Source organism: Pteronotus mesoamericanus, unplaced genomic scaffold (genome assembly GCF_021234165.1).
Source record: "Pteronotus mesoamericanus isolate MK-2021 breed Mesoamerican mustached bat unplaced genomic scaffold, CSHL_Meso_final scaffold_651, whole genome shotgun sequence".
Taxonomy (NCBI): Eukaryota; Metazoa; Chordata; class Mammalia; order Chiroptera; family Mormoopidae; genus Pteronotus; species Pteronotus mesoamericanus.
In genome coordinates, this window is record NW_026555325.1 from 533,889 (window position 1) to 643,858 (window position 109,970).

At 40.7% G+C, this 109,970-nt stretch overlaps 3 protein-coding genes and 1 pseudogene across 3 annotated transcripts; 1 reads left to right on the forward strand and 3 right to left on the reverse strand.

Annotated features, from left to right (window-relative positions):
* Positions 1-1,720: 1,720 nt before the first annotated feature.
* UBXN4 (UBX domain protein 4) lies at positions 1,721-36,224 on the forward strand. Its single transcript, XM_054562586.1, has 13 exons — positions 1,721-1,910; positions 8,235-8,337; positions 10,872-10,900; positions 11,394-11,512; positions 12,142-12,316; positions 16,849-16,942; positions 22,846-22,900; positions 23,666-23,830; positions 24,743-24,870; positions 30,678-30,780; positions 32,668-32,799; positions 33,729-33,931; positions 35,557-36,224. The coding sequence occupies exons 1-13, from the start codon at positions 1,829-1,831 to the stop codon at positions 35,693-35,695; spliced, it is 1,527 nt and encodes a 508-aa protein (XP_054418561.1). The 5' UTR covers positions 1,721-1,828; the 3' UTR covers positions 35,696-36,224.
* On the reverse strand, positions 16,220-16,643 carry LOC129061658 (non-histone chromosomal protein HMG-14-like; annotated as a pseudogene).
* A 13,419-nt stretch (positions 36,225-49,643) lies between the features above and the next one.
* On the reverse strand, positions 49,644-109,322 carry LCT (lactase). Its single transcript, XM_054562786.1, has 17 exons — positions 108,683-109,322; positions 100,504-100,583; positions 97,998-98,081; positions 90,724-90,826; positions 89,523-89,601; positions 85,493-86,219; positions 71,117-71,762; positions 67,486-69,036; positions 66,552-66,820; positions 62,792-63,082; positions 60,842-61,040; positions 59,316-59,518; positions 55,112-55,221; positions 52,695-52,829; positions 51,505-51,728; positions 50,491-50,718; positions 49,644-49,864 (listed from the first exon to the last, which is right to left on the reverse strand). The coding sequence occupies exons 1-17, from the start codon at positions 109,320-109,322 to the stop codon at positions 49,644-49,646; spliced, it is 5,790 nt and encodes a 1,929-aa protein (XP_054418761.1).
* LOC129061747 (H/ACA ribonucleoprotein complex subunit 3-like) lies at positions 84,018-84,641 on the reverse strand. Its single transcript, XM_054562515.1, has 2 exons — positions 84,544-84,641; positions 84,018-84,225 (listed from the first exon to the last, which is right to left on the reverse strand). The coding sequence occupies exons 1-2, from the start codon at positions 84,639-84,641 to the stop codon at positions 84,018-84,020; spliced, it is 306 nt and encodes a 101-aa protein (XP_054418490.1).
* Positions 109,323-109,970: the final 648 nt, after the last annotated feature.

The window sequence follows — 109,970 nt, forward strand, 5'->3', positions numbered from 1 at the left end:
CATCACAGATACAAGTGCTTTCCATATTCTTTTCTACCACTCTCAGCATGTTAGCAATGTCATTTGTCATGGCCACAAAATAGCTGCAGCAGTGCGAGGCATCATATGCACACAATCACATCTAGCAAAAAAAGTTCGTGCTTTCTTCCATGACTCTTTTATTAGGAAATCCTATCTTAGAAGTGTCCACCCCTACTTTCCACAAGGCCCTATTGGCTGAAAGGGGGGGGGGTTAAAAATGAAACAAAATATGTATCTGGTAGTTTCCCTCTCTAGAAGCAAGGAAAAATGAGGGATGTGGTAAAAGAATGATTGTTGAGTGGGCTATTAGCTCAATATGCTATGTATATATACTCACAATCACTTGTTCAGTGTATGCATTCCTCGTCGGAGCAGTCTAAAGTAACAAAAGCAGGGCCTTTGTTTGATTACCTCACCTCCTCATCAATGCCAGGTATGATGCCTACCTCACAGTATAAGAACAATAAATATTTGATAGATGAAAGAAAGGTTATGAGTGATTCTTATAATACTTAATTCTAACAATAGAAATAATCAAAATCATTGCTTTACTGAAAGAATTTATAGGTTGACCAAATTTTAAGAAATCTAGCAAAAAAAGATCAACTCTCATTCTTCTTGAGAAAGTGTCCTATATAAGCAGTAACTGTCTCTAATCAGTATTATGTTTCAGTTTATAACAGTACTATATGAAAGTTCTCATTGGAAAAAGGTAAATAAAAATTGGAATGCAATATATTAGGTATTTTTAGGTTAAATATTTTCAGGAAAGGGGTATTTTCAGAGGTAGCACCTCCTTGATCCTGCAAAGGTTATCAAATGGTTGTACTGCTGGAGGAGAAATTTAATTGATTTAGAATCTATAATGTTGGAAAAGAAATCAAATCATTATTCTCTGTTTTTGAGTTACTTTAGAAAGCAGCTTTGGTAATAAGATAGCTAAGAGGTACGAGGTTTCGTAGTGATCTCTAGTCAGTGACTTGGAAATTGCTCTAGCTTAGTCTACGGATACCTCCCCTTAGGTACACGGGCTGTGTGGCGTTACTGAAGGTGACTGTTGTGTTGTTGTTGGTTTTTTAAAATCCTGTCTTTTCTTCAAGATTGGGATGATAAGGTTCAATAGAAATCAAAACCTCTCATTAAATCCCTACAAAGCCCATTTAGTTCCATACCGAGACTCCCAACCCTATCAAACAATGGCCACTGATCGTAATAGAGAATTACATCGTCCCCCACTAAGCAGGGTTCCACTCGAAGCGGGGACTATTTCCTCCACATTGAAAGTCTCGGGGGTAAGACCACAGCATCTCCGGGTCAAGGAGCGCCCTTTCTCTCTTCCACTTCATAGATTATGAAACGGCTCTCATTGCTGCCCCCCTTAGCCATGCCCGTAAATCACAGTTACATTTTCCTCCATATGAAGAACAAGCCTAAGTTAGACTACAATTCCCGTAATGCCTCACGTCGGGGCCGCGGACGGGCCCTAGCGGTTTAGTCATCTTTCCACTGCCTTCTTCCACTTCCGGGACTGCCGAGCCTAAAGTCTAGCGGGCGCGCGCACGCATCGACTTGCCAACGGGACCAGGCAATGGGGCTCCCTCCCGACCGCGACGTGTGGCGTCACGTGACGCGGCGTACACCGTCCCCGGAGGCCGCTGACGAGTTAGCGCGTTCGTGCGTAGCTCGAGGCAGGGGGCGGACCAGCTAGGGCTGCGGGGGCCGCGGGGTCCGACGACCGGGAGGGTGGGGCCAGCTCCAGGACAGCAGGGAAGACACCTCCAGCGAGCGCCTAGGCCTGTGAGGAGCGATGCTGTGGTTCCAGGGCGCCATTCCGGCCGCCATCGCGTCGGCCAAGAGGAGCGGAGCGGTCTTCGTGGTGTTCGTGGCAGGTGAAGCGGGTGGGGGCCCGAGATACGGCCGGACACTCTCTCCGGCCTACTTGCAGCCGCAGAGTAACCCCAGGGCTGACCGTCGCTGCCTTGTCAGCGCGTTTCCCCCACTGCCAGGGTGGAAGGTACCGTTCCAGCCTCGCCCGCATAGCGCGCGGAGCCTCGTAGACCCCTTTCTGCTTAAGGCGACGAGACGCGGCGAGCAGGCCCTCGCCGTAGAGCCCCACTGCTCCCCGCAGAGCCTCTCACCCGCGCCTACAGAGGAGTTGGCGCAGTCAGACCCTCAAAGCTCTCCCAGAGCCCCTATAGAGCTCTCTGGCCCCAAGGACCCACTTAAGGATGCCTTCGCGCCCGTGCGTAGCTCTGGTGTTTAGGCGGGGATACTGCAGGCCATTAACCAGGCAGTTGGGTTCGTAATTAGTTGTGGACTGTCAGGAAGAAAGCTGTGTCATCGGTAAGCAACAAAGACGGGCCACCTGCTGTTCACGGTTACTGGCGTTCTTACCTTGCTGAAACGCAAACTATTGAGCTTTATGTAGGTTTGGTCATTTCAATCGTAGTGGGATGGGTTCTAATGTGAAATAATTACTCTGTTGCAACTTGAATTTTTTTTTTTAACCGTTTAGCAGAAGTAGACGTTCAGTCCTTGGTTCTTTTTGTTTTCCTGGTCTAATATCTACAATTTCCAGAACGTATATTAACTTGTTTACCTCGGGTTGCTTTGGGTTACTGTGCTCCGTATTTTATTACTCTCATATTTAATTACTGTAATATTCTAGATTTACAGTAAACCTATGCCTCTGTGGGTTTGCTGATTCTTGTTACAGGAACCAAATCAGCGTTCGTGATTACTGCTAATTTGAGGTGTATTATTTCAACTATATGTGTTTAATAACGGTTTATTCATTATTAACTCATAACTCTTGGGAGACTACATAACAGCTCTCACTTTATGCACTGCAGTAAGAACAAGTTTGCTGAAATAATGAGTTTTAATTAACATTAAATTTGAAATTTATAATTGTTTTGTTATGCTAAATTTATAGCTAATTTTCTAATGCTGTTAATTTAGAAAAGTTTGAGCAGTCCATATTATGCTCTTTTATAGTTTTTATTTCACATAAATAAATGCTGTAATACTGTAAGGGAAAAGTAGATTAAAAAGGAAAGGAAAATTAAGTGATAGATACTATACTTATTAAGAATACATAATAGTTTTATGACATTTTGTTTCTTTTCACATAAAATCTCAATTGATTCTTGTGGAGATAGAACAAGTTTTATTATCTGCATTTTATAGATGAGGAAACATGTCCACAGTGGTTAAGTGACGTGCACCAGGGTCACAAAAAGGATTTACATATTGTCTTGACAGGTTTTTTTTAGCTGCTTAAAAAGAAGTGTTTGTTTCTTAAGAAAAAACTGAACAATTGTAGACTTCATGTGATTATTGAAATTGATACAGAAATCAGGAAAGGATTATAGTAGTCATGTTTTTAAACAAAAAACACAGTTGATGGTGTCCAAATGTTCCTGGAAGGCACTCTTAGGCTGACCAGTTTAATTCGAAGGAACTAATGCTAGACTTAATTAACAAACATTTGGAAAACAATAGTGCTAATTATTACAGTAGAAAAAGTTGTAGGTCTTTGGGGCTTTGTGCATATATACACACATTCCTCAATCAACTTTTTACTGATGAGTGTGTATTCTTTGCTTTTAGAATATCAATGATTCTGTTGAATGTTTGCAGGAAGGCTGTTAGCAATCTGTCATAGCCTGTCCCTTGACCCCTTCAGAATATTGTTGCCTTTTCTAGTGTTTTAGGAAGTTACCCCGAAGAATAGATAAGATTAGTGTCACCTAGGAATTTGTAGAGAGAGCATCATGAAACTGCAACACTTACAGATTGCCTAAACCTTTGTTCATAACTCTTAAAGCAAACAGCCAGAACTCATGATTTTCTTAGAACTGAGACCACAGCAATAATATACTAACTCAGTAGAAAATTTAAAAAATATTTTTATAGCTGGAAGGAGTGGTCTTAAGCATAACTTTGGTTCACATAACTACACGGATGGGAAATGTTTTAGACAGATTGTTTACATTTAGTGAACTTTTCATGGATAAATTAAAGAATGTTGTAGGATTGATGTTAGGAAACTGGAAAGATTACTACTAGTTCAGCCAACAAATTAACAAGGATTTTCAAAATATTGTAGCTATGTAAATTTAAAGAAAGAAAACTGAAAAAGATTTGATTCCGTTCTTGGGAAGATAGAATAATCTGACAAGGATCCTGAAAGTAAGGTGTTAGTTCACTGATTAGTGTTGCTAGTGGGCTAAAATTTCCTTGACAGACACTGTTCACTGCCTTTTTTGGTTAAATAGACCACAAAAGCCTTTAAGTTTTGTCCAGTGGAAGTTTTCTAGGCTTGAATTGCTGGCTCTTCTAGGGTCTGCAGTCCTTTGCTTCTGAGCTTGTACTGTTTTCTTTAAGTCCCTTTACTTTGGATACTGTTAATACCACCACGGAGAAAATGTTTTCTCCTAAGATCTTAGACCCACCTAACTTCATGGCATAGTTCATAATTTGATTAGAAACTAAAGATCTTGAAGTTGGTAATTAATAATTCTACTCAGTAGTGTTAAGATACCTCTCACCCAGTTAAGTAATTCCAACCTTACACCTCTGGGCCTTACAGCTGCTACCCCAACTAGGCTGAGTCGTGGACAGACATTGTTGGGGAGGGATGTGACATCTGGGACCCTAACCAATGTGGTACAACATAAGTGAGGGTGTGCAAAGCACCAGCCTCAGAAGTAGCAAATCCATACTTGCAGCTACTTACTTGACATCCCCACTTGGATACCTCACAGGATTCTAAAGCCTAAAAGTATAGTTACTGCCTGAATTTGTGTTTCACCTCCCCAGTGTTCTACATCTAGGTAAATGGCACCTTACATCCAGTTGGTTTGTCTTTGACTCTTAACTTCAGTCTTACCGTCTTGTGTTCCCTGTTGTTCATGACACTACCAGTCACACAGGCCTTCCCTACATCTAAATTTCTTTTCCACAGGGAACTCTTTTGGCGCTTTCCATGGCTCAGTTCTTTCGTCCTTTAGGTCTTACCTTAAATGTTACCACACAGAGGGATTCTGACCAGTCTAAGGAGGTCTCATTATTTTCTCTCATAGTTCTCTTTTTTTTCCACAGCACTTATTACTAAACAAGTACTTTTTTATGTACCATTAGATTTTACTCTCCACTGAGGGCAGACAATGTCTCATTTGTTTTATATTTTGTTTATAGCACAAAGCCTAGCACAAAATAAATGTGGAATGGAATAGTGAATGTATGAAAGAATGAATAAAAAGTATCCCTGATGCATCACAGTCTTCTCTAAGAAGTGTTTGTAGTAACAGTGTTCCCATACAGCTATTTTTCGAGGTTGATATTCTTGTCATTGACTTGGAATTTTACATCTCTCTGCAACCAATAGTCTTAAGAGGTGTGCAGAATGATGTTACTGCAGATGATACTTTTCCCCATCTGCTTTTTCAACATCTAGGAGTCTGCTGATAGGCATTCTTTTTGGCCTGTGGATGCATTAAAGTCCCTGTTTATTTCTCACCATATTTCTTAAAACCCTATTCCTGATATTCCTGGATCTCATTTCCCACAAAATATACTCAGATGTGCAGCATTATTCATACATACAGTATCAAAAATTTATTCTTTCCGCAAAATAGTTATTGAGAGCCTGCTACATGTTATCTACTTATCATATGCCAGATTTTGTAGACATTTGAGTTATTACATGTCAGTAAGTAAAGGAAAAACAGTCATTGCCATTCTGGAACCTGCATTCAATGGAAGATACAGACAATAAACAGTAAACATAAGTAAAAACATACTTTTAATAAAGGTGATAAGTATTATAGAAAGAAACAGGAAATAAGGAACCTTTGGGAATATCTGAAGGGTGTATAATTTTAGAGTGGTGGTTAAGGAAGGCTTTATTGAGAAGATAATATTTGAGCAAGTGTTTACAGAAGAACATTCCAGGCAGAGGAAACAACCTGTACAAAAACCTTTAAATGAATGTCTTTCATAATTAGAGGGATAGAAGGCAAAGGAATAGCAAGAAAATAAAAGGAAATAGAGGTAACTGGACCTTGTAAGGACTGGCTTTTACTTTGAGAGAAAATAGGGAGCCATTGTAGAATTTTGGACAGAGGATTGATGTGACCCGAGAGTTTAAGGAAAGTTGCTGTGTTAAGAATAGACCGAGCACTCTGACCAGCATGGCTCAGTTGGTTGGACGTTGTTCCACAGAGTGAAAGGTTGCTGGTTCCATTCCCATTCTGAGTCAGGGAACATGGCCCAAGTTGCTGGTTCATTCCCAACTGAGGTGAGTAGGAGAGGCAGCTGATTGATGTTTCTCTCTTATATTGATTTTTCTATCCTTATCTTTGTCCCTTCTCCTCTCTCTAAAAATAAAATAAATAAAATCTTAAAAAAAAAAAAAAAAGAATAGACTAAGGAGGGAGACCAAGTTAGGAGGCTATTATAATCATCTAGGTAGATGTGGTACCATAAATCAAGGTAGTAGCAGTGAAAGTGGTAAGATACATTCTGGATATACAGTTGACCCTTGAACAGCATGGGTCCCTTTAAATATGGATTTTTTTCAATAAATATGTAAAGTTACAAGTTATATGTGGATTTTTGACTCCATGGGGGATTGGTGCCCTAACCCTGTGTTGTTCAAGGGTCAGCTGTATTTTGGAGGTAAAAGTCAACTGAAGTCAAGGATAACTAAAGTTTTTGGCCTAAAAACTGAAAAATGGAGTTATTGTGAACAGATAACTGAGAAGGAGAAGGCTAAGTATGGATTAAATTGGCTGGAGAGTGGGGTAGAGCAGCTGACAAAAGAGTAGGTATAGAATGATCTCATTTTTTTAAATTGAAAAATGTGGCCTGAAAACTTTTTTCATCTGTAAATTAGGAAAGGTTCCTTACCTTTGAGAAAATTGTTAACTCTGCTAACCTCAGAAATATTTTTCAGTGACTTACTCAGGTGAGTTTCCTTCTGTCCTCTAATAAGTGGTTATGCCAGATTATGGACATTATAGATCTAAAATGGAAACAATATCTTGATATGTATAACTTTATTTTTTTAACTTTTTAAAAAATTGTTTATTTTTAGAGAGTGTGGAATGGAGGTGGAAAAAGAGAGAGAGAGAAGTGTCAATGCATGAGAGAAACATCAAACTGTTGCCTCTCACATGCCCCCATCCTGGGACCTGGCCCAGTATCGGAACCAAACGAGGGAATCTCAACCTCCAGGTTTTGTGGGTGGATGCCCAATCCACTGAGCCACACCAGTCAGGGCGATAGGTGTAACTTTTAAAAATTTTGTCATTGAAGTATGACATATACTATAATAAGTGAAATACAGGGTCTGGCACAAATAATACCCCTAATAAATGTGTATAATACTTAATAATTATTTAATAAATAAAATCAAATGTGTATAATACAACAAATGTATATATTTATTTATGACATTTCAGTGAAATGTTCAAACTGCTGCCCATTTCATATGAGACATTCATGTACCCTACTAACCACACAAAATCGCATTACTTCTGCCAGACCCTATATAATAAGAGACTACCTCTATAAATTTTTACATATGAGTATACCTGTGTAACTGTCATCCAGATAAGATATCAGTATTTCCAGTAGTCCAGAAGGTTCGTTCATGCTCTTTCCCAATCATTAGCACCTCCACCAAGGTAGCCACTACACTTAAATCTGTTACCATGGATTAGTTTTGGGTCAGTATAATTTTTATAATTAGAATATTAATAAGAAAAAGCAAGTCCAGGACTGCAAATAGAATTATACCTGCCTCAGTTTACCTTGGAGAATTCTGGAGAATAAATGTTGTGGAGGACATTGAAGTCAACAGAAAGGTGCTACATAAAGGAGTAATATTGTACAAGTCTAAAATCATATACTGAAAAGCCAAAATAGTTACTATATATTTCTACACGTGACTTCTAATTATTGTGGATACTATTTTGGATGTCTTCTTTTAGAAAATTCTTTGTATAATCTAAATGACGATATTTTGTATTTTGTCACTTTTTACTAACAATGTATATAGTCACACTTTTCATTTTATGGAAAATGCAGTTTTCAAATTTGGTAGAAAATAGTATTTGTGGTATTATATTATATTTGCAGTTTCCAGGGAAAATAATCAGCAGATACTGACCGTATGCTATAAAAATCCTTGAAATATTTTGTAGGTGATGATGAACAGTCTACACAGATGGCTGCAAGTTGGGAAGATGAGAAAGTGACAGAAGCATCTTCAAACAGTTTCGTTGCTATTAAAATTGATACCAAAAGGTTTGCTTATGTTTTAATCTCTCATTTAAAAAATTATAACTATATTCCTTGGTTGTGATTTATTGTGATGCTTTTAGACTATAAGAATGTTGATTTTTGTCTAAGGTATATTGGGGTCTTAAATTGTGATTGCTCTTTTCCAAATTCATCATTATATCTTGCTGAAAACTTAAGTTCTCATAGTCTCTAACAAGCAGGAATACAAAATAACTGTGATCCTTAGCTTCTAAAAACTTGGAAGTAACTGTAAATCATATATTGAGTGTCTTTGAAAGGTTGACCATTCTTCTGGGTCCTATTTTGGGGATTGGAGTTGTTTAATAGGAATAAGGACATTTATCAGTCCCTCGTAATACCTGCTATCCACAAGACTATTTTATTTGTTAATTCATCCCTCTTCCCCACATTAAAAGTTTTTTATTATAGAAAATTTCAAATATATAAAAAGTAACTGAAGAGTATAATAAATCCCCATGTACTTGTCACCTATTTCAGTACTTAATAACTCATGATCAGCCCTTCTCATCTATACCCCTATTCATTTCCACTCATCCCATATAATTTTGAAACAAATCTCAATCATCATATCACTTCATCTATAAATATTTTAGTATATCTCTAAAAGATAAATATACTTAATTTTTTAACAACTGGAATACTTGAAAAACAAAATAATCGCTTGATTTCAGATATCCACCCAGCATTCAACTTTTCAATTATCTCCTCAGAGTCATAGAGTCATAAAATAAAATAATAAATTTATTATTAATTTAATTTGTTGCAGTTGGTTTGGTTCAGGATCCATCAAGTTTCACACATTGTGGGGTAGTTATCTTTCTTAAGTTTCTTTTCCTCTGTACCTCTTTCTGTCTTTTTGTTTGCTATATATTTTTTGAAGATACCTTAGTTTCCTCCAGGATGGATTTTGTAGACTGCAGCTCTTTTGTGTCATTTAGTTTGTTCCTCTGTCCTTTATTCCTCTGACAGTTGGATTCAGGTCAGATTTTTTTTTTCCTCAAGACTACTCCATAGGTGGTGGTGTGTCTTCCATTAGAAGGCACATAATGTCCTGTTATTTCTCTTCATGATAATAACAGCAGCCATCAGTGATCAATTCCTAGAGACAGTAATTCATTAGTAATTGCAAAGTGGTTTTCCTGTCCTTTTCACTTAATTATATCAGAATATTTCAAATATTAATAATGCTTGAAAACTGCTGTCAAGATTAAAAAATGTTCAGAAATTTACCTGTAAGTTTAGAAATTTTTTATTTAAAAATTGCAGTATTAACAGAAGCTTCATAAAGCAAATTATAGTGCAGTCTGTTTCACAAGAATAGTTACTGAACTACATATTTATTGAGCTATAATAGTTTCTTTAAAACTGTTATTTTATTATCATTTATATTGTTAATTTTCTTCCAGAAGCACCTATTAGAGTTAGTATGGCAGGAGGAATGTAGGGCTTTATTGGGAATGTGGAAGAAATATGAATTTCAGCATTCTTGAGACTAAATATAAATATAGTGTTATTTATCTAGGACTTTTAACAAGAAATTCCTCTTAGATGCAGGGATGCCTGTGTATAATGATAGTTGATGTTTGTTTAATTATGGAGTGCTTACTGATAAAATTAGAATGTCTTTTAAATTATGAGAAGTAAATTCTATTTGTTATACAATAATGAAATTGCCTAATGTTCCAGGAACATTTTAGTGTATATAGAGACAGCCTCCATTGAAAATAAATTGGTAAGACATGCATCAGAAGTTTACAGCGGTTATTTCTGAGAAAGTAGAATTCTTGGTAATTTAAAAAGTATTTTCCTGTCATGTTTTTATGATAATGTTTTATATTCAGGAAAAAATGAAACAGATTTCTAGTTCTTGGAAGCATTAATTCTTGGAATTACTCATTTACATTGATTAATATCTCTTACTCACCTGATAGTATAAAGTCTCTTTCCTATGCCTGCTCCTAACCACCCAGTTCCCTTCTCTGGAGGCAACCAAATCAAGAAAATATGTTTATGTTTGTTTTCTTTCTCTTTAAAAAAAAAAAAAAGTTTGACATACTTTTTTGTACCATTTTTCTTTTTATGATTGCATAATTTAATCAGTTTTTATTGGTGGATATTTAGGTTGCGTTGAGTCCATTGTTATTTTCAGGTGTTGTATTATCACTTGCTCAGGAAAGTCATAGGCATAAATATCTTCTTGTTACAAGATACTGTATTCAGGTACACTTGCCGCTGAGAAAGCAGCACAACAGATACTAATTTGAATTTTAGCCACCAGATCCACCCACCAGTTTGTAGGTTGCAAGAGTAAGTTCTTTTAATCTGAAAATTATAAAACAAGAAAGGTCTGTGAAATAAGAATTGTATTTTTCTCCTGCCAGCTGATGGCTATGAAAGGAACTAGTAGTTTCAGAAAAATGTTCACAATTAGTACAGTAAATTCTTATAAAAACAACTCACTATTTGGGTAACACTTTCATTCATCTAGTGATTTTCTCTTTGATTTTGTTTTACAGTGAAGCCTGCCTGCAGTTCTCACAAATCTGTATCCTTTCAACAAAGAATCAGGTTTATATATATTTTTTGTTTGAGGATTTACATTTTTTTTGTTTAATTTATGGCATTTAGAAGTCACTCATTTTTATTTACAAACTCATGCATTCTTGTTTATGGGAACTTTATATCACTAAATGTGCTTTGGGACAATACATTGTAGTAAATGGAATCATAAGGATTTTTTTTTATTATGAGCATCTAGAAAGTAGTTTGGTTGGCATGTTAAAAGTAGCTGACAAGAGGCAATATGGATGTGTAAGTTACGAAAGAGGGGAATGTAGTGGATGTTCTCTACTCAGCTGTGCAATACAAGTAAGTAATAAATCAGTTCCCATATCACATGCAGTAATAGAAATTATTTTGTTAACATGTTAGCTGATTATTTTGTGAAATTCACAAAGATGATTTGCTTTGTTGATAGTAATGTTTCATAAAATTATCCCTTTTTCCTATGAATTGTTGGACTTAATTAAACTGTACAGATCCTGTAGTGTGTGTTCCATCAAGTTTTTTCATTGGAGACAGTGGAATTCCCTTGGAAGTAATAGCTGGAAGTGTTTCTGCAGATGAGCTTGTTACCAGAATTCACAAAGTCCGGCAGGTGAGAAGGAGCAGAATTGCTCTTTGTATAAACATGTGAAAATGATTAGCCAGGAATGTGACATGAGAATATTTTTGGAACTGCTCTGTATATTCAGGAATATGCTAGGCCATTAAATTTGAAAGGTAGTAAATACTCTCTTCCTGGACTGGTTTTAAAAATAGCATTATGAAGTTAGAGGTGCCTGTACCTAACACTTGAATGACTTATTTCCCCTTCTCTTTTCTTTCCTCAACCAGCCACATAATGCACATCATTCTTTGTTGCAGGAGAATTGTTGTCACGTTAAGGCATCTAACTGTATATTGCTTGATGTGTTTTAAGGACCTTACTCAATTTCTTATTTTCATCCACTTGGGCAGATCACTAATGTAGCTTGTAACTTTTTGCCTTGAATTGTAATTTGAAGGAAAAGCAACATTGTACTTGGAACATCCTAAAATCTTTTTATGTTTTTCTCAGGTTACAGTAGAATTTCATAAGATGATTATGTCATATTTAGGTTTATGTATTTTAGATTTATCTACTTAGAAAGTATATACTTTGACTTATTCATATTTTTGTCTCATCTGCCATAGTAAATTTAAATTCTTATCTGTTAATTAAATTTCAATGTGTTTTCTCCCTAGATGCACTCATTAAAAGGTGAAACATCAGTGGCAAATAGCAGCGAGTCAGAAAGTTCAGTCTCTACACCATCCACCTCATTTGAACCTAACAACACTTCTGAAAATTCTCTGTCCAGAAATGGAGAGCTTTGTGAGACACCGCCCACTTCTGATACAAAGTCAGATTCTGCAACAGGTAATTATCAGTGTATCTTTTGGGTACAATAGAAGTTTTCCTTCACTTCATTTTAAAAGCCATGGATTACTATCCTGTAAAAAATATATTGTATATATTTAACTTAAAATTTAAGGGTTGTCTTAATGACATATTTGTCATTTAGTGGCAGAAGAGGATAAAGTCAGTGAATATGCCCTTCAAACCCAATAAGCAACAGTCCAGAATAGTTGATTTTTAATTTGTGCTACTGCACTGTGGTTCAGGGCCTGTCATTATGACACTCAGCAATTTTATAAATTTCTTCCCAGCTAGAAGATTTTGAAAGGCCCAAATGAGCTAACGTATTTGGAATTGTTTTTATAACCAATAAACTACTAGGCACATTTGAGGATAATATTTGCATTTTTAAATTAGAATTAAACAGTAATTGTAAAATAAAGCTTGTGGAAATGAGAGGTATGAGTGAAGAGGGATTGATAGAAAAGGCAAAAGAAGTTTTAAACTGTGTATTAGGGATCATGGTCAGACTTGTTTGGTGTTATATATAGCTATGTATTAGTCAACATAGTGTTAGATAAACAGAGTTAGAACAGTAGTATCTTAAAAGATGATCCCACTCTATCATCCTGGATAATCATCAAGCCTCTGTTTGAGTACATTTAATGGCAGGAGGGTCATTATTTTTCCTAAGAAGCCTATTCTGTTGTTGAAGCCCGAGTTTTTAGAAAAAGTCTTCTTGTGTTGAGCTGAAATTTGATAACCTATAATTTTCCATTAAATATAATGCTAGTTATGGAGTTACACGTAATAGGTTTTTGAATATTTGAGGAAGAGCTATCAGGTCCCTTCTTGGTAGTCTCATTTAAGATTTTACATGCATAGATTACTTCAATTCTGGGTGCATGTAGGACTGAGGGATCTGTAATGAATGTAGTCCATTAGGTGTATAGCAGAACAGTTATCTTTTACATTTATCTGGATATTTATAATTTTCAAAATCTCTCATTCCCTTTTGAATACAGATGCTCCTCGACTTACAGTGGGATTATGTTCCGATAAACCCACAAGTTGAAAATATAAGTTAAAAATGTGTTTAATACATGTAACCTACCAAACAACATAGCCTACCCTAGCCTATCTTAAATGTCCTAGGAATACAGTATCAAAAAAACACTGGTAACACTAGAGTATCGCTTGTTTACCCTTGTGGTTGCATTGCATGTCTGTCTGGAAGCTGCAGCTGGCAGCTGCTGCCCAGAATCATGAGAGAGTATCTTACTGTATATCACTAGTTCAGGAAAATATCAAAATTCAAAATTTGAAGTATGGTTTCTATTGAATGTGTGTTGTCTTTGCACCATCATAACATCTAAAAATTCGAGGTCAAACCATTGTAAGTGTGTGTTCAGTAGGAAATTAGTAACTTTTCTTCAGTAAGTAAAATGAATGCCAAAGATAGTCATATCTTGATAACAACAGGTAATTTAACAAAACTTTTACAGATAACTTGTGGGCAAGTTGGAAAAAAGTGCTGTATAATAATATGGTTAGGTGGATTTATGACTGAAAAATGAGTAGATGTCATGTAGAGGACAATTTCTAATGGTATGTTACAGAGTTCTCTGTCTTTGGCATTTTATAAATGACTTGAAAATGTAGAATATACATATAACTTTTAATGAAATAACTTATTAGCTTATCCAAGGGTTGTATCAACAGTGTGCTGGTAAATATTTAACAAAAGGCCTTGGGGAAAAAAGGCCTTTGGGGAATAAAAAGCTTTCTATTTGCACTGTTTGCTAATTACCAAGGTGTAAATACTCCTACTGTGACTGCTATCAAGCTACCTAGGTGAATACAGAGGTAGGAAGAGATATATACTGTGAGCTCTACTTAGTAATTCTAGTATTTCCAGTAGGGCTATAATAACTTTATATTCCAGTCTTAGTAAAAGGCCAAGCATTTTATTTCTATTAACACATGTTTCTCAAAATAACTCTAGGAGATTACTACCTCCCTTTTAGAGATGATATGGCACAGAGAGATTAGGTAATTTACTAAGGTGACAGGATAGGACTTGAACCCAGACTTTGTTGCTCCATATTCCTTGCTTTTTCAAAGGTCAAAAATGAAAGAAGTAACAAGTTGGTAGTGAGTGGTAAGGAAGGAAATGGCAGAGGTTCTAAAAGGAAGTGCCAGTCTGTAGCTGTCCTCTGTAACAGGTGAGGACAAAATTTTGTCCTTCAGGAAATTCTTAAAAGAATACTAGTGTAGAGCCCTGACCAGTGTAGCTCAGTGGGTTGGGCATCATTCTGCAAACCAATAGGTCACCAGCCCAATTCCCTGTCTGAGCACATGCCAGGGTTGCGGGCTAAGCCCCTAGATGGGGGCGTTTGAGAGGCAACCAATTAATGTTTCTCTCTTACATTGAAGTTTCTATCCCTCTTTTTCTCCTTTCTTTCCCTTCTCTCTAAAAATAAATAAGTATGCCTGGCTAGTGTGGCTCAGTGGATTGAGCTCTGACCTGTGAACTGAAGGGTCGCCGGTTCGATTCCCAGTTGGAGCACATGCCTGGGTTGTGGGCCAGGTCCCCAGTGTGGGCGCACGAGAGGCGACCACGCTTTGATGTTTCTCTCCCTCTCTTTCTCCCTCCCTTCCCCTCTGTCTAAAAAAATAAATAAATTGAAAAATAATTTTTTAAATAAATAAGTAAAATATTAAAAAAAAAAAGAATACTAGTGTAGATACATACAGAAAGCTCCAAGGAATCACTCTGGTATACATAAGCATCCATTGAGCCAGTGTAAATCTAAAGCAATAATCCAGGATCAGACTTGGCCTTTCAAGTATCTCTGTTGAACACTGTAGGCACAGCCACATATGGCTATTTTAATTAAAGTTAAATACAATTAAAAATTCAGACCGTCACTTGCATATTCTTGTTTCAAGTGCTCATTAGCCATATGTGGCCAGTAGCTACTGTACTGGACACCACAGATATTGGACAATGTTGCTCTAGAGTAAAAGTACCCATGTCCAGTCCTGCTTACTCTACCTTTATTATATCCCCTCCTCCCACATTAATATTTCTTCATGCTTTACCTTGGTGGCCCTCAATTGGGTAACAGCCTTATTTATTTATTTCATAAATGAGATTTTATTGGTGGTTTTGAGGATAAAGACACAGACATTTCAATTTGTGCACAAATCTTAACATATGTACCAAAAATGTAAAGTCACGTAGTTGTAATTCTTTTCTGAAGTTATCCCAGTGACTTTCCAGCTTAAAATTTGGAGACTAATTTTCCTTAATGGAGTATCAGGTTCCAAGATCTGCAAATATTGATATGCTATTACATCTAAGTCCAAAATTCACAATTTAATATATATATTACATAATAGAATTTTCAGTCTTTCACAGCACATTAACAAAGTTACTAGGAAAACTGGACTACCACACCAAAGATGTTAGAGAGTGCACAAAATTCGGACAGGGAGATCCAAAATCAAGGACTGGTTTTATTTAGGAAACAGTTCTACTGAAAACATGAGAATAAAGTAATTTAAAATGTTCAAGACATAATAAATGTACAACTGACTCCAAATTGCCAGTATGCTTTGTATTTTAGGATGTAAAAACTACCCCCACGTGGAATGTTAAGCTGACACCCAAGACAATCAGAGCTGCCCATATTCAATATTCCACTATTTTCTGGTTGTACCAAAAAATAAACAATCAGAAAATGATTTCACCTCTTTAAAAAGCATTTACACTTAAAAAAACGGGATGAGGTGGAATTCCCTCCTTCAAAATATTTCTAGAGCTACTGAAAAAGTTGCATTTACAAAATAGTTGATAAAAATACTCCTCTGGATAGAAGAAGAGAGAGAGGGTCCATTGACAAGACATGCTATTTGATATTAATCAGGCTTGGCGGCTTTTTCTCCTGCTTCGTCCCAAAGCTGGACTCTCGTTTTTTGTTTCTTTGTTTTCTGCAGGTAGATCTTCTTTAGGGTCCTGTTTAGCCACCGTGGCCTCTTTTCCCTTTGCTCCCCTTTTCTCTTTTGTTTGGATATTTTTGTCTGCAGATTTATCCTTTCCTGCCGCCATTTTTGGCCTCATTTCCACTTTTGTGGGAGCAGGATAAGCTGACAACCTTGCCAGTCTCCTCTTGGGCTCCTCCTTCGCCGCTCCTTTGCAGAGCTGACCTTCCTCTTGGGTATTGTGGCACTGGGTGGACGTGGACATGTCAGCTGCCTCAGGGCTGGGGTGCGCCAAGAGCCTTCATAGACCTGATTTGCTTGGCCTTTGCAGACCTGGGTTGGCCGCTTTCCCTTCTCCCATTGCCCAAGCTGTTCAGACCTGCTGTAGGGATGTTCTTATTTCTTATTTATATACTATTGCTCATTTCTTATCTCCTGCTCCATTCTTAGGGAAAATATATAATGTTTAAGAAACAAGATTAACAAGTGTTGTCACCCAAAAGATTCATACTTTTTAAAAATTGGCATTAAATGCAATATTTTTCTTATTTTTTTAATAATTTAAGGAGGAGAAAGATCAGGCCATGCCACTCCATCTCAGGAGCCCAGCGGATGTTCAAATCCGAAGCCTGCAGAGGACCTCACTGTTAAAGTGGAAAGGTTTGCTCTTATTTTTGCAAATAATATTTTGTTAAAAGACGGGTTTTCAGGTATTTTGTTAATTTGAGTAAAAGCTAAAATTGTACAAATGACGTTTCAGAATTCTGAGTTGAAATTTTTTTATTACCTGACCTACTAATTTTATCCATTAAGATTAATTCTAGAAGTAAAGTTCTTCTGATCTCTGAAGTCATTAGTCAACTTTAGGTCTGATTATTCTAAGAATTTTTCTTGACTGGTATGTTACCTGTGTGTTTCATTGGTCACTTTGCTTTTATCTCTCTATGCCATAGGATAATAAGTTCCAGATGGACAAGAATTTCAGCAAATTTTATGACTGTATACTGAGTCTGGGTTCTGCATAAGTGGTGCCCATTAAATGTCATGTGTTATTAGTGGATCTCATAATCAGATGCAAATTTTTAATATTTTGTGGTTTCTAGTTTAATACTTTAATAGTTTAGTAGTTAGTAAATCAGTCTTTTATACTATGATTCTTAAAAATTTTATGAGTTACTGGTAAATGGATAAGTAGGATTTTTTTTTTTTAAATCTTGACTTAAAACCATTTGGTATCATATGAACATTAAGAAAAATTCCTTAGAGGTCATGGTCTGAGAGTTGCTGGTGGGAAATACTCCCCAAGAAGTTGTCTTAGAGCGAGGATTGAAGGCTTTTTCTGGACCCTGTTCCCCAGGCACGGGCCTGAAGTTCGGTGAGAGAAGTGGAAGCCCCTAGGGAGACCAGGAGCCCCTGGGATAAGTGGTGATGATGGACAGACCTCAGAGGAAGTGTGTATGTGGTAGTGGATGTCATACCTGGAGCCTTTAGGGTCTCCTACCTAAATTTCATTTTGACCTTAATAGGATGACCTTATTTACTTGAGTAGATTTTGTTCACCCCAAATGGTACAAAGGATGTCACAGTTTTGTTGTAGAGTCAACTCATATTATCATTTCCTGTTGCCAAAAGGGTTCACATTATGAAACAAAAAATCCTGGGATCAGGGTCCATACTAATCATTTATTAGTTATGTTAAGTTAAACAAAGAGACCATTATATTGAGAGTCCTTGCTGAAAAGAAGCAGGCCCCACATGGAGTCACTTTTGCTGATCCCCCCACCAAGACTTAATACCTAACCATCTTCATTTCAGCAAAACATAGATTCTGATTGTTCTTTGTAGGAGTTGGCCACGGCCAAGATCTTAATATGAAAAGCAGGATAGATTCTCTTACAGTGGTGAGAAATGGTGTAAGGCTGGAAGAATGGCAGCAGGGAACTAAAGTTCCCAGGGGTTCATCCTCTTTTGTTTCCTTCTGTTTTCTTAACACCATACCCACCACTGGGCACCTTTACTTGACCACCTGGGGTGAAGTGAAATTCAAAAATTAGAAAAGGATTTGGAGAGTCTATGGGAATAAGAAGAAGTACGATAGGTAGCCATATATCCTGGCATAAGGTCAGGTGCTATTTAATTACAGAGGGAAAGGGGAGTGTCTGTTTTTGTTTTGTTTTAATTTATTTTTCAGTTATAGTTGACATACGTTATTTTTTATTAGTTTCATGTGTGCAACATAGTGATTAGCCATTTATATACCTTACAAAATGATTGCCTTGATAGGACCAATACCCATCTAACACTATACATAGTTATTACAATATTATTGACTGTATTTCCTGTTCTGTACTTTATATCCTCATGACTAATTTTGTAACTGGGATTTTGTGTTTCTTAATCCTTTTCATCTTTTTCACCCATCCCCTCAACCTCCCTCCAGTTGTTTCTTAATAGTTTCCATTCTTGTGTAAGGAAATATCTGCTGTGTCTGTCTGTGTAGTTCTACAAATACAATATAGTATGTCATTTTAGTTTTAAAAAGTTAAATGTATATGCACTTTTGTATAGGTATTATATATAGTATAGTGAATCAAATAAAGACACTTTAAGACATACAACATGCAGTGGGGAGGGGTGGGTGGAGGTGGAAGAGGATAGAAGAGGGATAAATAGTAAGGGAAAAAATACAATAAAAATAAATTACTGAAAAAAGACATACAACAGAATGTTTATATTAATACCTATGAAAGAGGGATTAGGGATTTTTCTCCCTTGCTTTGAAGTTGCTAATTTTTCTTCATGGAGCATTAGTGCTTTTAAAACTTAACATGCCAGGTCAGAGTGGGTGTACAGTTATTTGAGATTCCCTAAACTGAAAGGACCTTTAAAGTGCTCTTGGAGATACATGTATGCAATTTTTTTAAAAAAGCATATGCTGTTAGAACCATTATATGAAATACATGTGGACTTGGGCCTGTTAAAAAATGATACTAATACTGAAATTGGATGAAATGTTGACACACTCTTAATAAACAGTTTTCATTGGGAAGTAACTATTTGCTGTTTAGACAGCTTTCGGAAAATCCACATCATGTGATCATATAATTAAAGTCATATAAGTACTTCAAATTGTTGCTCAGGTTAGTTGATCAGATTCAACCATTAAAGCTAAGGTCCTGATACTATTTAAAAATTACAGGCTGAGGTCCTGCATTTTGCTCATCTGAGTTAACACCTCATTAGGAATTTTGTTCCTTTTTGTGGAATCTGATTTTTTGACAATGACAATAACTGAAAAACACCAACTTATGTAATATTCCTATCCCAAAAGTCCTCTTAGGCTCATCATTTATCAGCCAAAGGTTACCTTCATGATGCTGTCCTGTTGTAGACTCTGGTGCTTTTGTGCTTCTGACTCACTCATCCTCTGCAAGGTTATTGGACTGTGAAACCCTAACATGCTGCTGGTTTCCCTGTCTCACAGAACTAAGTTACATTGTTTTTTTTTCAGCCCACGTATGTGGACCCATCAGTCCCTGTCGTATATTCTGATACATGTACCATTATGTAACACCAAGCTCTGTAAAGCAAAGCTCATGCATTTTTCTCTAATCTTGATGATATTTTAAAATAAATTTCATACAAATGAAAAACTCAGCCTTAAAATTGGGAAAGATGGATTAGTAAATGTAGAATTCCAACTTTCTTCTCAGGCTGTAAAATCTGTTTCAGAAGTCAAGTTTTTGGGAAACTACGCCACATTAGATCTGAGGCTTTTTTCTTATCCAGCTTGAAGGAAAAGTAATTTTGTTAATTTTGTTAGGGGAAAAGGTGACTAAGTAAAACTGATGTCAGCTCATGAACTTATCCTGTCTTACAATGAAAATGTATACTTTTTATCTTGAATTGCCTTTTCTTGAGTAAGTAAACTTGATTTTTTTTAAAAAAGGACTGATAATTTGTAATTGTGAGATTAAAAAATTTTAATGCTACTTAAAATATATAGTTTTTTATTTTTAAAGCTGAAAGATATGAAATACAAGTCTTTTAGTGCTTCTGATGAAAACTATCTTTTCATTAAAATGCATTATTTTGTGTATATATATATATTTTTTATATTTCTGTATTTTCCAGAATTATCTGGGAAAGATAATATATAGTACCATCAATTCCAACCTTTTATTTGGGAAGGTCTCAAGCCTCAGACAATTGAAAGAATAGTATAATGACCACCTTTTGCTGATTCATTTGAAAGTTGCAGGCATTTTTATTTCATGCAAATGCTTGAGTATGTATCTCCTAATAATAAAAACATTGGCTGAGGTTCCGAGGTTCTGTCACCTCTGAGCAGGGGCTCCAGCTGAGCTTGGAACCTGGGGTCCGCACTCACCAACCCATGCCCTACCCCATCCCCCAGGCCAATTAAAGAACCAATTGAGTAGTGGATTCCCAGATGCAAAAGTGATGAAACAGTTGATTTGTCATTAAGATGCAGTGGGCTTTTCAACCAAATTAAAACAAAATTACATCTGTTTTTCTCAAAAGAGAATTCTGCAAGTGGTAAAGAATAAAGACATTTTCATATTTTAGTATTATACCGTTATTACACTAAAGAAATGGTAAATTGTGAGATTATCTAATATTTGATCATGTCCACATTTCCCCAGTTACCCTAATAATGTCTTTAACTTTTTTTTCCAATTGCGAATTTATTCAAGGATCATTCATTGAATTCTGTCTAGTCTCTTTTACTCTAAAACATGTCCTTTTGTTTTTTGTTTTTGTTTTCATTTTTTATGATGTGGACATTATTTGAGTCTAGGCTGGTTGTTTTTAGAATGTTTGTTGATCTGGTCCTTATTCCATCATTCTAGGTTCAAGTTAGACTTTGATGAGAATGTTACCTAGGTACTGTTTTGTCCTTCCTGTCATTTTAGTAGGCAACTAATATCAGATGTATGCATTATTGGTGATGTTAACAAGTTTAATCATTGGTTAAGATGGTGTCTGTTGGATTTTTTAATTATAAAGATAACATGTTCTCTAATGAGTTATGTACGGAGTGATTCTTTGAAACAGTGAATATGATATTCCTCAAATCTTTCACCCATGGTTTTGGCATCCATTGACTTTTGCTTGGATAAGTTATTTCATTTGTAGTTAAAAATTATTTTTTCCTGACTTTATGCCTTTTTACATTTATAGCTAGCTTTCATTCTTCTATAGAAAAGTGCTCTCTCTTTGATCCACTTCTTCCTAATATCCACCCCCACCCTTTTTTCAGTGAACTTATTAGATCAAGAAATAGAAAATTACCAGTGCACTACATGCACTATAGCCTACTGCCTTCTTTAATTTCTACTTCCTTCCCCAAAGTAACCATTGTCCTGACCCTAACACCATAGATGAGTTTTTTAATTTGTGAACATTGTAATGAAACCATATCACATGTATTCCTTTGCTCTCCCTTGCTCAGCATTGTATTTGTGAGACTCTTCCGTGTTATTCCACGTGCACTGTGGCAATAGTTTATACACTCTCATTGCTGTGCAGTAGTTCATTATTTGACTATACTACACTTTACCCATTCTATTATTAATGGACATTTAAATTGTTTTCAGTTTGGGGCTATTATGATTAGGGTACTGTGAACATTCTTGCACATGTCTTGGTGAACATACCTTCTGGGTTTATTTATAGGAGTAGGAATTTCTCGGTCATAGAAACTGACCAGTTTTCCAAAGTGGTTATACTAATTTATTATTCCCCTCAGCAGTAAGATGTTTCATGAATCCTTTTTTTCCCCCCTCTAATGTATTATAGTTTATTTCTCTTATTCTTTTTGGTACTCTGATTGCCCCAGATTTGGGTAGTAGAATCTCTTTCATGCTGGGTCTTCTGTGCTTTGGCCATAGTCTCATTTTTTTAAGCACTCCCTTGAGTTTTGGTATGCCTGTGTGACCCAAGACCTTCTCGGAGAAAGTTCTGTTATTTTCTGAAATTGAGATAGAATTCACATACTATAAAATTCAAAGTGTACAATTCAGTGGGTTTTAATATATTCACAAGGTAACCATTACTACTGTGTGCTTTCAGAGTCATAGGTTTTTAATTGATGAGTTTCTTATAGTTGGGAATCCATTTTGGTGGTATTAGTTTTTATAAATGCTCTTTCCTTCATTATTTTGATTTTATTTTTAACAATTTTGTAGCATATTGCCGTTTACTTCTATGTAAGTGGTAAAGCATATTTGTGTGAAGATGTATGTGTATATTTTAAAATAAATATCAAATAAATTAGGGGGGATAAAAAGGAACTGATGGCAAATAGGAGGTAAGGCACTTAGAGCTGAAACTAGGCTTCCCAGTGGGCTTCCGACTGACTTATCCTGGATTTCTCTAGCAGCCAGGGCAAGGCAGACAATTTGTTGCTTTGTGTTCAGGAGCTTTTGTTTGTTTGTTTCTACATTTTCCCAGTTTTTAGCTAAATAAATCTCCTAAATGTATTTTATATTAATATGATGTGTCTCAGTTATTGTATTTTTTAAAAACTTAAAATACAGACTTACCAAAAAACTTGAAGAAAGGAGAGAAGAAAAACGGAAAGAAGAAGAGCAGGTAAAGTTTGTGTACTGAGCTTTGTTTTACCCTTCCATTGAGTGAGGGAACGTTTGACTCCCTATTCAGCTGACAGACCTAGGATGGCTCCCTGGTTATGGTTCATTGTTGCAGCACAATTGAGGGAATTACCTGTCTTCTGTAGTAGAATCATAGTGGTTTTTTTTTTGTAAATTGCTAGGCGTAAATTTGCTCATTCCTCCCTTTGCAATGAGTATTTTACACTAAGAATAAAGGGACTTGAACAAAATTGCTTTGCTTTGATGTAGATCAAAATTTTAGTTCCTTTTTGCGTAAAAAAAATTGTAGACATTTTTCTGAATTTTTCCTGTGGTGTTGCTGCATTTTAGTGCAGCATTTAACTTTCTCATCATGCACACTAATCTGCATCATCTCTTTGGGGCTCTAGGAAGACAATATCTAGAAAACAATAGGAAGGTTATTGTTTTTTCAAGCCAAATAAATGACTGTCTTATTGTCCTTGGAGGGTAACATATTCACCTTAGAAACCAAAGACTTCTATTTCTCTTTGTTTTCAAACATTGACCTCATCATAGTCTTACTAGAACCATTGACAAAGATGTATAAATTGATAGACATTTGACTGTTTTCCCATGTTATTTGTAAACTCTACTGACTTCTTACATTTTATGAAGTTGTTTTGTTCCTTTAGCTGTACCTAGAACCAGCTTTCCCTGCATACAGAATAATATCTAGGGCAGATTATTAAATTATATTTTTGGCTAATAAAACTTTCTCTTTAAGAGAGAGATTAAGAAGGAAATTGAGAGGAGAAAAACTGGAAAAGAAATGTTGGATTATAAAAGAAAGCAAGAAGAGGAATTAACAAAAAGAATGTTAGAGGAAAGAAACAGAGAAAAGGCAGAAGACAGAGCAGCTCGAGAGCGTATAAAACAGCAGATTGCATTGGTGAGTATTAAATATATTTATATTTTTAAAGATTTTATTTATTTTTGGAGAGGGGAAGGGAGGGAGAGAAACACTAATGTGTGGTAAACTCTCACACACCCCCAACTGGGACCCAGTCTGCAACCCAGGCATGTGTCGTGCTGTGGAATTGAACCAGTGACCTTTTAGTCTGCAGGCCAGCTCTCAATCCACTGAGGCACACCAGCCAGGGCTATTAAGTTTATTTTTAATGCTCGACTGTAGAACATTTGTGAAATTGTTTTTCTGCGCACTGTGGTTTTGGTTTATTATCAGACAGTGTACACAAAAATAGTACATTTTAGTGACTCAAAAAGCACCAATTCTCAGCTTCCTTTTACAGAAATTGTATATTGAATTAAAGTACAGTTAAGATTAAAATTGAGACGATTTTTTTTAAAGTAATTTTTTCCTTTCCTTTGAAAGGTAGTTTTCAAAGATTCCCTAGAAAAGAAGCTAAGAATTGGTTACCTAGCAGTTTCCTCTAGTCACAAGCATTCTTTTTGGGACGAAGTATCTAGAGCACCATGTAGAAGCTTAGAATGGTTTTGCAACAACTGCTTTTAGAATTGAGAAGGTGTAATACATATGAAAATCATTCCTACCTTAATATTGTTTGTTTCCTTGTTTATTCAACAAATACTTACTGTGTGCCAGATCTTGTTCCAGTCACTGGTAATATAGTACTGACCAAAATCACATCCTTGTTTATTTAATAACAACTCTGGTCCTTGGTAGTTGATAAAACTGAAATGTACCAGATCCAGAGTGATAAAGTTTATGTGTATGACTTTAAGGAATTTCACATATATGTATATATGTTCGTTGTGTTTGGAAATGGAGTGGAGCATTCTGGCAATGAAAGATAATTAGAGTCTAACAACTGTTTTAAAGGATCGTGCAGAGAGAGCTGCTCGTTTTGCAAAAACAAAGGAAGAAGTAGAAGCTGCTAAAGCTGCTGCCTTGCTGGCTAAACAGGCAGAAATGGAAGTAAAAAGGGACTCTTCTGCAAGAGAAAGAAGGTACTTTAGTTCCTGCTTAACTGTCTTTGTTTATGTAGCTACTGAGAAGAATAGTGGTTGTGGGCTGCTTCTTAATTCTGATGAGTGCTGTGGCTGTAATAAGTAGTTCCAGGAGGACATATTGACCAGTTTGGCAGGTGCCAATGGTATTTGTTATTGAATGTGAATTTTCAATACAACAGTACTAAATACAGACACTCCCTATCTTATGGTGGTTGGACTTAGGATTTTTCAACTTTAACAGTGGTGTGAAAGTGAAAAGCAGTCAGCAGAAACTGTAATTCAGATTTTGAATTTTGATCTTTTCTTGGTCTAGTGGTGTGTGGGTATACTCTCATGATGCTGGGCAGCAGCACAAAGCCGCAGTTGCCAGTCAGACATGCTATCACAAGAGTAAACAACCAATACTCTACATTGTATTCATTGTATTAGGTGATTTTGCCCACCTGTAGGCTAGTGTAAGTATTATGAAGAAATTTAATGAGTCACACTAAGCTGTGATATTTGGTAGGTTAGGTGCTTCAAGTGTATCATATATTCACTTAAAGTGGGCTCATTGGGATATAACCCCATTGTAAGTTGGGGAGTGTCTGTAAATGACTTCTAAAAGAGGGCTCAAGAAATCTCTTTTCAAAAAACAGAAAGCACATACATCAAAATGGTTATAGGGATTATCTTGTGTATTAGATTCTTTTTCTAAAAATTTTTTTTTAAAGATTTTATTTATTTATTTTAGAGATGGGGGAAGAAAGGGAGAGAAACATCAATGTATGAGAGATACATGATTGGTTGCCTCTTGCACTCCCCAAACTGAGGACCTGGCCTACAACCCAGGCACGTGCCCTAACTGGGAATTGAACCAGCAACCTTTCTGTTCATAGGCCGGTACCAATCCACTGAGCCACACCAGCCAGGATTCTTTAATTGTCAAGTTGTTAGAATCTCAAGTCAAGTAGGATAAAGCAAAACAGCATTAATTGATTCTACATTTGGGAGTTTCATTGATGGATTTGAGTAGGCACAGCTAGATCCAGGGATATCTTGGTTTCTTCTGTTTTAGCTTCATTCTCAGAGAAACTTCTTAGATGGCATTAGGAGAGCCCAGGACCTCAAAGATGAACCCTTTGTCCCAAAACCCATATCATTTACCAAGGAGAATTCTCATTGACTCTGCTTGGATGATGTGACCACCTGTAGATCAATCATTCAGTTCGTTTGTGTGGGCTCTCTGATTGGGACAGTTGATAAGCCCACCCCTGTAGTGAAGGAAGTGGAGGAAATGTTATTGATAATCATACCAGAATGAGTGACATGTAATAGAGATAAGGCATGTTCCCAAAACAAAAATACGTTGCAAAGACAAAATTTCAGATTTCTAGTATATCCTGTTAGTTGGTATTAATAAATATTAACCCTAATACTTTTCTTTATTTTCCATATTAGAAAATTAATAAGTGTTACTTTTATAATCATAAAAATTACTTTTAAAAAACTATTTCTAAAAGCGATAAAATACTTAAGAATATACTTAACAATATTAGGTCTTCTGATCTATGGAACACAGAATGTCTTTCCATGTATTTAGGTTTTAATTCTTTCAACAATGATTCTAGTTTTCAGTATACAATATGTGTTATACTTCTCTTAAGATGGCAGTACTTCTTCCAAACTGATTTATAGATTCAGCATAATCCGTATCAAAAGACCAGCGGTTTTTTTTGTTGAGATTTTTGCAGGAATCTAATCCTAAAATTCATATGGACATGCAGGGGACCCAAAATTGTCAAAACAATCTGGAAAAGGAACAAAGTTGGAAGACTAGACTTTTTTAAAAAAAATTCTTACCCAAGTTTATGTTTTATTGATTTTAGAGAAGAAAAGGGGAGGGTAGAGAGAGAGAGAGAGAGAGGAACAGGGAGAATCATCAGTGTAAGGGCAAAACATTGATACGTTGCCTCCCATATGTGCATTGACGGGGGTTTGAACCTGCATCCTAGGTATGTGCCCTGACCAGGAGTTGGACGTGCAACCTTTCGGTGTATGGGATGATGTTCCAACCAACGGAGTCATCTGGCCAGGGCAAGACTCAGGCTTTTCCGACTTTAGAACTTATTACAAAGCTTCAGTAACCAAGACAATGTAGAACAGGTGTAAGGACGGATATGTAATAGACCTGAATGTCTAGAAATAGACCTATGCATTTATGATCAATTGTTTTTTTAAGATATGTATTTTAATGATTATGCTACTACAGTTGTTCCATTTTTTTCTCCCCTTTATTCCCCTCTGCCCTGCACCCCCCACCTTCTACCAGCTTCCTCCCCACCCCCTTAGTTCATGTCCATGGGTCATACATATAAGTTCTTTGGCTTTTCCATTTTCTATACTATTCTTAACCTCCCTCTGTCTATTTTGTACCTACTATTTATGCTTCTTATTCCCTGTACCTTTTCCCCCATTCTCCCCCCACCCCGTGCCCTCTGATCTCCATTTCAGTGATTCTGTTCCTGTTGTAGTTGTTTACTTAGTTTTTTTGTTTTTGTTTTGTAGGTTCAGTTGTTGATAGTTGTGTGTTTGTTGTCATTTTACTGTTCACAGTTTTTGATCTTCTTCTTCTTAGATAAATTCCTTTAACATTTCATATAATAAGAGCTTGGTGATGATGAACTCCTTTAACTTGACCTTATCTGGGAAGCACTTCATCTGCCCTTCCATTCTAAATGATAGCTTTGCTGGATAGAGTCATCTTGAATGTAGGTCCTTGCCTTTCGTGACTTTGAATACTTCTTTCCAGCCCCTTCTTGCCTTCAAGCTTTCTTTTGAGACATAAGCTGATAGTCTTACGGGAACTCCTTTGCAGGGAACTGTTTCCTATTCTCTTGTTGCTTTTAAGATTCTTTCCTTACCTTTAATCTTGGGTAGTGTAATTATGATGTACCTTGGTGTGTGCTTCCTTGGGTCCAACTTCTTTGGGACTCTCTGAGCTTCCTGGGTTTCCTGGAAGTCTAGTTCCTGTGCCAGATGGAAAAGTTTTCATTCTTATTTTTTCAAATAAGTTTCCAACTTTTTGTTCTTCCTGTTCTCCTTTCTGGCTCCCCCATGATTTGGATAATGGAATGTCTAAAGTTGTCCCGGAGATTCCTAAGCCTCTCCTCATTTTTTTGAAATCTTGTTTCTCCATTCTGTTCTGGTTGATTGTTTATCTCTTCCTTTTGCTCAAAATTGTTGATTTGAGTCCTGGTTTCCTTCCCTTCAGTGTTGCTTCCCTGTATATTTTTCTTCATCTCAGTTCGCATAGCCTTTACTTTTTCCTCCATTTTGCAACCGTGCTCAACCATTTCTGTGAGCATCCTGATTACCAGTGTTTTGAACTCTGCATCTGATAGGTTGTCTGTCTCCTTGTGCTTAGTTCTGTTTTTGGAGCTTTGATCTGTTCTTTCATTCGGGCCATATTTCTTTGTCTCAGTGTGCCTGTTAGTTTGGAAGGGGTGGAGCCATAGGTTTTCTCTAGGGCAGGGCAACCCAGATTGCTGCGTTGTGACCCTGTATGTAGGGGAGGGGTCAGTGGGAGCAGTGCTGCTTGCTGGGCTCTCCACAGGCTTTCAGTCACTTCTCCCTCTACCCACAAGCAAATTGGGGCCTTCTAGTGCTGATTCCCAGGTGGTGGGTGGGTTTGTGTATGTTCTGGAACCCTTTTGGTCTCTCCAATGAACTCTACTGTGAGGCTAGGAGTTTCTCCTGCTACCGCATCCCCCACAGGTTTATATAGCCAGAGGTTTTGAGGCTTGCTTTTCCCCTGCAGTGGAACCATGAATTGAGCAGTCTGTCTTGCTCCCTAGCTGTTCGTCCTGGTTTATCTGCATGGTTTATCCCCCTGGTCCTCCCTCTGCTCCCTTGCAGTGTGTCCTCTCTGCCCCGGCTGCCTGTCTCTGCCACTCCTTCTGGTCTGGATGAATGTTTCTTCTTTAACTCCTTGGTTGTCAGACATCCATAGAGTTCGATTTTTCTGGCAGGTCTGATTTTTTTTTTTTTAATTATCAATTAATTTTTTGAAAAGGGTACCAAGACCATTCAGTGGGGAAAGAAATGTCTCTTCAACAAACAGTGCTTGGGCAAGTGGATAGCCACATGTAAAAGAATGAATTGGGACCCTTAACTCACACCAAAAAGAAAAAGGAAAACAAAAAAAAAATGCCCAACTTAGAATGGATCATTTACCAAAATATAATAGCTAAAAGTATAAAATCTTAGAACCAAAATAAGAAAATCTTATAATCTTTGAATTTGCAGTGGATTCTTAGGCATGACATCAAAAGTACAAGCAACAAAAGAAAATAGATAAGTTGGACTTCATCAAAATTAAAAAATTTTGTGCTTCAAAAGCACAAAATCTTCAAAAATGGGGGGGGAGGACAAAAAAGGTGAAGGAGATTAAGAAGTACAGACTGCCAGTTATAGAATAAGTCATGGGATATAATGTACACTGTGTTATATAGCATAGGGAACATAGTCAATAATATCATCCTTATTGTGGGTGGTGACATATGGTTACTAGTCTTATTGTAGTGATAATTTCATAAGATATATAAATATCTAATCACTATGTTGTATGTCTGAAATTAATATTGTATGTCAACTATAATTTAAAAAATAAATTTTAACAAAATCAAAATAAAAAGTAAAGTGAAAAGATAACCCACAGAATTGGAGAAAGTATTTGCAAACCATATATATCTAAAGGACTTATATTTAGAATATAAAAAGTTTTATAACTCACAATGAAAAGGAAACAACTCAATTTAAATATGGGGAAAGAATTTGAATAGACATTTCTCCACAGAAGATAGACAGATGGTCATTAAGCACATGAACAGATGCTCAACATCTCCAGTCATTAGGGAATTCAAGTAAAGACCATAATGAGACACTATTTCATACCCTCTAGGATGCCTACATATAAAGAGAGCAACAAGCACTGGCATGGATATGGAGAACTGGGAAACTTTCTGTGTTGTTGAAGGGATTATAAAATGATGCATTGACTTTGGGAAAAACAGTTTGGCATTTCTTCAAGATGTTGAACTTAGAGTTACCATATAATCCAGCAGTTCTACTTTTAAGCATATACCCAAGAGAATTGAAAATACATGTTCGCACAAAAACCTGTACTTGAATGTTTATAGCAGCATTCTTCATAATAGCCAAAATGTGGTACTAACCCAAATAAATATTCATCAACTGAAGAATGGATAAACAAAACATAGTATATCCCATGCAATGTAATATTATTCAGCACTAAAAAAGAAATGATGTACACATGCTACCACATGGGTGAACCTTGTGGTACCTTGTGGAACCTTGAAAACATAATGGTATATGAAAGAAGCCAGTTACCAAAAGTCACACCTTATATGATTCCATTATGTGGAATGCCCAAAGTAGGCAAACCTGTAGATTCAGAAAGTAGATTATGTGGCTACCAGAGTTAGATGAGAGAGGAAGGTTAATAAGTTTGGCGTTTCTTTGGGGGTGATAAACATGTTGTGGGATTAGATACAGTGATGATTGCACAACTCTGACTATATTAAAAACAAGTGAAACTTATGCTTTAAGGAGATGAATTTTATGTTATATGAATTTATAGCTCAGTAAAACTGTCCTTAAAAATACAAACAAAAATATCTGACATTGTTGAAAAAACCTATGTTCATTGAACATTTCCACTTCCACTTTCTCTAACTTTTGATATTGTTTGAGAATATATAGAGGTAAAGATGCTGACTTAAATTTTGTTTTTTTTTTCATAGCACTATTGCAAGAATTCAATTCCGTCTTCCTGATGGTTCTTCCTTTACAAATCAGTTCCCTTCTGATGCTCCTCTAGAAGAGGCAAGGCAGTTTGCTGCACAGGTAAATTTGTCTTGAGTTGTAATAAAGGTAGACGAAGTAAAGTTTATGAAGAAGTAGGAGGAGAAGATTTTTAAACAGAGTTTGAAGAATGTGAATAAATCGTGACTTATCCCCAGGAGAGAGGCACAGGACAACGCTGGGGTGTTACGGAGCGTCCTTTATCTCTTAGAGCCACATGAGAATAGCATATCTGCTTGTCATGCAGAAATAGGAATTTGTTGTTGTACAACAAGCATGGGAAACTTTTTTTTACTGCTTAGTACACTCAACTGGATGAATAAAAATCAAATTATTTTTCAAAGATCTAATCTGAGGGAGTTGTCAGTAAAAAGGATGCAGTATTTCTCAGGCCTTTTCACGTTTTCTGCAAGTTGCTTAGAATACATTTGGGCTGGCCATTTTCCCATCTGCCTGTTGTCCAAGCCTAAAGACCAGTAATCTTTATTTGGCAACAAGTATTTTTCAGGAATTTACTTCCAGAATTGTGGCCTTACTCCAAAATCTGTATGGGTGTGAAATTTGATATCTTAGAAAATAAGATATGAGTAACTTCCAATTTTTATTTTCTGATTGATTGCTTACTCAGAATGGATTCTAGGCATCATATGTTCTGGACTTACTGTATGTACCAGTATTTGCCTTATATCACTTTAATGTTCAAATTAGAGTCCAGATATTTCCACTCGATCTCTCTGCATTTAATCTGCTACCTTATTTCTGGGTACCAAAAAATGATACCTGCTGTCTGCCTTCCTCCATTGGTGAGCTGGGCCGGACAATATAAAAATTGACTTTAAGAACTCTTTTTCCCTAAGCTTTATAGCAGAACCAACCCAGTAGCCACTTTAATTCTTCTTTTGCTTTGGATCCCCACCTGGGGCCTCCCAAGAGGGGGTGCCCCTGGCCTGAATCTTACTGCTTCTGCCACAGGTAAGTGAAGAGGGGGAGCCACATGAGGGGGAAAAAAGATGTTTGATTGCATCAGTCCTGTTAGAACTTCTCTCCAGTAGAATGACCTAATTTCATATTTGTGATGTTCTTACGTTAGAGTGAAAACAATGAGAGGTATATATGCTATGACCTACAGCAAAAAACCAAAAATGTTAATCTTTTTCTTTGGAATCTTTTAGATAAACAGTTGTCTAAGACTTTACAAATATGTGTGACTTAAAATTGTGAGGGTGACTGTGTAATGTCCTGTGTCTGGGATTATATGTATAGTGTGGATTGATTATGGACCATTTATTCTTTGAGAGAAGGGGGCGAAACTCCTGATGTACATGTGAGGGGAAGTGTTCCAGATTTTAAGTAAGGAATACCTATAATCCATACATTCATGGGATATTAATACAAGTTTGTAAAGGATAGTGAAAACCCTCATGGAAAACTGCAGGCATCCATAAAAGATATACCTAATGTTCATTTTTATTCAGTTCACATAATTTTAGGAACTGTATTTTTGTTACATTATAGTCATTATTGAGTAATAAAAGCTTTTATTAAAATTTTTTTAACTTACTGATTTTAGAAAGAAAGGAGAAAGAAAAAAAACATTGATTTGTTGTCCCACTTATTTATGCATTTATGGGTTAATTCTTGCATGTGCCCTGACTAGGATCAAACCCACAATCTTGGTGTATCGGGATAATGCTCTTAACTCTCAGAGCTACCTGGCCAAGGTATAAAAGCTTTTAAATACTATTTGGATTTGACAGCTTTCAGCTACACCAAGTTTTTTATGAATGTTTTTTTGAGTATACATTTAAATGAACTTTTAAAATCAACACAGTTTTAATTAAAGCAGTCATTTTAGATGCATGTAAGTATGTAATATCTTACTATAAAAAGGCACTGTTGTAATGTTTTAAACTTACTGTTATGTTACAGACTGTTGGCAACACTTATGGTAATTTTTCATTAGCAACCATGTTTCCCAGGAGAGAATTTACCAAAGAAGATTATAAAAAGAAATTATTGGATTTGGAACTTGCCCCAAGTGCTTCAGTGGTACTGTTGCCAGTATGTACATATGTCTATATTTTTTTCTGTTCTTACAGTCCTGTTTGTTCTGTTCTTGATTGTTTCTTACAGTTAGAGGGAGGGAAGGTGAAAGGTATATAGTGGATAATTAAAATCCAGTTATCCAAAAATGTTAAATCAATTTATTGTTCCATTATCCTGTGCTTTATGTATCTTTATTGCTAATGAAGCACTAGTTTAATTTTCAACTTTTTTTTGGTCTTTTTAATGGACAAAAAATGACTGGTAGGAGAAGAAAATAATACAGAGCACCTAATCTATAGACTTAGTGGTTTTTATCTGTGCACTACTCTACTATTTACCAAGTTTTTAGAAAACATTTAACATAAAAATCTCATTTTTTAATGTATTAATGCCACCTGATCCTTACAACAATATTTTAATCTCTGAGAGAAAAAGAGGCTCAGAAAGCTTAAATGACTTTGCCAAGGTGCCACCTTATATGCCAGAGCTGGGTTGAGAGCCTGGGTCTTCTTCTGTGTCTGGGGTAGTATAGTTTTCCCTGCTCTAAGCTAGAGCCCTATACCTAAAACAGTTAGCCATCCAAAAATCAGGATTAATTGCATTTACTGAGGTTTGAAAATTTCCCCTTTTTTTTAAATCAAGAAAGTTTTATCAAAGTTACTAATTTTAGTACAGAAGTTCAGTTCTCTTAAAAATTTGTTCATTTTACCAAAAACTACCTTCTGGTTTCTGTGTTGTAATTATGACTTTAAAAAGCAGAGCTCCAGGAGTTCCCAGAAATTTATATATACTTGAAAAATCTCAAGGTTAGTAATTTCACTTCTTGCAGTAAACTACAATTAATAGGACTTTCTTTTTTCAGATAAAAGATTCACCTAGAACCTTGAATGTAACGTGATTGGGCTGGTAGTAGTCTTTATTTGGGTTTATTTCCTAATTTTTAGGCAGGAAGACCAACTACATCTATGGTACATTCTTCCAGTGGAGACTTTTGGACATTGTTGGGGACAGTACTTTACCCATTCCTTGCCATCTGGAGATTGATTAGCAACTTCTTATTTAGCAACCCTCCTCCTGCACAGACCTCAGCAAGAGCGGTATCTTCGGAATCCTCAAACCTTGCATCATCCAGCAATTTAGAAAAAAGGTATCTGTTTGTGTTTTCTCCATTTTCAAAATGTTACTAATGTTCCAAAATGAAAATTTTGTTAAAGATACTTTGCCTTCTTTCTGTATATGGGGGAAAAAAAGCCAATTTCTGAAGATTTACTATATCAGCTCCCCAGGGAACCTCACTTACCTGAATTTTCTCAGCCTTCTAAAACCTACTTCACCTCTGATGGTTTTATTATTTCACTTATTGAAGTCTCTTCATCCTGTAACTGTAAAAACTGATATTTTTTTCCAGGTTTGAATGGCAGTATTTTTTTTTTACTAGCCATGTTAGTGTCTGACAAGATATTTCATTACATTAGTTCCTCAGTTATCTTGCATAATTTCTTTAGAGGGATTGTGCTCTAAAGAATTTTAACCCCAGTGGTTCTTTGATCTGCTGGCTGACTATCTTCTCTTGGTCATTTAGAAAAGGACCAAACTGAGAAAACAACATATTCACTTGAAAATAGTGTATCCTTCAGAGAATTATTTGGCTTAGTCCCTTAAGCAAGAGATTTCCCTTTTATTGCAGACGGTTATGGTTAGAATAGTTAATACTAATTAATTAATAGACAACACTAATGTTATTAGCTCATACCTTTGTTAAGATTTTGCATATTTGACAGTATTTTCCTAGAAGGTGAGATTATACCCCTTTCTAATAATAGCTCAGTTTATTATAATGTATACCTAGTATTGTTAAACACCCTTTTAGGCTGTTAATTGACATAATAACAAATCATCACTCCAATCCTATATGATAAATAATGAAAATTCTTGTCTCTCTGACATCAGTAAGGAGATCCTGGTCTTGTGTCCTGTTGACTTTCTACATAAAGATTTGTGTAAATATTGAAATTGGGCTGACTTAGCTGTTGTCTTATTTCTTTCTTAACTGTTAGGACGGAAGACCAATCTTAGCCATAGTACATTAACTCCAGTGGGGACAGAGGAAAATTCTTCTCTAGTCTTAGAACAGCATTCAAACTAGGCTTTGTTAGTGCTAAGTTTTAGGACTCTTAACTGAGCAGTGGATGGAAGTACTTAATTCTGAATAAGTAAAATATCAGATAGCTTGCTGTGTGGCTTTTTAAAACATTTTTCGAATACGGAAACAGGACTCAGGTTGGGGCAAAGAATGGGATGAATACATATCTGAGAAGCAAAACTTTGTGTTCCACTGTTGGTTTTCCTTTTTTCTTTTTGCTCTCTCTCTCTCCCCCCCTCTAGTTTTTCCCCTCTAGTGTGAGACAATGAGTTATCTTAAATTTCACCCATTTTCAGATGAAGAAGTTCTGTTTATTCTTAATTGTGTAAATAAAATATTGAACATTATAAGAAGGATTAAATATTGTTAATTGACTATTTCTGTAAATAAGGCTATGAATGGAGCTTTGGAAATGGAAAATATGATTTGGCTGGTTTGTTTTGGAGAACAGGTGAAGTTGCCAGAAACCTATGAAGTCTGGTACTGCAGTGGTAGATATAATTATCTTCCATGAACTTTCCTTAAAAAATAGATGCTTATACTAATAGAATTGTAAAAGAAGCAGCTTTGTATTACTGCTGTTTTCATTTTATGTTATCTTTTCTTTTCTCCCTCTTTTGTTATGTCAGGGAACCCGTCAGAAAAAGAGTGCTGGAGAAACGAGGAGAAGACTTTAAAAAGGAGGGGAAGATATATAGATTGAGGACTCAAGATGATGGTGAAGATGAAAACAACACTTGGAATGGAAATTCTACACAACAAATGTAGTGTGACAAGTACATTATGTGCAATAATCATTGTTTCTCTCATGATTTAATTCAACTAAAATTCTTCTGGAGAGAGGTGGGACTACTTTATGTTTTCTAACCAGTCTATAAAGTGTCTCTTTAATTCCTGTTTAGTGGGTTAAAGTTGTTTAACTCGACAAGGCAAAAGATAAAATAAATTCGCTGTTAGGTCCTTGCATATGGTAACTACCTGCTAGAAGCCTAAAGGAATCAAAAGGTCTGCCACAACCTCCTTTATTAGCTTTCTTATTCAGTATTTCATATACCCATTAGCCCTGTGTTCTCAGATGATATGTTTTGTTTAGAGGTATTTTACTCCAGAACACCTAAGTCCACACAAAGTAACTAGTATGTCACTGAGTAATTTGACTCTTGAGTCAGAGCATTTTAACTAGCCAATCAGATGATAATTTATGGGGTTTTTTCCCCTCTTTCCACTCATCAGCTGCAAGCAAAATCTTGTAGTTTTTAATCTTAAACACTGAATAAAAAATTCTTTTCCAAAAAAATCAGAATGATCTTATTTTTGCATTAAGTTTTGTTATCCTAGCATCTTTTTGTTGTACAGGGCTCTGTTGAGGTCATTTGTCTGCACTTTGCATAATGTTATGGTTTTTGTTCTCATTAGATGCAAAAAAAAACAGCTAATAAACATTTAGTCTTCTCGCCTTTATACTGAAGTTTCGCAGTCAACAATCACTTCAAAGACTTGAAGTACTTGTAGCATAGGACAGGAAGAATGGAATAGACATGCCATTTGCTCATTTTGTTATTCTTAAGAACTTTAAAGACATTCTTAATCTGATTTACATGCTACTTTCTCCATATGTTTTTGGTAGTGGAGTCCACTAAACTAATAATGTTTGAAAAAGGGAGTAAGCCTGACAGTTCCTATTTTTAGATGGGAAGATACTACTCTTGAGTGAACATACAGAAGGACTCTATTTTCTAATGGGAGGGAAAATGTTCTCATCAGACTTTGTTTTTCACTTCTGAAGTAACAATTACATTTTAAATGGTAATAGTGATTGTTGGCAAGGAAACAGTGAGACAGACTACACTGGTGGTTGAAGTAAAAGCTGTTTCAAAAACATTATGAGAAACAAGTATTTCATACTCTGATCCCGTAATTTTTCTTAAGGAATGATCATAAATGCATAAAAAGTTTAGGTATAAGTATATTCATTGAGTGTTTTTATTTATTTCACCTAAGAACTAGAAACTAACTGAATGCCTTGTGCAGAAACAACTTCTGATGAGGAGGAATGGTACAATACTAATTTGACAATTCAATTTAATATACTTACTGAGTACCTGTTATATATTGGGGGTGGGGGGAAATCAGGATATGGATCCGTGGGTACAGTATGATCGTAGCTTTTTAAACACATTTTAAATACAGGCACTACTATGCATTAACATAATGTGAAGAAAAAAGAAAACACACCAAACATTAACAGTGATAGGAGTGGTTATACGTGGTTTTAGCACCCTTATGTTTTTTTGCACCCTGATATGCTTTCTCAACTTTCTGCAATGATCATATTACTTCCATAATTTAAAAAGTATGCTTGAAAAAGAAAAACCCAGCAAGAATCCCATTTAAGTTAAGGTTTATCATCTTTAAAAATATAGTGATAAGTGATTTAAAAAGAAACAAACAAAACCTGTCAAATAGGTGTGACCCTACTAATAACTATTACAAATATATCTGCAAAAACTTGGAGTACCTTAAGTCATTTTGCCTTGAAAAAAAAAATCAAATGTTGATCTTAGAAAAATGTATGTAAAAGAATGGTTCACAATCTTTGAGTAGGAGGATTCCCTCCTCACTTTTATATTTTAAAAAATATACATGGTAAGGAAAAACTCAGAACAGTATAGAAGGCTATAAAATGAAAATGAAATCCCCCTCTTTGCATCTTACCTCCCAATTTTATTCCCCAAAAGTAACCTTAGTCTATTAACAGATTCTTTTGTAATCTTCAGAAAATTTTTATGTGTAATAAGCAAATATGTAATCTTTATATTTTAAATAAATGGGATCATATTATATATATTACTCTGCATCTTGCTTTTTACTTATAGTCTTGAAGATCTTTCCCTATCAGTACATAGCTATCTCATCTTATTAATGGCTGTGTAGCATTTTTCTTGGTAAATGTAGCCCTGCTTATTGTCCATTCTCTGGTGCCATTCATTGGTTATTATAGTGTTTTTGCTTTTCTGTTTCAGACATTACTACAATGAATGTCTTTGTGAAGGTATCTTCTTAGGTGTGAAACTATACCTCTAAGTTTGTATAATTTACTGAGTCAAAGGGTGTTTTCAATTTAGATTATAAAAAATGCTACAAGATTTCCTCCTCTTAAGGCTCTGTGAATTTACACCCCCACCACATCCTTGCTAGCATTGTATTATACCTTTTTCTCTTTATCAACATGATAGATAAAAAATTGTCTGCATTTTTTATGTATTGTGTTGATCATGAATGAAGTTGACCATCTTTTAGTATTACTGGTCATTTTGATTTATATTCTGAGAACTTCCTGTTTGTTCTTTGCCAGATTTTATTTTGTGTTTTCTATGCTTTTCTTACTGATTTGTAAGAATTCCATGTATATTAAGAAAATCAGCCCTTTGTCTAGCATATGATGTAAATATTTTCTTCCTGTTTATCATATGAATATATTGATGGTAATTTTTGCCACAGTATTTATGTGGTCATATATATCTGTTTTTCTTTATGGCTTCTGGGTCTTAAGTCTTGTTTATAAATATCTTTCCCACTTCACAAAATAATTTTTAAAAAAATCCCACTTCTGTTCTAGTATTCTCATAGTTTTGTTTTTATACATTTAAGTCTGGTATACAAGGAAGGGCTCTGGCTTCTGTCCCCCTGCCTGTGGCTGACATCCTTAAGATCTAACCTGCTTACCTACCACCATTTATGGAATAATCCATCTTTCCCACTGACTAAGCATGTCACTTTTGTCGTGTATGCTATTCCTGTATGTCTAGGCTTTCTTTTCCTTTGTTGATCTTTCTATTCTTTCCTCTGTCTGCTGCTACCAAACTGTTGGGTTGACCAGAAAGTTCGTTTAGGTTTTTTCCATATGATGGCTCTAATAGTGCTTAGTTGTCTTCAACTTCATTCAAAACAATTTTGTTAGATATATTGTGACAGCTGTTATATCAGTGTGCATTTAAAAAATAATCAAAATTGGTGAATTTTTGTGCAGCCATTTTAATATTGAAGATTGAAGAAAATAACATTTTTGGTATATTATGCTTTATTGCAAGAAAGGTGAAACGTAAAGTGCAACTGAAACGCAAAGATTTGTGCAGTGTTTGGAGAAGGTGCTGTGGCAGATTGAACATGTCAAAAGTGGCTGGTGAAGTTTCTTGGTATTTTTTATATTTTGGCCAAATAATTCTTTGCTGTGGGGCTGCCTTATGCATTGGGAGATGTTTGGCAGCACCCCTGGCCACTACCCACTAAAAGCCAATAGCCAACATACTGAAAATACCCAAATCAATAAAAGTCATTGGTGAAAATGAAAAATGTGTCTTTTGTTTTATGGGAAAAACTGAAGACTTTTTGGCCAACCCAGTATTTTTTAAAACTAGTTTTATAGCGTTTTAATATGCTTCCCCCCTATTTATCCTGACTCTTCTTACAAGTTTATTTAATGTGAAACTTTATATTTTGTCTGTGTTCCCCCCCCAAAAAAGGTTATTGAATTTTTAATAATTTAGGTGTAATTGACAGCTTATAGTACTTAGTCTTTCTACCCAAGAAATATCTTTAATATCAGTTTAAGAACCACTTGCCCCTCACCGCAAACAAATTTTTCCAATCTATTGATGGAGAAAATGTTTGTGTACCACAGTTTCTGACTCCTAGGTTGGGGCCCATGGCAGTGGAACGTTTTCATAGGAATTTTCTGTAGATACAACAATTCGGGTAAGGAATGCTTACAAGAAACAAAATTTCAAGCATGATTACTCTTTTAAAACCAGTTGAAAACTAATTTTTTTCCTCCAAATGTCTTCACTTTTATGTTCCTTATTTTTTATTTTTCATTTACTGTTGACATACAATATTGTTTCAGGAGTACAACATACTTATTAAATATTTATATAACCTATGAAATGATCACCCCAATAAAGTAGTACCCCAACTGACACCATACATAGTTATTACAATATTATTGACTATATTTCCTATGAAGCACTTTATCTCCCTGTGACTATTTTTATAACTACCAATTTTTCATGCTTTTTTTTAATTTAAAAATTAAAAGTTTTTCAATCACAGTTCACATTTAATTTTATTTTGTGTTAGTTTCAGGTGTACAGTGTAGTGATTAGACAATCATATACTTCACAGTGTTCCCCCTGATATTTCCAGTACCCAACTGGCACCATACATAAATATTACAATATTATTGACTATATCTCCTATGTTATACTTTACATAACTTGGCAATTTGTTCTTACTCTGTTGATTGTATTCACTCATCCCCCAAACCTCCCTCTTACCTGCTGACCATCATTTGTTCTCTGTATCAGAATTTGTTTCTGTTTTGTTTATATTTTTTTTAGGTTCCACATATAAATAAAATAATTTGGTATTTGTCATACTCTGTGCATCTATATTGTTGCAGATGCCAAGATAGCATTTTTTTATATGGCTGAGTCGTGTTCCATTGTGTATATGTACCACCTCTCTGTTCATTTGTTTATCAGTGGACATTTAGGTTGCTTCCGGATCTTGGCTTTGTAAATAATGCAGCAGTGAATATAGAGGTGTATGTATCTTTTCAAATTAATGTTTTTGAATTTCTTCAGATAAATACCCAGGAGTGGAATTGCTGGGTCATATGATAGTTCTATTTTTTAATTTTCGAGGATCCTCCATATTGTTTTCTGTAGCGGCTAGAAAACAGTTGACAATCCCACCAACACTGCGTAAGTGTTTCCTTTTCTCCATGTCCTCGCCAGTACCTGTTGGTTGATTTATTGATGATAGCCATTCTGGTAAGTGTGAGTGGGTATCTTGTAGTTTTGACTTACATTTTTCTGATTAGTGATGCTGAACATCTTTTCATATGTCTGTTGGCCATCTCTATGTCCTCTTTGGAGAAATGTCTATTCAGGTCCTTTGCCTGTTTCCTAATTGAAATGTTTGTTTTACTGATAACTGAGTTGTCTCAATTCTTTATATACTGTTTTGTATATTAACACCTTATCAGATGTAGCATTGGCAAATTTCTTCTTCCATTCTGTGTTTTTTTGTTTTGTTGATCTTTTTCTTTGCAGAAACTTTTTTAGTTTGCTGTAGTCTCATTTGTTTGTTTTTTCTTTTGTTTCCCTTGCCTGAGGAGACATACCGCCCCCCAAAAAATATTGCTAACAGCGATGTCAAAGACTTTACTGCCAAATTTTCTTCTAGGAGTTTTAGGGTTTCATGGTCTTCATTTAAATCTTTAATCCATTCAGGGTTTATTCTTGTGTATGGTGTAATTAGTAGTCTAGTTTCTTTTTTCTTTTTGCACATATCTGTCTAGTGTTCCCAACACTATTTATGAAGAGACTATCTTTCCCCTATTGTTTATTCTTGTCAGCTTTGTCATAGATTAATTGACCATATAGGCATGGGCTTATGAGCTGTTCTGTTCCATGATCTCTATGTCTTTTTATGCCAGTACTATGCTTAATTTTGATTACTATAGCCCTCTACTATAGTATGGTTTGATACTGGGTAGTGTGATACCTCTAATTTTGTTGTACTTTTTCAAGATTGCTTTGGCTATTTGGGGTTTTTTTTTTTTGTGGTTCCATATAAATTTTAGGGTTATTTGTTCTCATTCTGTTAACAGTGCCATTAGTGTTTTGATAGAGAGTGCACTGAATCTGTAGATTGCTTTGGGTATTATGGACATTTGGCTTTACCTGTGAGATTTTTAAAAGAATAATCGACTTATAATTTCATACCAGTGTGATCAGAGGAAATGCTTGATATGATTCAGTCTTAAGTTTATTGAGACTTGTTTTTGGCCTAGCAGGTAGTCTGTCTTGGAAAATGATCCATGTGTACTTGAAAAGAATGTATATTCTGTTACTTTAGCATCAAATACTCTAAAAATATTAATGAAATTCATGTGGCCTAATATGTCATTTAAGGTCACCATTTCCTTGCTGATTTTCTGTCTGGAATATCTAACTGCTGATGACAATGGGGTGCTTAAGTCCCCTACTCTAATTGTATTACTGTTAATCTCTCCCTTCCTGTCCATCAATATTTGCTTTATATATTTAGGTGCTCCTACATTGGGTGCGTAAATGTTTATAACAGTCATATCCTCTTGTTGGATTAATCCCTTTATCATTATAAAATGACCTGTCTTGTTACAGCTTTTGTTTTACAGTTTATTTTATCTGACATAAATATTTCTGTTCCACCTGTTTTTCTGCTTTCAGCCTGTGTGTGTCTTGGACCTGAAGTGGGTCTCTCGTAGGCAGCATATGTATGGGTTTTGTTTTTTTATTCAGGCTCATTATATCTTTTAATATATTTTTTGATATAGAATAAAAACCTTTATTACATGAGCTAAGATAGGAGGAGGAAGGATTTATTTGCCTTTCCTGCACTTGATTTTCCTCAGTTAGAACCCCAGCTCCTTGCCCTCTAGCACATACCTGTCTGGCCACATGGGCCTGGTCTTGGAGTAATGCATGCGAGAAGCTTTTCTGCTGGAACTGCTCCTCCAGAAGTCAGCTGGTTGTGGCATTCTTTTTCCTTTATCATATATTTTTTAAAAGTTTCTATGATCGTTTTTTGTTTACAGTCTTTTCCTTCTCAGGAATCAGCTTGGCACCCTTCTTGCAGCCTAGGGGCAGTTCTTAGGGGGACTAAAAACTGTCAGCATAGTGTGCTGTCAGTGAGCGTGACTCAGTTCTTTTTCTGGGGTCTGGGTGTGGACCAGTTCATTGTTGAACACATTGTAGACAACATCAATAATCTTTGTATTGCACATGCAGCACTCTGAGCCCCAGGAGAAGTTGCCCACCTCCAGCCTCAAGGTGCGGTATGTCTTGTTGCCTCCCTGCACATGGACTGCCTCAGTGTTGGCAGCAGGGTGTCCCAGCTCATATTTTCACTTCTCTTGGGGCTTTCTCTTACCCCTGGTCTTGCAGTGCTTGTGCCAGTTGTCCCAAGAGATGCCTATGGCTTGGCACTGCTGGAAAGAGCCATGTTATGTCTTTAATTGGAGCATTTATTCCATTTACATTTAAAGTAATTATTGATAGATATGTAGTAATTGCCATTTTATTAATAAAGTTAATAGTATTTTATGATTGTTTTTGTAGTTCTCTGTTCCTTACTCTCTTACTCTCCTAATATTGATAACTTTCTACAACCCTGTGTTTGGATTCCATTTCCTTTAGTTTTTCTCTTGTAGATCTTTGGTTTGTGGCTACCATGTGTTTCATAGATACAAGCTGTGTTTATAATAGTCTACTTTAAGTTGATAGTTGCGTAAGTTCCAACATATTCTAAAATCACTCACCCCTCACTACTTAAATGTTTTTCTTATTATGTTTTACTTTGTGTGGTGTATATTTGTTAATTGTTGTGATGACGCATTATCTTCCTACTTTTGTCTTTTAACCTTTGTAGCTTTATAGTCAGTCCTCTGCTTTTATAAGGTGTTGGCCTAGTCAGTGAGAATGTCTTCTTTCATATATTTTCTTATTCATACTTTGGATCTTTTTTTTTTTTTTCCTAAAGAAGTTCCTTTAACTTTTCTCATAGTACTGGTTTAGTGATGATGAGCTCCTTTCAGGGTGGTTTTTTTTGTTTTTTGTTTTGCATTTTTCTATTTTTTTTTAATTTTATCATTTATGCTCTTTTAACTTTTTCTTGCTTTATCTTTCTATTTATCTCTCTTTTGATTCTAAATAGTAGCCTGGCTGGGTAAGGTAATCTTGGCTGTAGGCCTTTGATTTTCATCACTTTGAATATTTCAGGCCACTTCCTCTGGCCTGCAAATTTTCAGCTGAGAAATTAGCTGACAGTCTTATGGAGCACCTTTGTACATAGTTAACTACTATTGTCTTGCTCCTTTTAAGATTCTTTCTGTCTTTAACTGGTGGCATTTTAATTATGATGTGTCTTGGTGTGGGTCTCTGGGTTCATCTTTTTTTAAAAAGTGATTTTATTTATTTTTAGAAAGAGGGGAAGGAAAGGGGGGGATAGAGAGAGAGAAACATCAATATGAGAGAGAAACTGACCAGTTGCCTTTCATGTGTGTCTTGACCTTGGAGAGACCCCAAAATCCAGGGATGTGCCTAGACCTGGAATTGAACCAGTGACCTTTTGCTTCTGCAGGATGGTGCCCAACCAACTGAACCTCACCACTCAGGGCCTCTGGGTTCATCTTGTTTTGCACTCTTTGGACTTGTATGTCTATTTCCTTTACCAGGTTAGGGTAGTTTTTGGTCATTATTTCTTCAAGAGATTTCTTCAGTCCCTTGTTCTCTATTCTTCCTGTGATATGCCCATAATGCAAATATTGGTATGCTGGATGTTATCCCAGAGGTCTCTTAATCTATCCTTATTTTTTAAAATTCCTTTTTTTCTTTTTGCTGTTTTGATTGGATGTTTTCAACTACCTTGTCTTCCAGAATTGATCCTCTACTTCCTCTCATTTGCTATTAATTTCCTCTAATGTATTCTTTGTTTCAGTTATTGTATTATTTATTCACTTCTGACTTCATATTTTCTGTTTCTTTGTTGAAGTTCTGAGTGTGTTTGTTTCTCCCCTGAAGTTCATTGAGCATCCTTAATAACCAGTTTTTTGTTTGTTTTTTTTAACTTTGCATCTGGTAGATTGCTTGCCTCCATTTCATTTAGTTCTTTCTCTGGAGTTTTGTCCTGTTTTTTCATTTAGAATATGAAAATATTCTCCTTTTGGCTGACTACCTGTATTTGTTTCTTTGTATTGCATAGAGCTGCTATATCTCCTGGTCTTGGTTGAGTGGCCTCATGTAATAGGTGTCCTGTAGGACCCATTGGTGCAGTCTCCCTGATCCCTTGAGCCATTTGCTCTATGGGTGTCTCTTGTTTTGGGTTTTGTGTGCCTTTCTGTTGTAGTTGAGCCTTGATTACTGTTGGCACATTAGTGGATGGGGCTGACCCTCAGGCTGACTGGCTGTGACTACAGCAGATGAGCTGTTATGTGAAGGCAGACACCACAGAGCAGGTGCCAATCAAATCTGCCCTTCAGGTGTGTCGTTTATGGAGCTTGTTGGGTGCTACTCTGGTGTGGTCTGAAGCCAGCCACAACGCGTGTTGGTTCTGGGGCCTCTTGGGAGGGACTGCAGGGCAGGCCAAGGTGAACTGCCACTTGTGCTGGGCTTGGGGCTGCTTATTGGAAGCTGTGTTCAAGGCCAAGACTGTGTTACGCTTGGGACCACCTGACAGGAATTAAATTGCAAATTGAGACCAGTGGTTGCTTGTGCTGGGCTTGGGGCCACTTAGCAAGAGCTACAAGGCACACAGGGGCCAGCCGCTGTTTAGGGTTTGTGGACCCTTGAGAGATTTTGGGAAAGTCCACAGTGTGAACTGAGGTGGGCTGCTTGTGTGGAAAAGCCACTGGAAGAGACTTGGTCAGGTGAGTGAATTGGGTGGGGTGAACCATGTTAGCCTGATTTGGGGAGCACAGATTTGGCGCGTCTCTGAGCCTGCTGGCTGGGTGAGAGGAACACTCAACAAAAGAACAATGGAGCCTGCCAGAACTTGCATCCTAGGAGAGCTGTCCTGACCCCATGCCCCTTTAGCTCTTTCTCTGAAGTTAGTCAGTTTAGTTAATCTCATATGTACCTGGCACTTTATGAGCTGCTGACCCTGCACTGGAGCCCAGATCAAGTAAGTTTGTGTGCAGGTAAGTCTCTCCAGGCCCATTCCCCTCCCAAAAGGACCACTTGGGTCTCCAGCAGCCTTCTACCTTGCTAGGACACGGTACTCACTGGTTGTCACAGCCAGATGTTATAGGGACTACTCTCCCTAGATTAGCTGGATTGGGGAGACCTGTGTGGGGCTAGGACCCATCACTCCTCAGGGAGACTTCCACAATGAAGATATCCCTCTGGATTCTCAGTCACCATGCAATTGGTATGGAACCTGCCTGTTCCACATCTCCCCACCTCCTATCAGTCTCCACGATGTGGCTTCGTTATAGCATTAGTTGCAGGACTTGTGTTCAGCGAATCTTCAGGTGGTTCACCAGGTTGATTGTTCTATAGTTACTTTTTTTTTTTTTTGGCATCACCCTCTGTAACTTTTATTTACACTGTGACCTGTTCATTTTTTTAAAGTATATTTTATTGATTATGCTGTTACAGTTGTCCCAATTTTTCCTCCTTTGCTCCCATCTACCCAGTACCCACTTCCCTCCTAAGTTCATGTCCATAGGTCGTATGTGTAAGTTCTTTGGCTTCTCCTACACTATTCTTAACATCCCCGTCTATTTTGTACCTACTATTTATGCTTCTTAATCCCTGTACCCCGTATTCTTCCCCTTCCCCCTCCCCCTGATAATCCTCCAGATGATCTCCATATCTATGAATCTGTTCCTGTTCTAGTTTGCTGTGTGTTTTTTTTTGTTTTGTTTTAGATTCCATTGTTGATAGTTGTGAGTTTGTTGTCATTTTAATGTTCATAGTTTTGATCTTTTTCTTATATAAGTCCCTTTAACATTTACTATAATAAGGGCTTGGTGATGATGAACTCCTTTAGTTTTAGCTTGTCTGGGAAGCACTTTATCTGCACTTCCATTCTAAATGATAGCTTTTCTGGATAGAGTAATCCAGGTTATAGGTCCTTGCTTTTCATCCCTTTGAATACTTTGTGCCAGCAAAGTTTCTTTTGAGATATAAGCTGGTAGTCTTATGGGAACTCCTTTGTAGGTAACTAACTGCTTTTCTCTTGCTGCTTTTAAGATTCTTTAACCTTTGGGATTTTAATTATGACGTGCCTTCGTGTGGTCCTCTTTGGGTCCAACTTGTTCGGGACTCTGTACTTTCTGGACTTGTATGTCTATTTCCTTCACCAAATTGGGGATATTTTCTTTCTTTATTTTTTCAAATAAGTTTTCAATTTCTTGCTCTTCCTCCTCTCCTGGCATCCTTATGACTTGAATGTTGGCATTTCTGGAGATGTCTCAGAGTCATCTTATTCTCTCCTTGTTTTGCTTTGTTTTTTGAATTTTTGTTTCTTGTTTCTTCATTCTATTCTCGTTGGCTTGTTTATGTCTTCCTTATGTTTTCAGTTGTTGATTTGAACCCCAGCTTCCTTCCCTTCACTGTTGGTTCCCTGTGGATTTTTCTTTATTTCACTTAGTGTAGCCTTCTCTCCTTCCCTTATGCTTCTGCCATACTCAGAGAGTTGTCTGAAAATCCTGATAACCAGTCTTTTGAACCCTGCATCTGACAGATTGGCTCTCTCCATTTTACTTAGTTCTTTTTCTGAGGTTTTGTTACGTTCTTTCATTTGGGTCATATTTCTTTGTCTCCTCAATTTGGCAGCCTCCCTGTGTTTATTTCTGTGTATTAGGTAGACCTGCTTTGACTCCCTGTTGTTGCATACCTGTTAAGTTGAATGGGGCAGAGCCTTAGGTATGTGTCAGGGCGAGGCAACCTGCTTCACTACTTTGTGGCTTGGTATGTTGGGGAGAGGTCGGAGAAGGGACAGTGCTGCTGCCTGGCTGCTGGAGGCTTGCTTGGCATTCGCCCATTTCCACTCATTTCATCCAGTTCCCCTATGCCACTGGTGCCCCTCTAGCTGTTGCCCTGGTGTTGGTTCCCAGAGTGGGTGGGTTTGTATATGTTCTAAGACTGCACGGGCCCTTTAAATGGACTCTCCTGAGAAACCCGCAGTTTCTTCCACCACCTCAACCCCCACTGGTTTTTCTAGCCAGAAGTTATGAGGCTTTATTTCCCTGGCACTGGAACCCTGGGCTGTGTTGTCTGGCCTGTGGCTGGGATCTCTCACTCCCCAGGTATCTTTCCCAATCTATCTACCACACGCAAATGTGGGACTGCCTGTTCCACTGGATGCCTCCTCGCTGCTGCCACACTGCATCCTCTCCACCCTGGCTCCCCCACTCCGCCCCTCCTACCCATCTAGATGAATATGGCTTCTTTAAATTCTTGGTTGTTGGGCTCCCATACAGTTCAGTTTTCTGGCAATTCTGGTTTTTGTTTTGAGGTTAGTTGTGATCCCTCTTAACAGTTGCGCAAGGAGGTGAAGTGTGTCTATGTACCCCTCCATCTTGCCTGGAAGTATATAATTTAGTTACAATTTTTATGTGGCCATGGGAGGAGGCAAGCCCAGCATTTACCTTCTCTACCATCTTGACAAGAAGTCCTGAAAATTACTTTAAAAAATTTTTTTTAATTTATTGATTTTAGAGAGAGGAAGGGGAGAGAGAAACATTGATGTGTTGTTCCACTTATTTATTGCACTCACTGGTTGCTTCTTGTATGTGCCCTGACTGGAAATCAAACCCTCAACCTTGGCACATTGAGACGATGCTCTAACCATGTAAGCTCCTCGGCTAGGGCCTACTCTTTATTAAAAAAAAAAAAAAAAAAAAAATTCGCACAGACATCTAGAATGGATATATAGACCAAATAAGTTGTTACGTGTTCCTCAGTGAGACTGTCATATCAGCACATTCAAGGTGACTTGATAAAACCACAGCTTTCTGTGCTCCCACCACTACTTGGATGTTCTATAAATAAACACACAAAAGGGGGCAGGTGTGCTTTCTGTGCCCTGTCTCCAAAATGTGCTTACTAGGGACAATGAGGCATGGCCCTTTGACCTCAAGACGCTGATAGTAGGGTAATTTTCAATTCCAGTGAAATGTGGTCATAGTGGGTATTTACAAGCAAAGTCAAAGTAGTGTCTGCCTGGGGGAATTCAGGGCAGCTTTCTCCATGAGGGAAATAACATACTTGAGCTGAAACTTAAAGCATTTTCAGAAGAAAGGGCATACTAGGTAGAAGTAATAGTATTTGCAAAGACACAAAGAAGAGTGGGATAGTCAAGAGCTTTGATGCAGTTTAGATTGAGAGGAACAAGGGAAACAGGCTAAGTAAACCCAGGTGAGATCACATGGGCCTTGAAGGCCATAATTGGGTCCTTAAAACTCTGCCTACACATGGCAGAGGCAGGAAGGACGTAAAAGGTGGCAGTGGTTGGAATAAAGGATTCGCAGGTCATCTCTTTGTTATGGTTCTCTGTCCCAGGGAATATATATAAAAAGCAAAAAGCATTGGTCTGGTGGGAAAGCTTAGACACCCCAAATGGCTTGTGTGACTTTGTAACTTATGTGGAACCTACTTTCTCAGGGAGAATCACTCAAGATAGGACACAGTTCACGCTACCATTTTTATTTTCTGAGAAACACAAGGTATGAGGCTGGGAGGGAGCTGGAAAAGAGGGCAGGAGATGACTTTGCAGTCCATGTACGCAATGGCCTTCATTTAGCCGAAAAAGGATTGCTATGGTTTTTACTCCTGTTTCTATCTTTAAAATTTCTTAAACTTGAAACTGCCCAGTTAAGTGGCTCACAGAACAACAGAAGAGTTCAGTACCTGCACATTTCCACAAGAGCCAGTTGCAAGGTCTTCTAATGCCCAAATGAATTCCTGCTACTGGGGCAAGATGCAGATACTTTCATCTTAATTAGGGACCTGAAATCCTTTAAGATTAGTCTCTAACACTACAGAAAGCCTTTCTGAAGAAGTCTGGTATGGAGAGAATATAAAATGCTAAGAAGCTTTGTGGGTGGCAAAAGTATACAAAGAAACCTGGCTTATTTTGCAGAACTGAATGAGGTGGCAACTTGTGATCAGAATGGAGAAATGGGGCTCAATTCCTGTTGGTTTGGTTGTGTTTTCCCTTGCTTGGAGCGCTTGCAGTACTTGTACAACAGCAATGCCACACCACAAACTCCAAGGAGCACAAGAGAAAAGAGTGTGTACAGAGCTGTCTGGGCCTCTGATGCACCCAGTGCTAGCCCCAGGAACCGAACTTCCTCTTCTCTCCTGGGGCTGATGGTGGGTCCAGCATCTAGGAGAGGACAACAGAGGGCAGTTTACACACTAGTGCAATGTGGTTATGGGACTTGTGTAAACCTATATAGTAGGCCCAAGCCAGATCCTCAGACTATAGAAGTTCTATACAGGCACTCAGAGTGAGAGCATCGCTAAGATACACATCCTTTCACTGAGTTATGAGCCTTTGAATGAAGTTAAGTAGTTTTACTTCTTAAACATCTCTCAGCAGTTAGAGTCAAATCTAAATTGGATAACTGTCTCTTACATTTGTATAGTAGTTTATATTTTTTCAGTCATTCAACAAATATTGAGCATCTTACATTATGCCAGTCACTGTGTTTTCATTTGTTATATTTGATCCTCACATTGGCCCAGAACGTTTGCCTGGTTTCTTTAACGTCACACAGCAGGTTAGTGCTTGGGCTGGGACAAGACTCTAGACTTGCTGTTCACAGTTTCTAGGTATAACATGAGTTAGTTCTGTTCCATCCTAAGAACACTGAAAGAAAACAATATTTGTTGAATGAATGAGGGAATGGAGAGGCTGAGAGGAGGGTAATAAACTAGAAGAAATCACTGAAAAAGGCTTCTGTCATCCCTCACCCTCTGGCTTTAGTCTATCCCAGAGCTACATCTCACCTTGTGGCTGGAGACAAGGGTGTGGGCCAGCTGCCGGGTCAGGGAAGCCATTGCACCGGGTTATAGAGGCGTAGAACTTGGCTGACGCTTTGGGAATCCTTGGCAGAGAAGGGTCAGTATAGTTCACAAAATGTAGACCAAACCTCTCCGAGAAGCCTGTGGCCCACTCAAAGTTGTCTATCACACTCCAAACAGTGTATCCGCGAAGGTCCACCTTATCCTGCACAGCTGTCCAAACAAAGGCCCCGGTGTGAGCTTCCCTCATAAGACCTCTTTCCGCCAGGCCTGTCCCCTAGTTCCCACCTGCAGGTCAAAGGGAGCTTTTCTTTTTAGCTTTTTGTGGAAGCTGCCCATCTGCTGGAGGCAGTATTTGTTACCTGGTCCTCTGTGGATGGAGCTGTGGATGGGGCATTTTTCTAGTAAGGCCCAGCCCTGAATGGAGTCAGAAACATGGGTAGGCTCGTGCTCCTCTTTACAGAAAAAAAAAAAAGCCCCTTGGAAAAGATTTTACCTGGAATAGGGTTTTCTAATCATTCATCTTCGCTGCTCCATTGCTCATTCTCTTTTTAAATTTTTCTTACTCTCTTTTACCAGCATTACTGTTTCCTTGTCATAGTCTCATCCCAAGCTTTGCTGAGCTGAGGAGCTTAAACTTTTGCTTGGGGAACAAAAGACCCTGCAGACACCAGCCCCACCCCGCCCTTTCCTCCTGGCCCTTGCCCAGACTGTCCTCAGGAGGGCGCCGCAGTGCAGGGTCATGGGACGTCAGTGGGAATCAAGGAGAGCAAAGGGCTGAGGCCAGGAACTCAGGTCTAGCTGTAATGGACAACTGGATTTGCCTGCTGAGCTTTCATTTAGGAAGGAGAAAACTCAGAGAACAGCTAAACCCAACAGGAGTCAGGTGCCTCATCTCTCTTAAGAGGGTGTGTGGATTCAATGCCACCCGAAATGCAGACGTTAGCACATATTTGCACAGTGAAGGGTGCACCGGGAGGAAGGGTAGGTCTGTCATACCTTTGAGTGCCTCGTTGATGTAGCTGCGGAGGTAATAGATCCTTGCAGTATCGTTGAGGCTTTCTTCTCCCCGTTGGGACACTCCATTCTCTGTTACGTAAATTGGGGGGTTGTTGTACTCCTCCTTTAGCCAGTTCAGAATCCTCCTGAAGCCAAACGGTGTCATCTTCAGCCAGGAGGAGCCAGAGTCAGGCCAGGAGGGGTCTGCGATGAAGGCAACTCCCCTACCAGTTCAAACACAAGATTAGGTCTTGTTTTGTAAATTCCTAAAGGCCCTTTACACTAAAGACAACAGGATTTATAGTAGGACAAACATGAGGTTTTGTCTAGACTTGAGAGTGATAAGCAAACCCAGAATAGTCAAATGCCTAACATTCTCTTTTCCTAAGTTCTAGTTGCACTACTCAATGCTGGAGTAACTGGACAAGTCACTTAAGCATTCTGTTCTATTAGCTTTCCACACGTACAGTGGCATAGTCTTACTCATGGACCCAGCCCTCCACAGGCTCTGTGCTGACACACCTCACGCTGGATGTGAAAGGGCTCTGGGTTTCCTTGGCCACAGTCTCCAGCGAGATGTGAGCTTTATGTCTTCAGAGGACGGGCTTCCCTGAGTCCCCAGTGTCTGGGCAGTGCCACAGGCACCAACTTATTTGTGTGATGACAGGGAGCAGTAGGCTGGGACCTGCTGCAAGTGCCCAAGACCCTGGCGCTCTCTACAGTGATAGATGAGAGAGGGCAACAGCTTGTGCCAAAGGAGCCCCTGCTGGGGGAGGCACAGAAGCTCAAACGTCTGGAGAGTCATGCATCTCAAATAAAGATGCGTTATTTAGATAAGGAATAAAAAGCCCTTGTTGTTATTTTAACTGAAATACAGCTGATAAGTAAAACAAATTTGACAAAAAAGGAAAAGGGAAGAAAAAGATGTATCTCAAAAACATTTTTTAAAAACTCAGAGCATGTCCGTCGCAATGGGAAGCATCTTAGAATCCCCAGCCTGTATTGCTGTCGCACTCATGGGGTTTGAGGAGATGTCTCAGGAGATGGGGCTCATCTTACAAGCCCCAGGACGTACGGCATCAGGAGGCAGTTTTCTGAGGCCGTGCAGGCCTCGAAATAAGGGGTGGGCAAAGAGGCAACTTACTGTCTTTTCCAAAGGTTGCTCCAGGTGGTCCTGCTGGCCATCTTACCTGTCTGCATCAAAGGACGAGATCCCAGAGTCATAGTCGAGATTGTAGGCCAGGACAGTGGTGTAGTGATTGAACCCAAAGAAGTCATAGGTGCCATTGATCCTCCTCTTCTCACTGTCTGTGAACTCCGGGAGCCTGGGTGGAAGGAGCCATTACCGGTATGGGGGTTCAGAGAGGGTCCTGTTTTGGAAGGAGAATGTCCCAGGGCAGGGTTGGGCAGCGCTGTAAGCTAAGGGTGACTAAGGTGCAGCTGGCCAGGAGCAAGGAGAGGCCCTTTCAGCTCTTGCTGAAAAGTACCTGAGGCTCCTCCTAAAAGCCCACAAACCTCACTTCCCTCTGTTGTTACAAGACCCTCTCTTTTCCTGTTGGCAAAATGAAACTACAAGTTACTCTTTTATAAACCTCTCCTTCTGGGACACCCCCCCCCACTCCCCCACACACAGTTTTATTTCCTTCAAAAATTAACATGTAACATCTGGTATTTACCATCTGTGATAGATTTTTAAATCAAAAACACGTCTGAGATACATATCTTAAGACTCAGCCTACAATATTAAAGCTCAGGCTATAATATCTTTTATAATTTATGCTTCCATAATCTGCCCTTTGTAAGTTACTCTGCTTTGTTGTGGTTTGTTTAGGTTTGCCTCTTTTTTCCAAAGTTTATCCTTATTAGTAGGGGAAATATTTTTACAAATTTGTTGAACTTTTGAGATTTGAACTTTTCTGCTCACATGATTTCACTGTACTTTTTAAAAACATTTGCTAGAGCATTTTTCATGTACTCTGAGACTTTCCTATAAAATTGGATTAATGTACACTTGTGTACAGCACTTACAGCTTCCTCTCAGCCAAATGTGACCACATGTGCCTTCTGACAAGGGGACCCTGGTGCTGCTAGTTTAGGGTTCCTAGCGATTGCCCCTGCTTCGGCATCTGACACCTTCAACCTGAACTTCCTGCTGCCATTAACATGAGGGATCGAAACCTTCCCTCCTGAAGTTTCTCAAACTGCTGGGAGAACAGTAGAGCCCAGTGCTGTCACGCCCGTCACTCCCCTGCTCAGGAGCCAGCAGTGGCTCCTCATGGCCCATGGCATCAAAGCCGAGCCCCTCTACCTGGCCTCCAGGCCCTTTGTCACATGGCCTTGGCCCCTGCCGTCAGCTGCTCGTGCCCCACTCATTCCTTACTGCTAGGCCATTGCTCACGCGCTTCCCCTTGGCTGGAATGCCCTCTGTTCTCCCAAAAGCTATTCACTGTCAAGGCCCAGTGCAGCTGATGTCCTGCCTTGTCATGAAGTCGCCTGGGTCTACCTGGCCCACCCTGGAATGATGAGGGCTACTGGCCACCCAGCTGGCAGTGTGTTGGCAACTTGAGGAGACAGATTTGGAAGCTTTTCTTTACATGGACTCTGCTGGGCCAGGCCGGGCCCTGATCTGACCTGGGCACTCAGCAAAGTCGTGTCAATGGACTGGAATGCACTTGCTTGTGGGAGACCAGAGTCGGCCGATCACACCTGCAGGCACAGCCTGCTCAGCAGGACTTGGCCCCACCAGGTCAAGCTGTGTGCTGTCAGGGCGGGGGATGGATTATTTCATTCTTACAGCTGGGCTGTATGGGATAGTTTGAGGGGAAGACTCAAAGGGCTTTTGAGCTATGTACATGAGCTACCTTGGAGCTTGTGGATATGTTTCCATAAGGCCACGTCATTCCCTCCTCACCCACATACCATACCTCCAATCCCAGCTGGGTGACTCAAACCCTGTGTGGGCTCTGGAATCAGACAGCCTGGTTTTATATCCCAGCTCCATCATTTCATAGCTGGGTGATTTTGCTCTAATATTTGTGCCTCATCATTAGATAGGAATAGAAGGACAAGTAGAAGATGGATACAAGTTAGCTATTGTTCATACTGTTATTACTTCCTTAACAAGAACACTGGTGAGCCAGGAAGTAGAGTGGCTTTGTGCAAACCAGTGCCACCTGCTGGCCAAATGACAGAAAGCATCCTCTGGCTATCACCCACTGTGATCCACATTCACTCATAGGGGATGGATGGGATGGGATGGCATATGCTGGGGCACTTGCCCTTGGAGTGAGGTAGTGGGTTGGTAATTGGGTGCCCTGGAGATAGATTTCTTGGCTGTTCTGAAGAACAGTAAAATAATAGCAACTGTTCTTTGTCAAGCACAGAGCAGTGGCAGGTCCTGGGCTAAGAGCTTCACATGCCCGATCATGTTTAATCTCCCCAGTGAGCAAGGAAGCTCAGAGATACGGTAACTTGCCTCTAACACATCTCTCTGACCCCAGCAGCTGCTCTCACCACTGTGCTGTCCACCCAGGAGCCTCAGTTCAAACCCACAGACCAGACTCCCCCAACCCTCCCCTGGCTGAGTGTGTGGGCACTGGGACCTTACCGAGACTTGTTCAGGCCTTCGGCCAAGCTCCTGTCCCGAATCCGAGTCTTCATCACTTCATTGTAATCTCCATTCTTGAAAATAGGATGTGCGAACCAGCCTCCCATAAACTGCAGGTGGGGTGAGGGGACAGCCAGCCTCAGCATTAACAAGTGGGCGCACCTGTAGGCATCCTTGCTCAGAAGCCACTGACCTTCAGACCACCCCACCCCTTGCACTTCACGTTCTTCCCAGATCCTATTCTTTTTTTTGGGGGGGGTGGTATTTGGTAGCCGCCACTTAAATTTTTTTAATTTTTAAATTACAGTTGATGTACAATATTATATTAGTTTCAGGTGTACAACCCCATGATTAGACATTTATATAATTTATGAAGGGTTATCCCTGATAAATCTAGTACCCATCTAACAGCACATGTGGTTATTACAATATTATTGACTATATTCCCTATGCTGTACTTTATATCCCATGACTATTCTGTAACTACCAATCTGTACATCTTAATCCCTTCCCCTTTGCCCATCCCCCAACCCCACTCCCATATGGCAACTGACAAAATGTTCTCTGTCTCTACGAGTCTGTTTCTGTTCTGCTTGTTTTTTCCAAATCCCATTGTTAAACTTTCACCTCCATGGCTGTTTGTATGTAGCAGCTTAAGCACCCAAAGCTCTCTCCACTCCTCTGGTGTGCTGAGCTGTGATCCACTGGGGGCAGTTTGAAGGGAGATGCGCTGGACTGAGCACTGGCCCAGGGCTCAGCCAGTGCTGCCGTTAGGAGGGTCCAAAGAGGACAGGGAGACCCTACAAGCCTCCAGGGTGCAGTTCCCTCTCTAACCACAAAGCAGGTCCTTCCCCATCATCATACCTAAGGCTCACCCAAAACTTTCTGGGGAGGGCTGAGCTGCAAGGCTGTCTCAGCAGCCAGGCAAAGGATGGTTTGGTTGTTCATGGGCATTCGATTCCTAAAATGGGAACTTTGTATCTATTTTCTTTCTTTCTTTCTTTTTGTTTAGTATATTTTATTGATTATGCTATTAGAGTTGTCCCATTTTTTTCTCCCCTTTATTTCCCTCCACTCTGCACACCCCCTCCCACCAGCATCCTCCACCCTTAGTTCATGTCCGTGGGTCATACATGTAAGCTCTTTGGCTTCTCCATTTCCTATGCTGTTCTTAACCTCCCACTGTCTATTTTGTACTTGCCAATTATGCTTCTTATTCCCTGTACCTTTTCCCCCATTCTCTCTGCTCCTGGTCCCTGCTGATAAGCCTCCATAGGATCTCCATTTCTGTGATTCTGTTCCTGTTCTCGTTGTTTGCTTAGTTTGTTTATGTTTTTGTTTTTAGGTTCAGTTGATAGTTGTGAGTTTGTTGTCATTTCACTCTTTATAGCTTTTGATCTTTTTCTTAGATAAGTCCCTTTAACATTTCATATAATAAGAGCTTGGTGATGATAAACTCCTTTAACTTGACCTTATCTGGGAAGCACTTCATCTGCCCTTCCATTCTAAATGATAGCTTTGCTGGATAGAGTCATCTTGGATGTAGGTCCTTCCCTTTCACGACTTTGAATACTTCTTTCCAACCCCTTCTTGCCTGTAAGGTTTCTTTTGAGAAATCAGCTGATAATCTTATGGGAACTCCTTTGTAGGTAACTGTCTCCTTTTCTCTTGCTGCTTTTAAGATTCTCTCCTTATCTTTAATTGTGGGTAATGTAATTATGATGTGCCTTGGTGTGTGCTTCCTTGGATCCAACTTCCTTGGGACTCTCTGAGCTTCCTGGGTTTCCTGGAAGTCTAGTTCCTTTGCCAGATTGGGGAAGTTCTCCTTCATCATTTTTTCAAAGAGGTTCTCAATTTCTTGCTCTTCCATGTCTCCTTCTGGCTCTCCTATGATTCAGATGTTAGAAGGTCTAAAGTTGTCCCAGAGGTTCCTCAGGCTTTCCTCGTTTTTCTTGAATTCTTGTTTCTTCATTCTGTTCTGGATGAATGTATATCTCTTCCTTCTGCTCCAAATTGTTGATTTGAGTCCCAGTCTCCTTCCCTTCACTGTTGTTTCCCTGTATATTTTTCTTTATCTCACTTTGCATAGCCTTCACTTTTTCCTCCATTTTGCAACCATATGCAACCATTTTTGTGAGCATCCTGATTACCAGTGTTTTGAACTCTGCATCTGATAGGTTGGCTATATCTTTGTTGCTTAGTTCTATTTTTGGAGTTTGATCCGTTCTTTCATTTGGGCCATATTTCTTTGTCTCAGCATGCTTTTTACGTTTTTAGGGGTGGAGTCATAGGTAATTGCCAGGACAGGGCAACCCACTTTGCTCGGTTATTGTGCTGCATGTGGGGGAGGGGTCAGAGAGGGAACAGTGCTGCTTGCTCTGCACTTGGTAGCTTTCAGTCACTTCCCCTGCTACCCACAAGCAAATTGGGCCCTTCTGGTGCTCATTCCCAGATGGGTGGGTTTTTGTTGGTTCTAAGACCCTGTGGGTCTAACGATCTCTACTGTGAGGCTGGGAGTTTCTCCTGCTGCTGCAGCCCCCGTAGGTTTTTACAGCCGGAGGTTTTGAGGCTTTCTTTTCCCACCCTGGAACCCTGGGTTGTGAGGTCTGTCTTGTTCCCCTGTTGTTCCTCCTGGTTTATCTACCAGCTGCTGCCTTGCCTGCCTAGTCCTCCAGCCGCTGCCTTGCTGTGTGTCCTCTCCACCCAGGCTGTGCATCTCTGCCCCTCCTACCAGTGGGAATGAATGTTTCTTCTTTAACTCCTTGGTTGTTGGACTTCCATACAGTTTGATTTTCTGGCAGTTCTAGTTGTTCTTTGTTTTTAAATTGTTGTTGTCCTTTTGGTTGTACGGGGAGGCAAAGGTTTTCTATTTACACCTCTATCTTGGCTGGAAGCCTTTTATCTATTTTCTTGAATGAGGTCACGGCCACTCTTACTTTAAAGGCTTCTAAATGCTATGATGATGCGGTCTTGAGAGGCTTCTTCCCTCTCTCTGCATCCTCCCCTCACCTGCTAGCTGATGCCCCAACGGTGGGCCTTGCATTCTTAGAAGTCAGAGATGAGGCTGGGACACACTCTGGACAAAGAGGCTTCCGTGCATCTTGAGGTAACAGTGGACCCTTCTGTAGATGCTCATTTTACTATAGGTCGTGTGTGTCATTCCTGGGCTGCAGTTTCACAGTTCACCAGCAAGTGTCTCAATTGAATGAGACAACAGCATAACATTTCCTGAAGTTTGGGATTTTGATTTCAGAAAACAAAGTATTGCTCTAATTCAATATATTCTGTGAGTCTAAAGTGGAGGATACATTAATTTTGTTCTAAGACATTTTTCCCCAGCTGGCAAGCAAAGAAAAAAAACAAGATTTTATTTTCATTTGTTAATCTGACTGCCTTTGTCAAGTTGTCTTGTGAACCTTGGTATCTCCTCCAGAAGCTGCAGTCTATAGGCTCCTCTGCAGAGCCAAACATGGGGACCAGTTTGGAGATACTCTTGCTTTCTTGCCTGACACGGAAAATTGGGAGAGGGTGCCTTCTAACCCTTTCAGAGGCATTAACAGGAGCCAGGGAAAAACTGTGTCATGAGCAGGCCATTTTTTTCTCTCTTCTCTTGTCAGGGCCCAGACTAAAGAGGGTGGGTCATGTTGTTGGCACCAGCTTACTAGTGTCTCTACTTCCTGGGAGCAAAATTCCACAGCCAAAAGATGCACATCCTTATGTTAAACTCATGGAATGGGAAAATTAGGGACATGAATGAGTTTCACAGTCTAAAGTTCTCAGTGTAAGGAATGCTGAGGCTGAGGAAATAAAATTAGATGGTGACACCTAGAGGTTGAGTGTGACATTGCAGCCCAGCTCTATTAACTGCTGTAGTCAACCCCAACATTTGAAGAGAAAGAATTTCTATTTGTTACCTTCAAGCCAATATTATACTAAGCAAGGACTACATGTACAAATAATTTTTTCAGACATAAACGATACCCCCAAAAAACTTTCATCATAGCAAACCTATGAAGTAGGTAGGTCATCTCCACTTCATAGATGAGAAAACTAAGGTCCAAAAAGGTCAGTGATATTATTAAGTTCACGAAATGGCAAAACAGGACCTAGATCCTAAACTTTATTTTGCTTTCTAATTCTATTTTCATTAGACAGGAGGGGAAAACAGGGAAGAGTAAAAACAATGCCCAGAGGGAAAACAGACCTGAACGTATCTCCTGGCTGCCTCCACATCTTCCTGGTTGGAGGGGTCTCTGGGCTCAGCCCAGTCGCTGCTGATGGTGATGGAAATTACGCCACCTTGACTGGCGCGGTACATGTCATTGTAGAGGTGCCAGGCCTCAGCATGAGCCTTTATTAGGTTGTGGCCAGCAAGGTAGGGGCCAGTGCCAGGCCTAACAGAGATTCCTGGGAACATACACATGGATGTCAACGAAGACTCAGTGTGGCCAAGAGTGTCACTCTCTGCCTCTAGATGTCTGCTACGTGTTTGGGAGGAAGAATGCAGATTTAAGTGTTAGGGAGAATGAATTTAAATCCTGGCTCTACTTCTTACTAGCAGGCCAGGCAACTTCGGATGAGTATTTCAGCCTTTCAGTTTTTCCTTCTGCACAATGAGCAATTGGGAGTTCTTAGGAGAAGGAAATGAAATGATGTGTATGGAGCTCCCAGCAGCACTGTCTGCAAAGACAAGGTACTTGATAAATGTCATGTTTCTGTACCCCTCCCCCAAGGAGTGGCTCCTACATCTCAGACAAAGCACCCAGAAGAGCTGCCTCTGGAGTTGACATCCCGGCCCTCTCTGGGGAACCCGCTGTGAAAGGAAAGAGGTTGGAGACCATGGCTGATAGAAGCAGCTGAGAGAGATTCCTTGAGAGCCAACGTTATGAGGCCCCCTCTCATGTGTTGAAGGGATGGTAAACCACAGTGCCTACCAAGGACCCACGGGAGAGACATCTGGCAGTGACTCTCAATATCGCTGTGATTCTTTCCAGCTTTTACACATGATGACGAGGGTCATGCAGGTGAACACAAATGTCTCTTAAGCTCAGAACTAGAGAAAAGGATACCGGATGGTTCTGAAGGGGCAAGGGCAGGTCCACCATCTCTTACTCAAAGCTTTTAGTCAGATGCGTTTGGAACAAAAATGGGTTTGTTTTTTTGTTTTTTTTTTTTTGTCTTAGAAAGTAAGAAATTGCATGTAACATGTTTACATGTCACCCAAGCCAGGCCCAGAACAGCTCTCTGTACCCCAGGACACTAACATGCCTGCGACAGAACTTAAGCGGGATAAAGACCACAAGCAGCCTCCTATTGGTTCAAATCAGGTTGAACTCAGGTCCGCCAAATCAGTTATCTAAAACTTTGGGATTTTGGAGTTGCAGAAAACAGACTGTGGTCTGGTACAGCCTGATGAATGAATAGTTCTTTCTTACAACAATTAGTCTGTGTCCCTGGCTCAGGGAGCTCCCCATCTGAAGCATGTCAGAGCCTCAGAGCAAAGAAATGAAGCCATTGGAGACACAGACATGTGCAATTCATGTTCAGCTAAAGTGGTGTCAGAGGGAAAATGTGCTGCCTGTTACGCAGCGCTGAGCTGGAGGCAGGGATTCGGAGGCACTTCCACAGGGCCCTCCTGGCCTACTCCTCCAATGCTGCCTGATTTCATGTCTCACAGGAGCTAAGAATGCCACACTCCAAAGAGCTGATGGTTTGGGCCTGGGACCTTACCTGGAGCTGCTGTCCCGTAGCCATAGCCCTTGTAAGCGATAACGAAGGGCTCGTTCAGCGTGATCCAAAACTTCACCTTGTCCCCCAGCCTCTGGAAGAGCACGTTGGCATACTCCTTAAAGTGTTGTACAATGGTCTCATTCTCCCAGCCTCCAACATCCTGGAGGGCCTGGGGCAGGTCCCAGTGGTAAATGGTCACCTGTGAGGAAGCAAGGTCAGCAGATCCATCAGGCTGCTTTTCATAGGAAGGCATTGGTGCTACATAGGCACCAGCACAAATGTTTGCTGCTAAAGCTGAGAACGAATGATCAGACAAGAAATGGTCCAAAGTTCTCTGGTGGCAGGGGGAGGGCAGCAGTTTGAAGAGCGAAAAATTCACACATTTGCATCAGTGAAGCCTGGGTTTGAGCCCCAGGTTTGAACCTCCCACCCTGGGCGCAGGCACGAAGGCCTCCATGTCCTGGAATCGCTCTGAGGCCTGGAGCAAGAGGCACCCACTGACCGCTCTTCAGTGTTAGCGATGGGTGTACTCGGATCACAACCTGCCTGGGCTGAATGCTGAGAGCCTGAGATTCTGAGGGTCCAGGGAGGATGGAGCCATTTTACTTGTAAAGGGACACCCCCAGGGCCATCATCTACTGTGTCTGGAGCTTCCTCCTGTGCAGCTGGGAACCGTTTGCTGGCAGGTAGCACTTCTGGCCATGTTGATGGGGTAGCCTTTCTCTCTTGGTCTTCCCCTCGATGCCCCTGACATACCCCACCTTGGCCAAGCTGTGGTCTCCACTGTCCTTGGTCTGCACTGGGCCCCTAAACATTGAGAGCCCAGGTTGAAGTCTTTCCCTCTGCCTGAAACACCCTTCCCTTGCACGGCCACCCATCCAAATGCTCCTCCTTGTGAGACCCACACTGCCCTGAAGCTCCTGAGCCAGGCACTTTTCCTTTCTGTCCTGTCTCCTTGCCCTCAGGAGGTATAAAATCATTTGTCTCTGAGTCATGTGCTCTCTGGCCTTGCTCTGAAGTGTGGTAGGTAATGAACCTCATTGTCCATCCAGCTTGCGGGGTCCTGCAGGACAGCCCCTTGGCCGCCTTCTCCCCCATCATGCCTAGCACTCACGCTCCGTCACTGCTAGGCTCCTGAGGAGAAGTCCTGAGAGCGCTCTTTCCCCAGGTACAGGTGGGGAGGGAAGAAGGGGGCCGTAACGTGGGGATTGTGCTCTGGCTGTGGTGCCTAATCCCCAAGCGTGACTACAGAGGAGACACCAAGCTTCAAGTAACTCGTGCCCTCCTGTGCGCCATCATAAGTGGCCCAGGGAAAGGAAATGTGTTCTTAGACGCTCACATAAAGTCTCACAATTTTGGTGGTAGCAGAATAAGCCCACAAATGAGCTTCTGTACTTTTCACAATAACTCATGGCTTAAGAATATATACACTTTGGCCCCAGCAGTTCTCCCCCTAGGACCTTAACCCACAGGTAAATTACGTATGTGTTTGACAGTATGTCTGTGGTTACTCATCGGAGTACTGGTTATGATGGCAGAAGAGCAGAAAGGTCACAGAGAAGGTGCCCATGAACAGGGAACTAATTAGAGAAGTAAGATACAAACAATTCCACATAACAAAAAAAAATGAGGAAACTATGTATGGATTTGAAAATATCTGTAAGAAATATTGTTAAATAAAAGCAACAATCTTACTGTTATGAATAAAGAGTGGGAAAGGAATATACATACACATATACACACCTACTGGCTTCCATACAGGATAGCTGAGGATCTGGGATGGAAGGAAACGCTACACTGCAGACTCCCTTGTGCTTTTGAAATTCTTCTCCATGTGAATTTGTTAACAATTCAAAACTTAAATTTGGAAAGAGCTTTTGTTTACAAGATAAATGTGCTCCCCAGCCCAGCTGGCTCCCGACATGGAGCCCGGCCAGGGCCCCACCTCACCTGGGGCTTGATGTTGGCGGCCAGCAGTGCGTCAATGAGCTGCACATAGTAGTTCAGGCCCCCTTCACTGATGGACTTGGTGGTTCCATCTGGGAGGACACGAGGCCAAGAGATGGAAAAGCGATAGTGGGACACACCCAGGTCTTGCAGGGCAGCCACATCCTCAGCAATCTTGTGATAACTGTCGCAGGCCACGTCTCCGTTGTCGTCGTTCTCAATATTCAGTGGTGTATGAGAATACATGTCCCAAATACTGAGTCCTTTGCCATCTGCTCTCCATGCACCTTCGATCTCAAGATGACAAGACATGGTCTATTTAAGTCATGCAGTCAAGCCCTCAAGAGTTCCTTTCTGCCCCAGGAAAGTCCCGGGCAGGACATAAGGCTGCACCATCTCCACTGGGAGCCTTCCATGGCCTCCTTCCCATTTCTACACTCCAGCAGCTTCCTGTACCTGCTTTCTGGACGTCACAGCCCTGCTGTGCTGCATTACACAGCTGTGGGCTTGCTGATGGGCTTCCCATTAGGCTGTGAGGTGTAGACATTGCGTCTCTTCATCTTTGTGTCCCACTAGTTAACATAACAGTGTCTGGTGTGTGGTGAGTGCTCCCTAAACCTTTAAAAGAACAGTTCCATGTGCCCCAAGCCTAATCAAGGCCCCCAAAATCCCAGTGATGCCAGGTGTGGAGGTGGAATTTCTAACCAGGGCGTGTGTCACTTTCTGAGCTTCCCTCTGGTCCTCCCACCTACCTTAAGGAGAAACTGACCATAAGCCACTGGGCAAGCAACTAACCACAGGCTTAGCTAGACCAACAGGAACAATTTCTGTAATTTACTTTAAAACACTTCAGCACACATAGAGTGATATTATATGACTCTGTGTGGCTAAGGTAGGGTGGTCTTTTTACCAAGGCTTGTCGAGCACATGCCCTGTGAGAATGGCAAGCACACACCCTGTGTGGGTGGTCTGGGTGGAGAAGAGGGCCTTAGTGTTTGGGAGATTAGTTAATGCAGGTGCATGAGCAAATAAGTGACTATTTTGAGGATGTTAGGAGCTAGGTTTCTCACTGTTGGAGAAAGAACTACAAATATGAAAAATAGGAAAGCTTGCCTTAACCCTGTGTAGTTGGATTGGAATTGGAGGTATCAGTGTGAACTAACAGAGATGAAGGTGGATGTAGAAGCAAAGGTAAGTGCATGTATATGTGTATGTGTGTGTACATACAAATACTTCTAGCTCTGTCCACTTAGGGTTTAGAAGTAATGACACCCAGCAGCAGTGAGCACACTTAGCACCTACATCTTGGTTTCTAAATGCCCTTATCCAATAAAAGGAACCAGGGCTCATTAGAGAAATGGCTGATTACAGGGCCAGGGCAGAAAAGGTACAAAATGAACCAGGAACACCTTGTGTGGGAAAGAGTTAGAGAAGTGCTCAGAGCATGAGGGGCCATGTCAGAAGGACACGGGATCAGGCTAAAAGGCATTCTGCCGGGCAAAATGTGGGCCCATTTCAGCATCTAAACACATGATAGCAAAAGTTTCACCCATTAAATACCATAGGGCTTTATGAGACCATACTGATGCTATGCAGCAATGTATATTTACATATAGATAAAATATAAATAAGTAGGAGAAAAGACAAAGCTCGACCTTTCTGTTGAACGCCACATAAATGTAAAGGAATGATGAAATTAGAAAATCACCATTTGTCAACTATCATAGCAATAACTGATTCAGGCAAAAATTATCAACAGTTACTAAAACTAGTGGGTGAAATTTGATGAGGAACAGGATATTTATATAGTCTCCAAGTAGCTTACCATAAAGTACTTATAACTATAAAATAGTTACTAATTTTATGATAGAGAAACCTGGTAGACACATTCTTGTTCAGGTGATAAAGTCAGTTTCGTGTGTGTGTGTGTGTGTGTGTGTGTGTGTGTGTGTATAAAACGTATATATATACACATACACACATACATATTATATACATACAGAAAGAGAGAGTAAGGTAAATGGTAAAATATTAATAGTTGAGGGATGAGGGATATGGGAAAAGGGTATATGGGAGTCTTCTACTATTTTTGCAATTTTTCTCTATGTTTAAAAAGATTTCCAATTAAAAGGCTTTAAAAAGAATACACGGATCGCATCTAATCAGAAAGCCTGCTTTATAGGCACTTCTCATCCATTCTTGATTCATACCACACACTTTGCTAATTAGAATATTCAACGTCACAAATGGTGGGATGGGAATTGTGTCTGCTGACTGCCATAATGAATAGAAATCGGTGCTCACTGGCACCAATTTAATCATTCAAGATGTGGGTTGACTAAAATGTTTTCAAGACTCTCCCTGCCCTTGCAAGAATAGGGTTTAAGAATCCAGCAAAGCCTGCAGCCTGCACCCCAGAACAAATCCCTACCCCTTCCTGGGTCTAGCTGTAACCCAGTGAGGCTATGGTTCCCAGTGGCTATTTTTTCCTCAGGAGAATTTATGTCTGGGGACATTTCTCTTTGTTACAACTGGGGGAAAAGCAGACTGGCATCCAGTGGGTGGAGGCCAGTGATGCTGCTAAACCTCCTACAGTGCCCAGGACAGAGAATTATCCATCCAAATGTCAATCAGGCGACACTGGAGAAACCCTGCTACAGAGCATCCTGTTTGCCTGAAATAAGAGTAACAGAACCCTGCCTCTGAAATCTTGGTATTTCCTCAAGTGAACCTTTCATGTGAAGTGTTGGCCAGGGCACCTAACAGGGCCAAGAACTGGGGTTTCCTCCAGTCCACACAATCTGCTACACAAACAGTTTTTGTGTGTTTAGGTAATAAATGTCTGTCTATGGCAGAATTTGGCCTGAGAATTCATTATTACCTGGTAGTGTGGTCATCTGGGTAGCTAACATTCATCCACCTCAAAAATATTTTCAGCAACTATGGTCATCTAGAAAAAACTCAAGGGCTGAGCACACCCAGAGTCAGGTCAGCTCCTGTCCCCAACCTGCCCAAGTGCCACCCTGAGGATACAGAGCCCCTACGCCTGTGTCAGAGGAAATAAACAGAGGCAGAAGGAGTAAAGCAGGGAGCCGTACCTTGTGCCTGAGCAAGTCCCTCTTTGCTTTTTCTCTTTTATTTTTCTGGGGGGAAAAAGCCCCAAAAGCCTCATATTGTCTGTATCAGTAAGCTTCATTTGGCATGTATAAGGCAATGGTATGTTGTGAAGATACCAGAGAAACCCACATGGTAGCCATGTTGAGTATATTGCTGGCTTGGAGGAGACGAGGTAAGAAACGAGGGAGAGCCCTGGCTGGTGTGGCTCAGTTGTTTGTGTGCCTGCCTGTGAACCGAAGGGTCGGTGGTTCCATTCCCAGTCAGGGTACATGCCTAGGTTGCAGGCCAGGTCCCCAGTAGGGGGAACACAAGAGGTAGCCACACACTGATGTTTCTTCCCTCTCTCTCTCACTTCCCCCTCTCTAAAAATAAATAAAATCTTAAAAAAAAAGAAATAAAGGAAAGAATCTTCATATTTGCATGTTTTTGCTAAGTGTTTCTGCCCAGGCTCCACCTGCACCATCTTGCCTGCAAACACCCATCTCCTGGAAGAGGACTTGCAGCATTCCCCAGATGGCATCCTGCACTTCCCTCCCACGGTCTATGAATATCCCCTGCTCACGCCCGCCCTCCCCAGCACAGAGCCCAGAGCCTGGCATATAGTATGTATGCAAATGATGTTGCTGAACTGCCCTGAACTCCTCACCTGATATGCAGCGGAAGCCACACTCCAGATAAAACCCTTGGGAAACTGACCATAGAGAAACTCATCTTCCTGGGGCAGTGGCATGCCGTTGTTGGTGATGACCTCTGTGTAGTACCTGGCAGAGACTCTGGCTGTGCGAAGCCGGTTCACATGATTGAAATCAACATGGTACAGCCCAAACTTGACCGTGTAGCCATTCAGCCACTCAAAGTTGTCCATCAGAGACCATGCGGCATACCCTCGAAGGTCTACACCATCGAGCCTGTAGGCTGGGAACATTCCAAAGGGAAAGAGAGAGCTTTACTTCAGGATGGCAGGGACCCCCAAAGCCCAGGCAAGTGCTGGCACCTCAAAATCAAGACAGTAGTCCTAAATCACCTTTTACATACTAGTCATGTAGCCCTGATAGACAGATCACCTTGTGTCTTTGTTTTGGCCAGGACTGATGCCCCCAAACATGTATTAATGACTGATCTTTGCAAAATCAAATTCTTTTGTTGGGGTAAAAGGATGTGTTTCAAATTCAAGAGCCTCAGCCCACTTTGGAAGTTAAGCACAAATGTGAATTGGAGAACAGTTTCTTGCTCTGGGGTTGCATGGAACCCATCAGCAGAAAGTTATGTTTTGTTAACTGCTGTTTCCCCATCACTTAGAATAAAACTTGTCACGCAGTAGTTGCTCAATGATACATGAACAGACCCATGAAACAGTCTTGTGGGGACTGTGTGTGTGTCCACTTGGGGAGATGACAATAGTTTTTTTTTTTTTCAGATTCCCAAAGGGATCTGCCACTCCAGAGGGGGGAAGAATTATGGAGTTAGCACATAAGAGAGAATCTTGTTGATGGTTTGTGATCCATTCTATCAAGTCATTTCAGGCACATGACATATGGATGTTGGAAGATTTTGTAAGGGGACCATGAACCCTCAAATACCTTTCAAAGCTTCATTGATGTAGGTTTTGTGGTAAAATATCCTACTGGTATCTTCCTCCTCCGGATTTGTCAACCCCACCCCATTTTTGGTGATGTAAATGGGGATGTCACCATACTCTTCTTTGATCCAGTTGAGCAGTCTTCTCATCCCCCAGGGAGCAGTTCTGTTCATGGCTGTGGAAGACCATGAAGGGTCCTCCTCCTCAATCGTCTCCTGGTCATCTTTGTAGGAGGGTGGGTTTAACCTGGGTGTTGTATGCTGCACAATTCTGGAGGAGTAGGTGCTCAGGCAGAACACATCAGCTGTGCCCTTGATGTACTTCTTCTCTTCCTCAGTGAAACTTGGCAGACGGGATGTGGTTAAATGTTGGAGTTCACTCCTGTTCCCCACTTTCCACTTCATGGCATCGGGATAGTCTCCATTTCGGAAAATGGGATGGGCGAACCAGCCCAGGGAGAACTGCAGCATTCGGTCAGCTGCCTCCACATCCCTTGGGACATGAGGTGACTTGGGCTCTGCCCACTGTGCACTGAGACTCAAAGAGATGACCCCCTTCTGCTCTTGCCTGTATTTCTCATCATAAGTGTGATAGACCCTGGCATGAGCTTTGATGACTGCATGACCAATTTTGTAAGGTGCCCAGCCTGGATCCTTCACATTTGGGGGAAAATCCCCTGAGCCATAGCCCAACCATGCCTGGTATGTGGGCTCATTAAAGGTCATCCAGAACTTGACTCTGTCACCAAAAGTCTGGAAACAAAAGTCTGCATAGCTGTTAAACAACTCAATCAAGGAAGGATTCTCCCAGCCTCCAATATCTTGGAGGGCCTGGGGCAGGTCCCAGTGGAACAGTGTCACCATGGGAGAGATGTTGCTTCCCACCAAGCCATCGATCAGCCCGTTGTAATAATTAACACCCTGATGGTTGATAGAAGTGTTTCTCCCAGTTGGGAAAATCCGAGACCAGGAGATAGAGAAGTGATAGGCCTTCACCTTCAAAGCTCGAAGCATATTCAGATCAGCATTTAGTTGGTTATAGCTGTCACAGGCTATGTCTCCAGTGGCATTGTCTTTCACATTGCTACCTGGTGTGTGGGTAAAGTTATCCCAGATGCTGGGGCCTTTGCCATGAGCATCCCAAGCTCCTTCAATCTGATAGGCTGATGAGGACACACCCCACAGAAAGTCATCCCGAAATGTGCCATGGTAGAACAAATCTCTTTCAAACTTGGGTTGGTTGGAGAACTTCTCCCAAACTACTTTAGCTTTGGAGGGCACCTCAGATGGAAAAGTGAAGGCTCTGATTTTAGGGGGGAAGTTTGCTGTACTGGGTGGTGGCAGTCTTTTTATGCTTTTGGTGAGGAAACCATTCTTTTCAATGATGCTGGTGAAAAAATAGGCAGATTTCCTGGGAGTCCTTGGCTTGCTGCTGTCGTTGAAGTTGACATGGTGCAGCCCAAACCTCTGGCTGTAACCAGAGGGCCCTTCAAAGCCATCGATGAGGGAACGAGCAACGTAAGAACGAACATCCACTGAATCCACCTTGACAGCTGTGGGAAAAAACAAAAATAGTATTATTTTAAAGTCTCTGTTAGTTTGCTTTGAACAGGTTTTCCTTTGGACATAAAAGTTTTGGAGGTAACTTGGGTTACTCCAAAAACATTAACCCTTTTTCTTCCTCACAATGAATAAAGAAAATCTATAAGATCCCCACAAAACATCAGGCCACACCTGTGGCCATAACTCTCAATCCAAAGGAGCATCCTTGCCTTAAAATAAATAATGGAGAAAATGTGCCCCATCTGCTAATATCAGGACTCCTTGATTTTATATAGAATACAAAAACCATTTAATCTTTTAAAAAGTGCTTCCCCCCCTCACCCCTGGTTTATGTCTAGCAATATTGACAATGATCACACACTCCATGTTGAGAGAGAGAGAGAGAGGCGGGCCAGGAAACCTAAAGAAATATATTCCCTGGTGCAGTGGGTTGAATGGGCCATTTCCAGCTCCAAAAGATATGTCTAAGTCCTAACAATCGGTACCAGTGAATGTAACCTTACTGGAAAAAGGATCTTTATTGATGTAATAAAATTAAGGGTCTTAAAATGAGAACATCCTGGATTAACCAGGTTGGCCCTAAACCCAATGACCGGCATCCTTAGGAGACACAGAGGAGATTGGAGTGATTCAGCCACAAGCCAAGAAATTCCTGGAAGCCAACAGAGTCTGCAAGAAGCAAGGAAGGATTCTCCCCTGGAACATTTGGAGGAAGAACATTTTTACTGACATCTTGATATCAGATTTCTAGACTCCAGTACTATGAGAAAGTAAAGACAGAAAGTCAACCAAGAACCAGAGCTAAAATAAGACAATGGCTGTGGGCTCCAACTGGGAGTCAGCAAAGCATTAATCTTTGTTTCTATCAAATCACACAGCCTCTCAACAAACATTGATTGAATAAGAGGCAGGAAAAGTTCCTACACATTGCTTCAATAAGTAATTCAGTTAGCACCTACTTTGTCTCCAGGATGTGCCAAGCTCTGGGAACATAAAGATGAATTAAAGCCTCGTAGGTTACAGGGTAGAGTGGAGTTGAGCCAGAAGTAGAAAGGCCTATGGCTCCACCCACAGGATGTTCAGGCCCATCATTTAACATCTCAGGGCAGCTGGAAAGCATACAGCTGTGTCAAGGATCACTTGAAGTCAAGTCTTTAATGGATTCCAAGATTATGAAGATTATAGAATTGTAAGCTTGATGCTGAGAAGAGCACAAGTGAAGAATAAGAGAGGGTGTCTGTTCTCCCCTCAGTGGGTTGTGTCTCCATTCCTCATTTCAGTGCCCAGGGCAAGTATCACTTATCAACTCTTCCTCTTTGAATCTAGACAAGGCTTTGAAATCTTCTCTTCATGCCCTCTAGGCAGAAAACTAGCTACTCTCAACTGATTAGGACTGATGTATGAGATGAAACCTATTTGCCATTCCTTTTTACTTGGAATAAAAAAGACTTATGAAATGGTATGTTATATAAGAATGAGACTGTAGGTAAGAATTAATTGGCTCAAAGTGAATACTGTGGGTTGTATATTTTTATAGCCCACTAAAGGAGATGAAGATCAATGTGGCTGGAGCAATGAAGGGAGATTTAAGGGGTTGGAGTCCTATCTGAAGTGTTCTCATACCATCCTGCAATGCCATTATCACCCTATGTTTCAATTTTCTGTCCTTGTCCCTCTGTAGACTGTGAGTACTCAATGGGCAATGACACTTTTTGTTCATTATTGTACCCCTACCGTCTTACACAATGTCTGACACATAATAGGCAACTAATAAATATTTGTCACATAAATATATTAAAAGATGATGAGGCTTGATGAGTGAATAGGACTCAGATGGGCAGGATTTATAAGGCAGGCATTCTAGGGACTAAGAACACTGGAGCAAAGAAAGACTTGAGGTCTCTGAGGGAGAGAGTTAGGAGGCTGACGTGAAGGACCATACTCTTACTACCAATACTACTTTTTAGCTTCATTTACTTGGGAGATTGTCTTTGTCCCATAAGACAAAACTGTGAAGGCTTTAAGATGCACTTCCCACCTTTCAATCACCAGCATATCCATTGTTCTTACCCTTGAGCACTTCATTGATATATTGATTGAAGTATTCTACTCTCAAGGAATCATCAAGGAGATTTTCACTTTCGCCTATGGGCATGCCATTTCCAGCCACATATATTGGAACTTTTCCTCTTGTATATTCCAAGGATATAAACCACAACAGCCTCCTTATACCCCACGGTACCACATGAATCCAAGGGGATGAAGTCTGGGGCCAAGTGGGGTCCACATGCTGTGAAAAGCCTCCAATGGTATCATAGCTGGGGATGCAGGTGTCTTGCTGGGCCTTGCTGATGAGGCGGGAAGTGTAATGGGACAGACCCAGAAAATCAGCAGAGCCTTTCAGGAGCTGCTTCTCTGCGTCGGTGAATTCAGGGAGCTGGGCCACAGGACTGCTGCACTGTTTGTTTATCTGTTGAATCTGGGTTCTCAGGGCAGCTGGGTAGTCTCCATCCACAAAGATAGGGTGTGCAAACCAGCCCAGCATGAACTGCAGGAAGCGTTCAGCGGCACTAAGGTCCTCAGCCCTCCCTGGGGATAGGGGTTCTGCCCAGTCTGAGTTCAGCACAATGCCCACACGCCCCTGCTGCTGTGGCCGATGGTGGTTGTTGTAGAGGTGCCAAGCTCTGGCATGAGCCTTGAGGACCAAGTGAGCCACCTTGTGAAGAAGAAGAAGCCAATAGCAAGTCAGCAACAACAATGTCAACAAATTAACACTAGTGTCAACAAAATCAGCAAGTTAATAACAATGGCAACACTGAAAATGTCAACATCAACACTAATGCCAACACTGTCATTAAATTACCAAGAAGTTAATACCAATGTCAAACACATCAAAGGTAACAACATCAACATGAAGTTAAGACGGATGTCAACAAGTCAAAAATATAGACAGTGCTGACATCAACATCATCAGCACCAGTGCCCCCAATATCAACAATGTGGACAACAATGCCAACGAAGTCAACACCACCACCAAGGGATTAATAGCAACAGCTTCAACAATTATACTAACAATAACAATTGTTAATGAATTCTCTCATGTAATCCTCACAACAACCTTATGTGGCAAGTACAGTTATTATTACTATTTATTATTATTATTATATGGGTGTGGAAAACAAGACCCATAGAGGGTAAAATGCAAGTAGCCTGATTCCAGGCCTGTATTGTCACTTACAATGTTATTCTGCCTCTGTTCTCAATAAGTATTTGACTAGTTAACAACTAATGGGGTATGGATATTATTTTAGTTAGTACACAAAGAAGGGCACAATTCTCTATATTACCTGTACTCCTTTTTACTTAATAAAATCTAAGGAGAAACATCATGACCAGGAATCTCTTTGTAGACTTAACTGGTAGTCTTAAAAGAATCAACAGCTTTCCTTGGTGGAGCACCCTGACAAAACAAGCAAAAGCAGGGTGTCTGGAGTATAACAAGCCTAGATTTAAATCTTGACTCTGTCACTAACTTGCTCATTAAACCCAAAAAATCTTCTGTTTCAACTTCAGCTTCCTAGTCTGCAAGAAGCAGGTAATTATGGATCCATAGAGGAGGACACAAAAGCACCAAGCGGAAACTTGGGTGTGCAGAAGTGAACTTGCTACTGCTCGGCTCCCTTTCCTTTTTTTATCATCTCAAGATGATAACACTTTTGAAGAATTTCATATCAGAAGATGCCTAGAAACTCCTGAGTGCTTTTCATGTCCCAAATGTCAGTGTTTAACTATGTCCCAAACTCCAACAGTAAACCATGGTTCTTTCCAAAAGGCAGGAATGCTTCCCTTCTAAACTAGTCCATGTCAGGCAGGGTGCTCAGGGAATATTAGATAACCATCAGAAACATCATTGTGAGTGTGTTATAACAGGGAAAATTATTAACAACATGTCAAGTAAAAAATGGTCACCAGGGTGATTATGATCTATCAATGTAGGTTCATTGATTGTAACAAATATGCCATGTTGACCATGGGAGAGGCTATGTATAGGGGTAGCAGGTATATGAGAAATCTTTGTACTTTACATTTGATTTTACTATGAATCTGAAAATACTCTAAAAAAATCTTTTATTTTTAATATTTTTTATTTATTGATTTTAGAGAGAGCGAGGAAGAGAGAGAGAGATAGAGAAACATCAATTTGTTGTGCCACTTATTTATGCATTAATATGGTTGATGCTTGCATGTGCCCTGACCAAGGATCGAACCCACAGCCTTGGAGTATCAGGACAATGCTCTAACCAGCTGAGCCATGTGATCAGGGGGGAAAAAACCTATATTTAGAAACAGATACTAAATTAACTGTACACCGTGATTACACTATGAATGCAAGGAAGTCAAGACTGGAAGACATATGAGACAAACCTTTTCTTTAAAATTTGTCTTTAATGGTATCATAATGTTTTAACTCATAAGTAAAAGAGTGATTGAAGTAGAAAAGTGAGGTGGACTTCCTCATTGAAGTCTCTGTAGAAAAACCTCAGGAACCAAGTTGTAGGGATAAGAAGCCTAAGGGTTACCCAGCAAAGCCATCATTTAGAGTCGAAGGACAGATACATAGCTTCACAGAAAAGGAAAAGCTAATAGAGTTCATCACCACCAGACCAGTAGTACAAAAATGTTATGTTTAAGAAGAAGAAAAAAAGGTAAAATATGAATAATAAAATGGCAATAACTACATACCTATCAATAATTACTGTAAATATAAGTGAATTAAATGCTCCCATCAAAAGACACAGGGTGACTGAGTAGATAAGAAAACAAGACCCGAAAAAGATGGCAGAGGAGTGAATGGGAGTCACGCCGACCTCCTCCTCCCAAGACCAAAATGGAATTGCGACTAAATAATGGAGTAATCACCTGGAAAGCAATGGAACTATAGTGGGAGAGGAGCCTTGGAGCCGCGGACAGACAGTGGATTCAACTCTCACACACCCCAATGGGTGAGAAGTGTGGTGGAGGCTCGAGAGGGTGGGCTGGGTGCCCACAGGCACTAGCACCAGAGGGACATTGAAACGGCCAGTTAGCTCCCCCTGAGAAGAACAGGGTCTGAATCATAAACAGGGACCTCTAAATTACAGTAGCTAAAACCAGGAAAATACAGACAAAACGCAACCCTAAAAAGCTTAGAGGTGCTCTCTGCCAGAGACAGGTGGCTGGGGATGCAAAGACACATTTAAAGGGCCAACGCAAAAATTGCAGTGGCAGCTGCCTTCCTTGATCTCTGGGTAGAGGTGGCAGCAGGGTGGTATGGTGCCTGGGAAAAGATTGGTGAGGAAAACTTTGTGAAGAGAACTGAGACAGCGGCCGGTGGAGCCCCGGTGATAACACACCTCCCACTCTGCAAGGACTAACTCACTCAGGCTTAAGGGAATCAATTAACCTGCCTTTTGCGCGCTCCGCACACAGCTTGTGTGCTTGTGAGCTGGGGGGCTGAGTGCAGACTGGCTGGGAGAACCTTGAGGAGAGACTGGAGATGGAGGTGTTGGGAAAAGAATGGGAGGAGGAACCGGGGAGTCCTGACTCCCTCTCCATTCTGTAGCCTCCATTCTGGGCAGTCAAGGCGCACCCCCAAAGAGGCAGAAGCAGGGCGTGTGCGAACCAGACTGCCCGAGATTGAAACGCAGTTCGCACAGGTGGTGGATCCTTGGCCAAAGGGGTCACAGAACTGCCCAGAGACCCCTGATGAGAGACTGGAAATGGAGGCGTTGGGGAAAGAACGGGAGGAGGAAGCGGGGAGTCCTGACTCCTTCTCCTTTCCCTAGTCTCCATTGTGCGGGAAAAGGACACACCCCTAAAGAGCCAAAAGCCGAAAAGCACACGATAGAGAGCCCAAAACCACCCAGTGCAGGCGGACACACTTGGGCGAAGTGGCCAGCAAGGGTTGGCGAGTGTGTGTGCGGATCCGTGTGGGCTGGCAAGGCCTCCCACAGGTTGGCACCGATGGGGCCTGCGAGGGAGTGCACAGATTGGCAAGCGCAGGTGTAAATCAACCCACGCGGGCCGCGAATGTAGAGCAGGCCACAGAAATAGTGGATCCCGGGCTGAAGGGGTCACCGAGCTGCCCAGAGTCCCGGGAGGAGAGATTGGAGACAGGATTAACCGGAGAGTCCTGGAGATGATTTCCTCCCATTTCTGTAGTCTCCATTTGGCAAGGGCAAGCAATGCATCCAAAGAGCCAAAAGCGGGGAAAACACACAATAGAAGACCCTAAACAGACCAGTGCCAGGGGGCCCGCCAGCCTGGGGGACCAGACGAGTATGCAAGGTCGAAAAGAAGCCCCCTGGGCTGGGGCAAGCATGCGCGAGCCCAGGCTGGCAGGGGATCCTGCCAGGCCGGGGAGCGCAATCAAGGAGCCGGCAGGAGCATGCAGAGTGATCCACAGAAATAGTGGATCCCTGGCTGAAGGGGTCACACAGCTGCCCAAAGCAGGGGTCAGACACAGACAGTAGACTCCTGGAAGGCTCAAACAAATGACCAAAGGTCATATAAAGTCAACAACTTACATCATGAGAGGCAGGCCCAAAAGAAAAGTAAAGGAAAAAATAATAATAATTAAATAAATAAATAAAAAAGACCCACCTACTACCATAGAAATTTAATCCACAAAGTCAGGAAATCTAGACGGCCCAATTGAAGCAGAAGCAAAAATAAATAAATAAATAAGTAAATTACTTAACAGACTCTCAAAAAATGGGAAGAAAAAGAAGTTCCCCCCCAATGAGTGGAAAAGGGGACTCCCCACAGAGAGAGCTCAATGAAATAGAGGCAAGGGAACTATCAGATATTGAATTCAAAACAATGGTTCTAAGGAAGCTCAATGAGCTCAGCCAGCTGAACGATAACTATGAGAAACTGAAGAGAAACTATCAGGATCTTACAACAAACTATATCAGCCTGGAAAAGGACATAGAAACTATCAAGAAGACACAAGAGGATATGAAGAATACCATTTCTGAATTGAAGAACACCGTAGAAGGAATCCAAAGCAGGCTGGATGAAGCCGAGGATCGAATCAGTGAGATGGAGGATAAGGTAGAAAGAGCTCCCAGAAAGAACAAGAAATGGAAAAATGACTCAAAAAGAATGAAGAGGCATTGAGGGAAATGCAGGACAATCTGAAACGCAATAATATCCATATAATAGGGATACCAGAAGGAAAAGAGGATCAAGGGATAGAGAAGATCCTTGAAAAAGTAATGATGGAAAATTTCCCTAATTTGAGGAGAGAAAGGGTCTCATGGATCCAGGAGGCACAGAGGACCCCACTCAAGAAGGACTCAAGGAGGTCCACTCCAAGACACATCATCGTTAAAATGGCAACTATCAAAGACAAAGAGAGAATCCTCAAGGCAGCAAGGGAGGAGAAAGTAACATACAAGGAGGCCCTGATACGGCTAGGAGCTGACTTCTCAACAGAAACACTACAAGCCAGAAGGGAATGGCAGCAAATATTCCAAGTCATGAAAAGCAAGGCCCTACAACCAAGGCTGCTCTACCCAGCAAGGCTCTAAATTAAAATAGAAGGGGAAATACGGAGTTTCCCAGACAAAAGAAGGCTAAAAGAATACATCTCTACAAAACCAGCACTCCAAGATACGCTCAAGGGACTAGTTTAAGAAGAGGAAGGAAAAGAGTGAGAAAGAGAAAAACACAGGTACAAAGAGAAAAAATGAATAAGTTTCTGTCAGTAATAACTCTCAATGTAAATGGACTAAATGCCCCAATCAAGAGAACAGGGTAGCTGAATGGATAAGAAAACATAACCCACACATATGCTGCCTACAAGAGACCCACCTCAGAGCCAAAGACCTACACAGACTGAAAGTAAAGGGATGGAAAAAAATATTCCAAGCAAATGGGCAAGAGAAAAAGGCTGGGGTTGCCATACTTGTATCAGACAAAGTAGATTTCAAAACAAAGGCCATAAAAAGAGACCCAGAGGGGCACTTTATAATACTTAAAGGAAGAATCTATCAAGAACACATAAACATTGTAAACTTACATGCTCCCAATATAGGAGCCCCCAAGTTTATAAGGAAATTGTTGGATGACTTCAAAAAAGATATAGACAGCAACACACTAATAGTAGGGGATTTCAACACCCCACTGTCAAAAATGGACAGATCTTCCAAACAAAACATTCATAAACATATTGTTGCGCTGAATGACACACTGAATCAAAGAGACTTAACTGACATATATAGAACCTTACATCCCAAAGAAGAAAAATACACATTCTTTTCAAATGCTCATGGCAGTTTTCCAAAGATAGACCACATGAAAGGACACAAAGCAAACCTCAGTAAATTCAGGAAAATTGAAATAACACCAAACTTTTTCTCGGACCACAAGGGCTTGAAACTGGAAATCAACCTCAAAGAGAAACTTCAAAAACTTGCAAACTCATGGAGACTGAACAGTAGACTATTAAACAATGAATGGGTCAATAATGAGATAAGAGAAGAAATAAAAAAATTTCTGGAAACAAATGAAAATGAACAGACAACAGTCCAAAACCTATGGGACACAGCAAAGGCGGTCCTGAGAGGGAAGTACATAGCAATACAGGCTTACCTTAAAAAGATAGAAACATTTCAAATAAAAGACCTAACAATACAACTTCAAGAATTGGAGAAACAAATAAATCCCAGAGCAAGTAGAAGGAAGGAAATAGTCAAGATTAGAGCAGAACTGAATGACATAGAGACAAAAAGAACAATTCAAAGGATCAACCAATCCAGAAGCTGGTTCTTTGAAAAGATAAATAAAATTGACAAGCCTTTAAGCAGACTCATCAAGACAAAAAGGGAGAGGACCCAAATTAATAATATCAGAAACGAAAGAGGAGAAATAACAAGTGATACCACAGAAATACAAAGGATTGTCAGAAACTACTATGAACAATTATATGCTGAGAAATTTGAAAATCTTGATGAAATGGACAAATTTCTAGAAAACTATAATCTTCCAACACTGAAGGAGGAAGAAACAGAAAGCTTGAACAGACTGATAACAGCTGGGGAAATTGAAGCAGTAATCAAGAAACTCCCAGCACATAAAAGCCCAGGGCTGGACGGTTTCACAGGAGAATTTTACAAAACATTTAAGGAAGAGCTAACCCCTGTCCTTCTCAGACTATTCCAAAAAATCCAAGAGGAGGGAAGACTCCCAGACTCTTTTTATGAGGCCAGCATCACCTTGATCCCAAAACCAGATAAAGACCCTACAAAGAAAGAAAACTACAGGCCAATTTCACTGATGAACATAGATGCTAAAATCCTCAACAAAATATTGGCAAACCACATCCAGCAATTCGAAACAGCATTCGACAATAACAACATTCGAAAGATTATCCACCATGATCAAGTGGGATTCATCCCAGGGATGCAGGGATGGTTCAATATATGCAAGTCAATAAAAGTAATATATCACATAAATAAAAGAAAAGACAAAAACCACATGATCATCTCGATAGATGCAGAAAAAGCATTCGATAAGGTACAGCACCCATTTATGATCAAAACACTCAGCAAAATGGGAATAAATGGGGCATTCCTCAATGTAATAAAGGCCATACATGAAAAACCTACAGCCAACATCATACTCAATGGGTAAAAAAGAAAAGCTTTCCCACTAAGATCGGGGACACAACAAGGATGTCCGCTCTCACCGCTTCTTTTCAACATCGTATTGGAAGTCCTAGCCACAGCAGTCAGACAGAGAAAGAGATAAAAGGCATCCAAATAGGAAAGGAGGAAGTAAAACTATCATTGTCTGCAGATGACATGATAGTGTACATAGAGAACCCTGTAGACTACCAAAAAACTTTCAACCTAATAAGTGAATTTGGCAAAACAGCAGGATACAAAGTCAACATTCAGAAATCAAAGGCATTTTTGTACACCAGCAATGCAATAGAAGAAGAAGAAATCAGAAAAAAAATATGATTCGATATAGCAACAAGAAAAATAAAGTACCTAGGCATAAATTTAACCAAAGATGTAAAAGCACTGTACACAGAAAACTATACAACATTGAAGAAAGAAATTAAGGAAGACACAAATAAATGAAAGCATATACTGTGCTCATGGATTGGAAGAATTAACATCCTCAAAATGTCCATACTACCCAAAGCAATTTATAGATTCAATGCAATCCCTAGTAAGATACCAATGACATATTTCACAGAAATAGAACAGACATTTCAAAAATTTATATGGAACCATAAACGACCCCGAATAGCCGCAGCAATTTGGAGAAAGAAACACAAAGTAGGAGGGATCACAATACCGGACATCAAACTGTACTACAAAGCCACTATACTCAAAACAATCTGGTACTGGCACAAGAACAGACCCAAAGACCAGTGGAACAGAATAGAAAGCCCAGAAATAAGCCCAGGTCTCTATGGGCTTCTAATATTTGACAAAGGGGGCAGAAGCATAAAATGGAGCAATAATAGCCTCTTCAACAAATGGTGTAGCTGGACGGCTACATGCAAAAAATTGAAATTGGATCATCAGCTGACACCATACACAAAAATAAACTCAAGATGGATAAAAGACTTAAATATAAGTCGCAACACCATAAAAGTCCTAGAGGAAAACATTGGCAGGAAACTCTCAGATATCCCAAGCAGCAATTTTTTCACTGATATGTCTCCTAAAGCAAGGGACATAAAAGAAAGAATAAACAAGTGGGACCTCGTCAAAATAAGAAGTTCTTCACGGCAAAAGAAAACATCAGCAAAATGAAAAGAGAGCCAACTCTATGGGAAAATATATTTGCTAATGATACATCAGATAGAGGTTTGATCTCCAAGATATATAAAGAACTCATTTGACTCCACTCCAAGAAGACAAATGACCCAATCAAAAAATGGGCAAAGGACCTGGGCAGACGCTTTTCCAAGGAGGAGATACAGAGGCCCCAGGGACATTTGAAAGGATGCTCAGCATCACTAGCCATCAGAGCAATGCAGATCAAAACCACCATGAGGTACCACCTCACACCGGTCAGAATGGCCATCATAAACAGAGCAACAAACAACAGGTGCTGGCGAGGCTGTGGAGAAAAGGGAACCCTAGTACACTGTTGGTGGGAATGCAGACTGGTGTGGCCATTGTGGAAAGCAGTGTGGAATTTCCTCAAAAAGCTAAAAATGGAACTGCCTTTTGATCCAGTGATTCCCCTGCTGGGACTATATCCTAAGAACACCAAAACGCCAATACCTATGCCCCCCAATGTTCATAGCAGCACAATTTACAATAGCCAAGTGTTGAAGCATCCTAAATGCCCATCAGTAGATGATTGGATCAAAAAATTATGGTACATTTACACAATGGAATACTACGCAGCAGAAAGAAATAAAGAACTACTACACTTCGCGACAGCATGGATGGAACTCGAGAGCATTATGCTAAGCAAAATAAGCCAGGAGGCGAAAGACAAATACCATATGATCTCACCTATACATGGAACCTAACCAACAATACAAAGATGCAAGGAAAATAAGACCAGCAACACTGAAAGGAAAAGAAACCAAAGAGACAAGAGGAAAGGAGGGGCGGGGGGGGGGGCAGAGGAAAAGGAAGGGAAGGGGAAAGTCAAGGAACATATAGCAAGGACTCATGGACAAAACCAAAGGGGAAGAGTTGAGGGAGAGAGGGAGGGAGGGAGGGGGCAAGGGAAAGTGGTGAGGGGTAGGCAGAGACAATTGTATTTGAAAAAATAAATTAATTAATCAAAATTTAAAAAAAAAGAAAACAAGACCCAAGTGTCCATCAATAGACAATTAGATAACAAGATGTGGTGCATATACACAATGAAATATTACTTGGCCATAAAAAAGAATGAAATCTTACCATTTGCAATGACATAGATGGACCTAGAAGGTATTATGCTGAGTGATACAAGTCGGACAAAGGCAAATACCATATGATTTCACTTATATGTGTAATCTAAAAAAAAAACAAACCAGAAACAAATCCATAGATACAAAGAAGAAACTGATGGTTGCCCAGTGGGAGGGGCGTTGGGGGTCTGGATAGAAAAGGTGAAAAGATTAAGAAGTACAGATTGACTTTGGACTTCTGGTTAAGATGGAGGCATAAGTAAACATGCCTCGTCTCCTCGTGCAACTACAGCAAAAATTACAACAAGACTACAAAAGTATCACCCAGAAATGTCAGAAAATCAAACTGTATGGAAGTCTGACAGCCAAGGATTTAAAGAAGCCATTCATCTAGATGGCCAGGAGGGGCAGAAATGCAGAGATGTGGAACAGGTGGTTCCACATCCACATGTGGTGGATAAAAATCTGAAGGGATACCTGGGGAGCAAAGATCCCAGTCCAAGACAAGACCAGACCACTTAGTCCAGGGTTCCAGTGCCAGAAAGGTAAATATTCACAAATTCAGGATGTATAAACCGGTGAGGGCTGGGGCGGCAGAAGAAACGGAGGTATTCTCAGGAAACGGCTCTTCAATAGCCTGCAACAGACTGAGGACTTACACAGACTCACCGCCTCTGGGATTCAGCTCCAGGGCAACAGCTGGAAGGGCACCTGTGGCATATGGTGAGCAACTGAAGTCACTGGCAACAGGGTGAGTGTCAGAAGACTTCTTCCTCCTGGGCAAAACTCTAGAGGCCAGGCAGTGCATTGTCCCCTCTCTGAGCACCCCCCCCCACACACACACACACAGAGCCACAGAGCAGTGACACAAGTTGCCTTACCCCGGTGATTATCTAAGGCTCTACCCCATACAGCTTCCAGTGTGCTTTTCTACAATAGGCCATGCTACTAAGACAGGGAGTCAAAGCAGCTCTACCTAATAAACAGGAACAAACACAGGGAGGCTGCCAAAATGAGGAGAAAAAGAAACATGGCCCAAATGAAAGAAAAGAACAAACTCCAGAAAAAGAACTAAATGAAATGTACATAAACAACCTATCAGATGTAGAGTTCAAAATACTGGTTATCAGAATGCTGAAGGAGCTCATTGGGTACTTCAGTAGCACAAAAAGGACCCATGAAGAAATGAAGGTTACATAAGTGAAATAAAGAAAAATCTACAGGGAATAAACAATGGAGAGGATAAGGCCAAGACTCAAATCAATGATTTGGAATATAAGGAAGAAAAAAAGCATTCAATCAGAACAGCAAGAAGAAAAAAGAATGTTAAAAAATGAGGACAGTGTGAAGAACCTCTGGGACAACTACAAATGTTTCAACATTTGCATCACAGGAGTGCCAGAGAGGGAAGAGGAAGAGAAAGAAATTGAAAACTTATTTGAAAAAATAATGAAAGAAAGCGTCCCCAATTTGGTGAAAGAAATAGATATACAAGTCCAGTGTGCTCAGAGAATCCCAAAGAAGTTGGACCCAAAGAGGGCCACGCCAAGACACATGATTATTAAAATGCCAAAGATTAAAGATACAGAGAGAATCTTAAGAGCAGCAAGAGAAAAGGAGACAGTTACCTACAAAGGAGTTCCCATAAGACTGTCAGCTGATTTCTCAAAAGAAACTTTGCAGCCTAGAAGGGACTGGTAAGAAGTATTCAAAGTCAGGAAAGGCAAGGACCTACAACCTGGATTACTCCATCCAGCAAAGCTATCATTTAGAATGAAAGGGCAGATAAAGTGCTTCCCAGAGAAGGTAAAGTTAAAGAAGTTCATCATCACCAAGCCATTATTATATGAGATGCTGAAGGGACTTATGTAAGAAAAAGAAGATGATCAAAAACTATAAACAGTAAAATGACAACAGACAATTATCACAACTGAACCTAAAATACTAAAACTAAGCAAACAACTAGAACAGGAACAGAATCACAGAAATGGAGATCATTTGGAGGGTTATCGGTTGGGAGGGGAAAGGTGAGAATGGGGGAAAGGGTATAGGGATTAAGAAGTACAAACTGGTAGGTACAAAATAGACAGGCGGAGGTTAAGCACAGTACAGGAAATAGAGGACTTATAAAGAATGGAAGAACTTATATGCATGACCATGGACAGGTACTAGGGCGGGGGAGATTGCTGGAGGTAACAGGGGTACTGGATGGAGGGAGACAAAGGGGAAAAAATTGGGACAGCTGTAATACATAATCAATAACATATTTTTTTAAAAGTTATATTACTTAAAATAAAAGTACAAATTGGCCCTGGCAAGGCAACTTGGTTGGTTCGAATGTCACCCCATTATGCCAAGGTTGTGGGTTCAATCCCCGATCTCTCTCTCCTTTCCTCTCTCTCTCTCAAAATCAATAAATAAAAATGTTTAAAAACATTTTAAAAAAGAAGTGCAAATTGGCAGTTACAAAACATTCATGAGGATGCATAATACAGCATAGAGAATATAGTGAATATCATTTTAATAACTATGCCTTGTGTGAAGGGTGTGCTAGACATTGGGAGATCACTTGTGAGTTATGTAAGTGTCTGACCACCATGCTGTACATCTGAAACTAATATAACACTGAATGTAATTGTAATTGATTTTTTTAAATTAGATAAAAAGAAGCCTAAGGAGAAAAGGTTTGAATGAGTTTCACAACAAGGGGAAACAGAAAGGTTCAAACTTTCCTCTTTCAGAAGTGTTGACTCTTCATTGTGAACTCACTTGCTGAACATGGGAATCTTTTTTTTTTCCAGTAAGTCAAATATGAAAAACAGTAAGTCAAATATGACAGTAAGTCAAATATGAAAAACATATTCAAACTTGTTCCCTTTTAAGTGATGCTACCATGATCGCCTCGCACACACATGATCAAAGATAATGATGACACTGGATTCCAAAAAGCAAGTGTGGCAAGAAGTCTTCAAGGCTCACAAATTGAAGAGCTTGGTTTCAGAAAGTCTCAGAGGGGTAGCAGGCAGCAGAAAAGACATGAAATTTAAGGGACCCTCAGAGTACATGGTATGGTTGCTGGGTCATCAGCACCTTGAAACGTTTCTTGATGGTGATTCGGTGCCTAGAGTATTTGTCGTCTGGGGAGAACTGAGCAGGACAGGCTGAGCAGGTCTGTTGTTCCATAGGGTCAAACTTCTTCAGGGTATAGACCCGGTCTCCCTGTTCATTGAGGTAACACTGGAGAAACACGATCACGCTGAAGCTGGAGGTTCCAACTCCGACCACAGGTCAGTCTTAACGGACGACCTCACGTCTGAACACGGAAATCTTAAGTGCTCTAATTTTTGACATTTTATTGAGTCATTTATTCATAGTATTCCAGCTCACTCTAATTGTGGACTTTTTGAATTGTTTTCCTTATATGTGTCTCTATCCTTATATGTGTCAGTATCATCTTCCCCAAAATGTTTAACATCTTGAGGGCACGGGCTGTGTATCCTCCTTAACACCTAGCATGGCGCACAGTAAGTGCTCATTTCGGAACCAAATGCATAGTGTGGCAGGGGAAAGCCAGACTAACACGTCTATCCTGAAGAATGTTGCCAGGGAAAGCTGGTGGGTTTCCTCGGAGATTTTGAAGAAAAAGGAAAATGGTGGAAGAAAGCCATATGAATCCATGTTAATTTCACCTCCATTACATACATCTCCTTCTTGTCAAAATGATACCCTGACAGCTCTCTGAAAGCCAACGCATTCCCCACCTCCCCCACTTCCCTGCCTCTCAGCCGGTGTGCTGAGGGATACAGCTGGGACTGGTATCAGTCAGTGCCCCACAGACCCCTAGCCCAAACAGTGACTGGTTCAGGGGACTCATGTGACCCACACTGAGACCAGGAGACACAGGGAGACTTTTGCTGGGAATGACAGGCAGAGACAAGCTTTTTTTCCTACTGACCTTAATACATGAGCGCAAGGCTGTTGCCATCTGGCTACAAAGTAGCCCAAGAATAAAGCCAACAAGGGGAGCAGGAGAAGAAGAAAAACTGGGTCCCTGCAACATCATTTGTGGTCTGATCAAGCTCCACTCTGATCACGTAAAACCAAGACTTTTCAGTTTCCTGAACTCATAAATTCCTTACCTACTTTAAAATTTGGATTGGGTTTCTGTCACTTGCAGCTAAGAGTGTTGGATGACACAGAAAACTTGTGCTGGAGTCAGGTAGGCTTGGGCTCAAATTCTGGCTTTAAATGAACCCACTAGTAATGTCATTGTAACCAAACTGTTTCTCTTCCTGGCCCCCAATTTCCTGATCCATCAGAGTTGTTCTGAGGATGTAATAACTATTTTTAAAGTGCCAGCACAGTATTTGGACAAAATCAAGTGATAAATGATTTATAGTTTTTTCCCTCCCTCTGATTTCCTTTAAAAGAAAAAAGTAAACACTTGCTGATGCGAAGATAAAATGACTGTCTTCCAGCCAAATGTCCTATCTCTTTCAATGAGTAGGAGATGCAAAGATGAGAAGTACCTTGAAAGAGGCCACCCCTGGGTCGGAGATGCCCGGTGCGTGTTGGCCAGTGCCGTAGCCCGCATAGCTCATCACCCACGGCTCGTGGAAGGTCACCCACAGCTTCACACGGTCCCCAAAGGTGGAGAAGCAGAAAGCTGCATAGTCCAGGAAGGCGTCCACCACACTCTCATTCTGCCACCCACCTCGATCCTGCAGGGCCTGTGGCAGGTCCCAGTGGAAAAGCGTGGCCATGGGCTCGATGTGCGAGTCCAGCAGGCTATTGATCAACTTGTTGTAGTAGGCGACACCCCGGAGGTTGGGGCTGCTTCCGTGCCCAGTGGGGAAGATGCGGGACCAGGAGATGGAGAACTTATAGACCTGAGCTCGGAGGCCACGAAGCAGGGAGACGTCAGAGTCCACCTTGTGGTAACTGTCACTGGCCACGGCTGGCGTTGCTTGGTCCTTGGTGGCCTTCTGGAGTCCAGGTTGGTCCCAGATGCTTGCCCCTCTTCCGTCCTCAGCCCAGCCTCCTTCCACATTAAAGGCTCCCGTGGAGACACCCCAGAGGAAGCCTTCAGGAAAAACATCCCACAGGAAAGCATCTCGTTCTGCCTTGGACTGGTTAGCAAATGTTTCCTGGACTCTCTGGTAGGCTGAGCTGGGCGGCGAGGAGCCTGCTGTCATCTTGAAGTTCCTCTGCTGGGCAGCCTGAAGGGTCAGGCTGTCAGTCAGAGAACAAGACCTGCTACGGGATTGAAGTGACATAAAAGAACATAATAAGTAATGACTCTGAGTAACAAATGCCCCAGGTTGATGAACAGTGATGTGTTTAATCAGTAAAGATACCAGAAACACTGAATGGAAAGTCGTATCTACAGAGTCATGGGTAGGAAGTGACTGGTAGATGGAAAAATTATTATTATTACCCCTTCTTAGTTGAGTTATGATTGCCCCCGCATGAGTTCAGGTACTGTACCAATGCTGCTGCTCTCCGTATTAGCTCACCCTTGAATATCGCCTTCGATTTTGATGCCATACTTTTTTCCTTCTCATAATCTTTGCTTATAACATATAGCTAAGAATAATGTTGACTTTGATGTATTGAGCCTTGATTCTGTGCTGGCCACTGTGATAAAATTGCATGTATATTATCTCATTTAATTTTCACAATAAATTTATGAGCTAGGTACCATAATTATTTATCTTCATCCTACAGAGGAAACTGAGACAAAGAAATGAGCAACTTGGCAGCAGGGACCAGCAGCTGTTTGCCAGCTGGTGCAGCAATGTTTCCAAACTTGAGCTACTGGTACAGTTCTGCTGACGTGCACCAGTTAAAGATTGACACCGGCCATAAGCTCCCTTCTTCATGCCGCCTGGATGTGACCATAACGTCAGCCCAGCCTCTTTCCATGTTAAAGGCTCACGGGGAGACACCCCAGAGGAAGCCTTTAGGAAAAACATCCTGCAGGAAAGATACCTTTTGCCTTGGACTGGTTAGCAAATGTTTCCCAGCAGAAGTGTCCGTGCTGGCTCACGAGGCTGAAGCCTACTTAAGAGTGACAAAAGACAGGAGCTGGATGCCTGATGATTATGGCCACCGTCCACCTCCAAACTTTATTTATGTAAATGAACTCATATCTTGGCTTTTTTTTCCTGATGAAAACTTCTCCTTGATCACAGAGCTTGCAAATGGTAGAGCACAGAGTCTATACTTTTAAACATATATCACTATGTGTGTAGATGTATAGATGTCCATACATATTTTGTGTTATGCTTTATTTCAGAAATAAATATATCTGAAAGAAAATGGATAAAAATGCTCTCATTTTTTGGAAACTGTTTGTTTTTTACTGTTTCGAATCAAAGCTCTAAACTGATTTCCCAGTCTATGAGTCATGTCCCACAGGCTGGAAAGCACCGCACCGTGGCCTGCTGCAGTTCCACCAGCAGAGGGCAGCTTGAAGGAGGGCGGGTCCAGGTGGGCGAGTCTGGTTTGGCGAGGAGAGCACACCTGGGAGAAATGAGCTGTGGAGGGGGTGGCACTTATGCTAGGTTGGCCCAGAGTGAAGAACTGGTAGAAGTGACAGGGGCGCTGTGGAGGGACCTCCATCCCATGAAGGGAAGCCTGGGCCTTCCCAACCCAAGTGCCCCCTGTTTTGTGAAGGATCAACTCATCCACATTTGCTAGGAGAATGGTGGGGGAAAATGATGATCTACAGTCATGAATTATCCAAAACATACATATGACAATGGAACACAACAGGGACACAGGTGGCACCCACTCTGTGCATAGCCTCAGTGCTCTGGCCCTGACTGTCCCAGCCTAGAAGAAAAAAGGTCTTGAGGAAATAAATTAACTGCCCCTGGATAAACTAGAACCTGCCCCGTAAACCTTGGAGCTGGGAGTCCTGGGTTTCCTAGCTTGGGAAGGGATTTAGCACGCAAAGCCTCGGTCTCGGCCCAGCCCCTCCAGCTGTCCGTCCTTTAGCCGACCCAGTCCCAGCTCTGAGCCACCTCAGAGACTCCCAGATAAGACTCTTCTCTCTTCTCTGGGGAGCAGTGCTGAGTTTCAGGCCACACTCTTGTGTAAGAGTCACTTATGGGCCTCTCTGACTCACTTTTGAGGTCTAAAATTCTCAAGTGAGAAGACAAAATTAGGCCTCCTGGAAACCCACCCCCGCCCAACTGCCCCTGCTCCCGGCAGGCTCTCTGTCAACACTGACTTGGGCGAGGACCTCCCTCGCACCCCCAACCACCGCCACTGTCAGTTGAACATTAGCCAATGGTACCTTCCCTTCAGGCAAAGCACCAAGAGATCAAGGAATTAGATAACCTTGGAACTGATGCCATGTATCACCTCGTGGTTTTATAATCACTAAGTGCTCAAGGTACCCCTTTTATTATGACCTCCGGAGTTTTACTTTCTGAAAAGGCATAGCCCAGCACTCCTCAGCTGACTCCAAGTGTGGTCAGGGAGCAGTTCTGACCTATTTGCTCATTGCACTGTTCATACTCCCAGCACAAAGCCTGACATGTAGCACCTGCTCAGGGCCTGTTGTTCTGAACTGCGGACTTGAAGTGAGTTGACAGGACTAAATAATAGAAGGAGATACAGCGCAGGACGGCCAAGAGCTGGGAGAGGAAAAGTACAAAGAGGCGGTGGTGACTGAAGTTTACGACCTCGGACAGAGCCATGCTGAGGTGAATGACAAGAAGAGCTCTAGCTGAAGGTCTGGGCAGCCCACGGGCTGCCTCTGCCAGCCTTTGTCCCTCTTTAATGCAGGGTGCCCGGGCTCCCTTCATGTGTAATACATCCCCATGCAGTGCTGAGGGCTCTGGGGAGCTGCCGGTGCTGGTTTCCATATCGTCCCTTTCTCGCTCGCTCAAGAAGCACATTGGAATATGAACGCGTGAGAGTCCCATATTTATGGGGGTAACCTCAAATCTGCTCTATTTTTTTTTAAGTATGTCATTTACAAATGTTGGTGCTTTAGTCATTTGTTAAGGAATTATTTGCAACCCCACCATACATAAAAATCTCTGTCCTGAGAATGCCACTGAGTTAGGCTTCTGCCCCATGGCAACAGCCAGTTTTCCTATCTACACCGTCTCCTCAGAGGAAGATGCTCCACATTGTGTGTAAGGAAACAGATGCAGAGGACTAACCTCACTCACTCAGGTCAGGTGGCCACAGTGGGGTGGTCACATCTATCTTTATTCCAGCCTTCTCTGCCATAAACTCACAGGATATTAAACTAGCAAGCAGGGGTTCAACTCCCAGCTCTGCTAGTTGCGTGAATTGCAAAGTGGCCGAATGATAGGCAAGACTGCCAGAACCACGTTGCACCTAGAGTAAGATTCAGGAGAGATGGGTTCTCCCTGCTTTCCCCTCTGAGCCTTCATCTCTCTTTTCTAGAATGTCATAATGAACTCACTGGTTTGAAAGGCAGATGACAACAGTCTCGTGAGATTATACATGTGAAAGAACAGCAGAGCATTCTGCAAATATCAGTTATTGGTAGCTTGAAAAGAAATCTAATCTTACCTTTTCTTGGAATTTGATGAACAGTTCAAGAATATATTACCATCACACCCAATGGCGAGTGCTTGCTCTTTATTGATGGCTGTAAGAGAAGGAGTTTAAGTAACTCTACCTGAAGCTAAGCATTTAAGGAAGACAGAAGCAGTTTCTACTTTCTTATGACTTAGATCAGTGGTTTTCAAACTGTGTGCACCAGCATCACCTATAGAGCTTACTAAACACCAATGGCTGGGCCCACTCCAGAGCTTCAGACCGGTTTCTGTTCTGAAGTGGGCTTGAGAGTGGGACTGCCCTGGGTGGTGCTGAGGCTGCTGGTCTGGGGACCACACAGAGAACAATTCATTTAGAAGGTCAAATATCAGAAAGGGTGGATTATTTTTTAAAATTGTAGTAAACTATACATTAAACATAAAATTGACAACTCTAACCATTTAGAAAGGGATGGAATTTAAGAACAGAATTTGTCATGCCATGAAAGATGAGTTAGGGTAGGGGTTATTAAGTGGCATCTATGGACAAGTTCCATGATGTCTGTGAAGCCAGCTCTGCACTGGTTACAAGTCACGTGTCCCATGTTCTGACCTTACAGGGCGACTGGACTGAATATCAAGGCACCAGAAACATACCCCTTGACCCTTTTCTGCAGTGCGTCTAGTGGCCCTCAGCCCCTGATCCTGTAACAGACTCCACCTTTCCCTTGACCAAACTGGACAAGGAGTAATCTATATCGTGCCAACCAATCAGATTCACTCTCAAGAATTTGAGATACTGAGGAAACGCTACATTGGTCAGGTACCCACCAGGGCCAAGTGCAAGTTGAGGTAACGGGGAAATGAACAAGGGTAAGCAGAGCGGGCTGGCGGTGGGGAGGGGCGGCGAGAGGCAGCCCTGCTAAGGGCTACAGAGGTGAGAAACCTTGAAGGGGAGTGGCAATGAAGGGCACAGGGAGGCACGGAGAAGTTCCCATGCTTACGCCTGCCATCTTATTCCCATAAGACCAAGGCATCCTTGGCATCCTTGAACAGAACCTGTAGTCTTTCTTGGGTCAGCAGAAGCTAGGGGACTGACAATAGGGAGGCAAGGGAACCCAGACTCACTCTTCTTGGCTCCCTCCTCCTATTGGAACTCCAGACTTTCAAGACCACTATCCCCCAATCAGTGCGCCGAATGTCACGCAAAACCTGTCCAGTAATGGTCCGCTTACTTTCAAAAAGCCTGAAGAAGAGCTCAGCTGGGTTATTCCTGGTGGAGGGGCAGTCCTGGAGTTTCAGATTGAAGATGAAAACTTTCACTTTTGGCTCAACAGTCTGAAAAAGATAAATGCCAGCTGGTGAACCAAAACTGCCTGAAATAAGCCTTTTGGTAACAGGGACATATATTTCAAGACAAGAATCTACAAGTACTCAATCTGGTTTTGGAAGTTACCTCTAGCCATCTCAAGTAATAAAGGGAGCTGACTCTAGCCCTGGCTGGTGTGGCTCAGTGGATTGCGTGCAGGCCTGTAAACCAAAGAGTCGCTGGTTCGATTCCCAGTCAGGGCACATGCCTGGGTTGTGGGCCAGGTCCCCAGTAGTGGGCACATAAGAGGCAACCACACATTGATGTTTCTTCCCCCTCTTTCTCCCTCCCTTCCCCTCTAAAAATAAATCGAAAAAAGGGAGCTGACTCTAGACTCAGAGGAAGAAATGTTATACTTTTCAGTAACATAGACTACCCTCCCCATAACCCCCAGCAAAGAGATAGGTTCATCTGTGTTTCCATTGCCGGCTGACAAGGCACCTCCTAGAACCAGGCTCTGTATTAAGTTCAGTGACAAGGCATTCTGCTCTTGTCAGGGGTTTGAATCACAAGAAGCTTAATCAGGTGCCACCATCATGATATTTATGGATGTCTGGGGTTTACTTCTAAGCAATCTGGTTTTGAAGGGAGATGGTAGTGTATAGAAGAAACAAGATCAACCACAAGTTGATAGATTTTGAAGCTGGGGGTGATTTCATTAGACTCTCCTTTCTACCTTGGTTATGTTTGACATTTTCCATAATAAAAAGATAAGAGGAGCTGTTTCCATTAAAACTTCAGCAGGTATAATTTTTTCTCCCATTTCCAGGCATTTCAATTTCAAAGGAAACATCTCTAGGCTGGCATGTTGTTTGACTTCACTTTAAATTATCTTTGTTGGGTACGTTGGGTTTGATCCTTTTTCCCTTGCTAACTTTGTCCTTCTCTGAGCAGATAAAGGCCACTGAGAGGTACCAACAGCAGCTACTGGAAAAGGAGCCAGGCATGTTCTTTATTTTCTCAAAGCTGCCTGTAATCACATCCCTTCTTTACAGATGAAATACCTTAAGCTCTGAGGAGCCAGATAAGTTGACCAGGACCACAGTTAGTGGAGCAGCACTCACCCAGCCTTGTTCTTTCCCTGGGTCAAGGCAGGAGAGCTACACTACCAAGGGAGCTGCGCAGGTTCTTCCTTCCTGAGAAATCAGTGCACAGCAGGGAGGCCTGTGCCATCTATCATGGGAAGGAAGAGCTGGAGGAGCTGGCTGCTGAGCAGGGAATTCCCAGGGTGAGTAGAGCCGTTTCTGATATGTGGCTGTGGGACCCTGTGTAGCTCCTGAGGAACCTGTGGACGTGCCATGGCTCTTCATCGTTGTGCTGGACCCGAGGATGTCCTCTGGCCCTACACATCAACATGACCATGGAAGCGACTGCTAAAGGTCCCTGGGACACAGAGAGAGGCAGGCAGGTGCTCTGAGGGGAGTGGGGGAAGCTGGGAATGGGTGAGGGTGTCTGCTCCTCCCTGCCCTGACATTGCCCTCTTCCCTCGCAGCCCATGGGAAGAGGCCCCTTGAAGAGGCACGTGCGGGGACCTGGGATGAGGAGGGAGGGGAAGAAGATCAGGAGAAAGCCGAGGGCAGCACAATTCAGATTCCTTTGGACACAGGGCAGCCGCTCTCTGCAGGGAGATCTTGGCTGCTCTTCCCATCCTGGGTGTGATACTGTATGGGAAATGCTACCAGGCATGGAACTAACGATCCCAGAGAGGGACCCTCTCCTCTCCAGCTCACTTCTCACCACTGCATAATCAGAGTGGTCATCCTGACTCTTTAGAGGGCTGTTTCTGAGCTGTCAAGTGCAACATCTGGTTTTTAATTCCCATCTAAGGAAACAAAAGGAATAAAGACCTGGTACAGGGTATAATAAGTGGCTGCTACGTTTGTCCAGGGAAGGTTTACTATTTGGCTAGTGGGCTATAAACTGAGGGTTCATAGCTTTATCTAGACACTGGTGGGAGCTAGTCTTCTTGAGAGTGTTTTACTGTAAAAAGGGAAACTATAACCCACATCCTCAAGCAGAAAAGGAACCAGGGCTCTGCTGGGCGCCTCTCTGAGGGCTGGACCTGCATAAACAAACCATGTGTTCTCAAATGTCAGCGTGCCTCAACCTGTTAGCTAAGCAGCAAACTCTTTTGAAGTCCTTGAAGAGGACCAAAGACAGATTTATTTATTTATTCATTATTTATTATATTTTATTATGCTATTACAGTTGTCCTGATTTCCCCCTGCCCCCCTCCACCCAGTGTCCCCTACTCCCTCAGGCAATCCCCCCATATCATTGTTCATGTCCATGGGTCATACATATAAGTTCTTTGGCTCTCCAATTCCTATACTGTACTTTACATCCACATGGCTATTTTGTAACTATTTGTGCTTTTTAAAAGAAGTAATTTTATTGATTATGCTATTAAAGTTGTCCAATTTTTTCTCCCCTTTATACCCCTCTGCCATTCACCCCAACTCCCTCCAGCATTCTCCCCACCCCTGCTCACCTTAGTTCATATCTCTGAGCATGGGTTGTACATGTAAGTTCTTTGGCTTCTCCATTTCCTACACTACTCTTAACTTCCCCCTGTCTATTTTGTATCTACCAGTTATGCTTCTTATTCCCTGTAGCTTTTCCCCTATTCTCCCCCTCCTCCTCCCCACTGATAACCCTCCACATGATCTCCATTTCTGTGATTCTGTTCCTGTTCTAGTTGTTTGCTTAGTTTTTGTTTTTGTTTTTTAGGTTCAGTTGTTGATAGTTGTCAGTTTGTTGTCATTTTACTGCTCATAGTTTTTGATCATCTTCTTTTTCTTAGATAAGTTCCTTCAGCATCTCATATAATAATGGCTTGGTGATGATGAACTTCTTTAACTTTACCTTCTCTGGGAAGCACTTTATCTGCCCTTCCATTCTAAATGATAGCATCACTGGATAGAGTAATCCAGGTTGTAGGTCCTTGCCTTTCCTGACTTTGAATACTTCTTACCAGTCCCTTCTAGGCTGCAAAATTTCTTTTGAGAAATCAGCTGACAGTCTTATGGGAACTCCTTTGTAGGTAACTCTGCTTTTCTCTTGCTGCTTTTAAGATTATCTTCTTATCTTTAATCTTTGGTAATATAACTATGCTCTGTCTTGGTGTGTTTCTTCTTGGATCTAAGTTTTCTGGGACTCTCTGAGCATACTGGATTTTCATGTCTAGTTCCTTTGCCAGATGGGGAAGTTTTCCTTCATTATTTTTTCAAATAAATTTTCAATTTCTTGCTCTTCCTCTTCTCCTTCTGGCACCCCTATGATTTGGATGTTGAAACATTTAAAGTTGTCCCAGAGGTTCCTCAGCCTCTCCTCATTTTTTTTGAATTCTTGTTTCTTCATTCTGTTCCTGTTGGATGTTTATTTTTCCCTTTTGTTCCAAATAGTTGATATGAGTCCCAGTTTCCTTCCCTTCACTGTTGTTTCCAAGTATATTTTTCTTTATTTCACTTTGTATAGCCTTCATTTCTTCCTTTATTTTCTGACCATACTCAACCATTTCTGTGAGCATGCTGATTACCAGTGTTTTGAACTCTGCATCTGATAGGTTGTCTATCTCATCATCACTCAGTTCTTTTTTTGAGTTATGATCTTTTCTTTCAGTTGGGCCATATTTATTTGTTTTGGTGCACCTGTTACATTGGAAGGGCCAGAGCCTCAGGCATTCTGCAGAGTGGGGTGGTGGCACCGTATGTGGAGGGAGGGTTGGAGAAGGAACAATGCTGTTCCTAGCTTACTCGTCTCTCGCCCCACTTTCCATCTCTTCCCTCGCTTCTCACAAGCAGATTGTGCCCTTTTAGGTGCTAACTCCTGGGTGGTGGGCTTGTGTGCATTCTAGAATCCCATGGGCTTCTCCAACAGACTCTCCCATGAGGCTGGGTATTTCTCCTGCTGCTGCAAGCTCCACAGGTTTTTACAGTCAAAGGTTTTGAGGCTTTAGTTTCCTGCACTGGAACTCTGAGTTGCGTGGACTGTCCCACTCCCCAGTTGTCCCTCCCAGCTTATCCACATGCAAATGTAGGGTATTCCAGTCTGCCAGCCACTGCCTCTCCTGCCCTGGTCTGCCAGCCACTGCCTTGTCACATGCTCTCTCTGCCCTGGCTGCCCATCTCTGCCCCTTCTACTAGTCTGGATGAATGTTGCTTTTTTAACTCCTTGGTTTTTGGACTTCCATACATTTCCATACTTCCAAAAAGTATTCCATACTTTTGATTTTCTGGCAGTTCTGGTTGTTTTTTGGTTTTTAAATTGGTTGTTTTCCTTCTCTTGGTTGTGCGAGGAAGCAAAGCGTACCTACCTACACCTCCATCTTGGCCAGAATTCCTTATTTGTGCTTCTCAATCCCCTCACCTCTGCACCCATTCTGATCTTCCTCCTCTTCCCTCCCATCAGTCAACATTCCCAGTCAACATTCCAATAACTAACTTCTTTTGCTTTTAAAAGTCTCTCTTTAGCTTTAACTTTTGGCCTTTTGATAATCAGGCATCTTGGAGTGGGCATCTTTGCATCCCTCATAACTGGGACTCTCTGCTCTTCCTGGACTTGCACATCTATTTCCTTCACCAAATTAGGGAAGTTTTCTTTCATTATTTTTTTCTCAGATAGAGTTCCAATTTCTTGTTTTCTCTTCTCCTTCTGGCACCCATATAAGGTGAATGTTGGACCTCTTAAAATTGTCCCAGAGGCTGTTTTATACTATCCTCATTTTTTAAAATTCTTTTTTCTTATTGTTCTGTGCGGCTGTTATTTTGCTTCCTAATGTTCTAAATCATTGATTTGATTCTTGGCTTCATCCATTCTACTGTTGTTTCCCTGTAAATTGTTCTTTATTTCAATGAGTGTGTCCTTCATTTCTGGCTGGGTTTTTTTATACTGCTGCGGCCCTCAGTAAGTTTCTTGAGCATCCTTATAACCAGTGTTTTGAACTCTGCATCTGATAAATCCCTTATATCCATTTCATTTAGCTCTTTTTCTGGAGTTTTGATATGTTCTTTCATTTGGACTATGTTTCTTTGTCTCCTCATTTTGGCAACCTCTCTGTGTTTGTTTCTATATATTAGGTAGAGCTGCTTTGATACCATGTCTTGGTAGTACGGCCTAATGGAGTAGGCGCCTTGTAGGTTACAGTGACGCAGCCTCCCCTATCACCCAAGCTTGGGACTTGAGGTACGCCCTCTGTGTGGGCTAAGTACACCATCCTCTTGTAGTTGAGTCTTGGTTGCTGTTGGCAAATCAATGGGAGGGATTTACCCAGGCCAGTCAGCTGCAAGGACTGGCTGTGACCACTGAGCACCAACTTCTGCCATCCACGGAGAATTAGCTGTGCAGGGACAGGGTGGTGGTTCTCCAACGGTGATGGTCTGTAGCTGTCCATTGTGTGTGTTGGCCCTGGAGTTTCCCAGGTGGTGGAAGCCAAGGGCAGCCCCCACCTGGGTTTTGCCTGGGACAGCCCACCTGAGCTGTAGAGTAATCTGAGATGGCTGCTACTTGTGCTGGGCTTGAAGATTCCTAGGTGAGCCAAGCCGTGACTCTAATCTGGTTGCTGCTGGGTTCACTGAAGCCAGCTGTTGCTTGTCTGAAGAGGCAAAGAGGCAAGTCACATCTGCCTATGTTGCCCTCTTGACTGGAAGCCTCCCAAAGGCAGATTTAGTCATTATATGCAACTGCAGGCCTCAAACAGCACGTTTAAGAAATCTGGCAGCAGGCCCACAAATGCAGGCTCTGGGTTCAGGTGAGAAGGTGTTCACAAAAACAACTGAAATCATATGTGGTTTTCAAAAACGCCACCCTAATTAGAATATCCCAACACCTTGGACTTATTTTTGTTTTAGAGAGGCAGGGAGGTGTCATGAGAAAGCCCCGGTTCCACTCCCAGCTCAGACACTCACTACCTAGCATCTGACACTAATTAAGTGTCTGAAGTCTTGGGTGTGCTGTGAGGAGTAGAGAGAATGTGAGGATAACATGCTCCATGCAGTGCCTGGGGCAGAGCAGGCACTGAAACCCTAGCAGCTATTACTCTAATGTCTTGTGAAGGCATCTGCTATCTTTGATGAGATCGTCTCATTACTTGTAGATAACAAAAGTAACAGCATCTACACTGGCTGGCTGGGAAGACAGAGATATGGGGGTGGGACTGATGCTAATTTGTCCATTTTGAGCCTTCTGCCTCAGGAAAAATGGAGGTTCTATCTAGCTGCACCACTGAGGGTTCGACATTAATAAGCGGGGCCTTTAAATGAGTATTTCCTCTCGCAATCCATCCCTCTTGGTGTGGGATCAAAGCCAGGACGCACAGGGCTGAAAGTAGAGACAAGTGGCTTTGTGCCAGAACCTTCAGGCCAGAATAAGGCCTGGATGAATTCCGGTGGCATCTGGAGAGAGGCCTGCAAGAGGGCAGCTCTTCGGAGGTAAGTATAGGAGTACTGCTAGGACTCAGGAGGTCCAGAAAGAAACTGCTGGCTATGTAATCAGTTATACCCTGTCAGGAGATGGGGGAATAGTCGGGACTCCAGGGAATTAAGCAAGGAAGTTGCACAGCAGTGCCCAAGCATAGCAGAGACAGCTACCTTTGGGGTAGGAGACACCTGACATACTTTCTCAAAGGAGTCAGAATTGTTAGACTTGAGGAAAAAAACCCTAGGTACAGGAAGAAGGGGCCTGAAGTTATAGGAAAGTCCCAATAGCTGGTATCTGATTTAGCAGTCCTGGGTGTGAAATGTCTTTTTAAAAAGCTGTGGTAAAATATACATACCAAAAAATTTACCATCTCAACCATTTTTATGTGTACAGTTCATCGTTATGCTACCATGACCAAAATCCATGAAATATCCTTTTAGATCTAGAATTTTAATTCTCAGTAGGTTCTATACAAAAGAGTAGAAGATATATGTAAATATTTACCTGAACAAGTCAGCCCTCATTATCCTTCCCTGGGAAGACTGCCTAACCTCTTGATGTCCTCTAGCGATGCTTTCAGCAGAAAGCTCCCCAGATACCATTCTGCAGGCCTGCAGACCGTTGGGGGCAGTTCAGTTTACACATCAGCTGAGTGTTAAATACCTAATATGCTCTCAGGAACCTTTGCCGCTCCTTATCAATATGGGAAATGGCTCAACTTACCCGCAAGGCACTCAGGCTCTGCAGCAAACTTGCCTCATTTTGGCATTCATAAGACAAATCAAGAGAAAGGAAATCGACTGCATCCTAGAAATAAAGGAACAGGGTCATCAGAGCATAGCAATTTTAAGATGAAGAACTGCTCAGAAGCGTCCCCTTTTTGTTTCTCCCTGATTATGGAACTCAATACTCCAAAGTAGGATTTTCCAAGGGACAAGCAGGCAGAGTAGAAGCTGGGGATGGAGTAAGAGTGTGTGCATGTGTGTGTTTGAGACGGGGCACTGCAGGTCGTTGAGGATGTATTGCCTACGTACTCAGCAAAGTGCCTGGCACACAGTAAGTGCTCAGTTGCATATGAGTAAGTGGATGAATGAATGCGTGAAGCACTGGATGCCAGACATGGTGGGTTCCCACCAAGCAGGTAAGCACTAAGGAGGGAGGCAGAGGCCACAGCTGCCCAGGGGAGCACTCTCCTCAAAGTGGCCCTCCCACTTTGTCAGAGGTGGTGGAGCCCTTTGCCGCCCATGGGCCCCTCAGTGATCTCTGCAGAGCCTATTGGGGTACCGAGTTTTCTTTTCATTGTAGGCTATAGCCATTGGCTACTCTCAGGCCACAGCTTAAAGCCACCCCAGTTGGTCCAACTCTGGCCTGTATGATTAACCGAGAACACAGCTCTCACCGCCCTGGTCTTCAACACCCAAGCCCGTGCTCCAGGGAAGGGCACACCCCTCCACCCCGTCTCGGGCCTGCATATACTCCCAAAACTGCCGATTCACAGAATCTAAGCATTTAACCAAAGCACCGTGATTCCCTCCCCACCCTTCTCATCAAGGCCTGTCTTCTCCTGCTCAAAGATCATCTGTTCCTTCAGAACAAAGAGTGTGGATAATGGCATCTGGTGACAATCGTGTGTGCTGTGGACCTTGGATAACTGATTCACCACGGGCGCCCTATGGGGTTCCCGCTCGCGTTGCCATCGGTGTTTACTAAGCGTTCCACACGCTCGCCCCACTTTGGTGAGGACCACTTAAACCTTCTGCGACCCACCCTCTCAGCCCTTGCTTTTGTCAAGTCCGTACCACACAGTCATTGAGTTTCTACCCTTGAAAGTCACTGTACTGGGTACAGTGGGTGGTGATTCAGGTTTAAAGATGAGTAAGATCCACAGGTGCTGACCACCTAATAAGAGAGTGTTAGTAAAGGCAGCAATTACATGAAGAAAAGGCAGAGATTCGGAAGTGCTATGAGGAAAGTCCTTCTCAGGGATCCTCAGACCTTGTGGGAATTAGATTCCCCTGGGAACTGGGGACACCTGTGAAGGCCTAGGGCTGTTCTTCCACCTTAAGCCTTGGCCTCTGTGTGCTTTACTAGCCCTCCCGATGATTCTGATCAACACCAAAACTTGGGAACTACTGGTCTGAACAAATGACAAAGGGTTTCAAGTGGGGAGAGTGCACAGCAGGTTGAGCAAGGGAGCATTACTGAGCAAGGCCTCCTGATGTAGAGCATGTTCACAGGACATTAATAATCAGTAGGATTTCATTGGATGAGATGTTTGAGGAAGGGTAGGAGGTAAGAAGGGAATGCCAGGAAGAAAGTGGAGCGCATGCTGGGAAAATAAGAGGTGAGGTCAGAGAGAGAGCAGGGAGCCTGAGGAATTTGCACCAGCTCAGGGGAGCGTAACTTCCCAGCAGGGAACTGGGCACAAATGTGCTTTTGAAGGATAATTCAGCAGCGCTACGTGGCATGGATTAGGGCAGAGGGACCAGTTCAAAGGCTCTTGCTCCACAAGCACTTTTCGGATCAGCACTTTGGTCTCCGGAGTTCATAACTGATAGCTGTTACTGCCCCTTGTAAATTAATTAAGACGGCATCTGGCCGTACAATCAGTCTCGGAACAGGTGATTTAGAGCGTACCTTGTCTGGATTTTAAGTTTTTGCGCTGTAAATCTGAAGACCAGACGCTGACGTAGGGGGCCTCCCTCTGGTCACAGATAGCAGCGTCTGCTACGGGGCAGCGCTGTCAGCGTGCGGCAGCGGTCAATGCCCAGAACCACAGGAATCGGCTCTCTTCCCTGATGGCTTTCCACACGGCCCAGCAGCCAGCGTCGCAGGGCCAAGGCTGTTTAATTCTTGGGTGTTTTACCTTTTCTTATTAAAATCCTAGTTCAAAAGTTCTATTCAGAGGAGGTAGACACCAGGATGAGTGCTCTGCAGAGCCCATTACATATAAAAAACAAACAAATCCTTTGTCCTAGTACCTGTTTTGCTATAAACTGACCTCTTTTTAAATAAAAAAACCAGAACAAGCAGAGGCATTTGACTTCTTTGTGGAGGCAGGAGCTGGGATTTTGTTTTAAAGTAATTACGAATTTAGAGAAAATATACCATTCAGAACAGGCATTTGTAGAAGTGTCAAGCCAACAGAGAAATACATCTCTTGGTTTTTAAAATGAAAATCTCAACTTTCCTCAGATGTTACAGATGCTATTTCAGGGACCGCCCTCACCTTGGCAAGGGAAGACGTGGACGGTTCTAGCAGCAGCTCCCAGACCGCTTCAGCTCGTAGGACGACCGACAGCTTTCCACCTGAAAGCAACCAGAGGAGGGAAGCGCAGTGAGCGAGGCCGGAGCCTGTGACCACGGAAGCCGCTTGTGGACTCATTTCCTATCAAACAACTCCTATTCCATGTTCACTGATCTAAAGAGAATTTCTGAAGAAATCACTCACATGACTGAACCCTAGCTGAAAGAGTTTAGAAGATAAGGTGGCTTACAAAATGTCCCTATAGCAAATGTTTCACATAAACCAGGACTCTGAAATGCAGTATACTTGTAAAAGTCTTTGAGAAGAGCAGAAGCAGTTACCCTGCCCTGATTCCTCAACTTCTTTTCAAAGGTAGGGTGCACTCAGGGAGCTGCTGTTACTTGGCCTTATTCACTGTACAAACATCAGTTCAACCCCTACTGTGCACAGCGGGGGACAACAGGGAATGTAAACAGGGGAGCTTGTACCCACTTGCTTTGACATTTCATCACCCAGCAGTGGTGCTCAAATATGTGTGCATCAGAGCCACCGTCCTGCTTCTCAGAAGGCTGGGGTGGGCCCAGGAACAGGTGTATTGTAACAAGCTTCCCAGGTGCTTCCCATGTGGTGGTCCTCAGAACACACTCAGAGAAACGCAACTGTGGGCTGGGACCCTTCGGTTGTTTGTGTTGCTGTCCCTTTGATGCGCATATACCTTTGTCTTTCACTGGAGTGTATGCTACTTGAGGAACAAAACTTAAACATTTCTTTATTCCCTCCAAATATCAAGTTTAGGACTGGGGACAGGGCACGTACTCAAACCTATAATTAGAAAACACTAAACAAAAATGGAATAGAACCACCATTTGACACAAACTATAAGGCAGAATTCCATCCAAATTCTGTACAGGAGAAGGATCTTCCAGGCAATGCAACCACCACTACCAACCACCTGCCAACTACAAAGTGCTTATTTTGATAAGCATAATGGAACTTTGAAATCGTCTGAGCAAGGAATATCAGCCAGACAAATTGAGTTCTCATTCTGATAAGATAACGCTGTTTCCAGTTATTTAATGATTGTGCTGATGATGGCTGCACTTTACCTTCCACCGATTTCCCTGCTTCAGTCTATCATCACGTCAGTTCACATAGAACATATGTTCTCAGCTTGTGCTTCACCTTTTTGAAATGTAGGATTTAGTACCATCTCTAGCCCAATAAAATGAAACAAGGGTACAGTTAATCCCTAAGCACAATTAACCCATAAATCATTTCTATTTGACTTTGCAAGCTGTTCTTAGAATTCAGACTGAACAAATGAACCTTAAAGTTCCAGGAATACTCATATTATACAAAATGATCAAACTTCCCCAATATGGTTCCCAACTGGTTCCCAGTTTAAACATAAGCTATACTTTTTTAAGTGATGTAAAATGCAGATTAACCAAAACTAGATTCTCAATCTAAGCTTGCAGCTCATGTTTTCTATGGGACAGAAAGGGGGGTAATTACTCTGGTTTAAGATAACTTACTTGTAATTTTTTTGCTGGATGTGGTTAAAGGTAGGTATTCATGTCTATAGGACTCAAAATCAGTATTTGTTGTGGGTTGAGAATTAACCGTTTTAAGCTCGCATAGAAAATCACTGGGTAGCTCCATGTAAATCCCTGTCCCTTAGAGCCACTGCCAGACCTCACTAGAGGATCAGCTCAGTTCTGTTTCCACCACAAAGGGAAGTCATTCCTCCAAAAGCTATTTCCGCCCTCTGCACAAATAGCCCCTTTCCATTTGCTCCCTTCCCTTTTGGCCCAAATACTTCAATAAAAGGAACCTGGTCAATATTGAACTGCTAATATCAACGCTTCGAGCCTCCACTGCCGGGGTGGGTCGGGTAACCGGCGCGGCCCTGCGTTGCGTCCCAGAGTCACGCAATCGGCAGACGCTGTGTGCAGTTCTACTCTTCCCGCGGGCGGGACGTTGGGTCTCCTCCCCGCCCTCCAACTCCGCCAGCGCCCCTCTTTTGTATCCTCCTCAGTGTTGGCACACTGAACACATCAACACGAGGTTTATAAAACATAGAAAAAGATTAGAAAAGAACTTTTCAAAAATTGTGGTAAAATGTTAACACAGAATTTACCATTAAAAGGTTTAAATATACAGTTCAGTGGCATTATGTACGTTAACATTGTTGTGCAACTATCACCACCATCCATCTCTAAAACGCCCCCGCCATCCCAAACCAAAACTCTGCACCATTGAATAGCAATTCCCCATTTTCCCCTCCTCCCATCTCCTGCAAACCGCAGTTCTACTTTCTGTCTCTGTGAATTTGATTACTCTAGGTCCCTCATATAGGTGGAATCATATAATATTTATATTTTGTGGCTGCTTATTTCACTTAGTATAATGCCTTCAGGGTTCGTCCATGTTGTAGCATGTGCCAGAATTTTATTTCTTTTTAAGGTTGAATAATATACCATAGTTTATATATTCCACATGTAGTGTATTCATTCATTCATTCATAGGCACTTATTTGGGTTCTTCTTACCTTTTGGTTATTGTGAATAATGATGCTATGAAAGTAGGTATACAAATATCTGTTCGAGTCCCTGCTTTCAAGTTTTTGCATACATACTCACAAGTGCTAGATCATATGGTAATTCCATATTTAATTTCTTGAGGAAATGCCAATCTGTTTTCTATAGTAGCTACTCATTTTACATTCCTGCCAACAATGTATAAGGATTGCAGTTTCTCTATACCCTCAACAACACTTATGATTTTCTTTTTCTTTTGTAACAGTAGCCACCTAATGGGCGTGGAGAAGTATCTTGTGGTTTTGATTTGTGTTTCCTAATGATTGTTGATAGAGCATCTTTTCATGTACTTATTGGCCATTGTCATAACGTCTTTGGAAAAAATATCAATTCAAAACCTTTGCCCATTTTTTAATACAGTTGTTTGTTTTGTTGTTGCAGAGTTAGAAGTTTTAAAAATATATTCTGGATATTAACTTCTTAACAAATACATAATTTGCAAATATTTTCTCCCATTCTGTCGGTTGTTTTTTCCCCCTCTGTTGATAGTGTCCTTGGATGCACAAAGCTTTTTAATTTTGATGAAGTATCACTTATCTGTACTATCTGGTCAACTTTTCTATAAATCTAAAACTGTTCTAAAAAATAAAGTCCATTAATTTGTTAAAGTGTTGATTAAAAAGGAAAAAAATTCTTACAAACCAAGAGTGGCTTTCAAATTTGCAGATCATCTCTGAGTTTTTTAATGATTGCCCCTCAACCATTAAGAAATGTCATAGAAGTGACAGAAAATGACTCTCCAAAGAATGGGCTTGGAAAAGATGCACAATTACCTAAGAACTTTGAGATTTACCAGGGAGGGGAAAGGGGTGAAAACATTTGGAAACTAGAAATTCTAAAGACTGAAGAAATACATTTAAATATTGTAAGTACCATCAAAATATATTTTAAAAAATCAACCAAAGGAAAAAATTGATAAATTTTTGTTATTAACAATAAGAACTTCTGTTCATCAAAGACTCCACAGAAAGAGTGAGAAGACATGAACTATAAAAATATCATTACATATAACCAATCAGATTAGATTTAAGAATATATAAAGAATTGTGACAAGTCAACAAGAAAAAGACAACTCAATACATAAATGAATGAGAGATGTAATAGGAATTTTACAGAGGAAGGAACAAATGTGGCTAATAAACAAGAACTCTTAGACGTTGTTCATGGATATGTACATTGGTACAACTGCAATGGAAAAGAATTTACATTCTTTCTCAAAGCTAAAAACACTTGTATTCCCCACAGAAGAGAAACTCTTGCACGTGTACAGAAAGAAATATGTACAAGAACATTCATAGCAGCTCTGTTCATAGTAGCATAACTGAAAAATGATTTAAATGTCCATAAGCAGACAAATAATTAATAAAATGTGGCTTAGCCACACAATAGAATATTATATAGCAATGAAAAAGAATATGCTACAGCTATATTCCACAACATGGATAAGGCTTGGAAACATAATTTTGTTTTTTAAAAAAGGAAGCCCTCGAGGACTACAAAAAGTATAATACTCTTTTATGATGTCTCAAAACCAAACCAAGCAAAATTAAATACTGTATTGTTTAAGCATATAAGCACGTGGGATAAAAATTATATATTTAAGAAGTAATGGTATCATAATGAGATGTCATCAAAATGGCTAACACAGAGAACACGAACATGCCAGTGCTGCTCGGCGAGGGTGCTGGGGGGGCCCCTGGGACACCCATGTGCCGCTGGCAGGGGTGTAACATGGCCGACGGCTTTGGAAAACTGGCCGTTTCTTAAAAAGTCAGGCACACCTGTGACTCAGCAATGCCAATCATGTGTATTTATCTAAGAGAAACGAAAATACAGTTCCACATAAAAACTTACACAAGAATGAATACTCCTAGCCACTTGACTCAGATGAAAACTGGAAAATAGCTCAAATGCTCCTCAACTGTGATACCTCCATAATAAAATACTACTTAGGAAAAAAGGAGCAAATAACTAATGCAGCAACAGAATGAATAAATCTCACAAACATTAGGCTGAATGAAAGAAGACAGACACAAAAACTGTGTGGCTCTATTCATATCAATGTTAATAGAAATCAGATCAATGGTTGCTTCAGGGGGTAAGGATTAATTAGGAATCTATACACTTGATCAGAAAGGGAATTTTCTGAGGTGTTGGTTAATGTCTTATCTTCATAAAACATTACATAGGGTTACATAGATGTGTTTGCCAAAACTAGTCAAATTGTAAAATCAAGATCTATGCATTTCATGATATATAAATCATACCCTGACTAAAAAAAAGCTTAGGAAAGATCAGAACCACATTTCACATTGTATTTCCTAGTCAGTAGTAAATGGGAATTTACTTCTTTAACATATTTTTTAAGATTTTATTTATTTATTTTTAGAGAGAGAGGAAGGGAGGGAGAAAGACAGGTAGAGAAACATCAATTAGTTGCTCTGATTGGAAATCAAACTTGTGCCCTTTCGGTTTGCGGGACGACGTCAAGCCCACAGTCACGCCAGTCAGGGCTTGTAACGTATTTTTTAAAACACTGTGAATGTGCTTTATTTGCTAAAATCCCACCTGTTCCGTAAGTAAAAAAACAAAAATTTTTATTTAAAATGTTTGGCCTTGTACCTTTAAGTCATTGTGGACACCAAATGGGGAGAAAAGCCATCGAATAATAAAAAGTAAACAGAATATTTAGCATAGTGGTAACCTAGTGGGGAGGAGAAAACTAAATGAGGGGAGGGGGGAATATACAAGTAGATGTAAGTTGTGGTATGGTTTGCTTTGTTTCATTTTATAAACCCTCAAACCTCCCATTTATATTTTTTACATTTAAAAAATTAATATATATTGCAGAAAATTAAGGGCTATAGCATAAAACTCATACCTCCTGAAACTAATATAAAATAATATTTAATGTTAACTTTAATTGAAAAAAATTGACCCCTTTAAAGTATATAACTCAGTGGTTTTTAATATATTCATAAAACTGTGTAATAATCTCCACTATTCCAAAACAATTTAGCCACCCAAAGAAAAATTCCATACCCAGTAGCAGCCACTTCCTATTTTCTTTTAGCCTTAGATATTGAAATCCGACTTTAGTGTCTCTATACTTCTGCCTATTCTGGACATTTAATATAAAGGATTCATATAATATGTGGTCTTCGGTGACTGGTTACTTTCATTTAGCATAATGTCTTTAAGGCTCACCATCCTGTAGTATGTATCAATACTTCATTCTTTTTAAAGCTGAATGATAGTCCATTGAATGTTATATACCTCATTTTGTTTATCCATCAGTTGGTGGACATTAGGGTTGTTTCTATTTTTGGCTATTATAAATAATGCTGCTGTAAATGTTTGTAACGAGTTTTTGTCTGGACATTTGTTTTTATTACTCTTGCACATGTACCCAGGAGAGGACATGTTGAATTATATGGTAACTCTACAGTTTAACTTGAGGAAATGCCAGACTATTTTCCAAATCGGCCACACCATTATTCACTTCCACCAGCAGTGCCTGAGGGTTTCAATTTCTCCACATTATCTCTAATGCTTATTATTGTCCGTCTATTTTTATTACATCTATCCTAGATGTTATGAAGTGATATTATGTTATATTTTAATTGTTGGATTGAGTGGTCACTCTATGTGTATTTGTTACAGTATTTTGCTTTTAACCAACATAAGTAAATATATTAAATAATATATTTTAAAAAGAACAACAGGGGTATGATTAGACAAAAAAGGGAGGGGAGAATAAGAGAGAGGGAGAGAAAGAAAGAGAGAAGGGGAAGACCACCTTTTGAAATAATAAAAAGACTAGAAAGAGAATTTATTTTGTTTCCTGCATTATGTTAGGGGCAGATAATCTAGTGATATTGATGAAACAAAATAAAGGATGGGGAAAATGAGCACAAGAAGAAAAGAAGGAAATGTAGTTTAAAAAAGAAATAGTCCTAAAAAAAGAAAAAAAGAAAGTCTTTAGTAACCTGATATAAATTAAAAATAAAATATGCAAAAACATTTTAATAAACACGTATATATAACTTTGTAATTTAAGTAATTCTATGAATCTGACTCAAAATAGAAGTTCCTTTATTTGAGATGATCCACGTTCTGTCTTGCCCTCTTCTGAAGTTCATTTTACTCAGAGCTTCTTCAGCAGAATTATAGTCAGCAAACATTTATTTGCTCCCACACCCGAAGACATGCTTTCCGAAGAACCCAGCTTCCAATCCAGCATCTCTTCATCTGCCACCCTCCATTCCCAGTTCACTAGACAGACAGCGGGCTCTCCGCTGTTCCCGCTGCCGCCGGGGCTTCACACTCTCCCCTGACCCGCAATCCTCTTCTCCAGACCTCAAGGCCGGACCCCTCCTTCAGCGCCCAGAGCGCGGGCGGCCGAGCCCTGCCTTCCTCACAACCCTGACTGAGACAGCCCCTCGGTACGCACACGCCTTTATTTATTCACGCAGAAAAAATAGGTTTAACCTCTCTATAATCAAATAAATGCAAGCGAAGAATATAGGAGATAATAGTTTTTAGCTCTCAAATTTCCAATGATAAAATAGGCTGAGTGGGGTCAGAAGAACAATTTTGTAACTGTTGATATAAACTACTACAACTTTTCAGGAAAATAATTTAGCAACATGCTTTAAAGTCTTAAAGAATGCCCATCTCTTGAGTCAGTAATTTTAAATTCGAAGAGTCTATTAGAAAGAACTTGTCAGAAGTTAGGTAACCATTTATATATATACAAGTTTATAATTTGTAATAATAAAAATTAAATAAACGTATATTAAAATGAGAGCAATATTTTAAATTTTATGATCCAGTCATATTATGGGAACCTATAAGCCCTTGGAAAATCATGCCTTCAAAGAGATTTTAATAAAATGAGAATATACTTATAAAGTAGAATATACAGGCATGCACGTATTACATACTGCATGTATACAGTAAACACAAGAAAGCATGTATAATCCAAAATGGGTTCTCAAAATTATGGTACCTCAGATTCATCTAGAGAATTTGTTAAAATCACACATGTCCTGGTCCTGCCCAGATCTGCTGAATCACAACCTCGAGTTAGCTGTGAAGCAAGGACATGGACAATTGAAATGATGCTCTTTTCACCACCCAGCAGAATGCCATTATTTTACCTTTGTGTGTGTCTGTCTCCTCTGCTGGAATGCAAACTTCAACCAGAATGTGTAAGTTGCTTTTCATAAGGAAAGGGGAAGGCCGAGGTAGGGTGGGCAGTCCTGCCGCTTGGAAGCGTCAGGGAGGCAGGATGGAGAAGGAGGGACGGAGGAAGAGGCCCGGGGGCGGCACAGACTTAGCAGGTCTCTTCCAAAGGGAGTGCTGGGCACTCCGCAGTCTAACCCCCTACCTATCTCCTCTGGGAAATCTTCCCTACAACATTAATCTCTCTACCGAATAGCTATGATGGGACTATCGACGACGAGTGGGAAGAAAAGCTGAGTCCTGCTTTAAGGAGGACAGGGGCAGGTGGGTGACAAAGGCTGCTTGTGCGTCCGCCATCAGGCCTGTGTACTCACCCGGAGAAGCGTATTTTCCGTGGTAAATCTCATAAGCTTTTCGGTGGGCGTCCGCGAGGGTCTGGAGACGTGAAGATCTTGATTTCTGCTGAGGGAGTTCTGTTATCACCTCCTCCAAGTCACTAAAAGTGAACCAGATTTCAGCTAAGTCCCCAAAGGAGTGGAAGGCGAATGTGGCATAGTCTGCAAAGAGATCAGCCAAGACTTCGCTTCCGCGGGGGACGCCGGCGGGAAGGGTCTGGTGGTGCAGGACGGCCAGGGGCTGAAGCTGCGCAGCTTTGACGGTCTCGAGGAGTCGCCGGTAGCACTGCACCGTTTTCTCGTCTGGGCTCTTGGAGCTCCCAGCTGGGAGAAGTTGTGCCCATGACAGAAATACTTTATAATGGGTGATCTTACTGGCATAAATACTGCTGAAGTACTCTGGCAGGAAAGCCGGCAGTGGCTGGCGACACATGAAAATGCCTTCGTCTCCTGCCACAGAGTTAGAATCCTGGTTTCCCAGTGGACGGCTCAGGTTGTGCAGCAAATCATTCGTTAGAGGGCCAGCAGCTAAAATGAAATTTCTATCAAGTTTCCATTCTAAGCCCCAGCATGAAAAACTTAGAAAAACAATAAGGACTAAATTCCAGGTCAGCTCCATTTTCGAGGACCTGTTAGGAGGAATGTGGAATCCTTACTTTATAAATGCAGCTGAGGTTGTAAAACACTAAGTGATTATTAACCCTTACTATTTAACTGGGTTAGCAATGATAATGAAATCAGTACATGGTTCATCAATGTAATATCAAAAAATTTTAAAACCAGAAGAGAGAGCAAAACCTCAAATGTCTCACACAATTTAAGCAGAGCAACCTGGAAATTGTCCAAAGGAAAAATTTCTCCACATTTTTTTTTCTTACAAATTACTTAAAAATTTGTTTGCAGAACAGAACAAAGATGAGTCCCTTGCCAAATGTTTTTCCTCTTTAAAAATACTTAGGTAAATGATGAACACATTTTGTAAAAGAGTCAAACAATATAGAAACATGAAATGTCGGTAAATTCCCCTTCCCTCGCTCCACTCCCTTTCCTAGAGTAAGCACTTTCAACATTGCTTCCTTCTGTTTTTCTTTCTCTGTGTAGTTTAGTAGTAATTCAGGAGTTGGAATGCCTGGGATTAAATCTCATCTGGAGAAAGTTACTCAATTTCTCTGTGCCTGTTTCTCATCTGTAGAATGGAGGTAGATAGTGAGAATTAAATAAGGTCATTCTTTAGCATGTTTAGAACAATGCAACTCAATGATAGCTA

What these genes read in the sequence shown, in the direction of transcription:
- UBXN4 (XM_054562586.1), top strand. Translation starts at nt 1,829, where the DNA reads ATGCTGTGGTTCCAGGGCGCCATTCCGGCCGCCATCGCGTCGGCCAAG. An exon ending in CTTCGTGGTGTTCGTGGCAG is followed by an intron (nt 1,911 to 8,234) that starts GTGAAGCGGGTG and finishes AATATTTTGTAG; the next exon opens with GTGATGATGAACAGTCTACA. An exon ending in GAATTCACAAAGTCCGGCAG is followed by an intron (nt 11,513 to 12,141) that starts GTGAGAAGGAGC and finishes TTTTCTCCCTAG; the next exon opens with ATGCACTCATTAAAAGGTGA.
- LOC129061747 (XM_054562515.1), bottom strand. Translation starts at nt 84,641, where the DNA reads ATGGATTCATATGGCTTTCTTCCACCATTTTCCTTTTTCTTCAAAATC. An exon ending in ACATTCTTCAGGATAGACGT is followed by an intron (nt 84,226 to 84,543) that starts GTTAGTCTGGCT and finishes TGGAACCTCCAG; the next exon opens with CTTCAGCGTGATCGTGTTTC.
- LCT (XM_054562786.1), bottom strand. Translation starts at nt 109,322, where the DNA reads ATGGAGCTGACCTGGAATTTAGTCCTTATTGTTTTTCTAAGTTTTTCA. An exon ending in CAGCCAGGAGATACGTTCAG is followed by an intron (nt 55,222 to 59,315) that starts GTCTGTTTTCCC and finishes CCCCACCTGCAG; the next exon opens with TTTATGGGAGGCTGGTTCGC. An exon ending in CCCTTGTCTCCAGCCACAAG is followed by an intron (nt 49,865 to 50,490) that starts GTGAGATGTAGC and finishes GTCCTCTCCTAG; the next exon opens with ATGCTGGACCCACCATCAGC.